The sequence below is a fragment of the Embiotoca jacksoni genome, unplaced genomic scaffold, assembly GCF_022577435.1.
Source record: "Embiotoca jacksoni isolate LCO1_2020_lvr unplaced genomic scaffold, fEmbJac1.0.p SCAF_4, whole genome shotgun sequence".
NCBI lineage: Eukaryota > Metazoa > Chordata > Actinopteri > Embiotocidae > Embiotoca > Embiotoca jacksoni.
This window is the reverse complement of record NW_027185392.1, coordinates 21,191,641-21,329,816: the sequence shown is the minus strand read 5'-3', so window position 1 is coordinate 21,329,816 and position 138,176 is coordinate 21,191,641. Positions and strand designations below refer to the sequence as shown.

The 138,176-nt window shown below is 41.1% G+C and overlaps 21 protein-coding genes across 27 annotated transcripts in view; 12 read left to right on the top strand and 9 right to left on the bottom strand.

Annotated features, from left to right (window-relative positions):
• The first annotated feature begins 6,130 nt into the window (after window positions 1–6,130).
• LOC138209012 (B-cell receptor CD22-like) lies at window positions 6,131–11,897 on the top strand. Its single transcript, XM_069167319.1, has 10 exons — window positions 6,131–6,450; window positions 6,550–6,756; window positions 7,963–8,304; window positions 8,565–8,786; window positions 9,656–9,910; window positions 10,233–10,271; window positions 10,635–10,716; window positions 10,821–10,881; window positions 11,314–11,537; window positions 11,697–11,897. Exons 1-10 carry the CDS (start codon window positions 6,213–6,215, stop codon window positions 11,776–11,778), a joined length of 1,752 nt encoding a protein of 583 aa, XP_069023420.1. The 5' UTR covers window positions 6,131–6,212; the 3' UTR covers window positions 11,779–11,897.
• A 2,364-nt stretch (window positions 11,898–14,261) lies between these two features.
• On the top strand, window positions 14,262–21,970 carry LOC138208751 (B-cell receptor CD22-like). Its single transcript, XM_069166853.1, has 7 exons — window positions 14,262–14,298; window positions 14,366–14,623; window positions 14,928–15,188; window positions 15,721–15,725; window positions 20,718–20,811; window positions 21,108–21,199; window positions 21,881–21,970. The coding sequence occupies exons 1-7, from the start codon at window positions 14,262–14,264 to the stop codon at window positions 21,968–21,970; spliced, it is 837 nt and encodes a 278-aa protein (XP_069022954.1).
• Window positions 21,754–31,365, top strand: LOC138209512 (B-cell receptor CD22-like). 5 transcript variants are annotated; one of them, XM_069168146.1, is made up of 14 exons: window positions 21,754–21,766; window positions 21,881–22,395; window positions 22,839–22,909; window positions 24,363–24,707; window positions 24,807–25,013; window positions 26,221–26,562; window positions 26,732–26,929; window positions 27,019–27,381; window positions 27,478–27,699; window positions 28,571–28,825; window positions 29,550–29,631; window positions 29,736–29,796; window positions 30,229–30,455; window positions 30,615–31,365. In XM_069168146.1, exons 2-14 carry the CDS (start codon window positions 22,184–22,186, stop codon window positions 30,697–30,699), a joined length of 2,670 nt encoding a protein of 889 aa, XP_069024247.1. In that variant the 5' UTR covers window positions 21,754–21,766; window positions 21,881–22,183; the 3' UTR covers window positions 30,700–31,365. The 5 variants fall into 5 exon arrangements, with proteins under 5 accessions (XP_069024247.1, XP_069024248.1, XP_069024249.1 ...); XM_069168145.1 differs by lacking the exon at window positions 21,754–21,766 and having other exon boundaries at window positions 21,778–22,395; XM_069168149.1 differs by lacking the exons at window positions 21,754–21,766; window positions 26,732–26,929; window positions 27,019–27,381 and having other exon boundaries at window positions 21,777–22,395.
• A 1,814-nt stretch (window positions 31,366–33,179) lies between these two features.
• Window positions 33,180–34,631, top strand: LOC138208750 (B-cell receptor CD22-like). Its single transcript, XM_069166852.1, has 4 exons — window positions 33,180–33,216; window positions 33,281–33,538; window positions 33,842–34,102; window positions 34,609–34,631. The coding sequence occupies exons 1-4, from the start codon at window positions 33,180–33,182 to the stop codon at window positions 34,629–34,631; spliced, it is 579 nt and encodes a 192-aa protein (XP_069022953.1).
• Window positions 34,632–42,439: 7,808 nt separating this feature from the next.
• Window positions 42,440–53,132, top strand: LOC138209603 (uncharacterized). Its single transcript, XM_069168291.1, has 14 exons — window positions 42,440–42,617; window positions 44,647–45,003; window positions 45,103–45,315; window positions 46,523–46,864; window positions 47,034–47,231; window positions 47,321–47,683; window positions 47,780–48,001; window positions 48,874–49,128; window positions 49,452–49,712; window positions 50,631–50,891; window positions 51,323–51,404; window positions 51,509–51,569; window positions 52,002–52,225; window positions 52,385–53,132. Exons 1-14 carry the CDS (start codon window positions 42,563–42,565, stop codon window positions 52,464–52,466), a joined length of 2,976 nt encoding a protein of 991 aa, XP_069024392.1. The 5' UTR covers window positions 42,440–42,562; the 3' UTR covers window positions 52,467–53,132.
• A 7,105-nt stretch (window positions 53,133–60,237) lies between these two features.
• On the bottom strand, window positions 60,238–60,616 carry LOC138209037 (histone H2B 1/2-like). Its single transcript, XM_069167374.1, has one exon. It carries the CDS (start codon window positions 60,610–60,612, stop codon window positions 60,238–60,240), a length of 375 nt encoding a protein of 124 aa, XP_069023475.1. The 5' UTR covers window positions 60,613–60,616.
• Window positions 60,617–61,810: 1,194 nt separating this feature from the next.
• On the bottom strand, window positions 61,811–62,214 carry LOC138209165 (histone H4). The gene has a single exon (XM_069167554.1). It carries the CDS (start codon window positions 62,165–62,167, stop codon window positions 61,856–61,858), a length of 312 nt encoding a protein of 103 aa, XP_069023655.1. The 5' UTR covers window positions 62,168–62,214; the 3' UTR covers window positions 61,811–61,855.
• A 236-nt stretch (window positions 62,215–62,450) lies between these two features.
• On the bottom strand, window positions 62,451–63,205 carry LOC138208960 (histone H2B 1/2-like). Its single transcript, XM_069167222.1, has one exon. It carries the CDS (start codon window positions 63,190–63,192, stop codon window positions 62,818–62,820), a length of 375 nt encoding a protein of 124 aa, XP_069023323.1. The 5' UTR covers window positions 63,193–63,205; the 3' UTR covers window positions 62,451–62,817.
• Window positions 63,206–66,290: 3,085 nt separating this feature from the next.
• On the top strand, window positions 66,291–66,687 carry LOC138209114 (histone H4). The gene has a single exon (XM_069167487.1). The coding sequence runs from the start codon at window positions 66,331–66,333 to the stop codon at window positions 66,640–66,642; it is 312 nt and encodes a 103-aa protein (XP_069023588.1). The 5' UTR covers window positions 66,291–66,330; the 3' UTR covers window positions 66,643–66,687.
• Window positions 66,688–68,147: 1,460 nt separating this feature from the next.
• Window positions 68,148–68,901, top strand: LOC138208969 (histone H2B 1/2). The gene has a single exon (XM_069167241.1). The coding sequence runs from the start codon at window positions 68,158–68,160 to the stop codon at window positions 68,530–68,532; it is 375 nt and encodes a 124-aa protein (XP_069023342.1). The 5' UTR covers window positions 68,148–68,157; the 3' UTR covers window positions 68,533–68,901.
• Window positions 68,902–72,120: 3,219 nt separating this feature from the next.
• On the top strand, window positions 72,121–72,519 carry LOC138209138 (histone H4). Its single transcript, XM_069167519.1, has one exon. The coding sequence runs from the start codon at window positions 72,163–72,165 to the stop codon at window positions 72,472–72,474; it is 312 nt and encodes a 103-aa protein (XP_069023620.1). The 5' UTR covers window positions 72,121–72,162; the 3' UTR covers window positions 72,475–72,519.
• Window positions 72,520–74,051: 1,532 nt separating this feature from the next.
• LOC138208959 (histone H2B 1/2) lies at window positions 74,052–74,788 on the top strand. The gene has a single exon (XM_069167221.1). It carries the CDS (start codon window positions 74,064–74,066, stop codon window positions 74,436–74,438), a length of 375 nt encoding a protein of 124 aa, XP_069023322.1. The 5' UTR covers window positions 74,052–74,063; the 3' UTR covers window positions 74,439–74,788.
• A 716-nt stretch (window positions 74,789–75,504) lies between these two features.
• LOC138209175 (histone H3) lies at window positions 75,505–75,915 on the top strand. The gene has a single exon (XM_069167570.1). The coding sequence runs from the start codon at window positions 75,505–75,507 to the stop codon at window positions 75,913–75,915; it is 411 nt and encodes a 136-aa protein (XP_069023671.1).
• A 3,932-nt stretch (window positions 75,916–79,847) lies between these two features.
• Window positions 79,848–80,245, bottom strand: LOC138209005 (histone H2B 1/2-like). Its single transcript, XM_069167307.1, has one exon. The coding sequence runs from the start codon at window positions 80,234–80,236 to the stop codon at window positions 79,862–79,864; it is 375 nt and encodes a 124-aa protein (XP_069023408.1). The 5' UTR covers window positions 80,237–80,245; the 3' UTR covers window positions 79,848–79,861.
• Window positions 80,246–81,332: 1,087 nt separating this feature from the next.
• Window positions 81,333–81,732, bottom strand: LOC138209121 (histone H4). Its single transcript, XM_069167497.1, has one exon. It carries the CDS (start codon window positions 81,687–81,689, stop codon window positions 81,378–81,380), a length of 312 nt encoding a protein of 103 aa, XP_069023598.1. The 5' UTR covers window positions 81,690–81,732; the 3' UTR covers window positions 81,333–81,377.
• A 933-nt stretch (window positions 81,733–82,665) lies between these two features.
• Window positions 82,666–83,337, bottom strand: LOC138208905 (histone H2B 1/2-like). The gene has a single exon (XM_069167126.1). The coding sequence runs from the start codon at window positions 83,319–83,321 to the stop codon at window positions 82,947–82,949; it is 375 nt and encodes a 124-aa protein (XP_069023227.1). The 5' UTR covers window positions 83,322–83,337; the 3' UTR covers window positions 82,666–82,946.
• Window positions 83,338–85,271: 1,934 nt separating this feature from the next.
• On the bottom strand, window positions 85,272–114,243 carry LOC138209305 (complement C3-like). Its single transcript, XM_069167789.1, has 44 exons — window positions 114,127–114,243; window positions 114,018–114,035; window positions 113,887–113,922; window positions 113,433–113,471; window positions 112,594–112,783; window positions 111,740–111,905; window positions 111,368–111,438; window positions 110,985–111,076; window positions 110,351–110,433; window positions 110,129–110,216; window positions 108,348–108,450; window positions 107,954–108,071; window positions 104,766–104,881; window positions 104,508–104,651; window positions 104,078–104,293; window positions 103,719–103,919; window positions 103,107–103,262; window positions 102,540–102,669; window positions 100,185–100,253; window positions 99,691–99,984; window positions 99,167–99,476; window positions 97,103–97,188; window positions 96,508–96,647; window positions 96,203–96,412; window positions 95,848–95,908; window positions 95,431–95,514; window positions 95,150–95,353; window positions 94,574–94,649; window positions 94,024–94,186; window positions 93,199–93,312; window positions 92,912–93,068; window positions 91,989–92,152; window positions 91,621–91,776; window positions 91,351–91,410; window positions 91,000–91,090; window positions 90,653–90,704; window positions 90,055–90,142; window positions 89,709–89,798; window positions 89,268–89,373; window positions 88,852–88,941; window positions 88,668–88,751; window positions 88,015–88,095; window positions 87,332–87,479; window positions 85,272–86,040 (listed from the first exon to the last, which is right to left on the bottom strand). Exons 1-44 carry the CDS (start codon window positions 114,204–114,206, stop codon window positions 85,896–85,898), a joined length of 5,370 nt encoding a protein of 1,789 aa, XP_069023890.1. The 5' UTR covers window positions 114,207–114,243; the 3' UTR covers window positions 85,272–85,895.
• A 2,876-nt stretch (window positions 114,244–117,119) lies between these two features.
• On the bottom strand, window positions 117,120–122,253 carry yju2b (YJU2 splicing factor homolog B). 3 transcript variants are annotated; one of them, XM_069167714.1, is made up of 10 exons: window positions 122,169–122,253; window positions 121,346–121,414; window positions 121,177–121,230; window positions 121,009–121,091; window positions 119,960–120,015; window positions 119,817–119,877; window positions 119,506–119,648; window positions 119,058–119,230; window positions 118,182–118,320; window positions 117,120–117,903 (listed from the first exon to the last, which is right to left on the bottom strand). In XM_069167714.1, the coding sequence occupies exons 2-10, from the start codon at window positions 121,346–121,348 to the stop codon at window positions 117,392–117,394; spliced, it is 1,224 nt and encodes a 407-aa protein (XP_069023815.1). In that variant the 5' UTR covers window positions 121,349–121,414; window positions 122,169–122,253; the 3' UTR covers window positions 117,120–117,391. The 3 variants fall into 3 exon arrangements, with proteins under 3 accessions (XP_069023815.1, XP_069023816.1, XP_069023814.1); XM_069167715.1 differs by having other exon boundaries at window positions 121,346–121,388; window positions 122,169–122,186; XM_069167713.1 differs by lacking the exon at window positions 122,169–122,253 and adding an exon at window positions 122,028–122,158.
• An 11-nt stretch (window positions 122,254–122,264) lies between these two features.
• gtf3aa (general transcription factor IIIAa) lies at window positions 122,265–123,822 on the top strand. The gene has a single exon (XM_069167716.1). It carries the CDS (start codon window positions 122,355–122,357, stop codon window positions 123,435–123,437), a length of 1,083 nt encoding a protein of 360 aa, XP_069023817.1. The 5' UTR covers window positions 122,265–122,354; the 3' UTR covers window positions 123,438–123,822.
• A 7,615-nt stretch (window positions 123,823–131,437) lies between these two features.
• On the top strand, window positions 131,438–132,332 carry LOC138208749 (persephin-like). The gene is made up of 2 exons (XM_069166851.1): window positions 131,438–131,477; window positions 131,866–132,332. Exons 1-2 carry the CDS (start codon window positions 131,438–131,440, stop codon window positions 132,330–132,332), a joined length of 507 nt encoding a protein of 168 aa, XP_069022952.1.
• Window positions 132,333–133,096: 764 nt separating this feature from the next.
• The window catches only part of wdr83 (WD repeat domain containing 83), a 5,280-nt gene continuing 200 nt past the window's right edge, over window positions 133,097–138,176 (bottom strand). The window contains exons 2-10 of the mRNA XM_069168191.1: window positions 137,806–137,916; window positions 137,413–137,533; window positions 136,872–136,977; window positions 136,682–136,730; window positions 136,227–136,353; window positions 135,389–135,456; window positions 135,105–135,213; window positions 134,332–134,446; window positions 133,097–134,016 (exon numbers count right to left, since the gene is read on the bottom strand). Of these exons, the coding sequence (XP_069024292.1) occupies window positions 133,861–134,016; window positions 134,332–134,446; window positions 135,105–135,213; window positions 135,389–135,456; window positions 136,227–136,353; window positions 136,682–136,730; window positions 136,872–136,977; window positions 137,413–137,533; window positions 137,806–137,908 (954 nt within the window). The 5' untranslated portion in view covers window positions 137,909–137,916 and the 3' untranslated portion in view covers window positions 133,097–133,860. The remainder of the gene's footprint in view (window positions 134,017–134,331; window positions 134,447–135,104; window positions 135,214–135,388; window positions 135,457–136,226; window positions 136,354–136,681; window positions 136,731–136,871; window positions 136,978–137,412; window positions 137,534–137,805; window positions 137,917–138,176) is intronic.

The window sequence follows — 138,176 nt, the reverse complement described above, 5'->3', positions numbered from 1 at the left end:
ATCTTATCTAATTGTATTTTATTTGATGTAGAGTTCCTGTACTTTGTCACATGTTACATTTGACACACAAGTTCTCTTTGTGGCATGAAATGTACAAATTACACCTTCAAAATTACACAGTCCTATGTTATCGGTAACTTAGCAACTGGGATGAGTTGCATTTTCACATCTTTCTGCATTGTACACGTTCAGGTTTTTATATAAACTTCAGGTCACAGAGACTCGCTGCAACTCCTCCAGAAGCTGAAAGTACAGGAAGTTGTGACGTGTGAGAAGCCGACCGAACCCCTGCGCCTCTTCTCAACACTCATCACAAACGTTCCTCTTCACTTATCTTGATACTTATTGTACATTCTGTTCAAAACATTAAAGATGCTGTAAAGTAGAAATGAAAATGAGTTTTAAGTTCATCACACCACAGAAGTATGGGTTGTTAACTACCCATCCAAATTTCAATGAAAAAAAACACCAACAAATATGTTAAATTAGGCTTTGAAATCGTGAGATAATCAGGAGTCTTCTCTGCTCTGAGACTGGGGGGCGTGTCCTGAAGGAGCTGAAGCTCCGCCCACACTGAAGGTGTTCAGTGTCCTGTATGACAGTCCTGTGGCTGCAGTTCTTTTCCCCACTAAGCGGTTCGTCTGACATCCGACCTCTCGGTGACTTCATGCATGATGTCCCACTGGTACTCTGTCTGTCTGGTGGACGGAGCAGCCTGCTTTGTGAAAACAGAATAGAATTAGAATTTATTTGTCCAATGAGTGAAACATACAGATGCATATAAATCCAGCTTGTCCCCCTGAGCTGTAACAAAGGAGTCAAACTGGACACCAGAGACAGAAGACAGTGAGTCTCCAACTACGTCTAACGCACCTGCATTACAATAGTGGAGATAATAAGAGAGGTGGAGTTGATTTAGTTCTGTAACGACTACAACATGAACAACGCTGCATTACATCACGTCAATTCATTACATCACATGTCAATTCATTACATCACGTCGATTCAAACTTTGAACCTGCTCAGGTTTTCTCTTTCACTGATGTCCCTCCACCTCCACTCTGCGCTCACCGTGAGAGGAGGAGCCATGCAGAAGGTTATATAAGCCATCTGTGATCTAGCTCGGTGACGTACTTAAGCTAGGTTTTAGCCCCGCCTAAAATTGGCAACTTGGCCTGTTTCAGTGATGAACAGCGGTTCAGGGGAAGAAGTTTGCTGTTTTCCTGAGCTGAAGATAGTGTATGAGGGGTTCGTAGGGGCTCAGATATGAATTTAGTTTAAAGTAAAATATGGGAACTGGGTTGCTGACCTGGTTTGTTTTGCTCCGTTTGAGCGAATAGCCGAAGCAATCTTCGGAGATGGGATAGGAGGTCGGATACGCAAGGGTGGAGACTAGGATTGAACTTGGCTGAAGAAGAAGCGAATTCTGAGCATCGCAAGAAACCGAAGAAAGCAAGTAGAAACATGGATTCAGAGTGCGCGCCAGGTGGGCGGAAAAGTGGTTAGAACGAAGGGTGGCAATGCAGCGAGAAATAAGATCGGTGGTTAGCGGGAGACGGCGAGGAGTCGGTGGAGGTGTTTGGCGCTGAAGGCCTTCAATAAGTAAAGACGACTGGGAGAGCGTTGCAGGGGAGCCAGTGAGTAATTTTGCAAAGAAGTTGATACAGCAAAGGTAAATCTTAATGGTAGGTATCTCGATGTGGAGAATTGAGTGGACATGGGAGATGAAGCTGCATACAGAGGCCACGTCGAAGGAAGGGAACGGAAGGTTAAACGTGGTGTGAAGGAGCGGAAAGAGTTCCAGGTCATCTGGTGATGATGGCTCGTTGAGACAAAGAGATGAGTTCTGCGATGGTTTGTTTCAAATGAGGAATGTCATGTCTGAAAATGGCGGGACGGGTTGGATTCTCCTCCACGTCTGGAGCTAAGGTTCTGAAGATCTGGAAGGAGAAGCGAGACAAAGAGTCAGCGATGGAGTTATGGTGGCCAGGAACATGTTTAGCTCGGAGAATAAATTGATGAGTGACCGAAAGCCACGTGAGACGGCGTATGAAGGGCATGATCGTGGGAGTTTGTTCTGCCTTCACTAATGATGTCGACTACGGCGATATTAGCAGAATGGATGAGTATATAGACCTTTTTGACCACTCGTGCCCCCGGAGGAGAACGGCGATAACGATCGGATATATTTCGTGGACTGCTGAAGATGATCGGAGGGAGCCTTGGAGGAAGTTGTGGAACTCGATGAATTCAGCTGAAAACCATTGTCTGCCGTAGTGGCCCCCAAAACCGTGGAAGGAGCAGCGTCAGTATAGAGCTGAATGTCTTCAGGGTTGGAAAGTTGGTCGTCGTAAAAGAAGGTGATATAATTCCAGTTGGAAAGGAGGTGCAGCCGCATCTGAGCGAAGACTGATTTCATGGTCAAGAGACCGTGGGCTGGAGGTGATAAAAGGAGGAGTTATAACTAGGAAGTCGGGTGAGTGGTGGCTGAAGGTTGGCTTTGGGGACGTGGTTGGATGGGGATGGTGCACGCGGAGGCGGGATGGGAAGAGGCGCTGCATAATTTGCAGGGGAGAGCTGGACGGGCGGCAAAAATGCGGCAGTAGAGTTCCTGGTCGAGGGTACTCCAGTAAGTGGCCTGGTGTAACTGGAGGAGACGGGCTGCGGCTTCTGAAGCGAATTGGATTTGGTATTGATAAAAGCCTGCTCCGCCAAAGTGGAGAGCTAGGTCGAGGATTATGGAAATGTAATTATCTCACTCTGTCCTCCTAGCTGGGAAGGGGGTGCAGGGGACATCTCTATACAGGGAGAAAGCGTACGCGAACTCAGGCCGGGTGAGCTCTTTGGAGCGAGCTGGTGCTGAGGTACGCATGATAATGAGGCTCTCGTGGCTATCGATCACCCTAGGTTCAGCGTGTTGGTGGAGGGGAGGGAGGATGAGTTGTGCCAAGTCAACGTATTTATCTGAGATCATCTGCTGGCGGAAGTTCGTGGAGATGGGAGAAGTTTTTTGGTTTTTTTTGGCTGGGATGTTGGGTGGAGGAATCGCTGAAGTGCAAGGAGAAGTGCTGGTTGTGTGTTCCCGGTGGCGGCGTCTCGTGGGTAACCCTGGGGTTTTTGGAGAGGGCAGCAGATCGAGGGCTTCCTTTGGGTGCATGGGTGGCCTGTGTGAAGGCAAAACAATCGTTGTCGTCAGACGGGCTGAGGAACAGCAGATCCATGTTTGGTCCAAGGTAAGATTGTTTTTGTTTTTTCCTTCTGCGTGGCGTCTGGTTCCGGATGCAGAAAACGTGAACAGGCCGAGGTTTAGAGTGGGTGGATATTTATAGGAGTGTGGCTGGAAGTGGGGGAGTGGTTGAGACGTGGTCCTGCTCCTGAAATTCAGCTAAAACTTTATCTCCAATTAAGAATTACAGTACATGCATGCAAAATAATAATTTCTTCATTTTAACTTGGGGATTTACAGTCATCCGTCTATTCATGCATATTAATCATGAAAAGAGGAAGGAGGACGGCGCTTAGCGGCTCAATCCTTATCTCTGTTCAAATCAACTTTTCCAACCACAGAGGAAACTGTGTGCAAAGGCCACATCGTCCTGTTTTGACCAAAACATGTTTACGACTGACTTACAGCAATTCTCATGTATGTGATCTACCTGCTGATGTGATTTAACGGAGACAAGAGAAGCAGCATGAGTGTAACTGCAGCAGCAAGTGGATTTGTTTTCATCCTTCTCTCTCTACCAGGTACTGTACATTGTTCATTGCTATGTGGTTACAGCACTTAAGAAACTCAGAGGATTTTTTTTTTAGTAAATCGATGCAGCTAATTTGTTGTTGTGCTATGTGGTCTGAATCCTGCAACACCAGACATTCACTTCCTAACTTAAAGATCAAGTCTCAAAACAAACACCATCAGAAAGCTTCTTTACAATTCAGAGATTTTTTAAAAAACTTTATAATCATTTATATTTATCTGCCAGCTATTAGTTACTGTACAAATTAAGAGTCGTGCATACAAAACACACGGTGTGTACGATGACTTCTTAGTAATGAAACTTGCTAACAGTACATAAGTAGATCTTAATAAACAATCAGTCAGTTCTGAGAAAATTAGTAGGCAACTTCCTCCATCACATTTTTTGTACAGAAATGACATTTCATGGTTGCAGCTTTTTAAATTGGAGGATTTAAACTTGATCCACATAACAATGACGGTGCTGCTTAAAAAGGTGAACATCAATAATAATAGCAGATTAATATACCGTAATTTCCGGACTATTGAGCGCACCTGAATATAAGCCGCACCCACTGAATTTTAAAAAAATAATTATTTTGAACATAAATAAGCCGCACATGTCTATAAGCCGAGGTGCCTACCGGTACATTGAAACAAATGAACTTTACACAGACTTTAACGAAACACGGCTTGTAACAAAAATACAAATTTCAGCGTGACGGATGATTCGCCTTTCCTGTTGACAGTCCGAGTGAGAGGCAGGTCAAAGGTCAGAGGAACCTCATCCATATTTATGATGTCGTGCGGGCCAATGGTATGCTCCGCTATCTTTGCATCAGTGAATTTGCGGAAGTTTGAAACTTTTTCCTCGTAGTCGGGAGGGAGCTGCTGACACAGACTCGTCCGTACCCTGATGGACTAGGCCTTTACGTCTCATAAATCTGAGACACCACGACGGTCCACCTCTAAAATCCTCAAACTTCATTGCGGTGGCGATTGTTTTGGCTTTCAGTCGGATCTGCACGGTTGAAACACCTCGGCCGTCTGCTCTCTCTGTGTTGAGTCGGCTCTATTTCCTTTTCCAACAGCCAGATCTAATCGACTTCAACTTGAAAGCTGCATCATGTGCATTTCTTGGTGTCTTTGCCATGATGAGGGTGACAAAATGACGACCGTAATCAGAACGATGGGAAGTTTGAGCGCGCTCGATTTAATCTAAACAGTAAACTAAAAACTTACATTGTTTCACCTTAACCCGTTTGGCAATTTCATTGATCTAATGAAAGCTTCATGCCGCCAAAAAACTGAGCACCGTCACAGAATGTGTTTTTTTGATCAGTTTTTTGGCGGCATGAAGCTTGTGAAAGCGGGAAAAATCCATAAATTAGCCGCGTCGTTGTTTAAGCTGCGAGGTTCAAAGCGTGGGAAAAAAGTAGCGGCTTATAGTCCGGAAATTATGGTAAGAATGGAACTCACAGGGATCATCTGCCTGCATCGAGTACTGAAATTGAAAATACTATCATTAAGTATCGTGTCACAACACATGTTTTAACACAATAAGTCAAATATGTAACATAAATGTTGTTGTAAAAATGAACACAGAGAAGTTTAGTTTTGTGGCCTGAAACTTTGCTGTTCTGGTTCACTCTTAACTCTGTCATAGAGTTGATATGACAGAAAGTGACATGATAAAGGATCAGAGTTTTCTGGTCCTTTCAAAGTTTAATATTTCCATCTCACATGTAAAGTTGACACACATGATGTCAGTAATCATAAAGTGGCTTTGTGTCTTAATTTGTGAATCAGAAACTCTTTGCCAACTTGTTTTCTATAACCCAAACCTGCAGTAACACATTGTTTGACTTTTGGAGGACATTTAAGCAGTGAACATACTTTGCTGACTGATCACCTTTTTCAATTGATGTACAACTCTCCACTTTGTCAGTAGATTTTCCTCAGATACACAGTTTAGACATTTGGCTGACACTTTTTTTAAAGATTATTTTTAGGCATTTTATGCTTTTATTTGATAGAACATTGATGAACAGGAAATAAGGGGGAGCGAACACACTCCTCCCACTCAGCTCTCAGGTCACGACTGGCTGACACTTTTAACAGCACCAGTGGAGGCAACAGTAGAAATCTACTGAATGAGTAATCCAGCAGTTATAATTTTATATCTATATTTAAAAAATATATTATAATACTTTTCCTGATTATCAGTAACTTCAGAAACAGTCGCTGAAATAAATCAGCGATAACCATTCGGAGAAATTTCGAACCTCAGCTGAGATTATCTTTCCCTAAAATACAGATGAAAGACTGTTGTTTGTTGTTGTTGTCTGACTGTTTTCTGATGTGCTCTGTTACAGTGGTACAGGCGTACTGGAGAGTGACTTACACTCCTTCTAAGATTTGTGCAGTAAAAGGATCCTCAGTGACCATAACATGCTCCTACACATACCCAGCCACAATGAATGGTGTTACTATAGTTGTGAATCAAAAAGTTTGGTTCACTGAACAAAGTGATGATCTGACAACAGACTCATTGTACGTGGGTCGTGTCAGTTCTGATTCTTCTTGGAAGTCTTGCAGTCTGACAATCACAGACCTGAGAGAGAGCGACTCAGCTGAGTACAAGTTCAGGTTCATAACAAACCAACCAGATGGGAGATGGACTGGTTCCCCTGGAGTCACTTTGTCTGTTACAGGTAACGTTTTTATTCATAAAATCAACAACCAGCGTGAGAGTACATATTGAGACAGGGCATCTACATTTCTGTTGTGTTTTTATTCTCTTCACATTTCAGCTCTCCACGTAGTACCTTCAGGTTACAACCGGAAAACGTTGAGTTGTCAAAGCAGTTGTAGGCTAAATAATAATCCCTCCTACATCTGGTACAAAAATGGACAGAGACAAGACACGCAACCATATATTGATTCACGCAACCCAAATCCTCCAGACAGCTATTCCTGTGCTGCATATGGACTTAAGCATTCAACGTCTCCTTCAGTGTGTGAGTATATTCTACTGACGTAACACCAATCTGGTAGAGACACTAAGGGCCTGATTTACTAAGATCTCAAATAGAGGATACTAAATTGTGTGTTCCTTCCAAAAGTTTGCACATTTGTTTTGCACCCGTTTTGAGGGTGATTTACTAAAAGTAATTGCGTCATTGAAATCAGGTGCAAATCGCTGTATTTAAATGAGGGTTTACGTGTGTTAAAGTGATTCCAGCAACAGAAAACAGAGCGACCGCAAAAGGAAATCTGATCCCATTGAAATTAAGAAATATAAATGAAACAAGAACAAAACGCTTTATAGGAGATTATTAGCGAGAAAGTCGATACTGTGGGAAAAATAAAAACACGAAAAAAAGGCTTCACAATCAACCGTCGGGACGGTGGATGAGATGCTCTAACAAACACCGATCAGCAGGTCCAGATGTTTCTGTGATGAGCTGGTGAATTAGTTTCATTCAGTGTCTCACGAGTGCTCGTGAACCTTATGAAGCTTCCTGTGAATTCTGCGGGACACATTCAGGACCTGTGACAGCTCACCTTGAATAACAGGACTGGGCAGGATATCCAAGCAGCGATACGCTGGAACGACCCAGAGGCAGGACAATGCTGAGTCGTAAGACGTTTTTTAATTGCTGGTATTTCGTGGCTCCTCCTTGTTGTTGGCTGTCAATCATTCAATAACTCAGAAATGTCATCGCTGGACAGTCGATATGTCTGATTATGTTTTCCCTCTGTCATCTAAAAAATGTTTCCACGGATGTAAAACCTCGTTCTCTACGTATTCTTTGGTTTCTCTGCGTCTTCTTCTCACCACAATAAGATCATCCGTCTCTCCTGATGTACATCTGATTAATACCTTCCTTTCAGTCGTACTAAAATACACAAAATCACTTCTCCTATTTCTACTTCCAGGTTTAGTAAATATCGTTGCGTGTGCTAAACACCAAATATCACATATGCATGAAGGCAAACATGCAAAATGGACGACGTGTGTTAAATTGCACATTTGAAAGACACAACCCTCACTGCACGTCGTCGGTAGATCAGCTTGGACATTTTTTTGAAGGTGGTGTGGAGTTTGCACGTGATTTTACACACGCAGACTTTTAGTAAATCGGGCCCTCTGTGTATTTTAACCAAATCATGTCATCATGATTACTTTCCAACTCTAGCTTAAGAATAATTTTATCTTTCAGGTCTCCATGGTGATTCATGCAACAGAGTGAATTACAGCAACAGAAGGATCTGTGCCTTCAAAGGCTCATCAGTGGACATTTCTTGTACTTACAACAGTTACAACAATCCAATACAATCCAAATTCTGGTTTAATGTTCGTCAGTCACGTTACAGGTCCAAAGACCTCAGTGAAGACTCCCGGTACGCCGGTCGTGTCCAAGTCTTAGAAACAGAGAGAGGCCGCTCCACTCTGAGAATCAGTGACCTGACAGACGCCGATTCAGCTGATTATCGCTTCAAATTCAAAACACAAAGCATTGAATGGGGCAGTGATTTACCTGGAACAACTCTGACCGTCACAGGTACTGATGAACACAAACTGATTTCTTAATGTGAGAGTGTTACACTGTTTGTTTTATTGTGAGGAACCATCTTTGGCTTCCAGTAACTGCGTTACCTAATTTGACTCCCTAAGTTTGTGCAAGTGTGATTTATTCTCATGTTACTTTGTTTCCTTCTGCATTGATCCATTGATTAAATGTTTTAAATACTTTCGTGGATGCATTTGTTCTTTGAGTATTCAGTCACATTCAACATTTCTGTTTTGTTTTCATGTATGCAGCTCTGTGGGTGCAGGTGACCAGGAGACATGTTTATCAGTCTTCCACTAAGGCAGAGCTGAAGTGTCTCAGCAGCTGCAGTCCAGCTGGTCGTCCTTCTATTGTGTGGATCAAGAATGAAGAACGGACACCTGGAAAAGCTTCCTATGAAGGCGTGTTCAATACTGGAGACAACATCTCCTGTGCTTTCATAGGACACGAGGGTTACCGCTCTCCTTCAGTGTGTGAGTTACTTCTCTTCGTGATGTTGTCAGCATGATTGAATATATGACTCAGGGTGTTCTTTTCACTGACTAAAATGTTGTTTCAGTTATTCAGCATGATTCCCAATAATACAAAAGGATGTAAAGATGAAACCAAATGAACAAAGCAAAAGGAACAGAAAGGTTGTGTTGAGTGTTGTGTTTGATCATTGAGGAAAGGAAGAAGCAGTTTGCTTCACTGCTTTCTGGGCTTTCACCAAAGTCATGCAACCGAGTTAGTAAAGACATCTTTTCCTTTTAAGAAGAATGACTTGAGTTTGAGCAAGTTCCCCAAAACAACATATTTATGCTTACGAGACCAAAACACTTCTTATGATGAAATAAGAGTGACTGTGGGAAACAGGTTGCACTGGATAGGTCATCCGAATATTAGACTTTAATCTGGGAGATCACTCATTGTTTCCTTTTCCAATTACCAGATCTTTTTTTTATCTTTAAAACGTGACCATGGTCGTTCTACCACAGTGATTATTCCTGAAGGATAATAATAGAAGGATATTTCTAAAGTATTTTTAGCAACAGGAGAAGCAGGACTGAAAAACCCAGCAAACACACAAAGCAAGTACAGTGTATTCAGGAAAAGAGGTTTAGTAAATGACCAATAATCAAAGGCTTGTTATTCTTATTAGTTCCCATCCAACAGAGGGTTATAACACAAAGTACTGAGGGAAGCTCCAGGACCAGAACTTTGGACAAACATATAAATACATTATTAAAAGAGAATATTAATTTTGATTATTTTTGTGTATGGTTGGAAGTCTGTTCTATTTGTTTTAGGTGTTAGCTGCAAAGCAGTTTACTTATCTTAATGTTAATATTCTTTCCTCTAGATGCTTCAAGGGCTGCTTCAGCAGTCATGAGTCCCTCTGGTGCGATAATGGAGGGAAGTCTCGTGAATCTGACCTGTAGTAGTGATGCTAACCCAGCAGCGAATTACACCTGGTACAAGGAGCAAACGCAGCTCAGCAAAGAACCACAGCTGGTCTTCAGGTCCATCCAGTCCGATCAATCTGGAAAGTATTATTGCACAGCTGAGAACGAGCTGGGGAAGAAAACATCTGAAAACATCCTTTTACAAGTGAAATGTGAGTGAATAGACAGTTTCAGTCTGTTCAGGCATTTTTTCGTCTTGGCAATCCAGTTATTTCTTCAATTCAACACGTGTACAGCAGACCACACACAGTTAGGTGTGTTAACCCCACATAACAACAGAGGCAGAGTAAAGGAACAGCAAAGACATGAGTCCTTGGAACTCTAGTGGCAAAACATCGAGTACAGCGAGTAAATCATGCATCAATATTTAAAGTCATGACACTTTCTTTTTGTTTTAGGTTGACAATGTAATTAGACTCTTAGTGCTCCTGCTAACTTTTTGTACAATAATCTATATTCTTACTTTTTCTCCAGATGATCCAAAGCTTCCGTCGGTGACAGCGAGTCCCTCTGGTGAGACAGTGGAGGGAGGTTTAGTGGTTTAGTGGTTCAAACAAATACATTTAGGATATTTGTAATTCAAAACAAAGTCAGTCATTCATTTGTAGCCTCGGGTGCACACCTATAAAAACACAAAGCTGCTCTCTCAGCATCAGGAGGAACCAACATAATGGCACAGGGGATGTTGAACTGCTGTGCTGCTGCTAACAGAGTTATGTTTTTAGACAAAATCAAAATGAAAAACAGTTCACGAGTTGTAAATTAAAAGGCTTCAGTCTGACACTGTGATTTTTATACCCAAATATCTGTTACTAATGGACTCAAAAATCCTGTAATTCAATAATTAATGTTCAGTATTTCATCACTGTTTCCCAGGTTCAGTGAAAGCAGCAGCTGCTGGATCGATTTCGGTTATTTTTGTGATTATCGTGTTTCTGTCTCTCTTCCTGTTGATTCGGTGAGCAGATTAGTTTTACGGTATTCAGTAATGCATCTTAAATTCAGGCAGTTGTTAAGTGATTTCATCTGATGATTTGTTTGTTCATTTATTGTCCTATTCAGAAGAAAGAGGTCTTCGAAACAAACCTCAGAGTCCAGAGAGAGATCACACAACATCGCACCGGTAAGGAAGAAGAGTTTTGGTATTCGTCCATCAAATCATCAGCAAGTGTAACTGTCCCTGTCAGCCTCTCTTCTTTCATCCTGTTCATTTCTATCTGACAAACCATACGCCGTATATTTGAATTCCTCTACTGTTTTCCATTCAGACAGCCATACTGTCATAAATGATCATGCGCTGAGGGACAATGTTCCCGATCAACACTGTTGTAATGTGCCGTTGTCCCTTCATTCCTGGTGATATATATTCCTTCATCAACACACTCATACGTGTTTGGTATTTAAAGCTTGAGGTTGTGGCTCAGCAGGTAGAGCTGGATGTCCACCCTTCATCCCCCTGATGTTTCACTGTGTGGTTATCTTGTGTTACAGGGCTATAAAAATGATGTTACCCACTTAACTAAGTACTGTTGTCGTTGAAATATTTACCCTTCAGCAACATGTGGGTCCAGAAGAAGACAAACCTTCAGCTGCAGCGCAGAAAAAACTAGCAGTGCAACAGGACGACCTTCACTATGCCAGTGTACGTTTCCGTAAGGACCAGGACGATCCTATCTACTCCAACGTTATGCTACCTCAGCCCAACAGAAACAATAATGAAGTGGAGGAGGAGGAAGATACAGAGTACACTGTTGTCAATTTGACCAGTGTCACCCCAGGGTGAGTCCATTTTCTTTGTGCCAAATTAGAAATAGAAAATGACTGCTGTTTCATCCTTGTGATACTGAAATCTGTTCTTTCTTAATGGTATAAATTATTATTCTGAGTTTCTTCATATTATAAAATGTATTTTCATGTTGAATATTTTCCCCGTTACAGATTAAGACGTCAAGAGTCTGTGGAGGATATGTCTGCACTGTACAGCACAGTCAGCAAAAACCAGAGTATGAACACAACATAAATCTGTTCCCCGCCTCAGCCTGCTTGTTTGACATAAAGACATTGCAGTTTGTCAAGAACCAAACATTAAAGGAGCACATCTATCTGATGACACACGATACTACAAACTGCTATTATACATACAAGATAGTGATCATTGTCTCAGGAATCCATTACAACCCTAGTCAGCAGTTTCTTACAAAATTGATCTTACTTTTAATATCAGTGTCACCAGTTTTACATTCAGGTGTAAATCATTCTTGTAAAATCCTTAAAAATGTCTCTGAATTATTGTAGTTAAGTCAGTTAGCTAACAGATGGTAAACTAAATACATCCCAATACAAAATGTCCTTCACAAAAGGTGAAGAGAGCCATTAAATCATTTCTAATGTCTTGTCATGTACATTTCTCTACAAGTATTGTTATTCTGCCAGTCCTGTGTTCAGTTTCTCAGTTGTTAATTCAAGTATATTACGTTCAGAGTCAGTGGGGGCACTGATGAGACAATACTCATCAAGTAGTCATCTCATAACTTTAATGGATTTTTATTTACTGTGGTTTTGTTTGTCATTTAAGCCTGTTACTTCTTTCACACCGTTTTCACCTTCTAGCAATAATTTGTTACGATGATGATTGCACTGATTGATTCTGTTACATATGTGTTGATATGTTATTATGATAAATATAATAAAATTATTCATTTAATAAATCATTAAATCCAGATGTCATGTTAATGCAAGGATGCATTAAAGGACAACCAGGGGACACCGATATTTTGAAAGAGAGTTAATCTCTGATAAAATTCTCTGAATATGTTGTGTTAAAGTTGTTAGCGGACTAGAATCTCTTGCACTGCTGCTTCTTGACAGTGTGAGCAGCCACACCTCTGGTCTGCTCACAACTCGAGCGATTATTCCACAGTATGACAGATTAGCCGTGAAGAAACAGAATCAAATTCCTGAGCTAAATACATATGTTGGTATTTTCAGCAAATATCCCATGTTGTTATTTTTTCTAGCTTTTTGCAGGAAGAGCAGGAAGACGTTTTAGCAATGTCCATATTCAGAACTTTTATTGTTTCTACTTCATCCTTCCTTTGTGTTGCACCCACGTATTAAACCACTTATTTCTGCAGCAGTCTCTCTCCAAACAACTGATCCTTAGAAAGCAATAACACGTAACTTTTTGTTGGAAGCTACAGAATTTAGCTCCAAATGCTCAACATTTATGAACCACAGCAGTTGATCTCTGTAAATCTATTGCGATTTGTATTTTTCAACAATGTTATCTTTAAATTTGTGCCTTCACAAGCTCATCAGTGGACATTTCTTGCACATACAGCGGCCACGATTATATGAAATCAAACTTCTGGTACCGTTTGGTACATCACTGGCAAAGGTACACGCAGCCTGAGGACCTCAGGAAAGACTCCCAGCTGGGAGCTCGAGCCCGGCTCCTCAAATCAGACAGAGGACGTCCCACTCTGAGAATCACTGACCTGAGAGAGAGCGACTCAGCAGAATACTGCTTCACATTTGAAACTCAGAGAAGTGAGAGGACAAGAAGGTCACCAGGAACAATGCTGACTGTCACAGGTGAACACAAAGTGACAAGCTTCTGTAGTATTAACTGGTGTGGTCATTTTAATACACAAGCGTTAACATATAAATGAAGTTTAGCATGAGGAAAAGTAGATACAATTTTAAACAAATGGAGCATTTGCATATTGAAAAAAAAAGAAAACTGATGAGTTTCCTTTAAGAGTGTGCTGTTGTTCCCTCACATATAGACCGCTTAAGCATTAGGTAAGATAATGTACATTTGAAAGTAACGGATTGTACATGGTGTTGATATGTATATTGTTGGCAGCAGCGTACCCTCTAGTTTGAAGGGAGAAAAGTTATAGTGACAGAGATGTGTGTTGTTGTCTTGTTCCTTCAGTAGCCCAGAAGGAACAAACCAAACACTGGCTCTGGAATCAGCCCGTCACGTTTATTGCGACTTTTGCGGCCACCGTAGATTCTTTTATGTTATTGAACGGCGAGGATGAGGCAAAGCTTGTTCGGGTGGTTGCAACCTGCAACCTCCACGATAAAACAAAATCCTACACAATGCTCCTTTAAACAAATGATTTCAAAATTGCAATGAATTGGCTTTTTTCTGTTAAAGGAAATGTATTTAATGTTTGTTACAACACAAGGACTCACAATGCAATTCAATGAGAAACAGTGACTATAACACTGATTTCCAAGACTGAACATGAATGTGCAGGTTTGGAATCAACTGAATGTTCACTCCCTCTCCAGTTATTTTCACAGTCAAGAAAACTGTAGACTCAGCAGCATTAATTATAGTACAGAACAAGGAAACTACCAGATGGGAAGGAAACAGAATGAAACAGGCCAGTATCACTTGCTCTTTCTTCTTCAATAATTAGACTAAAAATGTCTATGTGTAGAAAATCCCACATTATTATATATACAGAACTGTGACATAAATCTAACATGATCAGCATCAAAGGTCGTGAGTACCTCGATAGTGGTACACTATAAAATATTCTATCATAACACCAAACACACTTATATCAGTGTATGTTGATCTCCTCCAGATCCTCCGAGGGTTCCTGTCACGTTGATGAACCGTCCTGGTGACATTATGAAGGACAGTTCAGTGTCTCTGACCTGTAGTAGTGATGCTAATCCCAAAATTAAATATACCTGGTACACAATGAACCAAACACCGATCAGTAAAGACACACAGCTCATCTTCAGGTCCATCAAGTCTTCTGACTCTGGAGAGTACTACTGTAAAGCTGAGAACGAGCTCGGGGAGAGGACATCTAAATACGTGTTTGTTGATGTGAAATGTGAGTAAAAAATACATATTTTAAAACAAAGCAAAAATATTTTCAATCTGTCCCATTTGTTTCCTCAATCAAACCGAGAAAAGCTTTTCCATATTTTATCTGCTTTCTTCACATTCCCAGTTTGCAGCTGTGGTTCACTGATCAGCTCCTGTAGATTGTTAAGAGGCACTTTATGAACAATGGCATCTACAATAAATGTTGTTCAGGGCACTCACACCGTAAGATCCATCGTGAGAGCTCTTCCCAAAGCTCCAGATGGTGCAACATATCTCAATTTGTAAAAAATCTATGTTCTATCTTCCAGATGGTCCAGAGATCTCCACTGTTTCAGTGAGTCACTCTGGTGAGATAGTGGAGGGCAGTTCAGTGACTCTGACCTGTAGCAGTGATGCTAACCCAGTAGCTAATTACACCTGGTACAAGGAGAATGAATACTCACCAATAGCTTCAGGACAGATCTTCGTTATCAGTGACATCAGACCTGAGCACAGTGGGAGTTATTACTGTGAAGCCCAGAACAGAAGAGGACGCCAGAACTCCACCGTATCTTTGACTGTAGTGGCAGGTCTGTTGTGCTCGTTCTCCTACAAACACATCCATTCACTGTAGCTTCAGCCTTCTTTAAGTATAATACATATTTATTCAGTAAAGTACATTTTAATGATTTGTTCAGGAAGCAAACATGTTTGAGTTTAAAACAACTAAACAATCCATGTGTGAAAGTACCTTATTAACAAATAAGTGACAACAGAGATTTATTCAAACAAGATCTTTAAAGTATTGTTGTCAATCGCAATCAAAAATGAACGGCCAAGGTAAAAGATCTTTGGTGTGGTTGGTTCCAACACATTCACAAAATTATATTAATATCATAAAAATTGTGTTGCACTGAAGAGACACTATTTTTCCAACAAACATAAAACTGTCAGAGACCTGTCCTGAGGATTGTTTTTTGCTTCATTTGTTTGTCTGATAATATAATTCATAACAGTTATGTTTCAGTTTCTTTGTTTTTTTTCGCAGGTACATCAAGATCAGACGTTAGAAAAATACTTTTTGTTTTTGTGTTTTTAGCCATCCTCTGTGTCTTCCTGTAGAAAAGGTGAGCAGTTCCAGATCACATGATTTTACTATAATGACACATAACCCTTAACATAAAGGTTAATACATAACAGATACATGATATGATTTGTTCCTCTTCTCCATTCAGGCTGTGCAAAACTTGCAAATCCAAATCCAAATTTTATTGAAATAAATCCACAGTCCTACTACTGTGTAAAAATTCAATTCAATTCAATTCAACTTTATTTATATAGTGCCAAATCACAACACAGGTTATTTCATGGCACTTTACACATTAAAGTCCTTCCAGCAAGACTTTACAATATTATACAGAGAAACCCAACAATTCAACAATTCCCACGTAAGCTAGGAGGGAAAAAAACTCCTCTTTTAAGGGAGAAAAACCTCCAACAGAGGGAAGGAAAAACTCCCTCTTAACAGGAAGAAACCTCCGACAGAACCAGGATCAGAGGTGGGCGGCCATCTGCCTCGACCGGTTGGGGTGAGAGGAGAGCAGAGAGAGAAAAGGACAGCATAGAGATAGAAGATAATAACTGTTGGTGGAGACATGCAGCTCCATGGTGGGACATCTGCAAAAGAAAGAAGAGAAACTACGCAAGCGAGGGAACTGAATGGAGACAACAGACAATAAGAAAAATATATGGGAGCAAAAAGGATGGTGAAGTATGAGTCAGTTAAAGAGTAGGAGGAAAGAAAAGAAGCTCAGCATGTAACGAGGTCCCCCAGCAGCCTCGGCCTATAACAGCATAACTAAGGGTTGGTTCAGGTCTACCCGAGCCAGCCCTAACTATAGGCTTTATCAAAAAGGAACGTTTTGAGTCTAATCTTAAAGCTAGAGAGGGTTTCTGCCCCTCGAACACAAACTGGGAGCTGGTTGGTTCCACAGGAGAGGAGCCTGAAAACTGAAGGCTCTGTAAACTCTGGGAACCACAAGCAGACCAGCGTACAGAGAGAGAAGTGCTCTGCTAGGATTATATGGTTCTATAAGATCTCTAAGATATGATGGAGCCTGGTCATGTAGGGCTTTGTAAGTCATCAAGAGAATTTTAAATTCTATTCTTGATTTCACAGGAAGCCAGTGAAGAGAAGCTAAAACTGGAGAAATATGATCTCTCTTGCTAAATCCCATCAGTACTCTTGCTGCAGCATTTTAGATCAACGGCAGGGTTTTAAATGAGTAATTTGGACATCCTAACAGCAAGGAATTACAATAATCTAGCCTAGAAGTAACACATGCATGAATGAGTTTGTCTGCGTCACGCTGAGGAAGCATTTTCCTGATTTTATTAATATTACGTAGATGAAAGAAGGCAGTTCTGGAGATTTGCTTTATATGGTGGGTAAAGGACAAATCCTCATCAAATATAACTCCAAGGTTCCTCACAGTTTTGCTGGAGGCCAGGACAACATCATCTAGAGTAACTAAGTGATTACAGAAAGAGTTTCTGAGGTGTTTCGGACCAAGGACAATAACTTCCGTTTTGTCTGAATTTAGAAACAGGAAGTTTTTGGTCATCCATATTGTAGTCCATTATTGTAACTTCAAATGTTAATAAGAAGTGGTCCGACAAAACAGGGTTTTGAGGAAATACTATTACATTTTCAGTTTCCATATAACAGAACCAGATCCAGGGTGTGGTTACCATGGTAACAGGGTTTATTTATATTCTGAGAAACGTCTACAGAATCTAATAATGAGCTAAAAGTATAACTGAGGCTGTCGTTGTCCACGTCAACATGAATGTTAAAGTCTCCCACTATCATGACTTTATCTGAACTCAGCACTAAATCTGATAAAAAGTCAGAGAACATGCAGCCATGTTTCCAGTGATGTGTTCCTAATGACATACTTCCCTTAGTCCACTGACAAATAGTGCTCTTTCATGTCAGGACTCCTACTTGGGTATACTTGAATTTTGACAGGGTAGTTTTGTCTCAAACTGTCCACTGCCGTTCTGCACTCACTGGGAATAACTGTAACATATGAATGCATCACCTGCCAACAAATCTGCAGCTTTTAATTATTTTACCCAGAATTGAACATGTTTTTTGCCTCCGTCTCAACTTAAACACACTGATGACTTCTGCCCAACAGAAGTATGGTGATACTTTTTAAAAATAAACATTTGTTGTTCTGTAACAGCCGCAGCTTCCTCAGACGCCTTAATTAGAACATTCTTTGGTTCCCTTTTTTCTGCTATGTAGACAAGATGGCAACTGTTGAGTGTGAAAAGTCATCATTAAGAGGTTAGCCTTCAATCAGTTGAAAAAAAAAAAAAAAGGTAATAGTTATTGTTTTACCTCATCTTATCTAATTGTATTTTATTTGATGTAGAGTTCCTGTACTTTGTCACATGTTACATTTGACGCACAAGTTCTCTTTGTGGCATGAAATGTACAAATTACACCTTCAAAATTACACAGTCCTATGTTATCGGTAACTTAGCAACTGGGATGAGTTGCATTTTCACATCTTTCTGCATTGTACACGTTCAGGTTTTTATATAAACTTCAGGTCACAGAGACTCGCTGCAACTCCTCCAGAAGCTGAAAGTACAGGAAGTTGTGACGTGTGAGAAGCCGACCGAACCCCTGCGCCTCTTCTCAACACTCATCACAAACGTTCCTCTTCACTGACCTTGATACTTATTGTACATTCTGTTCAAAACATTAAAGATGCTGTAAAGTAGAAATGAAAATGAATTTTAAGTTCATCACACCACAGAAGTATGGGTTGTTAACTACCCATCCAAATTTCAATGAAAAAAAAACACCAACAAATATGTTAAATTAGGCTTTGAAATCGTGAGATAATCAGGAGTCTTCTCTGCTCTGAGACTGGGGGGCGTGTCCTGAAGGAGCTGAAGCTCCGCCCACACTGAAGGTGTTCAGTGTCCTGTATGACAGTCCTGTGGCTGCAGTTCTTTTCCCCACTAAGCGGTTCGTCTGACATCCGACCTCTCGGTGACTTCATGCATGATGTCCCACTGGTACTCTGTCTGTCTGGTGGACGGAGCAGCCTGCTTTGTGAAAACAGAATAGAATTAGAATTTATTTGTCCAATGAGGGAAACATACAGATGCATATAAATCCAGCTTGTCCCCCTGAGCTGTAACAAAGGAGTCAAACTGGACACCAGAGACAGAAGACAGTGAGTCTCCAACTACGTCTAACGCACCTGCATTACAATAGTGGAGATAATAAGAGAGGTGGAGTTGATTTAGTTCTGTAACGACTACAACATGAACAACGCTGCATTGCATCACATGTCAATTCATTACATCACATGTCAATTCATTACATCACGTCGATTCAAACTTTGAACCTGCTCAGGTTTTCTCTTTCACTGATGTCCCTCCACCTCCACTCTGCGCTCACCGTGAGAGGAGGAGCCATGCAGAAGGTTATATAAGCCATCTGTGATCTAGCTCGGTGACGTACTTAAGCTAGGTTTTAGCCCCGCCTAAAATTGGCAACTTGGCCTGTTTCAGTGATGAACAGCGGTTCAGGGGAAGAAGTTTGCTGTTTCCCTGAGCTGAAGATAGTGTATGAGGGGTTCGTAGGGGCTCAGATATGAATTTAGTTTAAAGTAAAATATGGGAACTGGGTTGCTGACCTGGTTTGTTTTGCTCCGTTTGAGCGAATAGCCGAAGCAATCTTCGGAGATGGGATAGGAGGTCGGATACGCAAGAGTGGAGACTAGGGTTGAACTTGGCTGAAGAAGAAGCGAATTCTGAGCATCGCAAGAAACCGAAGAAAGCAAGTAGAAACATGGATTCAGAGTGCGCGCCAGGTGGGCGGAAAAGTGGTTAGAACGAAGGGTGGCAATGCAGCGAGAAATAAGATCGGTGGTTAGCGGGAGACGGCGAGGAGTCGGCGGCGGTGTTTGGCGCTGAAGGCCTTCAATAAGTAAAGACGACTGGGGGAGCGTTGCAGGGGAGCCAGTGAGTAATTTTGCAAAGAAGTTGATACAGCAAAGGTAAATCTTAATGGTAGGTATCTCGATGTGGAGAATTGAGTGGACATGGGAGATGAAGCTGCATACAGAGGCCACGTCGAAGGAAGGGAACGGAAGGTTAAACGTGGTGTGAAGGAGCGGAAAGAGTTCCAGGTCATCTGGTGATGATGGCTCGTTGAGACAAAGAGATGAGTTCTGCGATGGTTTGTTTCAAATGAGGAATGTCATGTCTGAAAATGGCGGGACGGGTTGGATTCTCCTCCACGTCTGGAGCTAAGGTTCTGAAGATCTGGAAGGAGAAGCGAGACAAAGAGTCAGCGATGGAGTTATGGTGGCCAGGAACATGTTTAGCTCGGAGAATAAATTGATGAGTGACCGAAAACCACGTGACACGGCGTATGAAGGGCATGATCGTGGGAGTTTGTTCTGCCTTCACTAATGATGTTGACTCCGGCGATATTAGCAGAATGGATGAGTATAGACCTTTTTGACCACTCGTGCCCCCGGAGGAGAACGGCGATAACGATCGGATATATTTCGTGGACTGCTGAAGATGATCGGAGGGAGCCTTGGAGGAAGTTGTGGAACTTGATGAATTCAGCTGAAAACCATCGTCTGCCGTAGTGGCCCCCAAAACCGTGGAAGGAGCAGCGTCAGTATAGAGCTGAATGTCTTCTGGGTTGGAAAGTTGGTCGTCGTAAAAGAAGGTGATACCGTTCCAGTTGGAAAGGAGGTGCAGCCGCATCTGCATCTCTGTTCTGGAGGGGGAATCCATGGAGACTGGATCGATAAGTGAGGGTGTGGATGATGCGAGGGAAAGCAAGTGCAAAATAAAGGAGCGGCCCTGGGGGATGATTCATAAGGCAAAGTTCAGATGTCCCAAGAGGGAGAGGAGTTGTCGTTTGGTGCAAGAAGGAGTAAGAAGAAAGTTTTGCAGGAGGAGAATGATGCGGTGGAGTTTCTCCACGGGCAAAGAAGCTTGGAACCGGACAGTGTCGAGAGTAATCCCGAAAAACTCCAAGATGTGTGAAGAACCTTCTGTTTTCTCTTCAGAGAGAGGGACGCCAAGCTGAGCGAAGACTGATTTCATGGTCAAGAGACCGTGGGCTGGAGGTGATAAAAGGAGGAGTTATAACTAGGAAGTCGGGTGAGTGGTGGCTGAAGGTTGGCTTTGGGGACGTGGTTGGATGGGGATGGTGCACGCGGAGGCGGGATGGGAATTGGCGCTGCATAAGTTGCAGGGGAGAGCTGGACGGGCGGCAAAAATGCGGCAGTAGAGTTCCTGGTCGAGGGTACTCCAGTAAGTGGCCTGATGTAACTGGAGGAGACGGGCTGCGGCTTCTGAAGCGAATTGGATGTGGTATTGGTAAAAGCCTGCTCCGCCAAAGTGGAGAGCTAGGTCGAGGATTATGGAAATGTAATTATCTCACTCTGTCCTCCTAGCTGGGAATGGGGTGCAGGGGACATCTCTATACAGGGAGAAAGCGTACGCGAACTCAGGCGGGGTGAGCTCTTTGGAGCGAGCTGGCGCGGAGGTACGCATGATAATGAGGCTCTCATGGCAGAGGGCAGAGCCAGAAAAGAGAGCATGTGATGGTTGGAGGGTAGGGGAAGAAGGACCAGGGACTGGCATCCCGGTGGAATCTCCGTGGTAGAAGGGTAAACTGCGGCCCTCGTTGTGCTGGGGAAGGTCGCTGCAGGCGCCAGAGGAAAGGGGGCAGAAGGGTTGTAAGTTGGCAGCCCAGTGGTGATGATGGGCGCTGTGGATGGATGATAGAGGGGGAAAGAGGAAAGAAGACCTGGCAACCCGGTGCCAGAGTAGAGGGCAGAAAAAAGGGGTGTGTGGAAGAACAGCAGTAGTATAGACTGATGGATCCAAGCCAGAAGGTGGGATGGAATGCTGTGGAAATTGGAGAGAGGAAAAGAGGTGGCATCCCGGTGCCGCTGTGCAAAGGTGAGTTTGCCTGAGGTGGTGGAGGGGGATGAGAGGTGGCGCGCTGCAAAACCTGGCAACCCGGAACTTTGTGGGTGGGAGGGCGGGGCTTGGAGGTGCGTGGTGACGTCACTATCGTTGACGTTACGCCGGTGTGTTTTGGATGGAGGTACGTCTGTGTTTTTTGCCTGATGTGGCTTTTGGAAAGTTTGAGGAGTTGGAACAGTTTTGCTTTGTTGTCGGAGCGGTGGTGAGGTATCCCCTTCTCTTTTAACACTTTTAGCAGACGGACTACAGTCCGGTCGGAGATCTTGGCCGGTGCGTCTTTGACGGGGACCTGGCTGGACCGAGGGAGCGGTGGCGGCGGCTTTGAGCGCGGCGCGCTGGGGAGCCGGAGTCGTCGGGGACTCGTTCCCGAGCGCTGGGTCAGGAGCGAGCGGAGGAAGAGAGAGGGGACTTGCGTTGCCGTTGACTACGTCTGGGGGTGGCAGGTCTCCCTCTGTCACCGGTGAGTGAGTTGTAGGAGGACGGCTGTGGATCGGAACCTTCGTACAGAAGGATTGAACGGAGAGACGGATTCTGGTGGATGCAGCTGGTCGGCTTGTTGGAGATCGGCGGTTTGGCTCCGCTGTGCTGTCTGGGTGTTCCCGGTGGCGGCGTCTCGTGGGTAACCCTGGGGTTTTTGGAGAGGGCAGCAGATCGAGGGCTTCCTTTGGGTGCATGGGTGGCCTGTGTGAAGGCAAAACAATCGTTGTCGTCAGACGGGCTGAGGAACAGCAGATCCATGTTTGGTCCAAGGTAAGATTGTTTTTGTTTTTTCCTTCTGCGTGGCGTCTGGTTCCGGATGCAGAAAACGTGAACAGGCCGAGGTTTAGAGTGGGTGGATATTTGTAGGATTGTGGCTGGAAGTGGGGGAGTGGTTGAGACGTGGTCCTGCTCCTGAAATTCAGCTAAAACGTTATCTCCAATTAAGAATTACAGTACATGCATGTAAAATAATCATTTCTTCATTTTAACTTGGGGATTTACAGTCATCCGTCTATTCATGCATATTAATCATGAAAAGAGGAAGGAGGACGGCGCTTGACAGCTCAATCCTTTTCTCTGTTAAAAACAACTTTTCCAACCACAGAGGAAACTGTGTGCAAAGGCCACATCGTCCTGTTTTGATGAATAAATGTTTACGACTGATTTACAGCAATTCTCATGTATGTGATCTACCTGCTGATGTGATTTAACAGAGACAAGAGAAGCAGCATGAGTGTAACTGCAGCAGCAAGTGGATTTGTTTTCATCCTTCTCTCTCTACCAGGTACTGTACATTGTTCATTGCTATGTGGTTACAGCACTTAAGAAACTCAGAGGATTTTTTTTTTTGAATAAATCGATGCAGCTAATTTGTTGTTGTGCTATGTGGTCTGAATCCTGCAACACCAGACATTCACTTCCTAACTTAAAGATCAAGTCTCAAAATAAACACCATCAGAAAGCTTCTTTACAATTCAGAGATTTTTTTTTAAAACTTTATAATCATTTATATTTATCTGACAGCTATTAGTTACTGTACAAATTAAGAGTCGTGCATACAAAACACACGGTGTGTACGATGACTTCTTAGTAATGAAACTTGCTAACAGTACATAAGTAGATCTTAATAAGCAATCAGTCAGTTCTGAGAAAATTAGTAGGCAACTTCCTCCATCACATTTTTTGTACAGAAATGACATTTCATGGTTGCAGCTTTTTAAATTGGAGGATTTGTAGCAGTTCACCATTTTTCTACTGAACAATTGATGACAAGATTGATGGTGCTGCTTAAAAAGGTGAACATAAATAATAATAGCATATTAATATAAGAATGGAACTCACAGGGATCATCTGCCTGCATTGAGTACTGAAATTTAAAATACTATCATTAAGTATCGTGTCACAACATATTTTTTTAACACAATAAGTCAAATACGTAACATAAATGTTGTTGTAAAAATGAACACAGAGAAGTTTAGTTTTGTGGCCTGAAACTTTTCTGTTCTGGTTCACTCTTAACTCTGTCATAGAGTTGATATGACAGAAAGTGACATGATAAAGGATCAGAGTTTTCTGGTCCTTTCAAAGATTAATATTTCCATCTCACGTGTAAAGTTGACACACACGATGTCAGTAATCATAAAGTGGCTTTGTGTCTTAATTTGTGAATCAGAAACTCTTTGCCAACTTGTTTTCTATAACCCAAACCTGCAGTAACACATTGTTTGACTTTTGGAGGACATTTAAGCAGTGAACATACTTTGCTGACTGATCACCTTTTTCAATTGATGTACAACTCTCCACTTTGTCAGTAGATTTTCCTCAGATACACAGTTTAGACATTTGGCTGACACTTTGTTAAAGATTATTTTTAGGCATTTTATGCTTTTGTTTGATAGAACATTGATGAACAGGAAATAAGGAGGAGCGAACGCACTCCTCCCACTCAGCTCTCAGGTCACGACTGGCTGACACTTTTAACAGCACCAGTGGAGGCAACAGTAGAAATCTACTGAATGAGTAATCCAGCAGTTATAATTTTATATCTATATTTAAAAAATATATTATAATACTTTTCCTGATTATCAGTAACTTCAGAGACAGTCGCTGAAATAAATCAGTGATAACCATTCGGAGAAATTTCAAACCTCAGCTGAGATTATCTTTCCCTAAAATACAGATGAAAGACTGTTGTTTGTTGTTGTTGTCTGACTGTTTTCTGATGTGCTCTGTTACAGTGGTACAGGCGTATGATGACTGGAGAGTGACTTACACACCTTCTAACATTTGTGCAGTAAAAGGATCCTCAGTGACCATAAGATGCTCCTACACATACCCAGCCACAATGAATGGTGTTACTATAGTTGTGAATCAAAAATTTTGGTTTACTGAACAAAGTGATGATCTGACAACAGACTCATTGTACGTGGGTCGTGTCAGTTCTGATTCTGATTGGACGTCTTGCAGTCTGACAATCACAGACCTGAGAGAGAGCGACTCAGCTGAGTACAAGTTCAGGTTCATAACAAACCAACCAGATGGGAGATGGACTGGTTCCCCTGGAGTCACTTTGTCTGTTACAGGTAACTTTTTTATTCATAAAATCAACAACCAGTGTGAGAGTACATATTGAGACAGGGCATCTACATTTCTGTTGTGTTTTTATTCTCTTCACGTTTCAGCTCTCCACGTAGTACCTTCAGGTTACAACCAGGAAACGTTGAGTTGTCAAAGCAGTTGTGAGCTAAATAAGAATCCCTCCTACATCTGGTACAAAAATGGACAGAGACAAAACAGGCAACCATATATTGATTCACACAACCCAAATCCTCAAGACAGCTATTCCTGTGCTGTAAATAGACTTGATCATTCAACGTCCCCTTCAGTGTGTGAGTATATTCTACTAACGTAACACCAATCTGGTAGAGACACTAAGGGCCTGATTTACTAAGATCTCAAATAGAGGATACTAAATTGTGTGTTCCTTCCAAAAGTTTGCACATTTGTTTTGCACCCGTTTTGAGGGTGATTTACTAACAGTAATTGCGTCATTGAAATCAAGTGCAAATCGCTGTATTTAAATGAGGGTTTACGTGTGTTAAAGTGATTCCAGCAACAGAAAACAGAGCGACCGCAAAAGGAAATCTGATCCCATTGAAATTAAGAAATGTAAATAAAACAAGAACAAAACGCTTTATAGGAGATTATTAGCGAGAAAGTCGATACTGTGGGAAAAATAAAAATGCGAAAAAAAAGGCTTCACAATAAAACGTTGAGATGGTGGATGAGATGCTCTAACAAACACCGATCAGCAGGTCCAGATCTTTCTGTGATGAGCTGGTGAATTAGTTTCATTCAGTGTCTCACGAGTGCTCGTGAACCTTATGAAGCTTCCTGTGAATTCTGCGGGACACATTCAGGACCTGTGACAGCTCACCTTGAATAACAGGACTGGGCAGGATATCCCAGCAGCGATACGCTGGAACGACCCAGAGGCAGGACAATGCTGAGTCGTAAGACGTTTTTTAATTGCTGGTATTTCGTGGCTCCTCCTTGTTGTTGGCTGTCAATCATTCAATAACTCAGAAATGTCATCGCTGGACAGTCGATATGTCTGATTATGTTTTCCCTCTGTCATCTAAAAAATGTTTCCACGGGTGTAAAACCTCGTTCTCTACGTATTCTTTGGTTTCTCTGCGTCTTCTTCTCACCACAATAAGATCATCCGTCTCTCCTGATGTACATCTGATTAATACCTTCCTTTCAGTCGTACTAAAATACACAAAATCACTTCTCCTATTTCTACTTCCAGGTTTAGTAAATATTGTTGCGTGTGCTACACACCAAATATTACATATGCATGAGGGCAAACATGCAAAATGGACGACGTGTGTTAAATTGCACATTTGAAAGACACAACACTCACTGCACGTCGTCGGTAGATCAGCTTGGACATTTTTTTGAAGGTGGTGAGGAGTTTGCACGTAATTTTACACACGCAGACTTTTAGTAAATCGGGCCCTCTGTGTATTTTAACCAAATCATGTAATCATGATTACTTTCCAACTCTAGCTTAAGAATAATTTTATCTTTCAGGTCTCCGTGGTGATTCATGCAACAGAGTGAATTACAGCAACAGAAGCATCTGTGCCTTCAAAGGCTCATCAGTGGACATTTCTTGTACTTACAACAGTTACAACAATCCAATACAATCCAAATTGTGGTTTAATGTTCGTCAGTCACGTTACAGGTCCATAGACCTCAGTGAAGACTCCCGGTACGCCGGTCGTGTCCAAGTCTTAGAAACAGAGGGAGGCCGCTCCACTCTGAGAATCAGTGACCTGACAGACGCCGATTCAGCTGATTATCGCTTCAAATTCAAAACACAAAGCTTTGAATGGGGCAGTGATTTACCTGGAACAACTCTGACCGTCACAGGTACTGATGAACACAAACTGATTTCTTAATGTGAGAGTGTTACACTGTTTGTTTTATTGTGAGGAACCATCTTTGGCTTCCAGTAACTGCATTACCTAATTTGACTCCCTAAGTTTGTGCAAGTGTGATTTATTCTCATGTTACTTTGTTTCCTTCTGCATTGATCCAGACATTTCCGTCTGGAGTTACGGACAAAAGCTGCACTGTATCACCAGTTGTCAACCTTATGTTTCATCCTACGTCTGGTACAAAAACGGACAAGAAGTGAGCAGAGGAAGTTCTTATCTTGAAGAAATCTCATATGACGATATCAACAGCTATTCATGTGCTTTAAAAGGATATGAGGATTTTCACTCTGCATTAGTTTGTGAGTCTACTCTTATCAGCTTGTAATATGTGCGGTCGTGATTTCCTTGTTCTTCCTGTTAAACTAAACCTTCTTATTTCATCTTCCAGGTGGATACGGTCAAAACTGCAACAAAGTGACTTACACCAACAGAAGGATCTGTGCCATTAAAGGCTCATCGGTGGACATTTCTTGTACATACAACCATTATTCTTCTTCTTCCAACTTTCAATCAAACTTTTGGTTCAGAACTGATCGTAGACATCATTGGCAAAATACCTCGCAGCCTGATGATCTTATCCAAGACTCCCACTATGAACATCGTGTTCAGGTCCATGAAACAGTGAGCAGATCCTCCACTCTGACTATACGTGACCTGAGAGAGAGTGATTCAGCTGAGTATCGCTTCAAATTCAAAACACCAACATTTGAATGGAGGAGTAGTTTACCTGGAACAACTCTGACTGTGACAGGTGGGATGAAAAATGTTTTAAATACTTTCGTGGACGCATTTGTTCTTTGAGTATTCAGTCACATTCAACATTTCTGTTTTGTTTTCATGTATGCAGCTCTGTGGGTGCAGGTGACCAGGAGACATGTTTATCAGTCTTCCACTAAGGCAGAGCTGAAGTGTCTCAGCAGCTGCAGTCCAGCTGGTCGTCCTTCTATTGTGTGGATCAAGAATGAAGAACGGACACCTGGAAAAGCTTCCTATGAAGGCGTGTTCAATACTGGAGACAACATCTCCTGTGCTTTCATAGGACACGAGGGTTACCGCTCTCCTTCAGTGTGTGAGTTACTTCTCTTCGTGATGTTGTCAGCATGATTGAATATATGACTCAGGGTGTTCTTTTCACTGACTAAAATGTTGTTTCAGTTATTCAGCATGATTCCCAATAATACAAAAGGATGTAAAGATGAAACCAAATGAACAAAGCAAAAGGAACAGAAAGTTTGTGTTGAGTGTTGTGTTTGATCATTGAGGAAAGGAAGAAGCAGTTTGCTTCACTGCTTTCTGGGCTTTCACCAAAGTCATGCAACCGAGTTAGTAAAGACATCTTTTCCTTTTAAGAAGAATGACTTGAGTTTGAGCAAGTTCCCCAAAACAACATATTTATGCTTACAAGACCAAAACACTTCTTATGATGAAATAAGAGTGACTGTGGGAAACAGGTTGCACTGGATAGGTCATCCGAATATTAGACTTTAATCTGGGAGATCACTCATTGTTTCCTTTTCCAATTACCAGATCTTTTTTTTTTATCTTTAAAACGTGACCATGATTGTTCTACCACAGTGATTATTCCTGAAGGATAATAATAGAAGGATATTTCTAAAGTATTTTTAGCAACAGGAGAAGCAGGACTGAAAAACCCAGCAAACACACAAAGCAAGTACAGTGTATTCAGGAAAAGAGGTTTAGTAAATGACCAATAATCAAAGGCTTGTTATTCTTATTAGTTCCCATCCAACAGAGGGTTATAACACAAAGTACTGAGGGAAGCTCCAGGACCAGAACTTTGGACAAACATATAAATACATTATTAAAAGAGAATATTAATTTTGATTATTTTTGTGTATGGTTGGAAGTCTGTTGTATTTGTTTTAGGTGTTAGCTGCAAAGCAGTTTACTTATCTTAATGTTAATATTCTTTCCTCTAGATGCTCCAAGGGCTGCTTCAGCAGTCATGAGTCCCTCTGGTGCGATAATGGAGGGAAGTCTAGTGAATCTGACCTGTAGTAGTGATGCTAACCCAGCAGCGAATTACACCTGGTACAAGGAGCAAACGCAGCTCAGCAAAGAACCACAGCTGGTCTTCAGGTCCATCCAGTCCAATCAATCTGGAGAGTATTATTGCACAGCTGAGAACGAGCTGGGGAAGAAAACATCTGAAAACATCCTTTTACAAGTGAAATGTGAGTGAATAGACAGTTTCAGTCTGTTCAGGCACTTTTTCATCTTGGCAATCCAGTTATTTCTTCAATTCAACACGTGTACAGCAGACCACACACAGTTAGGTGTGTTAACCCCACATAACAACAGAGACAGAGTAAAGGAACAGCAAAGACATGAGTCCTTGGAACTCTAGTGGCAAAACATCGAGTACAGCGAGCTAAATCATGCATCAATATTTAAAGTCATGAGACTTTCTTTTTGTTTTAGGTTGACAATGTAATTAGACTCTTAGTGCTCCTGCTAACTTTTTGTACAATAATCTATGTTCTTACTTTTTCTCCAGATGCTCCAAAGCGTCCGTCGGTGACAGTGAGTCCCTCTAGTGAGATAGTGGAGGGAGGTTTAGTAGTTTAGCGGTTCAAACAAATACATTTAGGATATTAGTAATTCAAAACAAAGTCAGTCATTCATTTGTAGCCTCGGGTGCAAACGTATAAAAACACAAAGCTGCTCTCTCAGCATCAGGAGGAACCAACATAATGGCACAGGGGATGTTGAACTGCTGTGCTGCTGCTAACAGAGTTATGTTTTTAGACAAAATCAAAATGAAAAACAGTTCACGAGTTGTAAATTAAAAGGCTTCAGTCTGACACAGTGATTTTTATACCCAAATATCTGTTACTATGGACTCAAAAATCCTGTAATTCAATAATTAATCTTCAGTATTTCATCACTGTTTCCCAGGTTCAGTGAAAGCAGCAGCTGCTGGATCGATTTCGGTTATTTTTGTGATTATCGTGTTTCTGTCTCTCTTCCTGTTCATTCGGTGAGCAGATTAGTTTTACGGTATTCAGTAATGCATCTTAAATTCAGGCAGTTGTTAAGTGATTTCATCTGATGATTTGTTTGTTCATTTATTGTCCTATTCAGAAGAAAGAGGTCTTCGAAACAAACCTCAGAGTCCAGAGAGAGATCACACAACATCGCACAGGTAAGGAAGAAGAGTTTTGGTATTCGTCCATCAAATCATCAGCAAGTGTAACTGTCCCTGTCAGCCTCTCTTCTTTCATCCTGTTCATTTCTATCTGACAAACCATACGCCGTATATTTGAATTCCTCTACTGTTTTCCATTCAGACAGCCATACTGTCATAAATGATCATGCGCTGAGGGACAATGTTCCCGATCAACACTGTTGTAATGTGCCGTTGTCCCTTCATTCCTGGTGATATATATTCCTTCATCAACACACTCATACGTGTTTGGTATTTAAAGCTTGAGGTTGTGGCTCAGCAGGTAGAGCTGGATGTCCACCCTTCATCCCCCTGATGTTTCACTGTGTGGTTATCTTGTGTTACAGGGCTATAAAAATGATGTTACCCACTTAACTAAGTACTGTTGTCGTTGAAATATTTACCCTTCAGCAACATGTGGGTCCAGAAGAAGACAAACCTTCAGCTGCAGCGCAGAAAAAACTAGCAGTGCAACAGGACGACCTTCACTATGCCAGTGTACGTTTCCGTAAGGACCAGGACGATCCTATCTACTCCAACGTTATGCTACCTCAGCCCAACAGAAACAATAATGAAGTGGAGGAGGAGGAGGAAGATACAGAGTACACTGTTGTCAATTTTACCAGTGTCACCCCAGGGTGAGTCCATTTTCTTTGTGCCAAATTAGAAATAGAAAATGACTGCTGTTTCATCCTTGTGATACTGAAATCTGTTCTTTCTTAATGGTATAAATTATTATTCTGAGTTTCTTCACATTATAAAATGTATTTTCACGTTGAATATTTTCCACGTCACAGATTAAGACGTCAAGAGTCTGTGGAGGATATGTCTGCTGTCCAGTACAGCACAGTCAGCAAAAACCAGAGTATGAACACAACATAAATCTGTTCCCCGCCTCAGCCTGCTTGTTTGACATAAAGACATTGCAGTTTGTCAAGAACCAAACATTAAAGGAGCACATCTATCTGATGACACACGATACTACAAACTGCTATTATACATACAAGACAGTGATCATCGTCTCAGGAATCCATTACAACCCTAGTCAGCAGTTTCTTACAAAATTGATCTTACTTTTAATATCAGTGTCACCAGTTTTACATTCAGGTGTAAATCATTCTTGTAAAATCCTTAAAAATGTCTCTGAATTATTGTAGTTCAGTCAGTTAGCTAACAGATGGTAAACTAAATACATCCCAATACAAAATGTCCTTCACAAAAGGCGAAGAGTGCCATTAAATCATTTCTAATGTCTTGTCATGTACATTTCTCTACAAGTATTGTTATTCTGCCAGTCCTGTGTTCAGTTTCTCAGTTGTTAATTCAAGTATATTACGTTCAGAGTCAGTGGGGGCACTGATGAGACAATACTCATCAAGTAGTCATCTCATAACTTTAATGGATTTTTATTTACTGTGGTTTTGTTTGTCATTTAAGCCTGTTACTTCTTTCACACCGTTTTCACCTTCTAGCAATAATTTGTTACGATGATGATTGCACTGATTGATTCTGTTACATATGTGTTGATATGTTATTATGATAAATATAATAAAAGTATTCATTTAATAAATCATTAAATCCAGATGTCATGTTATTGCAAGGATGCATTAAAGGACAACCAGGGGACACCGATATTTTGAAAGAGAATTAATCTCTGATAAAATTCTCTGAATATGTTGTGTTAAAGTTGTTAGCGGACTAGAATCTCTTCCACTGCTGCTTCTTGACAGTGTGAGCAGCCACACCTCTGGTCTGCTCACAACTCGAGCGATTATTCCACAGTATGACAGATTAGCCGTGAAGAAACAGAATCAAATTCCTGAGCTAAATACATATGTTGGTATTTTCAGCAAATATCCCATATTGTCCTTTTTTCTAGCTCTTTGCAGGAAGAGCAGGAAGAAGTTTTAGCCATGTCCATATTCAGAACTTTTATTGTTTCTACTTCATCCTTCCTTTGTGTTGCACCCACGTATTAAACCACTTATTTCTGCAGCAGTCTCTCTCCAAACAACTGATCCTTAGAAAGCAATAACACGTAACATTTTGTTGGAAGCTACAGAATTTAGCTCCAAATGCTCAACATTTATGAACCACAGCAGTTGATCTCTGTAAATCTATTGCGATTTGTATTTTTCAACAATGTTATCTTTAAATTTGTGCCTTCACAAGCTCATCAGTGGACATTTCTTGCACATACAGCGGCCACGATTATATGAAATCAAACTTCTGGTACCGTTTGGTACATCACTGGCAAAGGTACACGCAGCCTGAGGACCTCAGGAAAGACTCCCAGCTGGGAGCTCGAGCCCGGCTCCTCAAATCAGACAGAGGACGTCCCACTCTGAGAATCACTGACCTGAGAGAGAGCGACTCAGCAGAATACTGCTTCACATTTGAAACTCAGAGAAGTGAGAGGACAAGAAGGTCACCAGGAACAATGCTGACTGTCACAGGTGAACACAAAGTGACAAGCTTCTGTAGTATTAACTGGTGTGGTCATTTTAATACACAAGCGTTAACATATAAGTGAAGTTTAGCATGCGGAAAAGTAGATACAATTTTAAACAAATGGAGCATTTGCATATTGAAAAAAAAAGAAAACTGATGAGTTTCCTTTAAGAGTGTGCTGTTGTTCCCTCGCATATAGACCGCTTAAGCATTAGGTAAGATAATGTACATTTGAAAGTAACGGATTGTACATGGTGTTGATATGTATATTGTTGGCAGCAGCGTACCCTCTAGTTTGAAGGGAGAAAAGTTATAGTGACAGAGATGTGTGTTGTTGTCTTGTTCCTTCAGTAGCCCAGAAGGAACAAACCAAACACTGGCTCTGGAATCAGCCCGTCACGTTTATTGCGACTTTTGCGGCCACCGTAGATTCTTTTATGTTATTGAATGGCGAGGATGAGGCTAAGCTTGTTTGGGTGGTTGCAACCTGCAGCCTCCACGATAAAACAAAATCCTACACAATGCTCCTTTAAACAAATGATTTCAAAATTGCAATGAATTGGCTTTTTTCTGTTAAAGGAATTCTATTTAATGTTTGTTACACAGTGACTCACAATGCAATTCAATGAGAAACAGTGACTATAACACTGATTTCCAAGACTGAACATGAATGTGCAGGTTTGGAATCAACTGAATGTTCACTCCCTCTCCAGTTATTTTCACAGTCAAGAAAACTGTAGACTCAGCAGCATTAATTATAGTACAGAACAAGGAAACTACCAGATGGGAAGGAAACAGAATGAAACAGGCCAGTATCACTTGCTCTTTCTTCTTCAATAATTAGACTAAAAATGTCTATGTGTAGAAAATCCCACATTATTATATATACAGAACTGTGACATAAATCTAACATGATCAGCATCAAAGGTCGTGAGTACCTCGATAGTGGTAAACTATAAAATATTCTATCATAACACCAAACATACTTATATCAGTGAATGTTGATCTCCAGATCCTCCGAGGGTTCCTGTCACGTTGATGAGCCGTCCTGGTGACATTATGAAGGACAGTTCAGTGTCTCTGACCTGTAGTAGTGATGCTAATCCCAAAATTAAATATACCTGGTACACAATGAACCAAACACCGATCAGTAAAGACACACAGCTCTTCTTCAGATCCATCAAGTCTTCTGACTCTGGAGAGTACTACTGTAAAGCTGAGAACGAGCTCGGGGAGAGGACATCTAAATACGTGTTTGTTGATGTGAAATGTGAGTAAAAAATACATATTTTAAAACAAAGCAAAAATATTTTCAATCTGTCCCATTTGTTTCCTCAATCAAACCGAGAAAAGCTTTTCCATATTTTATCTGCTTCCTTCACATTCACAGTTTGCAGCTGTGGTTCACTGATCAGCTCCTGTAGATTGTTAAGAGGCACTTTATGAATAATGGCATCTACAATAAATGTTGTTCAGGGCACTCACACCGTAAGATCCATCATGAGAGCTCTTCCCAAAGCTCCAGATGGTGCAACATATCTCAATTTGTAAAAATCTATGTTCTATCTTCCAGATGGTCCAGAGATCTCCACTGTTTCAGTGAGTCACTCTGGTGAGATAGTGGAGGGCAGTTCAGTGACTCTGACCTGTAGCAGTGATGCTAACCCAGTAGCTAATTACACCTGGTACAAGGAGAATGAAGACTCACCAATAGCTTCAGGACAGATCTTCGTTATCAGTGACATCAGACCTGAGCACAGTGGGAGTTATTACTGTGAAGCCCAGAACAGAAGAGGACGCCAGAACTCCACCGTATCTTTGACTGTAGTGGCAGGTCTGTTGTGCTCGTTCTCCTACAAACACATCCATTCACTGTAGCTTCAGCCTTCTTTAAGTATAATAAATATGTATTCAGTAAAGTACATTTTAATGATTTGTTCAGGAAGCAAACATGTCTGAGTTTAAAACAACTAAACAATCCATGTGTGAAAGTACCTTATTAACAAATAAGTGACAACAGAGATTTATTCAAACAAGATCTTTAAAGTATTGTTGTCAATCGCAATCAAAAATGAACGGCCAAGGTAAAAGATCTTTGGTGTGGTTGGTTCCAACACATTCACAAAATTATATTAATATCATAAAAATTGTGTTGCACTGAAGAGACACTATTTTTCCAACAAGCATAAAACTGTCAGTGACCTGTCCTGAGGATTGTTTTTTACTTCATTTTTTTGGCTGATAATATAATTCACAACAGTTATGTTTCAGTTTCTGTTTTTTTCGCAGGTACATCAAGATCAGACATTAGAAAAATACTTTTTGTTTTTGTGTTTTTAGCCATCCTCTGTGTCTTCCTGTAGAAAAGGTGAGCAGTTCCAGATCACATGATTTTACTATAATGACACATAACCCTTAACGTAAAGGTTAATACATAACAGATACATTATATGATTTGTTCCTCTTCTCCATTCAGGCTGTGCAAAACTTGCAAATCCAAATCCAAATTTTATTGAAATAAATCCACAGTCCTACTACTGTGTAAAAATTCAATTCAATTCAATTCAACTTTATTTATATAGCGCCAAATCACAACACAGGTTATTTCATGGCACTTAACACATTAAAGTCCTTCCAGCAAGTCTTTACAATATTAGACAGAGAAATCCAACAATTCAACAATTCAACAATTCCCACGTAAGCTAGGGGAAAAAAAAACCTCCTCTTTAAGGGAGAAAAACCTCCAACAGAGGGAAGGAAAAACTCCCTCTTAACAGGAAGAAACCTCCGACAGAACCAGGATCAGAGGTGGGCGGCCATCTGCCTCGACCGGTTGGGGTGAGAGGAGAGCAGAGAGAGAAAAGGACAGCATAGAGATAGAAGATAATAACTGTTGGTGGAGACATGCAGCTCCATGGCGGGACATCTGCAAAAGAAAGAAGAGAAACTACGCAAGCGAGGGAACTGAATGGAGACAACAGACAATAAGAAAAATATATGGGAGCAAAAAGGATGGTGAAGTATGAGTCAGTTAAAGAGTAGGAGGAAAGAAAAGAAGCTCAGCATGTAACGAGGTCCCCCAGCAGCCTCGGCCTATAACAGCATAACTAAGGGTTGGTTCAGGTCTACCCGAGCCAGCCCTAACTATAGGCTTTATCAAAAAGGAACGTTTTGAGTCTAATCTTCAAGCTAGAGAGGGTTTCTGCCCCTCGAACACAAACTGGGAGCTGGTTCCACAGGAGAGGAGCCTGAAAACTGAAGGCTCTGTAAACTCTAAGAACCACAAGTAGACGAGCGTACTGAGAGAGAAGTGCTCTGCTAGGATTATATGGTTCTATAAGATCTCTAAGATATGATGGAGCCTGGTCATGTAGGGCTTTGTAAGTCATCAAGAGAATTTTAAATTCTATTCTTGATTTCACAGGAAGCCAGTGAAGAGAAGTTAAAACTGGAGAAATATGATCTCTCTTGCTAAATCCAGTCAGTACTCTTGCTGCAGCATTTTAGATCAGCTGCAGGGTTTTAAATGAGTAATTTGGACATCCTAACAGCAAGGAATTACAATAATCTAGCCTAGAAGTAACAAATGCATGAATGAGTTTGTCTGCGTCACGCTGAGGAAGGATTTTCCTGATTTTATTAATATTACGTAGATGAAAGAAGGCAGTTCTGGAGATTTGCTTTATATGGTGGCTAAAGGACAAATCCTCATCAAATATAACTCCAAGGCTCCTCACAGTTTTGCTGGAGGCCAGGACAATGTCATCTAGAGTAACTAAGTGATTACAGAAATAGTTTCTGAGGTGTTTCGGACCATGTACAATAACTTCCGTTTTGTCTGAATTTAGAAACAGGACGTTTTTGGTCATCCAGGCCTTTATGTCTTTTAGACAGGCTTCAAGTTTTACTAACTGATTAGTTTCATCTGGTTTTATAGAAATATATAGCTGAGTGTCATCTGCATAACAATGGAAGTTTACGCAGTGCTTCCTGATGACATGTCCTAATGGAAGCATGTACAAAGTAAAAATTATTGGGCCTAACACTGAGCCTTGTGGAACTCCATAACTAACTCTTGTTTGTCTGAAAGATTAATTTCATTCGGTTACAATAGATAGGTTGATCTGATCTAATATGGAAGTATTAATTAAAGGGAAGACTTCCTTAAAAACTTTAGTTGGGATGAGATCTAACAGACAGCTAGAGGATCCAGATGAAGAAATAATTCTAGTTAACTCAGAGAGCTTAACAGGAGAGAAACGTTCCAAGTTTACATCTGGTCCTACAGTTGCTTCCAGGGCTGCTGTGCTTAACATCACATCAGTGATGGTGTCAGGAAGGGTCTGCCCGATTCTCTCCCTAATAGCAAGAATTTTAGTGGTAAAGAAGTTAATGAAGTCATTACTGCTGAAAGCTGAAGGAATAGAGGGCTCAACAGAACTGTGACTCTTTGTCAGCCTGCTACAGTGCTGAAAAGAAACCTGGGGTTGTTCTTGTCCTCTATTAATGATGAATAATATAAAGTTCTGGCCTTACAAAGAGCTTTCTTATATAATATTAGACTATCCTTCCAGGCCAGGTGAAATTCTTCTAAATTAGTGGAACTCCATTTCCTTTCCAGCTGTCTAGTCGCTGCCTAGCAGAGCGTAGTTCTGAGTTGTACCATGGAGACAACTTCCTCTGATTCATTACTCTCTTCTTCAGAGGGGCGACATCATCTAGAGTTGTAGCAGAGATACTGCAGTGTTTTCTACCAGATGATCCACTTGTGTGGGACTAAGATCAATGTAGATGCCTTCTACTCCTTTAACACACGGCATCGAAGAGGATAAGCATGTAACTGCTTCCTTAAACTTGGCCATGGCATTATCTGACAGACATCTACTGCAGTGGGATTTATTCCCATATTGTAGTCCATTATTGTAACCTCAAATGTTAATAAGAAGTGGTCCGACAAAACAGGGTTTTAAGGAAATACTATGACATTTTCAGTTTCCATATAACAGAACCAGATCCAGGGTGTGGTTACCACGGTGACAGGGTTTATTTATATTCTGAGAAACGTCTATAGAATCTAATAATGAGCTAAAAGTAGAACCGAGGCTGTCGTTGTCCACGTCAACATGAATGTTAAAGTCTCCCACTATCATGACTTTATCTGAACTCAGCACTAAATCTGATAAAAAAAAGTCAGAGAACATGCAGCCATGTTTCCAGTGATGTGTTCCTAATGACATACTTCCCTTAGTCCACTGACAAATAGTGCTCTTTCATGTCAGGACTCTTACTTGGGTATACTTGAATTTTGACAGGGTAGTTTTGTCTCAAACTGTCCACTGCCGCTCTGCACTCACTGGGAATAACTGTAACATATGAATGCATCACCTGCCAACAAATCTGCAGCTTTTAATTATTTTGCCCAGAATTGAACATGTTTTTTGCCTCCGTCTCAACTTAAACACACTGATGACTTCTGCCCAACAGAAGTATGGTGATACTTTTTAAAAATAAACATTTTTTGTTCTGTAAGAGCCGCAGCTTCCTCAGACGCCTTAATTCATGGGTGTCCAAACTTTTTGCAAAGAGGGCCAAATTTGATAAAGTGAAGATGCCCGGGGGCCAATAGTTCCTTCTGACATTTTTTTAACCACAAAAGTTACATGAAAACACACACTGTTATAAAACAATTTTCATTGTCACAATTACCTTTATTTTTCAAATGACAATGTAAGCCACTCAGGCAGACGTGAACAACTCTAAAAACACAATTCTGCCTTTCATTCAGTCAGATAACATTGAACAAACTGTATAGAATACCTTCAATTTCCATGAGTTAAATATCTTTGCCTCATGAACATTTTAAACAGGAGTTATAAGTAATGCGAAGTGGTCTGTTACCATTAAACTTTAAAACAAGTGAATTTTGCCTTTGTCTTTTACAAGATCTTTCAGAAAGCAATAGTTTGTGTCACATCTACAGGTACATAACATCAACAGTTATAACACATATCTTATTCAAGAGTTTAATAACATAAGTGCCATAAGTCCAAGTGCATTAGTGTGCTTTAGGCTTTTCACTGTTAATAGTGACAGATGTTACCGTTCAAAACACTCAATTTCAGATTGATCAAGGAACAGATAACTTGCTGACACAAATGGGAAGGGTGATACTGAGATCTAGATTTAAGTAAAGAGGCCAGGTCTGGCTTGAGAGCAGTGGTTGAGATGCGTAAAATGTCACGCAAGTGGGAGTCACTCATCCTTGACCTCAGTCGGTTCTTGTTAAAGTTCATGACTGAGAATGTTTGCTCACACAAATATGTGGAGCCGAATAAGCTCAGCATTTTCTTAGCAAATGACCGCATTTCTGGAAACCTGCTTTTGTCCAGCTGCCGGTAAAAGTCAACAAGAGAACACTGCTGGTGTTTTCCGCGGCACTCATCGTCACACTGCAGCTCAATGAGCTCCAGCTGCAGCTGTGGAGGAGCATCATTATGGTCCACGGAGAAGGGAGAAGAGAACAGCAACATGTCCTTTTCAATAACTGCAAAGTCCTGAAAGCGTTTGTTAAATTCCACAGAAAGAGATGCGATAGCTGTTGCGTAACTCTTCATTTGCGCACCGATGTTGTCCTGTGGGAAACTGTCAACGACCTCTTTCAAAGCTGGGAAGTGCACGGTGCAGGGCTCGGTTTGGGACAAGTGTCTTTGGAAAAGTTGCAGTTTGGTTCCAAAAGCCTTGATGTGAGCGTATAGCTGGCTCACCACGGCATCTTTTCCTTGAAGATTAACATTCAGCGCATTCAGATGCTTTGTTATGTCAACCAAAAAAGCCAGATTTGCCAGCCATACGGGATCGGACAGTTCTCCCTTCTCACCCAAAAAATGTCCAATTTCCTCTTTGAGAGAGAGAAATCGCTGCAGTGCGGACCCCCGACTGAGCCACCTCACATTGTTGTGATATATTACGTCACCGTATTCAGCCTGGATGTCACGCAAGAACTGCTGAAACTGTCGGTGGGTTAGAGCTTCAGAGCGAATAGAATTGATTGCCTTTGCCACTGGTTTCATAACGTCGTCAAATTTGAGCTGTTTGGCGCAGAGAGCCTGCTGGTGAATGATACAGTGAAGTTTGATAGCGTTACCTGCTTCTTCGCTGACTTTATTGCAGATCAATGTGGACAATCCACTTCACTCACCAGCCGTGGCAGGCGCACCGTCGGTAATGATCCCAGAAACTTTACTCCACGGTAGTTTCACATCATCAACAGCTTCACAAACAGAAACGAATAAATCTGTTCCTCTGGTTTGCCCTTTAAGGCTTTTGAGGTCAAGCAGCTCCTCTGTCACGTTCATGTTGTCATCAACTCCTCTTCAAAAAATAAGTAGTTGTGCAGTGTCAGATGCATCGGTGCTTTCATCGCAGGCTAATGAGAAATAATCAAAAGCCCCTCCCCTGTCCCCCAGTTGTCTCTGAATATCTGACGATATGTCCTCAACTCTCCGTGCCACAGTGTTGCGTGCCAGGCAAACATTCATCAATTCTTGCTTCTTCTCGGGGCAAATGTTCTCCACCATTTTTATGACACAGTCTTTGATGAACGCACCTTCAGTAAAAGGTTTGCCATGTTTAGCTGTTAACATGGCCACTTCGTAGCTGGCTTATGTTATGTTTTCCTTTGACTCAGAGGCCGGTGAAGACTCTCTGTTGTGATGCCGGAGCAGCTTGGAGTTGCTTCACTTTTTCAGCGCGGCCACTCCCTGTTAGCTTGTCGTACGTTGTAGCATGTTTAGTCTCGTAGTGTCTCTTTACGTTGAAATCCTTAAACAAGGCAACCGCCTCTTTACAAATTAGACAAACACAATTGCCTCGATTTTCAGTGAAGAAGTATTGTAATTCCCACCGCTCCTGAAAGCGGCGGCCCTCACTGTCAACTTTTCTCTTTTTTTTTGGTCACCATGGCAGAAATGATTTGAGAAGAGTTCGCTGCACGGATGCAGAGCCAGATAGCATGAGAATGGTGCTGCCACCGTGTGGTGAAAGGAGGAATTACATCTTTACATTTGTATGATTTATTTATTCTGACAGAGCTAGCGAGCCATAACTAACACATTATAAGACCGAAGCTGCGGGCCGTATGAAATCTGACGCGGGCTGGACTTTGGACATGCCTGCCTTAATTAGAACATTCTTTGGTTCCCTTTTTTCTGCTATGTAGACAAGATGGCAACTGTTGAGTGTGAAAAGTCATCATTAAGAGGTTAGCCTTCAATCAGTTGAGAGAAAAAAAAAAAAAAAAAGGTAATAGTTATTGTTTTACCTCATCTTATCTAATTGTATTTTATTTGATGTAGAGTTCCTGTACTTTGTCACATGTTACATTTGACACACAAGTTCTATTTGTGGCATGAAATGTACAAATTACACCTTCAAAATTACACAGTCCTATGTTATCGGTAACTTAGCAACTGGGATGAGTTGCATTTTCACATCTTTCTGCATTGTACACGTTCAGGTTTTTATATAAACTTCAGGTCACAGAGACTCGCTGCAACTCCTCCAGAAGCTGAAAGTACAGGAAGTTGTGACGTGTGAGAAGCCGACCGAACCCCTGCGCCTCTTCTCAACACTCATCACAAACGTTCCTCTTCACTTATCTTGATACTTATTGTACATTCTGTTCAAAACATTAAAGATGCTGTAAAGTAGAAATGAAAATGAGTTTTAAGTTCATCACACCACAGAAGTATGGGTTGTTAACTACCCATCCAAATTTCAATGAAAAAAAAACACCAACAAATATGTTAAATTAGGCTTTGAAATCGTGAGATAATCAGGAGTCTTCTCTGCTCTGAGACTGGGGGGCGTGTCCTGAAGGAGCTGAAGCTCCGCCCACACTGAAGGTGTTCAGTGTCCTGTATGACAGTCCTGTGGCTGCAGTTCTTTTCCCCACTAAGCGGTTCGTCTGACATCCGACCTCTCGGTGACTTCATGCATGATGTCCCACTGGTACTCTGTCTGTCTGGTGGACGGAGCAGCCTGCTTTGTGAAAACAGAATAGTATCAGAATTCATTTGTCCAATGAGTGAAACATACAGATGCATATAAATCCAGCTTGTCCCCCTGAGCTGTAAAACAGGAGTCAAACTGGACACCAGAGACAGAAGACAGTGAGTCTCCAACTACATCTAACGCACCTGCATTACAATAGTGGAGATAATAAGAGCGGAGGAGTTGATTTAGTTCTGTAACGACTGCAACATGAACAACGCTGCATTATATCACACGTCAATTCATTACATCACACGTCAATTCATTACATCACATCAATTCATTACATCACATGTCAATTCATTGCATCACATCAATTCATTACATCACGTCAATTCATTACATCACACGTCAATTCATTACATCACGTCGATTCAAACTTTGAACCTGCTCAGGTTTTTCTCTTTCACTGATGTCCCTCCACCTCCACTCTGCGCTCACCGTGAGAGGAGGAGTCATGCAGAAGGTTATATAAACCATCTGTGATCAAGCTCTGTGATGTACTGAAGCTAGGTTTTAGCCCCGCCTAAAAAAAAAAACCTGAGCTGAAGACGGATGAGAAACTGTTTAATGGTCTAACTCCACATTTCAGTGTGACAAAGTTTTCTGGCTTTGCACATGCTTTTCTGCAACTTATTTCACACATATATAATGTACTGAGAAGCAAATCATGGAATTTGCTTTACAGCATCTTCAAATAAAACTGTTTCTATCTCGAGGAAAACCCTCCACACAGTCCACAGCTGTCAGTTATCAGTTGCTGCAAACAAGGCACATCTTGGCCCTGCCAGTATAAACTTTCACTTTCACTATAATTTACATAATACCCGCAAATTAAAGTGTAGTTCATATGTCAAAAATCTATTTATGGCGAGGTCATCGTATGGCCTGATAATGTAAACATATTGAAACAGACTGCTGACCACTATTTCCATAAGATATATTTTAAGAATTACAGTACATGCATGCAAAACATCAGGAAGAATCATTTCTTCATTTTAACTTGGGGGTTTACAGTCATCCGTCTATTCATGCATATTAATCATGAAAAGAGGAAGGAGGACGGTGCTTGACAGCTCAATCCTTTTCTCTGTTAAAAACAACTTTTCCAACCACAGAGGAAACTGTGTGCAAAGGGCACATCGTCCTGTTTTGATGAAGAAATGTTTACGACTGATTTACAGCAATTCTCATGTATGTGATCTACCTGCTGATGTGATTTAACAGAGACAAGAGAAGCAGCATGAGTGTAACTGCAGCAGCGAGTGGATTTGTTTTCATCCTTCTCTCTCTACCAGGTACTGTACATTGTTCATTGCTATGTGGTTACAGCACTTAAGAAACTCAGAGGATTTTTTTTCTGAGTAAATCGATGCAGCTAATTTGTTGTTGTGCTATGTGGTCTGAATCCTGCAACACCAGACATTCACTTCCTAACTTAAAGATCAAGTCTCAAAACAAACACCATCAGAAAGCTTCTTTACAATTCAGAGATTTTTTTTAAAAACTTTATAATCATTTATATTTATCTGACAGCTATTAGTTACTGTACAAATTAAGAGTCGTACATACAAAACACACGGTGTGTACGATGACTTCTTAGTAATGAAACTTGCTAACAGTACATAAGTAGATCTTAATAAACAATCAGTCAGTTCTGAGAAAATTAGTAGGCAACTTCCTCCATCACATTTTTTGTACAGAAATGACAACATTTCATGGTTGCAGCTTTTTAAATTGGAGGATTTGTAGCAGTTCACCATTTTTTTACTGAACAATTGATGACAAGATTGAACTTGATCCACATAAAAATGACGGTGCTGCTTAAAAAGGTGAACATCAATAATAATAGCAGATTAATATAAGAATGGAACTCACAGGGATCATCTGCCTGCATTGAGTACTGACATTTAAAATACCATCATTAAGTATCGTGTCACAACACATTTTTTAACACAATAAGTCAAATACGTAACATAAATGTTGTTGTAAAAATGAACACAGAGAAGTTTAGTTTTGTGGCCTGAAACTTTGCTGTTCTGGTTCACTCTTAACTCTGTCATAGAGTTGATATGACAGAAAGTGACATGATAAAGGATCAGAGTTTTCTGGTCCTTTCAAAGTTTAATATTTCCATCTCACCTGTAAAGTTGACACACGATGTCAGTAATCATAAAGTGCCTTTGTGTCTTAATTTGTGAATCAGAAACTCTTTGCCAACTTGTTTTCTATAACCCAAACCTGCAGTAACACATTGTTTGACTTTTGGAGGAAATTTAAGCAGCAATTTAAATTTGCTGACTGATCACCTTTTTCAATTGATGCAGAGACATTTTTTGTCAAAGAGTTTCCTATTATTCAGCTTAGTTGGAGCAACATTATCATCATTTTTAGACATTTACCAACTCTTTCACATAAAAGATGAAGATGATGCTGAAAAAGAATATAAAAAATACAATAAGTGATAATTAAAAAGTCACTGCTATTTTCACATAACCCAAAGTTTAAACATCAGGGGCTATTTGTTTTTCTACAATGAGTCTGTTTTCTATGTGATTTCAGTTTTCCTGTGAAGAGTGTTTTTAAATCATCTACCTATCACAACTGTTGCCCACGTCTCAGTGCGTCACATTCATTATCAGTTCCCATTTACACTCCGCAGCAGCCTGACCACAGAAAGGAAAGCAACCAAGCAAAGCAGGCGCTTGTTTTCATGGTCCACACCCTTCCAGAAAATATATCTGTTAATGCTGGCTCGTAACTCCACAGGTTCCTTCGTTTTTGTTCCGTTACGGCACGTTAAGATATAATGTCCTCACTCTGCATGCAGAAATGTTAACTGCTCACAGTATAGTAGTTGGTCACATCTACTGTATGTAAAACTCTCCACTTTGTCAGTAGATTTTCCTCAGATACACAGTTTAGACATTTGGCTGACACTTTGTGAAAGATTATTTTTAGGCATTTTATGCTTTTATTATATATAAAATTATAACTGCTGGATTACTCATTCAGTAGATTTCTACTGTTGCCTCCACTGGTGCTGTTAAAAGTGTCAGTCAGTCGTGACCTGAGAGCTGAGTGGGAGGAGTGTGTTCGCTCCCCCTTATTTCCTGTTCATCCTCAATGTTCTATCAATATTTAAAAAATATATCATAATAATTTTCCTGATTATCAGTAACTTCAGAGACAGTCGCTGAAATAAATCAGCGATAACCATTCAGAGAAATTTCAAACCTCAGCTGAGATTATCTTTCCCTAAAATACAGATGAAAGACTGTTGTTTGTTGTTGTTGTCTGACTGTTTTCTGATGTGCTCTGTTACAGTGGTACAGGCGTATGATGACTGGAGAGTGACTTACACTCCTTCTAAGATTTGTGCAGTAAAAGGATCCTCAGTGACCATAACATGCTCCTACACATACCCAGCCACAATGAATGGTGTTCCTATAGTTGTGAATCAAAAAGTTTGGTTCACTGAACAAAGTGATGATGAACCTGATGATCTGACAACAGACTCATTGTACGTGGGTCGTGTCAGTTCTGATTCTTCTTGGAAGTCTTGCAGTCTGACAATCAGAGACCTGAGAGAGAGCGACTCAGCTGAGTACAAGTTCAGGTTCATAACAAACCAACCAAAAGGGAGATGGACTGGTTCCCCTGGAGTCACTTTGTCTGTTACAGGTAATGTTTTTATTCATAAAATCAACAACCAGTGTGAGAGTACATATTGAGACAGGGCATCTACATTTCTGTTGTGTTTTTATTCTCTTCACATTTCAGCTCTCCAGGTGTATGTAGTACCTTCAAATGACTACTGGAAAACGTTGAGTTGTCAAAGAAGTTGTAGGCTAAATAATAATCCCTCCTACATCTGGTACAAAAATGGACAGAGACAAGACACGCAACCATATATTGATTCACGCAACCCAAATCCTCGAGACAGCTATTCCTGTGCTGTAAATGGACTTGAGCATTCAACGTCTCCTTCAGTGTGTGAGTATATTCTACTAACGTAACACCAATCTGGTAGAGACACTAAGGGCCTGATTTTCTAAGATCTCAAATAGAGGATACTAAATTGTGTGTTCCTTCCAAAAGTTTGCACATTTGTTTTGCACCCGTTTTGAGGGTGATTTACTAAGAGTAATTGCGTCATTGAAATCAGGTGCAAATCGCTGTATTTAAATGAGGGTTTACGTGTGTTAAAGTGATTCCAGCAATGGAAAAACAGAGCGACCGCAAAAGGAAATCTGATCCCATTGAAATTAAGAAATGTAAATAAAACAAGAACAAAACGCTTTGTAGGAGATTATTAGCGATAAAGTCGATACTGTGGGAAAAATAAAAACACGAAAAAAAGGCTTCACAATAAAACGTCGGGACGGTGGATGAGATGCTCTAACAAACACCGATCAGCAGGTCCAGATGTTTCTGTGATGAGCTGGTGAATTAGTTTCATTCAGTGACTCACGAGTGCTCGTGAACCTTATGAAGCTTCCTGTGAATTCTGCGGGACACATTCAGGACCTGTGACAGCTCACCTTGAATAACAGGACTGGGCAGGATATCCAAGCAGCGATACGCTGGAACGACCCAGAGGCAGGACAATGCTGAGTCGTAAGACGTTTTTTAATTGCTGGTATTTCGTGGCTCCTCCTTGTTGTTGGCTGTCAATCATTCAATAACTCAGAAATGTCATCGCTGGACAGACGATATGTCTGATTATTTTTTCCCTCTGTCATCTAAAAAATGTTTCCACGGATGTAAAACCTCGTTCTCTACGTATTCTTTGGTTTCTCTGCGTCTTCTTCTCACCACAATAAGATCATCCGTCTCTCCTGATGTACATCTGATTAATACCTTCCTTTCAGTCGTACTAAAATACACAAAATCACTTCTCCTATTTCTACTTCCAGGTTTAGTAAATATCGTTGCGTGTGCTAAACACCAAATATCACATATGCATGAAGGCAAACATGCAAAATGGACGACGTTTGTTAAATTGCACATTTGAAAGACGCAACCCTCACTGCACGTCGTCGGTAGATCAGCTTGGACATTTTTTTGAAGGTGGTGTGGAGTTTGCACGGGATTTTACACACGCAGACTTTTAGTAAATCGGGCCCTCTGTGTATTTTAACCAAATCATGTCATCATGATTACTTTCCAACTCTAGCTTAAGAATAATTTTATCTTTCAGGTCCCCATGGTGATTCATGCAACAGAGTGAATTACAGCAACAGAAGCATCTGTGCCTTCAAAGGCTCATCAGTGGACATTTCTTGTACTTACAACAGTTACAACAATCCAATACAATCCAAATTCTGGTTTAATGTTCGTCAGTCACGTTACAGGTCCAAAGACCTCAGTGAAGACTCCCGGTACGCCGGTCGTGTCCAAGTCTTAGAAACAGAGGGAGGCCGCTCCACTCTGAGAATCAGTGACCTGACAGACGCCGATTCAGCTGATTATCGCTTCAAATTCAAAACACAAAGCTTTGAATGGGGCAGTAGTTTACCTGGAACAACTCTGACCGTCACAGGTACTGATGAACACAAACTGATTTCTTAATGTGAGAGTGTTACACTGTTTGTTTTATTGTGAGGAACCATCTTTGGCTTCCAGTAACTGCGTTACCTAATTTGACTCCCTAAGTTTGTGCAAGTGTGATTTATTCTCATGTTACTTTGTTTCCTTCTGCATTGATCCAGACATTTCCGTCTGGAGGAACGGACAAAAGCTGCACTGTATCACCAGTTGTCACCCTTATGTTTCATCCTACGTCTGGTACAAAAACGGACAAGAAGTGAGCGGAGGAAGTTCTTATCTTGAAGAAGTCTCATATGACAATATCAACAGCTATTCATGTGCTTTAAAAGGATATGAGGATTTTCACTCTGCATTAGTTTGTGAGTCTACTCTTATCAGCTTGTAATATGTGCGGTCATGATTTCCTTGTTCTTCCTGTTAAACTAAACCTTCTTATTTCATCTTCCAGGTGGATACGGTCAAAACTGCAACAAAGTGACTTACACCAACAGAAGGATCTGTGCCATTAAAGGCTCATCGGTGGACATTTCTTGTACATACAACCATTATTCTTCTTCTTCCAACATTCAATCAAAATTTTGGTTCAGAACTGATCGTAGACATCATTGGCAAAATACCTCGCAGCCTGAGGATCTTATCCAAGACTCCCACTATGAACGTCGTGTTCAGGTCCATGGAACAGTGAGCAGATCCTCCACTCTGACTATACGTGACCTGAGAGAGAGTGATTCAGCTGAGTATCGCTTCAAATTCAAAACACCAACATTTGAATGGAGGAGTAGTTTACCTGGAACAACTCTGACTGTGACAGGTGGGATGAAAAATGTTTTAAATACTTTTGTGGATGCATTTGTTCTTTGAGTATTCAGTCACATTCAACATTTCTGTTTTGTTTTCATGTATGCAGCTCTGTGGGTGCAGGTGACCAGGAGACATGTTTATCAGTCTTCCACTAAGGCAGAGCTGAAGTGTCTCAGCAGCTGCAGTCCAGCTGGTCGTCCTTCTATTGTGTGGATCAAGAATGAACAACGGATACCTGGAAAAGCTTCCTATGAAGGCGTGTTCAATACTGGAGACAACATCTCCTGTGCTTTCATAGGACACGAGGGTTACCGCTCTCCTTCAGTGTGTGAGTTACTTCTCTTCGTGATGTTGTCAGCATGATTGAATATATGACTCAGGATGTTCTTTTCACTGACTAAAATGTTGTTTCAGTTATTCAGCATGATTCCCAATAATACAAAAGGATGTAAAGATGAAACCAAATGAACAAAGCAAAAGGAACAGAAAGGTTGTGTTGAGTGTTGTGTTTGATCATTGAGGAAAGGAAGAAGCAGTTTGCTTCACTGCTTTCTGGGCTTTCACCAAAGTCATGCAACCGAGTTAGTAAAGACATCTTTTCCTTTTAAGAAGAATGACTTGAGTTTGAGCAAGTTCCCCAAAACAACATATTTATGCTTACAAGACCAAAACACTTCTTATGATGAAATAAGAGTGACTGTGGGAAACAGGTTGCACTGGATAGGTCATCCGAATATTAGACTTTAATCTGGGAGATCACTCATTGTTTCCTTTTCCAATTACCAGATCTTTTTTTTTTTATCTTTAAAACGTGACCATGGTCGTTCTACCACAGTGATTATTCCTGAAGTATAATAATAGAAGGATATTTCTAAAGTATTTTTAGCAACAGGAGAAGCAGGACTGAAAAACCCAGCAAACACACAAGGCATGTACAGTGTATTATGGATAAGAGGTTTAGGAAATGACCAATGATCAAAGGCTTGTTATTCTTATTAGTTCCCATCCAACAGAGGGTTATAACACAAAGTACTGAGGGAAGCTCCAGGACCTGAACTATGGACAAACATATAAATACATTATTAAAAGAGAATATTACTTTTGATTATTTTTGTGTATGGTTGGAAGTCTGTTGTATTTGTTTTAGGTGTTAGCTGCAAAGCAGTTTACTTATCTTAATGTTAATATTCTTTCCTCTAGATGCTCCAAGGGCTGCTTCAGCAGTCATGAGTCCCTCTGGTGCGATAATGGAGGGAAGTCTCGTGAATCTGACCTGTAGTAGTGATGCTAACCCAGCAGCGAATTACACCTGGTACAAGGAGCAAACGCAGCTCAGCAAAGAACCACAGCTGGTCTTCAGGTCCATCCTGTCCAATCAATCTGGAGAGTATTATTGCACAGCTGAGAACGAGCTGGGGAAGAAAACATCTGAAAACATCCTTTTACAAGTGAAATGTGAGTGAATAGACAGTTTCAGTCTGTTCAGGCATTTTTTCATCTTGGCAATCCAGTTATTTCTTCAATTCAACACGTGTACAGCAGACCACACACAGTTAGGTGTGTTAACCCCACATAACAACAGAGGCAGAGTAAAGGAACAGCAAAGACATGAGTCCTTGGAACTCTAGTGGCAAAACATCGAGTACAGCGAGCTAAATCATGCATCAATATTTAAAGTCATGACACTTTCTTTTTGTTTTAGGTTGACAATGTAATTAGACTCTTAGCGCTCCTGCTAACTTTTTGTACAATAATCTATGTTCTTACTTTTTCTCCAGATGCTCCAAAGCTTCCGTCGGTGACAGCGAGTCCCTCTGGTGAGATAGTGGAGGGAGGTTTAGTGACTCTGACCTGTCACAGTGATGCTAACCCTGCAGCGAAGTACAGCTGGTACAAAGAGAACCAAACACTGTCTAAAGCACTGGGGGGAGAATGTGCTTTTCTTTCCATCAGCCCTGAGGACACAGGGAAATACTACTGCACATCTGAGAATCTATACGGACAGACCAACTCTTCATCTCTACTCATTGATGTCCAGTGTAAGTGTTCACAAACCACTTTGGCAGACACTTCCCAACGGATTCATCCTTGTTAATTACTTTGTGATCCTTTGACTTTGCTTCCAGTCGACCATCAGGTTGTCTCCACCACCACGACCGCTGCTCGACCTGGTTTACATCTAAACTAACATGACGTGTGCCTACATTCTTTGGCAGCGTTATCTTTGCTCAAAGGCACAAGATCATACCTGCTACACATAACCACCAGTCCCATTTCTTTTCCACCACATCTAAAGACTGCGCTGTTCATCTGCTTCTGCAATATCTCTCACTGCCCGCTGCAGGCTCTGTCCCCTATCTATGCTGTTGTTGACCCCGCAATGACCCCTCAACAACCGGCCTCTTTAGGGTGCACCCTTGCGCTCCACTCACGCCTCTCTACCTCACTCGCTAGTTCAGAATATCGTTCTGTTTTCCTCTTTTACCCCTCATCAATATCATCTTCCCACGATACAATGTCTGGCCTCTGGCTGGTATAAGTTATTTGTCATGGAAATACACCCAGATCTACCGGCATTTAATGTCAAATCATTATCTTAAAAGTAACTGGTAACTAAAAATGTCATATAAATGACATGTAGCGGGGTGGAAGTATATAGTGACATCGAATGGAAATACTCAAGTGAAGTGTAGAAGGCTACCTGAAAATTGTTCTTAAGTAAATGTTACTGAGCTTCTTTCCATCACTGGTAAATGTGATGAATATTACGCTAAACATCATGTTAATGTTGTCATCGTGAGTATGAAGTTAGTATAAGCAGTACATTAAATGTGTGTTTTGTTACAGAGGTGTGTTTTGTTTCTCTGTGTCCTTTGGTGCCTCTTTTGGATTCCTGTACTTTGTTTGCCTTCGACTTCCAAATAAATATTGTTTCAATTGTCTCCATTGTCCTCTAGATGCTCCAAAAAATCCTACTGTGTCGCTGAGTCCCTCTGGTGAGATAGTGGAGGGCGGCGCAGTGACTCTGACCTGTGAAAGTGACGCTAACCCAGCAGCTAAGTACAGCTGGTACAAGGAGAATGACGACACACCAAAAAGTTCAGAACAGATTTTCACCATCAATTACTTTAGACCTGAACACAGCGGCCATTATTACTGTGAAGCCAAGAACACGAGAGGACACAAAAATTCCACCTTACATTTGATCATTTTGGCAAGTAAGTCATCCTGGTTAACCTCAAAGAATATAAGATTCACCTTCACTGATCCCCCTTTGAGGAAATTCAATTTGAGAGAGTAACGCAAAGGAATGTGGCTAACATCAAAGAAATACATTTAGGATATTTGTAATTCAAAACAAAGTCAGTCATTCATTTGTAGCCTCGGGTGCACACATATAAAAACACGAAGCTGCTCTCTCAGCATCAGGAGGAACCAACATAATGGCACAGGGGATGTTGAACTGCTGTGCTGCTGCTAACAGAGTTATGTTTTTAGACAAAATCAAAATGAAAAACAGTTCACAAGTTGTAAATTAAAAGGCTTCAGTCTGACACTGTGATTTTTATACCCAAATATCTGTTACTAATGGACTCAAAAATCCTGTAATTCAATAATTAATCTTCAGTATTTCATCACTGTTTCCCAGGTTCAGTGAAAGCAGCAGCTGCTGGATCGATTTCGGTTATTTTTGTGATTATCGTGTTTCTGTCTCTCTTCCTGTTGATTCGGTGAGCAGATTAGTTTTACGGTATTCAGTAATGCATCTTAAATTCAGGCAGTTGTTAAGTGATTTCATCTGATGATTTGTTTGTTCATTTATTGTCCTATTCAGAAGAAAGAGGTCTTCGAAACAAACCTCAGAGTCCAGAGAGAGATCACACAACATCGCACAGGTAAGGAAGAAGAGTTTTGGTATTCGTCCATCAAATCATCAGCAAGTGTAACTGTCCCTGTCAGCCTCTCTTCTTTCATCCTGTTCATTTCTATCTGACAAACCATACGCCGTATATTTGAATTCCTCTACTGTTTTCCATTCAGACAGCCATACTGTCATAAATGATCATGCGCTGAGGGACAATGTTCCCGATCAACACTGTTGTAATGTGCCGTTGTCCCTTCATTCCTGGTGATATATATTCCTTCATCAACACAGTCATACGTGTTTGGTATTTAAAGCTTGAGGTTGTGGCTCAGCAGGTAGAGCTGGATGTCCACCCTTCATCCCCCTGATGTTTCACTGTGTGGTTATCTTGTGTTACAGGGCTATAAAAATAATATTACCCACTTAACTAAGTACTGTTGTCGTTGAAATATTTACCCTTCAGCAACATGTGGGTCCAGAAGAAGACAAACCTTCAGCTGCAGCGCAGAAAAAACTAGCAGTGCAACAGGACGACCTTCACTATGCCAGTGTACGTTTCCGTAAGGACCAGGACGATCCTATCTACTCCAACGTTATGCTACCTCAGCCCAACAGAAACAATAATGAATTGGAGGAGGAGGAAGATACAGAGTACACTGTTGTCAATTTGACCAGTGTCACCCCAGGGTGAGTCCATTTTCTTTGTGCCAAATTAGAAATAGAAAATGACTGCTGTTTCATCCTTGTGATACTGAAATCTGTTCTTTCTTAATGGTATAAATTATTATTCTGAGTTTCTTCATATTATAAAACGTATTTTCACGTTGAATATTTTCCCCGTTACAGATTAAGACGTCAAGAGTCTGTGGAGGATATGTCTGCACTGTACAGCACAGTCAGCAAAAACCAGAGTATGAACACAACATAGATCTGTTCCCCGCCTCAGCCTGCTTGTTTGACATAAAGACATTGCAGTTTGTCAAGAACCAAACATTAAAGGAGCACATCTATCTGATGACACACGATACTACAAACTGCTATTATACATACAAGACAGTGATCATCGTCTCAGGAATCCATTACAACCCTAGTCAGCAGTTTCTTACAAAATTGATCTTACTTTTAATATCAGTGTCACCAGTTTTACATTCAGGTGTAAATCATTCTTGTAAAATCCTTAAAAACGTCTCTTAATTATTGTAGTTAAGTCAGTTAGCTAACAGATGGTAAACTAAATACATCCCAATACAAAATGTCCTTCACAAAAGGTGAAGAGTGCCATTAAATCATTTCTAATGTCTTGTCATGTACATTTCTCTACAAGTATTGTTATTCTGCCAGTCCTGTGTTCAGTTTCTCAGTTGTTAATTCAAGTATATTACGTTCAGAGTCAGTGGGGGCACTGATGAGACAATACTCATCAAGTAGTCATCTCATAACTTTAATGGATTTTTATTTACTGTGGTTTTGTTTGTCATTTAAGCCTGTTACTTCTTTCACACCGTTTTCACCTTCTAGCAATAATTTGTTACGATGATGATTGCACTGATTGATTCTGTTACATATGTGTTGATATGTTATTATGATAAATATAATAAAAGTATTCATTTAATAAATCATTAAATCCAGATGTCATGTTAATGCAAGGATGCATTAAAGGACAACCAGGGGACACCGATATTTTGAAAGAGAGTTAATCTCTGATAAAAATTCTCTGAATATGTTGTGTTAAAGTTGTTAGCGGACTAGAATCTCTTCCACTGCTGCTTCTTGACAGTGTGAGCAGCCACACCTCTGGTCTGCTCACAACTCGAGCAATTATTCCACAGTATGACAGATTAGCTGTGAAGAAACAGAATCGAATTCCTGAGCTAAATACATATGTTGGTATTTTCAGCAAATATCCCATATTGTTCTTTTTTCTAGCTTTTTGCAGGAAGAGCAGGAAGACGTTTTAGCCATGTCCACATTCAGAACTTTTATTGTTTCTACTTCATCCTTCCTTTGTGTTGCACCCACGTATTAAACCACTTATTTCTGCAGCAGTCTCTCTCCAAACAACTGATCCTTAGAAAGCAATTTTAAGTCTCATTTGTTTCCTCCCTGTCTTTTCATCTTGATCCATAAGTAACTAAATAAGTATGGTAAATATTCCCTCAAATATGCAACCCGGTATCACGTCAAAATGTGAAAGACACGCTGGTCCACTACAACAAAACGAGTAATAGTCACGCTTTGGGCTGTTTATGCATGAAAGTTACACTTTTTCCTGTAGTGGACAGAAATTAAACCTAATGCATGCGTTAGAGCCATGTGATTTACTGGAAAATGAAACTTAAGGCTAAAACACATGGTTGGGGTTAGTAAATAAATACATGGTTGGGGTTAGTAAATAAATACATGGTTGGGGTTACTAAATAAACACATGGTTGGGGTTACTAAATAAACACATGGTTGGGGTTACTAAATAAACACATGGTTGGGGTTACTAAATAAACACATGGTTGGGGTTACTAAATAAACACATGGTTGGGGTTACTAAATAAATACATGGTTGGGGTTACTAAATAAACACATGGTTGGGGTTACTAAATAAACACATGGTTGGGGTTACTAAATAAATACATGGTTGGGGTTACTAAATAAACACATGGTTGGGATTAGGAAACCAAAAACAACTCTACAGAAACATTGTCCCCTCCTGGATTCAAACCTCATCATCCTACATGGTCTGTTGCTGTTGCCAACAAGCCACACCTCCTGCAAATGTCCTTTCTTGCCTCTGTTGCGGGACCTTGGTCACATCATCCCGCATCACATGACATTTACATACGTGTAAATTTCACACGTTCAAAACGTGTAACTTTCACGCCCAAAGTGTGGCTGTTCATGTAGTGAACTGTCTATTCATGCTTTGCTGTGATACTGGGTTGAAATATGCCCATCACACCTCATCATTATAAGCTTCATTAAGGGAGAACGTAGTGCTGGACTCATGTATGCACTGGGGCTGGTTTCTCAATGTACTCAGCTGGAGAAGCAATTACATTAGGTGGTACACTATCATTGAAACTGAAAATGAGAACTTATTATGGGTTGCACTGGTAAAATGCAGGTGCCAGAACACCACAGAGTGAAATGCATTTATATTTACCATCAGTTCGGCCACAAGAGATTTTTCAATGTCTGGGACCAGGAAGGCACATTTCAATGCAATAAATCATTCATCAAGACTCAACACTGTTGCTTTGATTTAGAGGACAGGCGGAAGGACACACAGGAAGCAGTGACATTTTAGAAATAAATCCCACCTGTAATACTGGCTCAAAACTAACTCCTTACTGTACACCACAATGAATCCTAACCTACTGAGAGTAATGTACTGCTTCACTTTTAAAACTAAATCTGTCTCCAAAGTATCAGCTATTCATAAGGATAGAAAAGCAACTGTTTCCAGCTTCACGACGAGGTATTTTTGAGATATTCTAATATATTTTAGAATATGGCTCAAGACGTAGGGGATCTTCTCAGATCAAAAGAGGACATGTAGAACATGTACAGTATAAGAACACTTACTATACTTAATGCAAGTCAGCTGCTATGCACTATATTACAAAGCAAACTGGGTCATGTTTTTCAACTTTTAAGACAAAAGATAAATCTGGATGAGAATCTGCATTTATGAGCTGAAATTGAAAACTGACAACAGGTGCGTCAAAGAATATGTTTTACTATTTAGATGTAAATTGTTTCTTCCACCAGCTACAGTATTTTGAAAAAGTTCACGTGAGGTTTTCATTTCATCTTGGAGATACACAGATAGTCAAAAGTAAAAGCTTGGTGATAATATAAACAGGAAGGAAGCAAAGACACATCTTAACAGCTACGTTACCCAGGTGGAAACCACTGAAGTCACAAGTTCTCTTTTAAGACCACAGGCTTGTGAGCAGAGCTATTTACTGAATAACTCCTTCTTCTGAACAGCATCTACTTTCTGACATGTTCTAATAGAGAGAGGAGCAGCGATGAGTTTAACAGCAGCTGTGTGTGAATATGTTGTCATCATTCTCTCTGCGTCAGGTACTGAACATTTTGTTTATTGTGTTGTGATGAAATGTGATATTTACCTTTTAATCCCCGCAACACTGCTTCCTATAAATATGGTTCTGCAACATTAACAACACTTCATGTTAGCAAGACTTCACACGCTGGCGTTGAAGACATTTTCATCAGTAGTTTTCACACTACAGAGAACACAGACAGGAAATAAACCAAGCAAACTGGCAGTTCCTTCACACCCCGCACCTTTCTAGCGGTTTATAACTTTCTTCTTATTTTCTCCAGTAAAAGTGCAATGAAGATTATAATTCTCCAGTCGTCAGGGATGTTTTAGAATTCAGTCAGATTTCTGAAATTTGTTGTCATAACCTTGATGTCCACATCAAAACAAATAATCCATTATTTGTGTTGATGGGCCAGTCATTGTCAATATATGGATAATAGGGCCATGTATTGTGTAGCATCAGTCGTGCATACCTTGTCGTCCAAGCCTAAATCTGAATTATGTCAAGCTATTAAAGATGTTTCAGTAAAAAAAGGTTTTTGAAACTAGCCCATGTTAACGCTCATGTCTAATATTGTTACTAATCTGTGTTTTCTGATGTTACAGTGATATGTGGTCCGAATGATTGGGGAATGACTTCCACTTCTACTCACATCTGTGCCGTACAAGGATCAACAGTGGATATCCAACGCACCTACAGATACCCGGAGAGAATGAATGGCCGCGATACTAGTTGAGAAAACATTCTGGTTTATGAAATTATGGGATACAGATCTGAGAACAAACTCAAACTATGCAAATTAGAAAAGATGTACCTTTATGGATCCCCGAAGAGTACATTTACTTTGACACAGCAGCACAAACGAATGTAGCTCAAATCAAAGAAAGAAAGTTCCATAAATACCCTTAATGTCTGTCTGACAATCTGTGATTTAATGTGAAATGATCTGTCTCTAATGGACTCTGGAATCCTGTAATTTAGAGGTTAATACCAGTACTTCTATTTGATCACTGTCTCCCAGGTTCAATGAAAACAACTGCCATTGGCTCAATCACTGGTATTTTTCTGGCCATGATATTCCTGTCTGCCTTCCTATTGATTAGGTGAGTATGTCAGTTTACTGTATTTTCTAATATATTTTACATTCAAGCAGCTGATTCATAATTTCATCAGATGAGTTTTTTGTTCATTTATAATTTTATCCAGAACAAAGAGACCCTTGAAACAAATCAGAGAGATCACACAGCACTACACGGGTAAGGAAGAAGAGTTTTGGTATTATTACCTCATCATCTAAAAACTAATTTGAACAGTGCTTGTGTCCTGTTTTTGCTAAATCGTGGCCCACAGTAACTTTGTCACAGTTCATTGTTGTTGAGTTATGTCTTTCGTCGTATCCGTTTTCTTCTTGTCCATTTCAGTCTGTTCTCGTTGTTTAGTTCTGTCAATATGTATTTTCTTCATCTTTTGGTCCTATCTGTCCAAAGTCTTTCATGATCAGCTCCTGTTTTATTTTGATAACTCACCTCCTTGTCTCACTTCTGTTGTCTTAACTTCCTGTCCTCGTGTTTTCCCACCTGTGTCTATTTGCCTTCCCCTGAGAGGTGTACTACGAAGCGAGATTAGTGGGTTAGCGAGGTATGTTGACTCTAAAGCCAGGGTTGTCAGTGTCACGAAGGTGTCGCTCTTTTAAGATGGCTAGATCACCATGGTAACTGATGCTGCAAACTTAACCCGGTCCGGAGGAGGTTATTGTAGGAGACATCGGATCAAAACGTAAGAAAGTACCGACGACTGACCAGTCAGATCTCTCTGAACAAAGGTGTTATTACCAATTGGAGAAGATCCAGTGGATCTCGGTACGCGGTGTGAGACCTCTGCAGAGGTTCAGTGTTCAGAGACTGACAAACCTGTGTGTCATTCCCCCGGTGATTTGTATGCGGTATAGATTCATTTCACTGTTTTTTTACTGATATCATTCAGCAACAGGCCCTGATTGATGCACTAAAAGTGTTGCACTTGCACTTATAAGATCTGACAGCAAACCTACCTCACGCTTTGAATTATGATTTTATATTTATTTCTTATTTGCTCCTCGGTCCGTTTGACACCTCCAGCACTGCAGGTGAAATAATAAGACTAAAACGTTCACACATGTCATGAAAATACATCTATTAATACATTAATTTAAATACATATACACATGTTATTCTTCAGATCTTCCTGTGCACAGTACCACCATTTCAAATTAAAAGCTGTTTAGCATTTAAAAATAATTTTTGACAAAGCTTTTATTGTGAAGCATTTGCAGGAACAGGTTGACAATAGCACTTTGGATGAGATCCTCTCTACTCCAACGTTATGACACCTCAGCCCAACAGAAAGAAGAATGAAGAGGAGGATGAGGAAGATGCAGAGTACACTGTTGTCACTTTTACCAGCGGCACCCCAGGGTGAGTCCATTTTCTTGGTACAAAATAAAAACATTTGTTTCCATTATTGCGAGTTTTTATGTCAAGATATTATTTCCTTTATAATTCTCTGAGCACGCTTGACCCATTACAGATTAGGACGTCAGTCTGTAGATGACCCGTCTGCACAGTACAGCACAGTCGGCAAAACCCACAGAGTACGAACACAACACAAATCTGTTCCCTCGCCTCAGCCTGCATGTTTGACGTTTCCATGAAGAAGTTACAATTTGTCAAACTGTTTTGGTAATCGACAAAACGGAAATTGAGTTTTATTAACTGTGTTTTATTTTGTTATCGGCCTTTTAAGCATGTTAGGTATTTAATACTGCTTTAGCCCTCTGGAAATAATTTGTTAAGATGCTGATTGCACTGATTTATTTGTAATACGATACTGAATAAAGGGATCAATTGAATATATATATTTTTCCTGGGCTATTCTGTTAATGCAACAGATTTAGAGGTTGAAATTTGAGTAAACTTTATGTGAAACCTATTTCTTTTGCACATTTGCGTTCTGAAGAGTCAGATGGAGTTTGGGTCTGGGTGCTCTCTGGCACTCTAATGGGACGTATTGTTTGTGTTGCACCCATGTAGTAATCTACTGTTTCAGCCAGCAGCCAGGATCTCCATCAAACCACTGAGCCTCAGAAAGCATTTTTTTTTTTTTTTTTTTAGGTCTGATTTGTTTCCTTTTTGTCTCTTCAGTTTGATCCATAACTACAGATGCTAAATACACATTTAAAAATAACCACAACACCTCACTTTACATTTGTATGTGGACTTTGTGTCAGTACAGTAACAATAGCTTGAATGAAAAGATGTTCCAGAGAAGAAAACAAAGTGTGGCCGGCTGCGACACGGTGACGCGGTTTCAAACCTCCGGCTCCTGATTGGTGAGCGGCTCCTCCTGGAGCTCAGCACCGCCTTGAGCTGCGGGTCCCGCCTGAATCTGCGCTGCTTATTGGAGCAAAGTCCTTTCAAAATGTCCGCTAAAGCAGAGAGCCAGAGGGCGGGCCGTCCTCTGCCGTCCTCTGCTGGACGCCTGGTTGGTCTGCCCGGAACCGTCCTGCGCTCCGCGGACATGTAACGGAGGATTTCGGCTGTTGGTGCCACATTTTCATTGAATCTCGACTCCAGAAATATCTTATCAATGAGTGTCGGCCTTAATGACAACAGTCACATGGGGATGTGTTTCAGTTTGAAAAGCACAACACACCTTCTTCAGCATCTTTAACATTAGAGGTGAAACGCGGCTGGTCAGTGGAAGGAGACATCCAGGTGGAGGGAGTCTCGTTCATCACTGCTGCTAATAGTTTGTTGAGGCTTACAGTGTCCACAGTCCAATAAACAGCTGTAAAGCTAAAGGCAGCAACCATTATAAAATATTCCTCAGTATTTAATTACCTTCAAAGTCCTGATGCTGAGCAGCTGTTTTATCAATTTTAATATTAATGTATCTCCATTCAATGAGCAACACACATTATCTACTAAATGCACCTGTGAGCAGCCAATGAAGTTCACTGACCAGTCTCATTTGTTCCAACAGATTATTTCAAAATGTCTCGCCTGGTTTATGATATTTTATCATAACATTCATTGATTTCATTTAAGTCATAACAGCAAGTCTCAGTAACTGGTCACAAACGGTTTTAGTTTTTATTTAGGCTTGTATACCTCTTTCATTTGTATTCTTCCACTTAATGACCAATCTTTTTTTATCATTAATACGCTTGACAACAGAAAGAAATTCAAGTCATGTCAGGATGACAGTTTAAAGCATGTAAGGAAGTGAAGTACGTGACAGGCTCCTATTTCACACCATTAGTTTTAAAGAACTAGATGAGATGACTTTTTTTTTTTTTTTTTTATCACAACCAGCTAAATACACAACCTACATGTGTTTATGGATAATAAAGATGTAATTTTAAATTATGGAACTCTTGTATAATATAAAAATTTCAGAAATAATCTACAAAGTGAGCAGTTACTGATCACTCAGGACAAAGTCAGGCTTGAGAGGCTCCTTGGACATGAACTAGATTAATCAGAAGTACAGTGAGTCACCATCATCTCACACAAACAGCTGTGGATAGTTTGTTCTCAGATGAAGTGTGTGGCTCTTAAAAGAGCCTTTGGGTTGATGCTCCAGGTGGAGATCTTTCTACTTGGAGCTGGTGTACTTGGTGACGGCCTTGGTGCCCTCGGACACAGCGTGCTTGGCCAGCTCACCGGGCAGCAGGAGGCGCACGGCGGTCTGGATCTCCCTGGAAGTGATGGTGGAGCGCTTGTTGTAGTGAGTCAGACGAGAGGCCTCACCGGCGATGCGCTCGAAGATGTCGTTCACGAAGGAGTTCATGATGCCCATGGCCTTGGAGGAGATGCCGGTGTCCGGGTGGACCTGCTTCAGCACCTTGTACACGTAGATGGCGTAGCTCTCCTTCCTGGTCTTTCTCCTTTTCTTGCCGGTCTTTCCGGCGGTCTTGGTCACGGCTTTCTTGGAGCCCTTCTTGGGTGCAGACTTGGCGGGTTCAGGCATCTTGTTTTTTCGGTACTAACAGCAACGAAACGGATGAAGGTCACCGAGAGACTCACTGCTCTTAACAAGGCTTCATGCAAATATAACTGTAGAGCCCCCTGCCTGTGATTGGTTGAGCTGCTCATGTGACTCAGTGTGTGTTCATGGTGCTGTGTACTGACTCTGCAGCGACGTTTGCAGTTCATGAAGTCAAATAGAGAAGATCTAAGATTTGCTTGTTTTCAGTGTTTATAAAGAAACTTGCAACAAACATAATTTTATAACATACATCATATTTTCCATTTCATTTAAATCAAAAGAGAAATATTTGGAACTTTGACAGAAAACTTGGAAACTAAAACAGAAAATACTGCAGAACAGCAACGAGTCAGAGCAGATCGTTAGAGGGAGAAATAAAAGACGGTTCTGTAAAACATTGGTTCTCCTGTGAAAAGTAAGTTCACAGTTATGTGATGAAAAAGACTTAATGTGGCAAATAAAATCAGGTTGTAACAGAGAGAGGCAGGACTAGAAGAACACATGGAGATGACGTGTGAGGGTTAATTAATATGAATACTAGTAATCAGGTTGTTTAATAGAATAAAAGCCTGTTTTCTGTCCCAGATATATATATATATATATATATATATATATATATATTTATATATATATATGTTGGTGAATGGAAACCTGGAAAACCTCCTCGGCTGAATGAAGACATCTGAACGACCAGTGTTTGTTTAATCAATGATTTTCAGCTCCTTGTTGTTCCTGACTTTACATCCATATTCTTCACACGTGGCACTAAATGAACATCAATAATCACCAAATTAATTGAACTTTTAATTTCCACTGATAAAACTTTCATGATCATTTATTTTGCGGTTTGTGGAGACTGAGAAGCAGAGTAGACTCGTTATTTCATTTTGATTTGAACGAGAGCAGCTGCAGAGATCAGTGTTATATTTTAATGTTCAGGCAAATCTGTCTGATATATATATATATATATATATATATATATATATAAAAAATATATTTAAACTATAAAATATATACATATATATATATTATAGTTTAAATATAGTTTCACCGACATTTACTAAGAACTAAGACAAGACATTTATTAAACCAGTGTTTAGGAAGTGAGTCATAAACTATGAACTTATTCAGTTTGTCGTTATTATATTTTTGTACGGAAACCAGCTCCTCACGGAGTAGATGAGTGGCCCTGAAAAGGGCCTTTGTTTTGGGTCTTGAAGGCTGTTTAACCCCCGAAGCCGTACAGGGTGCGTCCCTGCCTCTTCAGAGCATAAACCACATCCATGGCGGTCACCGTCTTCCTCTTGGCGTGCTCGGTGTAGGTGACGGCGTCCCGGATCACGTTCTCCAGGAACACCTTCAGCACACCGCGGGTCTCCTCGTAGATCAGACCGGAGATACGCTTCACTCCGCCGCGGCGAGCCAGACGGCGGATGGCGGGCTTGGTGATTCCCTGGATGTTATCACGGAGAACTTTCCGGTGCCGCTTGGCGCCTCCTTTGCCGAGTCCTTTTCCTCCTTTTCCTCTGCCGCTCATCTTCACTGCGTAAGAGTTTACAACAGACGATACCAGAGACAGAAGCGCCGCACATTTAGCTCTTGTCTGAGGACGTGGTAGGAGACAGAGGCGGGCCTCTTCTTCTTCGCTGCTTCTTCATGGAGGTCGATGAAGAACTTCGGTACGTCACCGCCACCAGCTGGTCGAAAGCAGTAATGCAGGCAAAGCAGGACTCAGTGAAGAGCTTTAGTTGAAGCTTCTGTAAAGTGTCTGAGGAATATCTGAAAGTGTGGAGATAATGAAAGCAGCTTCATGTCCGAGATTATATAATCAATTATATTTATTCAGTTCTTTCGATGTAATCTTCACCAGAGAAAGTAGGTAGTGTTACATTGATTATAGTAGATAGTTGGTTTATAATATCACTTGTGGATGGTTTGTTTTCTGTATATACACCACAGAAGTAGACATAATGTTATAATCAGTATGGACCTCTCATGCAAATGATGACTGACATTTGCAAATGTGGCCCAAAGTACATTTATCATGATATACAAACATTCTTATATATAAAATTACAAAGTAGTTAAAAAGGTTACATCACGACAGAGCTGTGGATAGTTTGTTCTCAGATGAAGTGGGTGGCTCTTAAAAGAGCCTTTGGGTTGATACTCCAGGTGGAGATGTGTTTACTTGGAGCTGGTGTACTTGGTGACGGCCTTGGTGCCCTCGGACACGGCGTGCTTGGCCAGCTCACCGGGCAGAAGGAGGCGCACGGCGGTCTGGATCTCCCTGGAAGTGATGGTGGAGCGCTTGTTGTAGTGAGTCAGACGAGAGGCCTCACCGGCGATGCGCTCGAAGATGTCGTTCACGAAGGAGTTCATGATGCCCATGGCCTTGGAGGAGATGCCGGTGTCCGGGTGGACCTGCTTCATCACCTTGTACACGTAGATGGCGTAGCTCTCCTTCCTGGTCTTTCGCCTCTTCTTGCCGGTCTTGGCAGCGGTCTTGGTCACGGCTTTCTTGGAGCCCTTCTTGGGCGCGGCCTTGGCGGGTTCAGGCATCTTGTTTAGCACGTTACTGTGTGAGAAGTAAACTACCGAGAAGTAGCGAGTCACTCCTCTTATATTGACTCTATGCAAATAACAGTGCAGAATCCCTCACCGGTGATTGGTTGAGTTGCTCACATGACTGGAGGGGGCGGAATGCGCAAGTTCACATGGAAACCTGCCTTTGTTAAAGTTGAAGGGCAGTCAGGTCAGAACAGTTTGTTCTGAAGAACAATAAGAAGGAAAAAGAAAAATGAATGTGAGCAGAACCAGCAGGATGAAAACAAACTGGACGTTTCCATCAGATTTAATTTAAATGTCTCTAATCTGGTTCTCAGCAGAATCACAACACGGTTCAACTCAACATCTGGCTGCATTCAGTTCACAGGATGTTTCAGTTTTCTGACCACCTTTTATTAGAAAATGTGTTTTCCTGTTTGTGTTTGCTTAATTCAGCAGAAACACTTTCTATGATGCGACAATATTACATTTGCAACCACCTCGTCTACCTGCTGCAAGTCCCCGACAATCTCCTTTTTTTCCAAAACTGAACCGTCCATGAACACCCTCCGTCTTGCCCCTAAAAGACAAGAAAATAAAAACTAAACATTTAAAGAAGAGGATAGAAATATGTCCTCGTCCTCTTCCACAAACTATAGAAACATCCACGTGTCCGCAGCTCCCAGAGGACAGTTCAGACAAATCTGAGGGAAAACTCTCTCACAGCGTGTCTGTCAGGTTGTGCAATATGTCCTAAAGTGATGTTCCTCTTTAGTGCAACACGATGACAGTCGAGAGTGACATGTAATAAATGAAATCCCAGACAATGCAGAACAAACAGCAGGAAGACCCGGGGCGAAGTCCGCTCAGCCTCCTGCATGGAGAGGCCTTGTTCAAATTCACTTTTTGTTTGTGTCATCCCCCTCCTGTGATGTGATTGTTATCAGGTGCTGTTGAATAACCTGAATAACAATAACCTGAATAACAATAACCTGAATAACAATAACCTGAATAACAATAACCTGAATAACCTGAATAACAATAACCTGAATAACAATAACCTGAATAACAATAACCTGAATAACAATAACCTGATGTAATATGAAAGTACATGCATTGTAGTAGTAGAACTAGAAAGGTTGTGGACTTCAACATACTGTTTTCTCCAAACATGAACCTAAACTTTCCCAGTCAATGTACTAATATCACGGTTAATCGATCAAAGCCGCTGTCCAAATTAATTTTACTTTGAGAAATCACAGCTCTCAAACAAAACAGACACTTCCCACTGGAATATTTTGTTTTCCATTAAAGAATGAGATTTTGCTTCGACTTATGTTATGATGATCTCCTGTCGTAGAGGCAGAATGGGTATAATGGTTGATTTTACACATTTTATACAGTATTTTTTTTTTTTTTAAAGCTTAAAATAAAATCAGACATAATGGATCCAGCTGTATATGTGTGACTGTGTTGTGGTTGGAAATGTTCTCCTTCACGCTAAGAAGCCAAACCTGTTGAGGGAACAGATTGCTGACTGTCCTCTTGTGTCTGATTATACAAGGGAGCAACAGCTGAACAACAGAAACACTATTATTATTATTATTATTCAGACAGGTTTTATTCTGCAGACAGCTCGTCCTGCGGAGGAAAAGGAAGATGACTCCTCTCCTGTGTTTCATTCGGTACTCTGGTGGAATCAGCGACTGCAGGGCGCCTTAACCTCATTAACAGCTGTGGTTGTAGGTCAATCATGAATTAGGAAAATGAGACTGCAAAATCAGATGTCACTCTTAAAATGTCATCGAAAGAGGAGACAATAACACTTTTGTTCCCTTTGTTGGCTGTTTGATATGACATGCGTACAGCCACAACTAGCGAGCTTCATTGATATTAAAACCCTGTAGGATTGTTACACTGCTCTCGCTGACCATCACCTGAAAAGTGCAGCTTATAAAGTTTATATTCATACTTTATAATTCCCTTCTCACACCAACACAAGTGGTCGAGGGCGTCAAACATGCAGCATATCCACACTAAAAGGGACTGGAAGGGATACGTAAGGTAATAGTTGTGTTAGTGACTCATTTTCTGTGGAAAAGTAAATATCAGACTGCATCAGTCAAATTACAAACACCAATTTCCCTCCGACATCTATAAATCTCATCATATTCTACTTTATCGATCTGAGTGAAATAATTCAATACTAATTGAACACCCGACAGTTTCCACTGAAACTGACTTTACTGTAAAGAAGTTCAACACAAAGGACTGAATGAAAAATCAGATGTGAATTCAGCGGATTAATTGGAAACAGTTTTTCTGCACAGGATCAAATACTGTTTTCACTGGAAGAGGATTTGAACCAGTTACGCTGACGACGCTGAAGCTGCTGACACTGAAGTGGCAGCTGACAGTTTATTTCTCCTTCTGTCTGTGGACTGTTGTTATCGTTGTCCTCGACAGTGTGAAAATATACATCTTGTTATAGCAGTCTGCTACGTTAGCTTAGATTCTGCTCCATCTGTCTCTCTGAAAATGAAAATGAAGTCATCAATCTGAGCCAGCAGAGTCTGAACTGAGGATGAAGAAATCTGATCCTCCGATTCAAACCACCTACGAATGTGATTTTGATCCGTCCTCCTCAGAAAAGGTATAAACTGTCTGTTACCTTGTCTGTGCTTCACTGTGTAGCACAGACATGAATTGTCAGCAGACATGAATACATGTGGCAGCACATTATTGATTGTTGTTGTCTGACTTGTAAACAAAGGTCCTCCCAGTCGGCTCCACAGAGCTCAGCAGCATCATCACAGGTTCAGCACCCTGGACAGAGACAGCAGCTCTGTTGGTGTCCGGTCAGACAGAACAAGAGGACATGAAGCTGCTTTCATTATCTCCACACTTTCAGATATTCCTCAGACACTTTACAGAAGCTTCAACTAAAGCTCTTCACTGAGTCCTGCTTTGCCTGCATTACTGCTTTCGACCAGCTGGTGGCGGTGACGTACCGAAGTTCTTCATCGACCTCCATGAAGAAGCAGAGAAGAAGAAGAGGCCCGCCTCTGTCTCCTACCACGTCCTCAGACAAGAGCTAAATGTGCGGCGCTTCTGTCTCTGGTATCGTCTGTTGTAAACTCTTACGCAGTGAAGATGAGCGGCAGAGGAAAAGGAGGAAAAGGACTCGGCAAAGGAGGCGCCAAGCGGCACCGGAAAGTTCTCCGTGATAACATCCAGGGAATCACCAAGCCCGCCATCCGCCGTCTGGCTCGCCGCGGCGGAGTGAAGCGTATCTCCGGTCTGATCTACGAGGAGACCCGCGGTGTGCTGAAGGTGTTCCTGGAGAACGTGATCCGGGACGCCGTCACCTACACCGAGCACGCCAAGAGGAAGACGGTGACCGCCATGGATGTGGTTTATGCTCTGAAGAGGCAGGGACGCACCCTGTACGGCTTCGGGGGTTAAACAGCCTTCAAGACCCAAAACAAAGGCCCTTTTCAGGGCCACTCATCTACTCCGTGAGGAGCTGGTTTCCGTTCAGACTTGAATCCGTGTTTTATCTGTGAATGACCAAATGTGCATTTTTATTTTCCTCTAATCATTTACAGTTCGGTGTAATAAACCTACCAAACAATAAAAAGATGTTTGCCAGAAATAAGTGTTCATCTCTAATTAGGTTACATTTCAACACATTTTACTGGAACAGATTTATCTGGTGTAGTTTAGAGATGATTCTTCTCTTCAGGGTTGAGAGACTTTCCTCTGATCTGGTGCAGGATGGACAATAAAAGAAGGAACTTTGAAGTGCTTCATTAAACAAACCTCTCATTTACAGTATAATTACATTTTTTAACACAAATAATATTCAAAATCTGTTCTCTCTCCTTCATAATTAAAACATTACTCTATAATTAAATTTATTACATTTTGATCATTATTTTTTATACTTTCTCATCTCATCCCTTTCCAAAGTTAGTGACTGAAGACACTAAGTGTATAAGCATTAGGAGATAATAAATAATAATTGTGTGTATCTATAATACATTAAATATAATAGGGACGCTTAACAGCACTTTTCTGTCCAGTTTAGCCACACAACATGTACTTTATAGTCATTATTCAGGATTTTACAGGAACAAAAAGAAGGTTTGACTGCTTTGTTTTCTACATTAGACTTCCAGATGTGACACTACTGGCAGGATCAGTCTTAATTTATGGGGCCTGAAAGAATAAACTTTTGCAGTAATTTGTAGAACAAGGAAAACACCATTGTTTTATGTAACATCTGTACAGTGATGTGCTGAACACTGAAGTCCATTTATTCCAGTCCTGTTTGTCTCCGACTGAATCACATCACTAACAGCAGAGTTGAGTCTCGTTAGTGAACTTTGATAAATGCTCTTTGTAGTATCTGAATGTTTGATGGGGAGCAAAGGAGAGTTTTTATGTTGATTTTAAGGAATCCAGAAGCACAACAACATGTTCTTCTCTAATGTGTATAAAACTGTATTACATCGATCAGACTGATGTTTGACTGAGCAGTTTTTAATTCATATGATCAGTGAGATCTTATTAGTTTCTGTAGAAAGTAGATGGAAACAAACATCCTGTGAACTTAATGCAGCCAGAAGATGAGTTGAAACTGTGTTGTGATTCTGCTGAAAACCAGATTAGAGCCAGTTTAGAGAAATCTGAAGAAATCTTCCAGTTTATTTTCATCCTGTTGGTTCTTCTCACTTTATTTTTTAATAAACTTTTAATCTTTATTTGTCTGCTGAGAACAAACTGGATCACCATCCGCGCCAATTTTAACAGGCAGGTTTCAGCGGCAACAAGCACGAGCCTCCCCCTTCAACACAGTGAGCAGCTCAACCAATCACAGGAGGGGGAGTTCACAGCCTCATTTGCATGGAGCCTCTATTAATACCAGGTTTCGCCAGACAGTAGTTCATTCGTTGCTGTTAGTACCGAGAAAACAAGATGCCTGAACCCGCCAAGTCTGCACCCAAGAAGGGCTCCAAGAAAGCCGTGACCAAGACCGCCGGAAAGACCGGCAAGAAGAGGCGAAAGACCAGGAAGGAGAGCTACGCCATCTACGTGTACAAGGTGATGAAGCAGGTCCACCCGGACACCGGCATCTCCTCCAAGGCCATGGGCATCATGAACTCCTTCGTGAACGACATCTTCGAGCGCATCGCCGGTGAGGCCTCTCGTCTGGCTCACTACAACAAGCGCTCCACCATCACTTCCAGGGAGATCCAGACCGCCGTGCGCCTCCTGCTGCCCGGTGAGCTGGCCAAGCACGCCGTGTCCGAGGGCACCAAGGCCGTCACCAAGTACACCAGCTCCAAGTAAAAAGATCTCTTGACTCCATTAACAACCCAAAGGCTCTTTTAAGAGCCACCCACGTCATCTGAGAGAACAAACTATCCGAAACTGTTTGAAATGTAAATTATATAATCTGTTGAAATCCAGTAGTTTATAAATAGTGGAAAAATTAATTTCTCACTAATTATTTCAGAGGTTGTTATTATTCACAAATAAATAACTACCCACATAAGTGATGCTTAGACCAACTATCACTACAGTTAACTCACCACTAGTCTGCAGGGATGCTGTTGACATGTCATTCAATTATTTCTGGTCAAATATCCCTGTGATTATTTCTTTTGTTAAATAGGAATTCCATCTAAAAATGAATGAATAAATAAACTAATGCTGAAAGATGCTGTACATGTTATTTTAAGGCTGTTTTGAATGTGAGTTGTGTGTCATGATTTACATGTTTTGTAAAAACAGGGCAGATCTGTTCTCCACTGTCATGTGATCAGGTAGGTAGTTACTTTATTAATCCCCAAGGGGGATTGTTTTTTTTTTGCTACAGCAGCATTTATAGATACAGGAAAGCAATAAAATAACAGTAAAACATATTAAATATAAAAATGCACAGTATATAAAATAAAATAAAATAAAATAGAATAATTCAATTCAAACTAACTGAACAATAGTGCAGTTTTTTTTTTTTTTTTTAATATATTTAAACAAACAAGAAAAACAGACAACAGTGTTATTGTTGCGTGATGGATTTGACCAGAGGTGAGTTATTGTATTATTGCAGTGAGCAGGAATGATCTTCTGTATCTGTCCTTGTGACAGCAGCTGAAGGAGTCTTTGGAGAACGTCCTCCTCTGTCCCTGCAGCAGGTGGTGGAGAGGGTGGACAGGATTATCCAATATGGATAATAGTTTGTTCAGCATCCTCCTCTTCAACACCTTTTCCAGGCTGTTCAGTTTGCAGCCGATGATGGAGCCGGCCTTCTTCACCAGTTTGTTAAGTCTGTTGGTGTCTCCGGCTCCAATGCTGCCCCCCCCTCCCTTTTCTCTCCCTCCCAGCAGACTACTAGAAGTACAGTTCACTGGCCACAACAGACTGGTGGGACATCTCCAACATCTCGCTGCACACATTGAAGGATCGAAGTTTCCTCAAGAAAAAGAGTCGACTCATCACCTTCTTGTAGACAGCGTTGATGTTGGTCTTCCAGTTCAGTCTGTTTCATGGAGACACCAGGTACTTGTACTCCTCAACCAAGTCCACCTCCTCTCCCAGAACTCTCAGCGGTTGTGGAGCCGTTGTCTTCCTCCTGAAGTCGACCACCATCTCTCTGGTCTTGGTCACGTTCAGAAGGAGGTGATTTCTTCCCGCCCACTCCACAAAGTCCTCCACTACTGCCGTGTACTCGTCCTCCCGTCCATCTCTTATACACCGTCCACTGCAGAGTCATCAGAGAACTTCTGCAGATGGCAGGACTCTGAGTTGTTCTGGAAGTCAGTTGTGTATAAGGTGAACAGGAAGGGAGACAGAACAGTTCCCTGAGGAGCTCCAGTACCACTGACAGCACACTGCCCAGACGGACAAACTGTGGTCTGCCTGTCAGGTAGTCATTGATCCAGGAGACGGTGGACGTGTCCACCCCCACCACCCGCAGCTTCTCACTCAGCAGCAGTGGTTGGATGGTGTTAAATGCAGTCACCGGTTCCGTCCAGGTGAGACTGAGCTCGTTGCAGCAGGTAGATGATGGCATCGTCCACTTCCACATGAGGCTGGTACGCAAATTGCAGAGGGTCCAGAGAAGATTTCACCAGCGGCCTGAGGTGGGCCAATTTAGGGCGGCATGGTGGTGCAGTGGTTAGCACTGTCACCTCACAGCAAAAAAGGTTCCGGGTTCGAATCCGGTCCTGGGCCTTTCTGTGCGGAGTTTGCATGTTCTCCCTGTGCTTGCGTGGGTTCTCTCCGGGTTCTCCGGCTTCCTCCCATCATCCAAAAACATGCACCTCAGGTCAGGTTACCTGGCGCCGCGCTAGTGGCAGCCTGCTGCAGCAGCTCCCCCCTGAGAGCCCCCCTGCTGTAGCGAATAAATTTCCCCTCAGGGATTAATAAAGTGTATAAAATCAAATAAAATCAAAAAAAAGACCAGCCTCTCCAGCACCTTCATCACATGAGATGTGAGGGCAACCGGTTGGTAGTCGTTGAGGCCGGATGGAGTCGTCTTCTTGGGGACAGGAACCAGGCAGGACGTCTTCCACAGCACCGGGACTTCCTCCTGCTTCAGGCTCAGGTTGAAGAGGTGTTGTAGGACCTCAGCCAGCTGGACGGCGCAGGTCTTCAGGACCCCGGGGCTGATGCCGTCAGGCCCTGCAGCCTTGAGCTGGTGGAGTCTCTCCAGCTGTCTCCTAACCTGGCTAGTTGTCACAGAGAGGGGGGAGGGGGTCATGGCGTCGATGGTGGAAGAGCCCTTTGGAGTTGAGGGCTCTATGCAGTTCACCAGGGGGGGGGAGCAGAGGTGTTTGGGAGGTGTAAGGTGTGGAGGAGACAGATGAGGGCGGTGAACTAAACCTGTTGAAGAAACAGTTTAGCTCATTGGCCCTCTCCAGGTTCCCCCTGGTTGTTCCTCTCCAGGTTCCCCCTGGTTGTCTCTCTCTCCCCTTGAACCCAGTAATCTCCTTCATACTGGTCCACACCTCCCTCACGTTGTTCTGTTGGAGTTTGGCCTCCAGCTTCCTCCTGTAGGAGTCCTTGCACTCCCTGAGCTTCTCCTTCAGGTGGCGCTGCACTCTCCTGAGCTCCTCCCTGTCCCCAGACCTGAAGGCTGCTTTCTTCTTATTAAGAAGCACCTTCAGGTCACTGGTGATCCACAGCTTGTTAGGTTAGGTTAGGTAGTTACTTTATTAATCCCCGAGGGGAATTTTTTTCACTAAAACAGCATACAGGAAGCAATAGATAATAATAGAATAATAGAAAAGCAATACAATAGCAGTAAAACAGCAGTAAAAATATAAAATGCACAGTATATACAGTATATACAGTACAGTATATATCTATATATATTATATACAATATAATATATTGTTGTTGGGGAAGCAGTGTACAGTCCAGGATGGTACGGTGGAGTGTTCACAGAATTTGATGTATTCTGTGATACAGTCCACCATGCTGCGTTTGTTGTCCTCAAATAAATAAATAAATAAAGAGAAGTATACATTGTCAGCAGACATGAATACATGTGGCAGCACATTATTGATTGTTGTTGTCTGACTTGTAAACAAAGGTCCTCCCAGTCGGCTCCACAGAGCTCAGCAGCATCATCACAGGTTCAGCACCCTGGACAGAGACAGCAGCTCTGTTGGTGTCCGGTCAGACAGAACAAGAGGACATGAAGCTGCTTTCATTATCTCCACACTTTCAGATATTCCTCAGACACTTTACAGAAGCTTCAATTAAAGCTCTTCACTGAGTCCTGCTTTGCCTGCATTACTGCTTTCGACCAGCTGGTGGCGGTGACGTACCGAAGTTCTTCATCGACCTCCATGAAGAAGCAGAGAAGAAGAAGAGGCCCGCCTCTGTCTCCTACCACGTCCTCAGACAAGAGCTAAATGTGCGGCGCTTCTGTCTCTGGTATCGTCTGTTGTAAACTCTTACGCAGTGAAGATGAGCGGCAGAGGAAAAGGAGGAAAAGGACTCGGCAAAGGAGGCGCCAAGCGGCACCGGAAAGTTCTCCGTGATAACATCCAGGGAATCACCAAGCCCGCCATCCGCCGTCTGGCTCGCCGCGGCGGAGTGAAGCGTATCTCCGGTCTGATCTACGAGGAGACCCGCGGTGTGCTGAAGGTGTTCCTGGAGAACGTGATCCGGGACGCCGTCACCTACACCGAGCACGCCAAGAGGAAGACGGTGACCGCCATGGATGTGGTTTATGCTCTGAAGAGGCAGGGACGCACCCTGTACGGCTTCGGGGGTTAAACAGCCTTCAAGACCCAAAACAAAGGCCCTTTTCAGGGCCACTCATCTACTCCGTGAGGAGCTGGTTTCTATATGAACGTCAAACAAACCAGATTAGATGTCTTCTGTTTCTTATTAGCTGCATGTGGCCCAGTTTATATAAATATAACATTAGAAACCTGATGTGAAAAAAATAAACTACTAATCTAAATTTCATGAAGTGTTTCATAAACTGCTGCTGCCTTAATCTCTCCTTTTGAAGGACAGTACAGTCAGTGACTAAATACACAATAACTATATACACATTAGGGGATAATAAATAAATACATAATGATGGGGCTTTTGCAGTATTATGTGTCCTAATAATAATAAACAAAGCAGGTTTGGCTACTACCTCTGTACTCATAATCTGGGATTACAGAACTGTAATGGAAGTTCTCATTATATTCTGTGATACACATATTCTCTGTTTGCCAACACATGAAGTTGCTCTGAAGAGCCTGGGTGGCTTCGGGGTTAAACAGACTTCATGCCACAAAACAAAGGCACTTTTCAGGGAAACACATCTTCTGGATGAGGAGCTGATTTACATACGAACATGAAACGACTCAGATCATTTCTAATTATTTTCTATTAATTGCTACAAACTATCAGTTTAATGTGGGTCAGAAATAAACTTGTAAATCTATAATTACATGTCCTTAAAATATAATTGACCTTTGCATGGATGTAACGTTATAAACCTGATGTGAAAAACGATTAAACTAATAATCTCTAATCTAAACTTCATTTCATGAAGAGCTTCATAAACAGTGCTGCTGCCTTAATCTCTCATTTTGAATGTCAGTACAGAGTCAGTGACTGAAGACACAATAACTATATGAGCACTTGGAAATAATAACAACAGGGCTTTTGCAGCATTACGTGTGTTCGGGCCCTAATAATAATAAACCACGAAGGTTTGGCTGCTACGTCTGTACTCATAATCTGGAGTTACAGAACCAATATTCTACATGAACATACATTGAGCCACCATGAGACTGGGTCACTGGACGACATCGTTGTATGTTGGACCTACTTCTGTGTGATGGAAACTAAATTGCACACTTGGTAGATTATTTCAACAATGTGTATCTACAGAAAACAAACCAGTTGTTCATAATTAAGGATTCATGACCGGCAAACAACGACTCAGACATCTGGCAGTCGACTCAGAGATCTTATTAGTTTCTGTAGAAAGTAGATGGAAACAAACATCCTGTGAACTTAATGCAGCCAGAAGATGAGTTGAAACTGTGTTGTGATTCTGCTGAAAACCAGATTAGAGCCAGTTTAGAGAAATCGTCCAGTTTATTTTCATCCTGTTGGTTCTGCTCACTTTAATTTTTAATCTTTATTTGTCTGCTGAGAACAAACTGGATCACCATCCGCGCCAATTTTAACAGGCAGGTTTCAGCGGCAACAAGCACGAGCCTCCCCCTTCAACACAGTGAGCAGCTCAACCAATCACAGGAGGGGGAGTTCACAGCCTCATTTGCATGGAGCCTCTATTAATACCAGGTTTCGCCAGACAGTAGTTCATTCGTTGCTGTTAGTACCGAGAAAACAAGATGCCTGAACCCGCCAAGTCTGCACCCAAGAAGGGCTCCAAGAAAGCCGTGACCAAGACCGCCGGAAAGACCGGCAAGAAGAGGCGAAAGACCAGGAAGGAGAGCTACGCCATCTACGTGTACAAGGTGATGAAGCAGGTCCACCCGGACACCGGCATCTCCTCCAAGGCCATGGGCATCATGAACTCCTTCGTGAACGACATCTTCGAGCGCATCGCCGGTGAGGCCTCTCGTCTGGCTCACTACAACAAGCGCTCCACCATCACTTCCAGGGAGATCCAGACCGCCGTGCGCCTCCTGCTGCCCGGTGAGCTGGCCAAGCACGCCGTGTCCGAGGGCACCAAGGCCGTCACCAAGTACACCAGCTCCAAGTAAACACGTCTGACCGTTAACAACCCAAAGGCTCTTTTAAGAGCCACACACTTCATCTCAAAGAAGCAAATCCTCCATCTTTTTCTACATGTATTTATATTAGATGATCAAATGCTTTCATGTCTCTGTTGTTGCTTATTGTCAAGTTATAATCTACCTGTAGTGATTGTAGCTTTAATGTCAGAAAGCAGGAAGGTTTATGATGATTTGAACAATGTTCAAGGAGGAAACATTTGAACAGCTGCACTTTAATACGATTTTATTGCACCTTTTATTGAACTGTTTCCATCCAGCTCCACTTAGTGACGTTTTGATTTGTTTTCCTCTAGTTTCATTATGAGCATATTTTATTGCTTAGCCCTGTACATGCTGCTGATCTCTCTATCTTCACCTCCACTGAACACAAATAAAGGTTGGATGTTATGATAATGGTGAAAAGTATTTTTCAGAATTATATATAACGATGTTTCAAATCCATTTTGTAGACACGTGATCATCACAATGTGTCTGGAAGTTCAGGAAAAAAAACATCCGAGTTTATGCTTTTAAAAGCTGGGTTTTGATCATATTTTAGGTTTATAATCAATTTTTTTTTTTTTTAAATATTTGGTCAGTATTAATTCATTACTTTTAGAAAGTACATGTTCTGCCTGGGCAAAGAAATGAGGATTATAGTTTATCCAATACCAAAAGAGTATGTACAGTCTGTTATTTTTGTGGTAATTTAAACTAATTGCCACAAAAATAACGATTTATTTTTACTTATTTATATTTTACACTTAATCAGTGCGTCACACAGATGGGGATCATCTGTCACTGCAGGTAAATTGTAACGGCCCGCCCTCTGGCTCTCTGCTTTAGCGGACATTTTGAAAGGACTTTGCTCCAATAAGCAGCGCAGATTCAGGCGGGACCCGCAGCTCAAGGCGGTGCTGAGCTCCAGGAGGAGCCGCTCACCAATCAGGAGCCGGAGGTTTGAATCCGCGTCACCGTGTCGCAGCCGCCACACAGTTTAAGAGCAGCGTGTCTCCTGTTTGGTTCACATACCTCCTGTTCAGAGAGAGAAATCATGGCCAGAACCAAGCAGACCGCTCGTAAATCCACCGGAGGCAAAGCTCCCAGGAAGCAGCTGGCCACCAAGGCCGCCCGTAAGAGCGCCCCGGCCACCGGCGGCGTGAAGAAGCCTCACCGTTACAGGCCCGGTACCGTGGCTCTGAGAGAGATCCGCCGCTACCAGAAGTCCACCGAGCTGCTGATCCGGAAGCTGCCCTTCCAGCGCCTGGTGAGAGAGATCGCTCAGGACTTCAAGACCGATCTGCGCTTCCAGAGCTCCGCCGTCATGGCGCTGCAGGAGGCCAGCGAGGCCTACCTGGTCGGCCTGTTCGAGGACACCAACCTGTGCGCCATCCACGCCAAGAGGGTCACCATCATGCCCAAAGACATCCAGCTGGCCCGCCGCATCCGCGGAGAGAGAGCTTAATCTGCTCCTCAAACTAACGGCTCTTTTCAGAGCCACCTCACCCTACTGAAGAACTAATTCCTCTTTTCTGTCGGGCACGTTTCTATTTGCAGGTAAATGATCGTTCAACCCCAGATTGTTACACTGAACCCCGGAGAATGTTTGTGGTTGCGGGCACACGGACCTCCATTCATTATAAACAGAAATGTCTACATTTTAGAGTCCGCGGGAGCTGCTGCTTTTATTTTAATTGTATTTCCTACACTAGATTCATTAAGCAGTGGCATCAAACAGCAGCATGATCTATATGTGCGTCTTCAAACCGAGAGCTGCTGTGTGCATTTACGCACGTGGAACAACAATAATTACAGATATGTCGCACCGTTGTTTCCCTCCGCTCCCCAGAAATATATATATATATATATATATATATATATATATATATATATATATATATTGTCACAAGCAACCTCCGTTGGTTTCATCCCGAAATCATCAGCATTTCCCAAACATGTTTTTATTTTGTACATCGAGTCACTCGCTGCTGGTTTCTGATGTCCAATTTCTCAAACATGTCATGAACTCAATATTTCCTTTACTGATGTGTGTTGTAGCTCATGTGTTGCAGTTACAGAGTTTATCCACAAGAGAGCGCTGCTGTCTAAACTTTGGATTCTCTTCAGTTCCTGTTACGTTATTTTGTCAAAATGATCCAGTCATAATCTACATCTGCTGTCATGTTACATCTTATTTATTCTTTCTAATTCTTTCTAATATAATTTTTAGATCATTGGAATTTGCAGATCGTTTCAAGGCTTTATTGAACTGATGCTAAACAAATAACCTTTGATTCAAATATACATTATTAAATAAGTATTTTGACAATAAAATTCAGAGCTCTTTTGTGTTAACATGTTTCATGGGCATTTATACAACCCACACCACCTTTTAAGGGATCATTTAAAGTCACAAACATATATATTTCTCAACAGTAAATGTAACATCACAAATGAAACGATGTCACAGAAATATGTGAAATGAGCATCACCTCTATTACAACCTCACACGTCACATAATACATGTCATGTAATGTGGTGAGAGGTTAATTCCAAATATTTCTGTCCGGGTTATTTAAGACAGCCCCTGTTGTTTGCCATGTGTAGTAACTCACTCTGAATACTTGCGGGTATCTGGGAAACAATAAGAGTAACAACCATCTCGTGAGTGTAACATGAACCGACATGGATCAACAGAAACTGGTGCAGTAGCATAAGTTAGTGTTAACATGCTACGTGTGAGTGAAGAGCAGTGGCTCATCAACAGTACTATAAAAAGGTTAATTGGCTGAAAACTACTCAATGAAATGATAAGAACAAACAATATACACAGCAAAGCATCAACACATGAGTATGTTGAATAAAACGACTTCTTCTAAAGTCTGTGATTGTCATCATCTGCACATAATGAACTTATCTTACCCAACGATGAGTCTTTAAAATGCAAAGTGCTTCATTCTACTCGTGTCTTTTCTCTGCACTAGTTTTTTTTCCCACCAAATGTGTGCAGCATGTGCTCCTTTTTTTTTTTGCATCAAATCTGTTAAGAGTTGCAGTCGAGTATTTTTTGAACAGATTCAACAACAGGACCTTCCACAGCACCGGTGATCGATGTTGGTGCTCGGCTTGTAGAAACAGAGAGGAGGACGTGGAGAGGAAAAGAGATGATGTCACCAGATCATCCTGATAAGGATTTGATTTACTCTGTAAATGGATTTGTGATGAATGATACTTCCTTTTGTGATTCCTGCCACATCTGGTAAAAACTGATTGACAACAGGTGATCCTACTCTTCCTTGTTCGGCTTTAAAAGGAGCAGCTAGAGGAAGGGTTGCTCTGTCTTGTTGCTGATCGCATCATTGCTCAGGAGGTTCTGATCAAGTCTAACAGGAGGTCACGTTGCCCTCTGCAGCACTACAAATGAAGGGAACATTGTGTGAGTGTGTGATCACAATTGTTTGGTCACTGGAACTCGTGGCTCAAAGTTTCATTCTGTAAATGTTCTCAACCATAGTTTTCCATTCATGTTAATGAGTGTGTAAGTGTGCCTCTTGTTATAGGAACAACGAACGTGATGTCGGCTGTTTGGTGAAGGTAAATGCAATATGGCCGCCCACTTGGTCATTTCCCACCAACTATTTTGAGTTGTTAATATTATGTTTCTTTGCCCTATTTGGAGGAGCTCTGTTGACCCAGGACTTTGGACTATCACCCCAACAACTAAAAGGAAACGAATGTATCGCAACACAAATGAAAACTGGAAAACATCTGGTGAGCAGCTCCAGCAGGAGGAAGTAGATGATTGAGTCCAGGTGTGTAGCAGGTGGATGGTAGGAGTCATCTAGAGAGGGAGGAGCTCTGCACCAACCAGACAGACAGACGGCATGAACAGACAGACTGACGGGATACACAAGGAAAAAAAAGGGAACGGGAAATAAAAGTGATCAGGGAATCCAGAAACGAGCAGATCCTGACAGTTTTACCTGCGTCTGCGTACACTATACATCCGTAATCAATGGTACATCTGATTAATGCCCGGTTCATGTTTAATAATGACAGTTTATCAGCTCCCCGGCCATAAACACAAACACTCCTCGAGATTTAAAGCTTTCTTTTGTGTTCTTTTCATCAAACCATAAACCTAAATATTAGAATTCTGACAGTCTCTAGATTTTGTCCATAAAAGAGTAAATATGTGAATAACATATAACATGATTTTACAACTGAAAGCCCAAGAGAGATAGCTCTTAAAGGGCTAATACGTTTCATGAGAGTGGATCAGAAAATAACCCTTTTCCTCCTTAAAGGGGAGCAACTTGGTGAATTAATGATTTACTATTTACACATTTACTGTTTTCAGTTTAAATCAAAAGGAAAAATAACTATCACATGCAGTTTAAATAATAAACCTAGTTGTTATTTTTTTCATGGCTCTTATTTTGTTTCTAATACTGACTAAATATGAAATACTTATAGATTTATAAGTACTTATAAACCTAAAATCAGATCAAAACCCAGCTTATTAATGCATTAACTCAGATGCTGTCAGGTTTTTTCTGAACTTCCACACATTGTGTTTGAAACATTGTGATATTGATGAAAAAAAACATCTGAAATTGAAAACTAACATGAAAAATCAGGAGTGTGAATAATTACTAATTTCATGAGGAAAGTGTGTCTTCCACAACACTTATTCTTAATTTATTAATATGGAGAACTCCATGAGGGCTTCATTTAAATCCTATCAGGCTTTGTACTGATTTAGATCTGATCATGTACCACTGGGTGTAGAAGCATGTTTTAAAGACCATTCATTAATCAAAGCGGTGTTCACACTTTAGTAGAAGACAATGATCCACGTGTAATATGTTCTTCCATTAAGAAAGGTTTAATTACATATCTAGAAATAAGTTCAATGCCTTAAATTTGCTCCTTCCTCTTTGAAAAGTCAACAATGTATAAAAGTTTAAAGTCTTGCAGACATGACTTTCATATCAAAACGCATTCTTCCTCCCCATAAATGCCTATAATGAAAGTTGTAGAGGATAACATTTATAATATCTTTTTTTCCCAAAAGGTTCAATACAATCTAATGAAAGAGGGTGCAGCTGTGCAAATAGCAACACATGTTTTTTTCTTGAACATTGGTGGATCAGAACACTTTTGATTGCGGACATTACATCAGTGCAGGTACTGATTGTAACTTTTCAGAATAAGCTGCAATAAGTTTTCCTCATCTTAGAAAAATCACTTGAAAATGATTCATAAGTAATACTACATCCAAGAGTCTTAAAGTCAAACTAAAATCCAGGATTTATAACCAAAAATGAGTTTCGGATAGTTTGTTCTCTCAGATGAAGTGTGTGGCTCTTAAAAGAGCCTTTGGATTGATGCTCGAGTTCCAGATGTGTTTACTTGGAGCTGGTGTACTTGGTGACGGCCTTGGTGCCCTCGGACACGGCGTGCTTGGCCAGCTCACCGGGCAGCAGGAGGCGCACGGCGGTCTGGATCTCCCTGGAAGTGATGGTGGAGCGCTTGTTGTAGTGAGTCAGACGAGAGGCCTCACCGGCGATGCGCTCGAAGATGTCGTTCACGAAGGAGTTCATGATGCCCATGGCCTTGGAGGAGATGCCGGTGTCCGGGTGGACCTGCTTCAGCACCTTGTACACGTAGATGGCGTAGCTCTCCTTCCTGGTCTTTCGCCTCTTCTTGCCGGTCTTTCCGGCGGTCTTGGTCACGGCTTTCTTGGAGCCCTTCTTGGGTGCAGACTTGGCGGGTTCAGGCATCTTGTTTTCTCGGTACTAACAGCAACGATTGAACTACTGTCTGGAGAAACCTGGTCTTAATAGAGGCTCCATGCAAATTAGACTGTGAGCTCCCCCTCCTGTGATTGGTTGAACTGCTCACTGTGTTGAAGGAGGGGTTTGGGGGGTTCATGCATGAATCAACATAAAAACTCTCCTTTGCTCCCCATCAAACATTCAGATACTAAGAGCATTTATCAAAGTTCACTAACGAGACTCAACTCTGCTGTTAGTGATGTGATTCAGTCGGAGACAAACAGGACTGGAATAAATGGACTTCAGTGTTCAGCACATCACTGTACAGATGTTACATAAAACAATGGTGTTTTCCTTGTTCTACAAATTACTGCAAAAGTTTATTCTTTCAGGCCCCATAAATTAAGACTGATCCTGCCAGTAGTGTCACATCTGGAAGTCTAATGTAGAAAACAAAGCAGTCAAACCTTCTTTTTGTTCCTGTAAAATCCTGAATAATGACTATAAAGTACATGTTGTGTGGCTAAACTGGACAGAAAAGTGCTGTTAAGCGTCCCTATTATATTTAATGTATTATAGATACACACAATTATTATTTATTATCTCCTAATACTTATACACTTAGTGTCTTCAGTCACTAACTTTGGAAAGGGATGAGATGAGAAAGTATAAAAAATAATGATCAAAATGTAATAAATTTAATTATAGAGTAATGTTTTAATTATGAAGGAGAGAGAACAGATTTTGAATATTATTTGTGTTAAAAATGTAATTATACTGTAAATGAGAGGTTTGTTTAATGAAGCACTTCAAAGTTTCTTCTTTTATTGTTCATCCTGCACCAGATCAGAGGAAAGTCTCTCAACCCTGAAGAGAAGAATCATCTCTAAACTACACCAGATAAATCTGTTCCAGTAAAATGTGTTGAAATGTAACCTAATTAGAGATGAACACTTATTTCTGGCAAACATCTTTTTATTGTTTGGTAGGTTTATTACACCGAACTGTAAATGATTAGAGGAAAATAAAAATGCACATTTGGTCATTCACAGATAAAACACGGATTCAAGTCTGAACGGAAACCAGCTCCTCACGGAGTAGATGAGTGGCCCTGAAAAGGGCCTTTGTTTTGGGTCTTGAAGGCTGTTTAACCCCCGAAGCCGTACAGGGTGCGTCCCTGCCTCTTCAGAGCATAAACCACATCCATGGCGGTCACCGTCTTCCTCTTGGCGTGCTCGGTGTAGGTGACGGCGTCCCGGATCACGTTCTCCAGGAACACCTTCAGCACACCGCGGGTCTCCTCGTAGATCAGACCGGAGATACGCTTCACTCCGCCGCGGCGAGCCAGACGGCGGATGGCGGGCTTGGTGATTCCCTGGATGTTATCACGGAGGACTTTCCGGTGCCGCTTGGCGCCTCCTTTGCCGAGTCCTTTTCCTCCTTTTCCTCTGCCGCTCATCTTCACTGCGTAAGAGTTTACAACAGACGATACCAGAGACAGAAGCGCCGCACATTTAGCTCTTGTCTGAGGACGTGGTAGGAGACAGAGGCGGGCCTCTTCTTCTTCTCTGCTTCTTCATGGAGGTCGATGAAGAACTTCGGTACGTCACCGCCACCAGCTGGTCGAAAGCAGTAATGCAGGCAAAGCAGGACTCAGTGAAGAGCTTTAATTGAAGCTTCTGTAAAGTGTCTGAGGAATATCTGAAAGTGTGGAGATAATGAAAGCAGCTTCATGTCCTCTTGTTCTGTCTGACCGGACACCAACAGAGCTGCTGTCTCTGTCCAGGGTGCTGAACCTGTGATGATGCTGCTGAGCTCTGTGGAGCCGACTGGGAGGACCTTTGTTTACAAGTCAGACAACAACAATCAATAATGTGCTGCCACATGTATTCATGTCTGCTGACAATGTATACTTCTCTTTATTTATTTATTTATTTGAGGGCAACAAAAGCAGCATCAGTGTTTAATCACATGACACAGACGAGGTACCAGTCAGTTTATACCTTCCCTGAGGAGGACAGAGGGAGAAACTCCATTACTGGCCATTGATTGTTTTGTCCTCTGCTTCTTGTACATCTATTAATGGACTCGTGTTCCTCTGAACACTCTGATCTTATGCGGATGTATTTCCTGGGATACTTTGGTATGGGATGGGATGATGTCAGTGAGCTGGGGAAGTTGCATTTAAGGATTGATTTGTTTAATTTGGCCACAATTTTCAACCCAGTGGGATCATCTGGTTGATGCATCATGGTCAGTTCAGTAACAAGAACAGTAAACAGGTTGGAGCTGCACAAAAGCCCAGTTGAGTTTCTGACTGGATAACGCCTTAATCCCAAACATTGTCTGATGTGTGCAGCATCATCGAGTCATCTATTTTGGAAGAATTGAAATTAAAAAAAAAAAAAAAATAGAATTCACAACAGGGATTGAAGTATTTTTTTTTTATTTAGGGTTTTCATTACAAGTCATATTTCACAAAATCTCTGCAGATTATAGTAGTTTGCCTCATACCAGTTATCGAGGCAGTTTATGGTGCAAATAATTACCACCGCAGAAATAATTATAGTGTGCAATTCCTTTTCCACTATTTATAAACTACTGGATTTCAACAGATTATATAATTGACATCTCAAACAGTTCCGGATAGTTTGGTCACTCAGATTTAGTGGGTGGCTCTTAAAAGAGCCTTTGGGTTGTTAACGGTCAGACGTGTTTACTTGGAGCTAGTGTACTTGGTGACGGCCTTGGTGCCCTCGGACACGGCGTGCTTGGCCAGCTCACCGGGCAGCAGGAGGCGCACGGCGGTCTGGATCTCCCTGGAAGTGATGGTGGAGCGCTTGTTGTAGTGAGCCAGACGAGAGGCCTCACCGGCGATGCGCTCGAAGATGTCGTTCACGAAGGAGTTCATGATGCCCATGGCCTTGGAGGAGATGCCGGTGTCCGGGTGGACCTGCTTCATCACCTTGTACACGTAGATGGCGTAGCTCTCCTTCCTGGTCTTTCGCCTCTTCTTGCCGGTCTTTCCGGCGGTCTTGGCGACGGCTTTCTTGGAGCCCTTCTTGGGTGCTGACTTGGCGGGTTCAGGCATCTTGTTTTCTCGGTACTAACAGCAACGAATGAACTACTGTCTGGCGAAACCTGGTATTAATAGAGGCTCCATGCAAATTAGACTGTGAGCTCCCCCTCCTGTGATTGGTTGAGCTGCTCACTGTGTTGAAGGGGGAGGATCGTGCTTGTTTCCGCAGAAACCTGCCTGTTAAAATTGGCGCGGATGGTGATCCAGTTTGTTCTCAGCAGACAGGGTGCTGACCTGCTGCTGAGTTCTGTAGAGTGGGAGGATATTTGTTTACAACAACAATTAACAATGTTTTGCCTCATTTATACCACTTTGGAAGAAATAAGGTTCATATTAAACCTTTCTTTTACTGTCCATGTATGTGGCACATCTCTTACAGATGTAGAGTTTGCATATTCACTTAACATTTTCTTATTTGTTCCCATCTTTTTGATTATAACAAGTACATTTTTTTCCCATTTAAAGTAATGTATCAGCACAGTTGTGTGACAAAAGCAGACACATATCCGTATTCCTCTCTTCCCCTTAATGTTGCATATCGGTTTTATTGGTTGAAACCTGACAATGACTATTCTATAAATTATTTAATAGGTTGCTTTGCTTATATTAATAGAGGTTCTTAGGAAATTATCTCAGTCTCAGTGAATATAAAACTTTGGGTTTTTTTGGTGCTCTGTCTCTCTCCCTTACCGGAAGTGTCTCTTTATAGTATTTCATTATCTATGAAAGCGTCCTGTACATCTCAGTTAAAATACCTGTCTTATATTCAACTCTTCTTTTAAATTAGACCTGCTGCTTAAATCTGTTGTTCATGCCATTTTTCATCTCAGCTTAGAGTTTTAACTAAGGTCAAACATTTATGGGGTTTATGCTTTAAGTACTTCTAGACTTCTTCGTAATGAGTCAAACACTCATATCCTGTTTGCGGTTGGTTCAGAAGGATTCACTTGGATGACCGTCCCTTCTTAGACCCCCAGCAAGCTGGGTTTGATATTCTGGAAAGGAAGCTGGGGTCCCTGAAATGTTTTATCCACCTGCTGTTGGTCTCGGTTGACACCAGCCTCAGGAGGCGGGCAGGTGTCCTGCAACAGCATTTCAAATGTTTGTTCTGTCCAGCAAGTAAAACACAACACCAAAGTAAAGACAGGTGAGAGTCTTGGCTGGATCCAGATCTCAGTGGGGATAAAAAAAAAAAGAAAAAAAAAGTATTTTCCACACAGCCTTGAAACAAAGTCTAAGACTTATTCTCCAGCAACGTGCATTAACTGACTCGGAGCAGCCCATCTATAGTGACTGGCTGGTTGCAGAGTGACTGCAGGTGGGGCAGATTGAGGAACTGGTAACAGGTGAGGTGGGCGTGGCAGGCCGGAGACACGGGAACCTCAGGGTGGTCAAGGGAGTGATATGAGGAACAAACCGAAGGGCAGAAGCCAAGCGGTAACCAACAGGGACGTCACCAATTGTTTTTTTTTGTAAACTGCCATTCTGAATCCTCGAGTTCAGATTTCTCTATTTTGGAGCCAGTAGTGACGACATTTGGATGAGCTGGAGAGGAGCGAGCGGTGGATCTCACTCGATCTGATAGCAAACCTGACGACACTTCACTCACCCACATATAGAGGAAACCTGATTGCACTACAGGCCTGTCAATCAAATAGACATGCAGCTAAATGTACCACTTTTTGAGGCCTAATAATTAAATAATGATGGGATTACTTCCTGAGAAGGGACTTTATGACACGATTCTCAGTTGTGGAAAAAATTAATTGACTTTGCATTTTTATTTTCAGGGTAACTTCACTGCCTTCACACGTAAGATCATTTCTTGGTCATTATTGGTTCCAGCCATTTATGACATATCTTTTTTTTTTTTTTTTCAGAATAATGTAGGCTATACAAATCTTCCATCATTTGTTTTGAAAGATCTTACATACAAACATAAATTCATGAGCACACAACAGGTCAGCTTGAAAATGTTTTATTATTTAGTGCCTTTAACTGTAAACAATTTATATCATTTTTTTTTTTTTAGAATCAATAGTAAAGATTGTTCTTCACGTAGAAAACTAAACACCCAGAAGTTAGATAACCTTCAGCAATAGAACGTGTTGTAGACACATATGTAGTAGCAGAAGGTCATTTGAAGTGTTTTAACTTTTCAAGGTCACAAAGTTATGTTATGGATAGCCATCAGTATCATCTGCATATGAATCAGTCAAATTCATCGATATATAGACTTATATACTGTAAACACTTGTCAACTTGTTTTTCTCCAGTATATTATGAGCAAACAACGGTCTTGCTTTGTATTGTTGATGCTTCTATAAAAGCGATAGGTAAAACCCATGAAGGAGCTGTTATGTGTGCTGCATTCAGTTTGGTTTTACTTCTTCCTCCTCCTTATTATATCTTCACGGTAGACAGTAACCTTTAACGTTTGTTTTTATAACCGACTCCACTTTTAGTGGAAAGTGGGGAGTTGTTATTGCACAGACTGGGATGAAAAGAATCATTGAATACTGTTATTTGCCATCTTAGCAACACGGTGGCCCAGGAGCACGGTGGGTGATTGCTGCTCAGACGCCTCTACAGCCTGCAGCCGTTGACAGACAGTTCATTCACCGCAGCATTAAGACTGTCGCACTTCGCTTGCAGACTGTGATTACTGGAGCACTCTGCAGTCGCCGGCCAGAGTTCCACCCAGGTGTCTTTCCCCAACATGTAAATGAATCTGACACAAAGTGAAAAAGGGAGGAAAGAGAGAAGCTATGTTTAGGATATGCTTTTAAGATATCAGAACCCTGTTAGTGATCATTGCCTCAAGTTGGATGCGATCTCTTGATTTGGCCTTTTGGGGGCAGCAGAAGCAATTTGTGAACACAAAGCAGTCATATCAGGCTCTAATCTAAGTACACGGTCTACAGCGCATGATGGAAGTGCATGTATGACGTGTCCAAATCCAAAGTTGCTGACAATACAATAGCAAAGTTAAGTGCATGGTTCAAATGGGTTGAATTTATTCTCTTAATCAAACATAGGTGTGTTTTTTGGGCTGTAACATGAAATAAACCTCGTCTCCAGAAGGAACACTTTTTCCTCATTCACAGATTAAACAGAATGATGCGCACAATAAAAATGTTTCCCTTTGTAATCGTATTGTTTTTAATCTCTTGCATGTTTCTGCATTGCTGCATGTCCCTGTAACAAGAGAGTCAATGTGCACTTACCTACGTACAGTATAGGCACATCATTTTAAGGGTGCATCTTAATAATGTGCCCTTAAAATGAGTGAAATGCTGTAGCATTGACATAAAATCAGGTTTTTGTTAGTCGATTACACAATCGATCGCCGCCTCGAGGTAGCAACACGCCGTCATACCATCACTGCTACAATAACCTCTAAACTGAAAGACTCTTGAGGTGCTGTGAGCAGCCAGACAGCCTCCTGCAGAGGTCTGCATTACGGAGCAGGATTTGGGGTGAGCAGGGTAACTTCAGGTTTAACTCTAGGCTTAAGAGTTACAGAGGCAGTTTGCTTCCTACATCGCCATGGTTACTGACGCTGCAGGCCTACCCTGCTTAACATAATGGATCGAAACATAAAATTACTGCTAAAAACCGAACCATCCTCTTGGAAAATGGCATCATCAATTGTAGAAGATGGAGCTCGGTGTGCTGATAGTAAGAGTCTGCAAACACCGCTCTTTTTATGAACATGCACATGGCTAGATTGAGACACTCTGGGTTGACTTAGCGCGTTGATAACCACCTCTATTTTTCTGCTTAGTGCGATACATTTTTTTAGGCTTGATTAAGCCACATAACGTTAAGGTAACCAGGCTATTTGGAACCTGCTTTGTTTTACATGCCCCAGGTGTCCCATTATTTTTCCACCCATGCACAAAGTCAGAATATCCAACTGTCTCTTACACTGCAGGTAAAGAGCAGGTCGTCTCACACTTCCCTCTCACTGCTAGCAAAACATTGTTTTTTGAAAGTAAATATTTTTTTTCTGTCCTCACTTGTTGGTTTCAGTGTCGATGTTCCACTGGTCCTCTTTGGGGCCGATGATGAGGTACCGGGAGTCCTGCTGCAGGCTGAGTCCATCTCTGCAGCCTCCATGAGACATGAAAAACCTCTTCTGACCCACTTCAACATCTGCCTCCACACCTGGGTGGTAGATAAAAAGGAGATATGAAACAATGTATATCTTAATTATTTTTGCATAACTCAACAATAAACCCTGACAAGAATCAAGTGAGAATTTGGGTCAAGCTGATCTGATCTTATTTTTCTTCACCATTTGAAAAAAAAATGTCATTGGTGATGATGTTCCTTCAAGAGTGTATCCCCATTAAAGAAGGAAATTAGGGAGCAAAGATACAGAGAGTACTTTTGTTAATCAGATTATATACTAAAACCAATTATAAGTGCTGTCCGGGTAAAAATACTGTGGTAATTCCTGCTTCTAAAGATCCCAGTTACAACGTATAAATTGTTGTTTACTGTAAATTTGGACATTGTGATAACAAGTAACAACCAAAAACAGGGTCTGAATGAGAATAAACAGGAGCATGTACAGCAGTTCTCGCATGGCTTCCACTGAAAAGCATGTTGGCCAGCTAACGTTACACATACAGTGCGACATCCGGTGTAAAAGCATGAACCTGCGAGACAGAAAGTGAGGATTGTTGCTGAGACTCACCCAGTTTGATAACTTGTGTAATCTCCATCTCATACTTGTCGTAGTAACTCTGACTGACATTCAGCACCTTCACCTGGAAAACTGAAGCACAGCTGAACGTTCGCATCATGCCGTAAAGTGGACCAATCATGTAATGTGTATGGGTGTTTCCCTAGCCCGACAATAATGACAATAAATAATGTCATTGTTACTATAAAAAAAATACAAGTTCAGTAAAAGAGGAGCTCAACGTGTTTCCACCCTCTCAGAGCTGAAGACTACGGTTGATTCATTTATCTGTATATTGTACCAAGACTTGTAAATCATTCATCTCGTCTTATCTTCTCAATAATGCTGGAGTTATCAATAAAGAAAAGATATTAATGATGAAACCCCCTGGCGATCTTTAACATCACATGCAGTGATTAAAAAAACAAAAAAAAACAAAAAACAAAACAGTGTTCCAAAAAGCCATTGATTCTCTGTGGAGCTCATTTCATGCCAAATGAAGTTTAACCTTCATAGCTGCATTGTTGCTTGTAATAGGATGTTTAATGCACTAGTTTTCTTTTCATCAGAAATATTTAAAAATAAATATATAGAGGTGGTTTTGACACCTCTGCCATTTGCATGCACGCGTGTTAAAGCTGTGTGTGTGATAGAGTGTATCGTACCGTGGTGTAAACTCTTGCAGGCAAATGTCTCTCTTTCTGCGTTGGGGAAATTGTTGCTGTCGGCTTTGGAGACACAGCAGTCACCTGCAGATTGTGAGCGCACAGACAGTAAACAGACAATAACAGTCAACCTAAACACAAACACATGCACCGACGTGCCGCTGCAGACGGATGCACGCTTTACCCTGCGTGCAGCGGCAGACGTCGTCTCTGCAGATCTGAGTGAGCGCCTCCTTGTCCTCGCTGGGAGTGTAAGTACGACTGCAGCGGTGGTCTGTGGTCAGAGACAGGGGAGCGATATACGATTAGTTTCCAACCTTACAAGTCAAACAGTACATATTCCACATTATAGGTGTGTATGGTAAGGGCCAAATCTGATTATATTGTCTCATTTCAGGCTTTTTACGGATGTTTTCGAGATTCTGGGATTGAACTACATTTTAAAAAGCCTCACAATGATTTCGTCCAAAATTGATCTTGAAAGACTGGAAGGGACGAAGGTGGGACTCAAGGTTGATGCACAAATTCACTGCTCCACGAAGTATTTCTTCTATTATCATGTGGATATCTATTTTTATGTCTAAGGTTGTTTTAGCCTACCTGGGTTGTAATACTCATAGACTGTAACTGAGGATGGCTGCAGGAGGCCAACTCTGAAGCTCTGCTGAAGCCTGAAGATCAGGATCTCTGACTCTTTGTGAGAAACCTGAGAGGAAGAGAGGGAGGGATGATTTAGTGCAACAAAGCAAATAAGCAGTAACATTATATTTTTTTAGTTTAACAAGCCAGAGCTCTCAAAGCTACCAAATAGCCAGCACTGTGTAAAAGACGTGTTGACTGAGTTACACCCAGAAGACTTGGTAAAAGTTACCCAGATAATGCTGTAAATCTACTTCCTCGAAGATGCACATAAATAGAGACATATATAAATGCAAAAACAGAATTAAACTGATCAATTTTTAAACGGAGGAATAATTTTGTAAGTAAAGCTCTGTCTGGCTGCACTGAAATGAATCAGACTCTGGTTAGGAGTGTTGTTACCTTAAACAGGTGGATGATCAGGGAGCCTCTGTCACTCAGGTTATCCACAATCTGGAAGTTATTGATGTAACGGTCCACTGAATTGGACAACTGGAAACACATATATCACAATTAGTAAAGCATTTGCAACCTGATAAATAGGTTTAATATTGATAAAAGAAAGGACTTTTTTTTTTTTTTGCTTCAATTATAACAACTTAATTGTTTTTCTTACAAAATAAAAGCAGGAACTAAATGTAAAATAAGTGGAGATCTCCAGGACACAAGAAAGCTAAAACTTAACCTGGATAATTTGTATCCACGTAAACCTTCAGATTATTCAAGTACTAGTACTAAAACTGATTACCATCTCCAGGTCTGAGTTTTCTGGGGTGAAACCTGTGGGCAGACTGATATCAAGAACCACCATCCTGACATCTCTGGGTCCTAAAGCCCTGCACAAGAGGGAGAGAACAGCACTGTGAAGGACAGTAAATCTGAGAGAACATCAATACACAACACGTCAGCCACTGATCTGATGTGACTCCTCATGTATGTGAGTAACAGCGTTATCAAATGGAGTCAGAAAAACAGAAACATCTATCATGAACAATGGAGGTACTAGTTATCATGGTGATACTTCACCCTTCAAATAAAGAGCTATTTTGAGTGACAAGAATATTGCCCACAGAGTCCTGACCTCAACATCATGGAGTCAGTCTGGGATTACACGAAGAGACAGAAGACACTCAGATGGACTAAATCCACAGAAGAACTGTAGCAAGTTTTCTCAAAAGAGGCTTTGACCAATCTTGAAAAACTGTGCATGTGTACTTTGGAAAAGATAAAGGCTGACCACACCAAAATGATTTATTCTGTTCTTGGTTATTGATAAATAGAGACTATTCACATTTATTGGTCCCTGAAAGTTCCCACAGAGCTGAACATCTATAACAACAACTTACCTCACTTTGATGGTCATCTGGTAGGACTTCTCTACATCTGCTGGAGGCTTTTCTGTTATGAGGCAGAAACAAAGCTTTAGTTAATGCATAGTTTTAAATCCTATCTGCTTTACTTGAACGCATGTAATACAGCGTATCAGTTTAAAAGTCTCTCTGCATCAAGCTATTCTGTCAAGTTGTAATCGCGGACTGTTTTATGCTCTTTGTTTCTAACATAAATGAAAAGGAGAATTCTATTTCACGACTTTTTGACGATAAAAGTGACTTTACGTCATCTGAGATGGAAAGAAAAACAACACTGAGGACCTTAGACATCCTGCATAAGTGAGTGTGATAACTTGAGCTACCGCTGGATTCTTCGATAGTGACGCTGAGTTCAAAGTCCCTGCAGGGCATTTTCTCGTCCACCTCATGGAGCTGGTTGTAATAGGTCACCACCTTGGAGGAAATTCAAATAACAAAAGAGCAAAAGACACAGAACAGAAATAGATGAATCTAAAATGCATCATGGGCAAATGTAAGCATTAACATAAGGAAATCAATCAGTTCAAAACTACATCTTTCTGCATTTCTGTTTCCCCATGCCATGAAACTAAGTGAATAAGCCCAATATGGAATCACATAATTCAGGTGATTGTCCATTTATTTGCATGTCTGTAAAAAAACTAAATCATTTAACCTCTACAATGTTACTGTACCTCCAGTATTCCCTCTCCGTTTCCTCGAGCCTCCACTTCCAAATCAAGATCAGTAGGCAACTACAGAACAAAAGCAAAAGAGAAGAAGAGGAAAGTGTCAGTGAAACACATCTAATAAAGATACATCAAAAGTACACAACCTGGTCTCATTTCACCCAGTAGTACTCCATATGTCCTCTAAGCTCACAGTTTGAGGTTACAAAACTCATCCCTGAGCTGCACTGAGTCTCTTGAACTTGTCAGGGTTGACAGTCTTGTATTGTCTCTCACCCTGGAGGAGCGAGCAGCGTAGGCTGTCTTGGGGTTGAAATGGTAGGGGATTTGCCTGCGTCCTTTTATCCTGATGTCCACATCCAGACTGATGTCCTCAGGAGGAGGCTTGTTGATCAGGTACTCTGACAGCGCCTGCAGAACCACCATGGTGGACTGGGAGAGGCCAGAGAAGGAAAACAGAGGAACACATAACACATTTTGATAACATTGTCATCTTTTTACCTAAAGGAATATATTGTCATTTGATCAGTGCTATTTGATTAACAAAATGATAGCTCTTTATTTATTTTTACCATTTGGTATGATTTTAAAAAGTAAAGTTAATCTGCAGAATATCTTTCCGCTGAGCCTTCCCCTGCTCGTACCTGAGTCGAGCCAAAGCCTCCTCCTATTCTTCGCTGGCTGTTCAGCCATTTGAAAGGTGCTGCTGCTTCCTTCATGTGTCCCAACTTCACCAGAGCCAGCAGGGCATAGCCGGTCGCCTCCAGCGTGAACAAGGTGTTTTCTCTGTCGGGCCAGTAGCTGCCACCTGGAGGAGACAGAGAGGACCAGAGAGACTCTCTGTGTAAGTTAATGGAAGGGGCGATACATTATCATCATCTGTTCTAATAGAGGCCGCACATATTACAATGATAGATCATTGCACCAACATGGAGCCTTAGACCTTCTCTCTCCTTCAGACACTTTCACTCACCGTGCTAACCAATTAAAATCCAGGAACTTTCTGATGTGAAACAACCTTGTTAACCTTGAACAAATGAACAAAAATACCTCTGCAGCTAATTTAATACAACCAGAAATGATCCCTGACATGTGCAACATGGCCTTTTCGGTAACTGCCACGAGTTCAATATCTGTCTAACTCCTCTATTAATACGTGTGCATCATCTACAAGCCTAAGCTGTACAGAAACCTGGAGACAACGACGACAGAGAAAGGTGGGATACAGTAAAAGAGGAGCAGGGAATAACTTAAAATAACTAATGACTCAGCGTTTTATTTACTTTAAACAAAATTCATAAGAAAAAAAGCATGTGAGGAAAATAAGTAACTTAAAAGGATAGTTTGACATTTTGGTAAAACAGAAGTTTGCTTTCATGCTCAGACTCAGATATGAAGATGAATTCTGCTGTCATGATATTAGGCCAGAGCCAGTAGGCGATTTCACTAGTTTAGCATAAAGGCTAAAAAAAAAAACAATACCAGAAATTCTGAAGGAATAGAAAAAAACTATATAAGCTGGACTTTAAAAAGTTATTGTATAAATGAAACAAAGTATACAGGATACCTGGAGCTGCAGCTCTGAATAAAGCCGGTGTTAGGGTCGAGGGATAAGGCGGCCCCAGCAGAGCCAGCGCATAGGAGGCGATGGCCACCGTGTACGGCCTCCTCCCAGTCATCACCAGAGCTCTTTTCAGGTACTCTGCTGTCCTATGCATCGCCAGCTACAGCAGACAGGCAGGGTAGAGCACCAATCATAAACAAGGACTTTTCAAGCAACAAATCAACAGAAAACTGAAAATAGAAAGTAACTTCTCAACAAACAATACCGTTTCTTTTTCTTGTGTAAATTACCTCCATATCCACATCTGGATCGCTGCAGCGGATCGCAGCCTGCTTGGCCTCAGCGAGTGCTATGAGGACGAAGGAGGTCAGCGTTGTCTCTGGGTCGTCACCACGGAGACCGCCCTAGGAGAAAGGGGTTGTATAAAAATCTTGAAACTGTAAAACCACATACCACAACGTGAAGTGTAATCTCTGAATAGCTGCTGTAATTTACTGTATTGTATATTTATTGATCACCCTGTTTTTGTTTTGTTTGAATTTTTTTGTTTTTGTTTCCCATAATGCCTTTAAAATGAATATATACTTAGTCTGGTGCAAGCTCCAGAATAATTATGGAATTTGTTGATGTTTAATCATAATCAGTAAACAAAAGAGCTAGTTTAGAAAGTCTGTTTTAAATTAGTAAAATCAAGTAGTTTGTACAATTAAGTAAAAGAAAAATGTAAAATATCCATAAATTTACAAATTCTTGAGTGATGATTGGATTTCCTCATTCAGGCTTTCATTAGTTATGTTCAACCTGTTTTGATGTGACATGTAGGAGCATAATGAAGCCAGCTGTCTATTGGTTACCCACATATAACAGCTGTTTCATCAAGTCATCATTTAACAAAATATTTAGGACTCCAAGATACAAAACGATTGAATCATAAATTCAGTTTATACTCTGCCTCGAGGCAGTTATTATGGTAATAGTTAATTTGAATGAATTAACAGGGAAACACAAATGTGTGTGTGTGTGTGTGTGTGTGTGTGTGTGTGTGTGTGTGTGTGTGTGTGTGTGTGTGTGTGTGTGTGTGTGTGTGTGTGTGTGTGTGCCTTTCAGTGTCTCACAGTCATGGTTGTAGTGTAAACTGGGTTGTCCTCTCTGAATCTTCCGGTACCGATCTGGTGTTTATTCTTCACCAGGTAGAGCAGAGGGTCGCACACTTGCTGCTCGTTGATGCCGACGATGGAGTGAGCCATGGAGAACACTTTCACCACGTACGCTGTGATCCTGACATTCAGTGAGACTCCGATTAGCCTCCAACTGGGTCACTCATGTTGTGTGACTTGCTCTTTGTATCTGATATATGAAGTAATGATTCAATACATTTCATTTGCTTTTCTATGGTATTTCATTTCAAATCTAGCACGGTCAAAGATGATTGCATGGATGTATTCAAACTTTTTTTTGTATTAGTTCTATTTATCTAGTCACCTAATATCTTATGGTTGTTGTGTAATAATCCACATTAGAAAGCCCAAGCCCCCTTCCTCATTGGTTTTCCACATCACCACTGAAAGTGAAATAATTGTTGCCTGTCTGGTAGATTTTCTTGTAATCAGCTCAATGGTTTTAGAGGTGTAATTAGAAATGTAAAATGGGATGTTAAAACAGTACCAGGTACTTGGTCCTTCGCGACTGTAGGGTGGGTAGGAGCCATCAGTCTTTCTGTATGCTAGCTGGTTCTCATAACCTGACAACATGAAGACATTAAAGATGGGAAGGAAGGAGCGAGATGTTTGAACTTACTCCCGATGAAAACACAACTTGTTCCAAAAACACACCCATCTATTATCCAGTTAGCTTATTAGCCATCAACCTATGAATCTGACTCGCCATTAACCACTCTGCATATTGACTCATGATGAGTGGCATCAGTCCATCCACTGATCTAGGTCATTCATGTAAATAGCATTTAGTTACCTGCTTACATCATCCATCCATCCATCCTTCAATTGAACTACCCATTTGTTCATCCATCCATCCATCCATCCATCCATCCATCCATCCATCCATCCATCCATCCATCCATCCATCCATCCATCCATCCATCCATCCATCCATCCATCCATCCATCCATCCATCCCTCCATCCCTCCCTCCCTATCTATTTGGTTATTTTCATTTTGTTATAGATATCCTGGTTTACAATAATAAACACTAGATATCCATGTTTCCTTTCCTCCTGTCTCACCTCTCCTGATGTATCGGATGGCCTCATCCTTGCGCTGCACCCCTACACTCTCCCAGCTGTTGCTTCGTTCCAGGTAGAGGGTGGCAATGAGCGGCAGCGTAATAGAGGCCAAGTTCTGCTCCACACAGCCGCCAGGCATCCGGATCAGAGACGCTAGAGAGTCCTCACTGATGGAGTTATCAATGCTGTCTGCCAACACATTTCCTGAAAGGACAAGAGAGGAGGAATCAGGAACTGGCTCATTCTCTGAGGTTTATTTTTAATCTTTATTACCGACTGACCTCTGACATTGATTAACGTCTCTGGCACAGAGTTTGGCACGACTGATTCTAGTTCGATTTTGCCAAAACGAACCGTCTGCGTTCCTGTAGTGAAACATAATGACAGCAAATACAAGTTTTTGTAGTTTGTAATTGTGTTTACATGATTTAAAAAAAACAACAACATTGGGTGCCTTTGTTAAAAGACTCAGACTGGACCAGTTGAACCAATAACACTTTAACCCAAAACTTGGAGTTTAAGTCAGAAACCAAATTGAGGTGGACTAGAAAGTTCTAGTTCAGGTCAGAATAGATCCTTAAGTTTGTGGAGCTTCAGGACAGAAATCTTAACTTCACATTGTTAATAGAGGTTTGTAACCCATTCGTGGCTGATTCAGAGTAGGAAACAGGAGATTTCTGCAATCTACCACTACTTACCTCCCTCAGCAGACGGGCTCAACACTACACTCCACACTTCAGTCTTCTGCACTCCATCCATCTGTTTGGGTCAAGAAAAGAGTTCTTAAAAAAGCAGAAGTTTGGAAAGTCTCTTAATCATTAAATCACTTTCTTAATACCTACATAGAAATACATATACAGGAAATCATGGCTTCATTGAAGGAGGGTATCATACCTTTTTATATTACATTATATCAACTTTTCTATTCTAGCAGCTGATTCTATTTATGTACAAACAAAGAATGTTTAATTGATTGATAGAGGGGACAAACTCTCATTAACGTTTTACCCAGATTACATTGCAATAATATTTTCTTCATAAAGACTGACTCACCACCACCCGAAGAGATTTCTGGATGCGGTCTCCTCCCGTCAAGCCTCTGCCAACCACCATTACCTCCAGAGGAAGTTTCCCGACCACCAACGGCACGATGGTATACGGCACCACTACAGAAGAGCCGGCCAGCACCGTCACTTCCTGTGTGTTTCTCTCCTTAAAAGCGATGCTGCACATGTCTTCTGTCTTCATCAGCACAACTCTTACCTGAACAGAAACCGGTCAGAGAACTGTCAGAAAGTTCTGAAGAAACCTATTATTTACTGAAGAAAAAGGAAATGCAAAGAAGGCACATATCTTACATGCATGTCATTTTTGCCGTAGTTATGGACCACAGCTTTGATTTCGACCTGTTCATTCCTCGCCACTGAATATGGCAGCTTCAGGTCCACAAAGAAAGGTTTCCATGCTCTGACATTGTAAGGCTCCGCAGCACAGAAACCTGTAGACATTGCGAAGCAGTGCAATTATTAGGCCTCACTGAAGTTTACTGTTCACCATTTTTCATTTACAGATCTACAGAAATATCCGTTAATAATCAACAATTCAATTTGTTTCAAGTCCTTTTTGGTTTGAATCAACTATTGTTGCTACAAGTACATTATAACGTATTAAATTGATGTTCAATTTAAAACAATACCAAAAAGAAAGAGAGTCCCAAAATGATCTTCGAACATGGCAACTTTGCCACGTACATGTCGGGGCTCTGTATGTAGGGGCTGTCAAAAATGAATGTGGGACACCCCATATTTTTTTCTGCAAATAATGTTGCATGCTATTTTAATAGCTTAAAAGGCAGATTTGGCATCATGAGCCAGACTTTGGAAAGTGTTGTAAGATTTGTAAGAGCCTCTCTATGATTGGGCATCTTGACTACCACCCTCCTCGTCCTCCTACCTGTTTGAGGTGATGAACTGACAGCCAGGACTCCCCACTCGGTGATGCTGTCAGGTAAGGCGTTATGCATGTTCTTAGTGGCCAACCTGTTGGTCAAATCATGTTTCTGTCACCAGCAATTTGGTCCAAAACCACTGCTTCATTTCAATAAATGAAACATGACTACTTCTATTGAAGAGCTGGCTAAATATTAATTTACAATAAGACACAGAACAAATAAAAATTGAATTTGGAAATAAAAATAAACGAATCAAATGACTCAATAAACTGCAGTTTGGGTTACAAAGTTTCAGCAAACAACTTGTAAAACATTAACTTGGTTATAAACAATAACTGTCCACTGATTTCACAACGCAAACAAAGACATGACACAGATAGTACAGAAATCACACAAACACACACACACACACACACACAGAATAACTCGGATCAATGTTGTGTTGATTTGTTCTGCACTTGAAGCTGTTTGTTCAGCTGTTATCACTGAGCAGACATGATGCAACTCAATGAATCATCAGTCAGTCATAGTGCAGCAAATATCAATGGCTGGATTTAGATAAACCCAAATGATGCACCCAATTAGTCCGTTCCAGCATTTTAGAAGGTATACTGTGCAACTTGGATAAATGTCCAGACACTGGATACACAAAGAAATTTGAGGTGCACACACAGCTTAAAATCTGATGATGCCCCGTTATTTAAAAAAAAATTGCAAATGACTGTTTTCTCCTCGTCAGTGTCCGTATAAGAGGGAAAAAAAAAATATATTTATCAAAGCAACATACTTTGGCTATGAATTTTTTAAAACGAGCATGAAAACAAAAAAACTTGTCAAGTCTGAGTTTTGTAGACACTCCCCCGTGCTGTTTTACAGAATCTGTCAAATTGCAGAGTTCAGTTTTAGTGACGTTGGAAACTACATTGTGTGCTCCTGTTGCCCCACCAAATCTCTACATCATCTGTAAGGAAAAACTTGTTCACCAAATGAATTACAAACCCAAACAAACTGAGTCACACTGCCAGCAGAGAGTAAACTGCAGTCAATTGAACACACTGAACTTCAGTTGAGACCTTTACACTGACACCCATATCGCACTGAAGCTTCTCAGCAAAGACTATTTTCAGGTTCACCTGTTAAGTAGCCAAAACACACTTAAAGCATGCATTTATGTCTTTATGGATGTTTTGAGGTTAATATCAGGTATTTTATAAGTTTGAAGGTAAGATGATGTTTTGTACTAGTCAGATTTGTTGCTGTTTTTTTAAGTACCCAATAGACATGTTTAATACAAAAAACAACATCTTTAAAACAGAATATTTTGCTGCTTTTTTCTGTCTGTGTCGAGGTGATTTCATAATGAGGTCATAAGACAACATTTCTCTGTTACATAAACGTTTAGGCTTATGCACCATTTAATCTGTATTATATTTGGATGTTGCATTTTATTTTACACACACAGGCTATTGTTTCATCTACATATTTCTGGTCCCCTGAATTCAAACTCCCCAACAAGCATCATGGACTCCTGAGTTTTAAAAAACAGCAGAAAGAACAGAAGTTAAACTCTAATGTCTGTTTATTGTGAAGCACTTTCATCAGGATTCAGAATCCAGCTATTCTGCGGCTTCACACTGTGATAATTTAGGTCAGATGTTATTTATATGCAGGTGGAAACACCTTCTCAAAACCTGCCCTCTCGACAAATACCTTACACATAGATTACTTGGATTTTTGTGGTGCGCTGCCTTAAGATTTACTTTGACTCCGTACTGTTGTTTGATGATCTGACAAGCATTTCGTATCAAGAATGCAGACTTTTCCCAGAATCCCACCATTTTTCTAAATTCTATTTACATTTGTAAATTGCTATGTCTTTATCTTCAGACTGATTCCCACCAGTTTTTGCTCCTATAAGAACCTATTCACTGTACAAGTATGAACGCAACATATCAATATAGACCAAACATGAAGAGTGAAGCTGCTCCAAGAGGAAGATGCAGTTTCAGTAAACTAGTGAGAATTTTGTGCCTCAGATGTAACCCGCGCTGTGGTGTCTTACTCACCCGTCTGTGTCTGCCTGGCTGGGCAGGTTAAAGTCTATCCACAGCCAAGACTCGTAGAACTTGTTACGCAGATACACTTCAGTCTCGTGCAGGTACTCCCCCTCTTCCTCCTCTTCCTCCACCCATGCCTGCGTCATTGCTCCTTCCACCATTGTGTCTACATGCATTTTACTATAGCTCACTCCAGGATCAGGAGGTCCACGCTCTCGCATAACTGATCCAATTCGTCCAGGTAGTCCATGTAGTCTAGGTAGTCCAGCTCCTCCAGGTTGTCCATATTGTATAAATTCTCGAGATAGTGATTCCCAATCTATTTGAATACATTCATATGATTAGCAGGTGTTTACCTCTTATTACTTATCTCTAATTAATACTTTGAATTCCCAGTTTGTCATCAGAATAAATGTTTCATTTATAATACTTTGATTTATGACCAAACACCTGTTGAAGTAATGACATCACCATCTGCCTCAGCTGCGTTTTGTGTTTAGCACTGCAAAGCAAAGCTGAGGTGCAATAATTACCAAAGTCAAAGCCGGAGGAAAGTAATATCTCTCTTGCTTCAGGATCGAAAGGAATATTGGGCCTGGATGGACGGGGGGTGGTGTAGGGCGCTGTGGTGATGGGTGGAGGGGTGGTGGGAATCTCGGTATTAAACACCTGGTCCTTGTAAGTGGCGCAGCAGTAGCGGAAAGCCAGGATGCACTCCCGGCCTTCAGTGATGTAGAGGGAGCGGCGCATGCAGGAGTACGGCATCGGGATCCCCCTGAGGCCATCTTTACAGCAGCGACTCTGCAGCTTCTCCTTGTAGTGACCCTCTGGAAGCAGAGAGGTGGGAGAGAGGAGGCCAGCAGAGTCATCAGGACGAGTAATCCAGTACTCAGTATTGAAAGTGAAGTTAAACTAAAGTAACCAGAAGGACTCTCAGTCAGAACACATCCCCAGGCAGTCTGAGAAGTGCTCCAGCATAGCTGTTTGATAAAAAAAAAAAAATCTTCTGTAAAGAGAGGACACTCACCCAACTGTGCTTTCCGCTGCAACAGTTCAGCAGAGCGCCTCCTTCTGACACTGCCTGGACACTGCAGGGCTGAGGACAGGAGAGGAGAAAATACCTTTAACCTTGATGTACAAATCCATAATCATTTTACCTATATCACAAACTATCCTTTTAAAAATGAACATTGCATAAGTAGAGCAATTTTGATTTGGTAAATCAGAATTACCACTAATAGATATAGAGTTCAATGGATAAGTTAATGGATACAGTTTAAACTGATTCAAAACAAGCTGAAATATCTACTTATGATTATTTTAATTTTTAGCAGAACATATTCAGGGTTTTCAGTTGAGAGTTATGGTATCAATGGAAGTTTAAATGATGTTAGTGTCTCTTCCCTTTTGTAAATAATCAACATGGATAGTACAGGCACAATAACTGCTATTAAAGGCAAGCTCACAGTTTAGAACTAATGGCATTATATCAACCTTCAGTATGTGTTACTGTTTTCCACAGTAGCTTTGGGTTCTGCACTTTTAATTATTGGTTACTTTGAATGTGAATCTCGTGTAAATCCAAGCTGTGAGTCACTGACACAGATCCCTGAGGGGTTATAGCGAGAATTTTTTTGAGGACTTCTTTTGTTCCCTCTTAATAGATTTTGTGTTCTCTTGCATACCTTCACAATATTTTGCCATCCTTTGCAATAGATTTTGCGTTCTCTTGCAGTATGTTTCGTTCCCTAGCAATGTTTTGCTGTACCTTGTAATATTTAGCTTATAAAATAAGTTTAGCATTCTCTTGCAATATTGCATTCCCTTGCAATATGTTTTGCTTTTTTTTTTTTTTTTTTGTCGTAGTATTTGATGTCTCTTCTCAATAACTGTTTCATCCTATTACTATGAATTTGGCACTTTGTGTGTTGTGTTAAACCTTGTACCTTTAAATGGCCTGGTCACAGTGTATTTTCCTCTACTCCAGTCCGGTTACGTAAAGTTGTATCAACAGTAGGGGGAGATGTTTGGCCTGTGGTGACCCTTTGATGCGTGCACATGTAAGCATGTGTTTGATTAAAACCTTTCACATCTCTTTTTGGAAGACTTTTGATGCAACTTTAAATTACAAACTGTTTATTACTTAGATTTTTTTTTTTGTCGCTTTCCCTTTGAAATCTATCTTCACCCAATCTTGAGTGTTTAAAGTTGCAGTGTAGGTCCCTGATCATAAAAAATGAGAAATGAAACAAAGAAAATGTGAATGAATTGGATTTTATCAGCTTGTCGGTTTCTGCAGAACGCTGCAGGAAGGCTTCTGACCGGTACACATAAGTGTGAACACATTTCACTGATCTTCAAATGTCTAAATTGGCTACCTGTCCAGTATAGGATTGATTCAGAAATGTGTATTATTTGTTTACAAGTGTTTAAATGAAAAATCTGTATGACTGCCCAAGCTGACCGTGCAGCTCCTAAGCTTTGGAACAACCTTCCCCTTCATATCAGGTTGTCAATCTCTTGTCCGCTTTGAACCAGCGTTCAAAAGCCGTTGAAAACCTATTTAAGTTTTTATGTACTGATCCTACATTTTTGCAAGTCTATTTGACTGTTTGATAAATGTGCTATATGAATAAATTTGACTTGATTTGACTAGTTTCTCTGACTGTATTTTTCCATCTCAGTGTAGGAATGTGATTGTCGGGGCATTACAATGGCGTCCTGAACTTTGGCTCGTAACGTCTGTTATGCAAGCTTTGTTACAAGTATAGATGCAGACAGTCCAGGATTCCCAGAATACCTGAGTTTGAAGGCCAGGATAGGCATATCCTTCTTGTGAAGAGAGACAACAGCCACACACAAGAGCATTTGATATTCTGTTTGTCCTCGGACGAGTCTGTCAATATACATCGCTATTTGACATAATCAAGTTGGTCTCCCCGGACTTCATTTTGTAGAGTAGGCCAGATCCTCGATTTCTATGACATAAACTAGTCAGTGTTTTGCTTAACAGCCTGACTGGAGAAGGTAGAATAAGTGAACATCTGCCTTCACCCGCAATATGTGAACAATATGCAAAGTGATATCAACTTATGTTTATTTATATTTTACCTTGAATCGTAGAACTTTAGTAGCGCTTAAAATGGCACTTACTTTTAGCACTTTGTAGTTTGGCTTTCTTGAAGAAGTTGTATTTTCTTGATTCTTGTTGTTCTGGGTTTTGTACCCTCATGGTTGAAATACACTTATTGTAAGTTGCTTTGGATAAAAGCGTCAGCTCAATGAAATGTAATGTAATGTTTAAAAAAATGTGTTTTCCTGTTTGTTTGTTTTACAGTATGAAGTTGAGATTCTCCTATCACAGGAACAGACTCGTACATACCTTGTCTGGTTTGTGTTTTGAACCCAGCACTGGAGGCGTAAAGTAGTCCTGCATCTGTAAACACCCCTTTGGCATCTCGGCCTCCCCCTCGTGTGCACCCAATGTCTCCATGCTCAACCACGTCCCACATCTGAGCAAAAGGTTATTTTTGTAGTTTTTATTTTGTTTTGTTTTGCATTTCAGAGGAGTGGTAACACTTTAAAATTATGTTTTGTTGGTACACATCCAAACATAACCTCGTGATTGGTGACACCATATCATGTCACACAAATTGTATTAACTAATGTTCAAAATTATTTGAAAAGAAAGGGTTGCTTCTTATTGTTGTCACTTTTGTGGCTACAATATTGCAATGTGCAAAATGAAGAACTTGCTTTTATGTTCTCATAGTTATTTTAACTAGCTTGTCATATTAAGCATAAATCTCTCTCTGTATAATATTCATAAGAAGAACATAAACATATTATGTAATATTTATTTACTAAACGCCTTTGCCATTTTTTTCAGTCTTACGTTAATGGATATTATAAAACACTTCCACCCATAAACAGGTATACATATACAAACCTTCGTCTGTGTTAGTCTGTCCCTTTTGAGAAGATACACAGCGTTGTCCACAGCCACCAGGCTGACCTTTGCCCCCGGGTCACCTCTGACCTGAAAACTAAATGTTTCCCCGGGCGTGTGGTCTCTGTCTCTGCCGTCCACCGGACCAACTTTAAGCTGTAAGAGAGAATACACGGAAAAAAAAAGAAATCAACACAGCAATAAACAAAAGACTGAAATCAGAGGATAATTTTGAATGTGCATCTTCATACGGCCTTTCTTGCTTCAGCTTAGGATCAGCCGCATTAAAAAGGATGCAACTCAGAATGTAAGAAAAAGGCTGACATTATAATTTTATATACTTAATAATTATATAACATTGAATAATTATACAATATTTAATATAGATGTTTTATGCGCTCTGATTGGTCGGTTTTGGTCTTTCCATAAGATAAATTAACATAACGTACAGCATATTAACATTATTACAACTCAAGCCTCACAGAGCCAAACTTGACCTATCTTCACACATACCTGCTGTACCTGGCTGTGATCAATACTGTGACTTTTCCAAATATGGAACCACCACTGTAAGCTCTGTCTGTCACGTCTGAGATAAAACTGCAGACTCACCCCTCGGGCACAAGAATCGGCCACATCTATCCAGATGGAGTCCGACACCACCTCCTCAAGTCCAAACCAGTTAATGCCGTAGAACGCCACGAAACGAAACGATGGCATCATCTCTGGTGTTACTGTCAGCCCAACGGTGTTGACCACCTGACCAGTTACATCCACGCGCTCAGCAGTTATGATTTTGCCTTTATTGAGGACCTGACAGAGATTTAGGGAGAACGACAGGAAATCATATTTTTTTATTTCTTTGATTTTTTTGTGGTTTTTTTCTTTGATTTTGTCTGACAGCTGATTGTTACACTTCTCCATTTTATTTGATATACTGTACTGGAAATATGATGTGCGGTTCGTCTCACCAGGTAGGTGATCTGTTTGATGACTTCTCTGAGTTCCTGCTGTGCAGTAACGATAGTGAGCTTCAGGGACACTGTGTCACCTACAGACACTGTGTTGGCTCCTGTGGAGATGTAAAGGAAGTTCTTATCGCGCCGGTCAAAGGAGACGTAGGGCTGAACAGTGATCTGATGTCTGGCCTGCTGCTCTGGTCTCAGGCCAGCTTGTGTGGTTTCAGCCTGGGAAACCAAAAAAAAAAGAACTTTACTGTCAAAAGATTTGTGATAGTTTTGACTTTATAACCCAAAAATGGATGTTCTGTTGTCCAACAGCCGTTTGCAGTCCACAGTGCTGCACTGGTCAAGATTGTAAGACCTCATGTCCAATATGGATATGAAAAATCCACATTGGTAGAAAGGTGATTGTTTAAAAGTAGCTTGCAGTCATACTAACAGTGATGGTTTGTATGCGTTGCGTGCTGGGCATGTTAATGGCAGCTACGGCGGTGCCGTAGGTGACAACCAATGGTGTGTCCAGCATATTCAGCTTGACTGGAACGTTATGGGCTGGGGAACCATCATGGTGGAGCACCTGGATCTGGACAGATTGGAGATAATTTCTCTCTGTGATTTCATGCATTATATTTTACTGACATTTTTACTCAAAATTAAACCATTGCAATTGACTTAAAACACATTGGATAGTCCTTACTCTGATATCCAAAGGCAGGCCCGGTTTGAAGTATTTCAGTGTGTCTTTGAAGAATACAACATAGGGAGACTCCACAATTTTAATGCCGGACTTTTCAGCCTCAACCAGATCACTTCCTGCACAAGTGGGATTTGAACTTGTATTACCATTTGTTGCAGCATTACAAAGGAATACAATTTTTTTTTTGCAATCCCAGTCCAAAAAAGTTGAGACGCTGTGTAAAATGTAAATAAAACAAAGCGCATAAATGCATTGATATGCAAATCATGTAAACCCATATTTAAAAAGAGCATTTCAGAGAGGCAGATTATTTCCTAACATCATCCATGGAGAACAACGGAGAGGAACCAAGGTATAACTAATGTTGTACCCCCGCCTCCCTCCTCAACTGGATAAACAAGGCATAACTATCTTTAATCTCCACAGAATCACCAGCAGAACCACACAACAACCCATCACCTCCATCAAGATCCTCCTCACCAACCCAGACCAAGCTGCCACTTCTCCACGAAGGCTTCTACGTGGACTTCTTCCAGTACAGAGTAAAGAAGGCTTCGGCCCCCACTGACTGTCAAACAATGTTAGCAATGGCAACAGTTCAATCACATATCCACCAACTGCACCAACCCGGTCACATGCCTCAGATGCGGACAAAACCACCGCCGTGCGCCAAAGACGAAAGAGAAGCAAAATGTGCCGACTGTGCAGGCGAACACTCTGCTGCTGCCAAATCATGTCCAGTATACATTTCACACATGACCCCATCAACCAGGAAACCATCATCTGCCAGAAAGCCCCCCCCAGATCACACCCCAATCACCTCCGTGATGACCGCAAGAAACTCGCCATGGATGACAATTAAATAGAGGACATACTCAAAAGTTTGATTTTGATTTGATTTTATACACTTTATTAATCCCCGAGGGGAAATTTCTTCACTACAGCAGGGGGGGGCTCTCAGGGGGGAGATGCTGCAGCAGGCTGCCACTAGCGCGGCGCCAGGTAACCTGACCTGAGGTGCATGTTTTTGGATGATGGGAGGAAGCCGGAGAAGTATCAGGAAACACACACAACTCAGCCTGTAACCCCCCCCCCCCCCTCTCTCTCTCTCATCTCCAGGACCAACACATCACCTCATCTGTACTCACTCCCAAAACGGCTCTCACAACCTTTCTACACATAAACATCAGAGAAAGCAAAGAATAACATGTCCACCTGCTCAACAATAAAAACATCTGTCACCTCAATAAAGAAAAGACTTCTGACACAACAGGCAAAAATCCCGATACCCGGTTTCAACATCGTCTGAAAAGAACGACAAACAGGACCCGGAGGAGGAGTAGCAATTCTCATTAAAACATCCATAGACTTCATCGAACTGGATTTTGGCCTATCATCCCAACAACTAAAAGGAAACGAATGTATCGCAATACAAATGGAACACATACTGATCAAACATAGAAAACAAACTCAAGAACATCACTCTGGACACAACAGTTACTAACACAGCCAACCCTGCTCCAGAAAACCATCCACTCACAAAACATGTCACTACTCACGAAATACAACTACACCTCAAAAAGATGAAAAACAAAGCACCCGGAGAAGACGGCGCTGACATCATCCTCATCAAACAGGCACCAGTCACCTACCTTCAGCACCTTGGACAGCTCTTCTCCACCTGCCTCATAACCGGCCATTTCCCCAACCCTGGAAAACTGCAATTATCACCATGATTAATGAACCAGGTAAAGACCCACACATCGACACAAGCCTCCTCAGCCACATTGGTAAACTCACAGCACGCCTCACCACCCACATTGAACATATGGGACTCTTAGGAATTCACCAAGCTGATTTTAGGAAAGGAAGAGCCACCACAGACAACACCCTCTGCCTATCAGAAGACATCCACCGAAACTTAAACAAAAAATAAATAACCCTTGCAATATTCTTCGACATTGAAAAAGTATTCGACAAAGTATAGCACAACGAACTCAAATACAGATTACTGGACACCAACCTGAAACTCCCAAAACCCACCCAATCCATCGTCTCCAGCGTCCTCAACAACCGCCAAATCAAAGTCAAAGTTGGTTCCGCCATCTGAACACCTTTCACCCCCCAAAGCGCAGTCCTCAGTCCATTCCCCTTCCTTCTGTATATCTCTGACATCTATTACCCCCCCCCCCCCCCGGAAATACATGAAATCAGCCACAAACAACCCTGCCCTCCAGAAAACCAGAAAAGGATGAAAGGAAACACTCAACACTCCTCTGTCATCCATCCTGCACCTGAAGAACAGCACTAAACCATAGAAACCCTGAACCTGTCACCTCCCTAATCACTTTCTCACAGCTGAACCATAACTGCATCCCCGATAATCTTCATAACCTGAGCACAACCTTTGTTTGGTTTTGTGCCTTGGTCCACATGTGTTGCTACCTCACCTCCCGAGTTCTCCCTCCACCAACAAAGCGAACCTAACATGATTAGAAAAGGGCTGAAGCCCTGAACTATCCAATCAGGTCCCTGTTATTCTAGTCTAGTCTAAACCACTCTATGAAAGATTGTGTGTGCAAATAGTGCAACAATCTAAGAATAATGTTCCTCAGCATAAAATGACAAAGCATTTGGGGATTTCATCATTTACAGTACATCATTTCAATAAACGATTCAGAGAATCTGGAGAAATCTCTGTATGCAAGGGACAAGACCGAAAATCAATATTTGATGGCCATGATCTTCTTTTCCCCCCAACACCAACATGCTCCAGTTTCTGATGACTTTGGCTTGTCCGCAGGACTAAAGGGCATGTTGGTACACATCTGACCCTGGTTTACATTGTGGCGTCACACGAATGACAGTATAAATCCTGACAAACTCTGGTCTGATTACAACACATTGGAGAGTTTGGACCAAAGAACACATAACAAGCTAAGCATTAACAACTAAGATCACAGGCAGCAATACAAAAACATTACATAGCCAATTTCACAATCTGTTCAAAATTGTCAAATATTTCTTGAGTAAAGATAAAGAAAGAAAGATAAAAGAAAATGTTTTTGTTTTAAAACACAATTTTACCCCACATTTATTTAAATGATTAATTATCAATTTTATTAATTACATATTACGGTCGACACTCTTTTGTTTGTCCTGAATTATGATGGATGGGAGGTGCTTACCTGTCTTGGTGAGGACAGAGGCCTTGACATACACAGAGTTGCCCACCAACGATCTAATGTTGGGGTAAGCTCTCTTGAGCTCCTCCATACTCAGTGTGACAACTCCTCCTCCTTCCAGCTGCAGTAGCAGACAAATACAGAGAATATTTTATTACAAATCATTTAAGACTATTTTGTTTAACCAATTATTCTAATTTTGACTGAAAACTCTTAGCTGACGGTCCAAATATAAAAAAAAAAGCTTAAAAGCAAAGAATGATGACTGAAGGTAATGATAAAGAGGAGCAAAATATTTGAGAGGCAGCAAACTATTATGACAGCTGAAAAATGTAGAAGCGAAAATCAACAACTATAAATCAGAGAATGAAAGTGATGAATTTCAGGGTGAACTTACAATTGACACTTGCTTCACTGAAGGCAATCTTTTCATCTCTTTGTTGACCTTCACTCCAAACACAAAGTAGGCCTTCCCCTGGACTGGCTGCCCGTACAGGTACCTGATACACCAAAAGGCTGAGTCACCACAGCACTCAGCGGTTTTCATTTATTCTTAGTACTCCTTTCTTGCAGGTACAGTGCATCCAGAAAGTATTCACAGCGCTTCACTTATTCCACATTTTGTTATGTTACAGCTTTATTCCAAAATTGATTAAATTCATTTGTGTCCTCAAAATTCTACACACAACACCCCATAATGACAAAGTGAAAAAAGTTTGTTTAAAATTTTTGCAAATCTATTAAAAATAAGGAAGGAAAATATAACGCGTACATAAGTATTCACAGCCTTTGCTCAATACTTTGTTGAAGCACCTTTGGCAGCAATTACAGCCTCAAGTCTTTTTGAGTATGATGCTGTAAGCTTGGCACCTATTCTTGGGCAGTTTCTCTGATTCTTCTTTGCAGGACCTCTCAAGCTCCATCAGGTTGGATGAGGAGCGTCGGTGCACAGACATTTTCAGATCTCTCCAGAGATGTTCAATCAGGTTGAAGTCTGGGCTCTGCCTGGGCCACTCAAGGACATTCACAGTTGTCCCGAAGCCACCCCTTTGTTATCTTGGCTGTGTGCTTCGGGTCATTGTCCTGTTGGAAGATGAACCTTCGCCCCAGTCTGAGGTCCAGAGCGCTCTGGAGCAGGTTTTCATCAAGGATATCTCTGTACATTGCTGCATTCATCTTTCCCTCCATCCTGACTAGTCTCCAGTTCCTGCCGCTGAAAAACATCCCCACAGCATGATGCTGCCACCACCATGCTTCACCGTAGAGATGGTATTGGCCAGGTGATGAGCGGTGCCTGGTTTCCTCCAGACATGATGCTTGGCATTCTGGCCAAAGAGTTCAATCTTTGTTTCATCAGACCAGAGAATCTAGTTTCTCATGGTCTGAGAGTCCTTCAGGTGCCTTTTAGTAAACTCCAGGTGGGCTGTCATGAGCCTTTTACTGAAGAGTGTCTTCCGTCTGGCCACTCTACCATACAGACCTGCTTGGTGGAGTGCTGCAGAGATGGCTGTCCTTCTGGAAGGTTCTCCTCTCTTCACAGAGCAACGTTGGAGCTCTGTCAGAGTGACCATCGGGTTCTTGGTCACCTCCCCGACTAAGGCCCTTTGTGCTCTGACATGCACTGTCAACTGTGGGACCTTATATAGACGGTGTGTGTCTTTCCAAATCATGTCCAATCAACTGAATTTACCACAGGTGGACTCCAATCAAGTTGTAGAAACATCTCAAGGATGACCAGTGGAAACAGGATGCACCTGAGCTCAATTTTGAATGTGATGGAAAAGGCTGTGAATACTTATGTACTTGTGATTTTTTTTAATTTTTTAATTTTTAATACATTTGCAAAAATTTAAAAAAAAATATTTTTTCACATCATCATTATGGGGTGTTATTTGTAGAATTTTGAGGGAAAAAAATGTATTTAATCCATTTTGGAATAAGGTTTTAACAACAAAATGTGGACAAAGTGAAGAGCTGTGAATACTTTCCGGATGCACTGTATGTGTAGTTGTTTTTATGTTGTTACAACATGTTGCCAATCTGTCTATTTTAAGAGACTGTTTCTGGGTTAGGATGTTGTTTTCAGGATAATAATTAGTTTTAGGTGAAACTTAGGACAAGTATAACAGGACTTTAAAGTTAACTGTCAACAGCTGCAAGTGTGTTTGTGTGTACAACCTGGCTGAGATCTCTACTGTTAGTTCAGTGTCATCCAGGCTGAGGAAGGACTTCTTTGGGGTCAAGGTCACATTGAAGGCAGGAAGCACTGAAACAGCATACCATGATAATGAAGCATGGCTGTATTACATGACAGGAAAGCTGCTCCAAAATATAACATTTCGGAAACATAGAGAAAACTGCTCCTCATGTTATTAAAAAAGGCAATTTAACTTCACCTACCATATTTCTTCACCTCAAACTGGGAGGTGAATGTGTTTTGCTGCCAGTGGTCAAACTTTGCAGTCACCAACCATGTTCCCTCACTGCAAGACATTCACTCATATTACAGAGAGTTCATAAAACAAAGGAAACAGATTTCTTGTCTCTTAAGTGTCTTGTGTGGCAAATTAACATGAATCCCTTCATGGTAGCCTCTGGTAGTTTCTCACATCATGCACCTTGAAATTTAAACCACATTCCCTATAAATTATGTTGCTTACCATTCAACACATCATCCGTTTCATTCCTGACTTTCCAAAATGAAAACTATGAATACTTTTAATTCATTAGAATTTTAGTTAAAAACTTCCTGGTATTTTAGTGATGTGTTTTTAGCCACTTAAACTTAAACTGGGGCAGGTGACGGCCTAAAATAAACACGCTTTGTGACCGGCGACATTTCATTTTCAAGGTCATTTCTCTGTAAATTCAGACAGAAATATTGACTGCATGAACCTGCACCTGTTGCGCTTCCTCAACATATTAGGCTGAGATAACCAACAGTCAGGAGTCTATCTCTCGAGGATTGTGGTTGAATTTTTACACTGTCTGGAACGTGATAAGAGATGAGCCAAAAAAAAAAAGCTGATCTTACTTGGCAATTTCATAGAGAGGAAACGTGTCCACATAGACGCCATCAGCAGCTCTCGTCCTGGAGATCTGTTTAACCACCACCCCATCTGGATTCTAAAACATACAGAGACGCCAGTCATTTAAATTAATACAACCTATGAATCACTATGATATTGACAGAACTCATATTTTCCAATTTTCTATGAAGACATTTCACTGATCCTCGTCCAGCTGATCTAACTGATATCTTCAAATAAAATATTGTTTTTCAGATGCGACTTTTTACAACATGAGCCTCTTTTTTTTCATTATGTGCATTCGTTTTGCCTCAACAACATCCTTTGGTTCACTCAGCATACATCAAATGATTTCACATGTACAACTGATGATTTGTCCTTTGTTTACCTGGATGTCTATTGTGATGGAGCTGTCAAAGGCCTGAAAGGATGGCGAGGACACAAAGGCTCTAAATCGAACTGGTAGAAAAGGAGTGAGTGAGGAAAACAGTTTGAAAATGATCATTTCAATCAAACATTATTCAGGCTTATATCTAAGATGCATCATTATTAGTAGTAATAGTGCTATTATTAGTTCAGTTTCTTAGACCACCACACTGGAAGGACAAAATGGTCACACATTTTTTTTTTACATTGAAGTGTTTTTTTCAAATTGTTTCAACCACAATTGTTGGCTGTCATACTCGTGGTTATTTTGATTTCATTAAAGTCATTCATGCACTATGATCTTTTATGTTCCATCAGTATCTTCAGTTCTCACCAGTATCACCGGGGTTGTAGATGGGTTTGTCTGTCTGGATGAAGATGTACCCGGACTGAAAGGACACCATCAGTATTCTCTCCTCAATGTGTTGACCCACAAAGTTCACTGTTAAATACACAAACTTGTTCTTTTTCTCTTCACGATTCAAACGATCTGAGGAAAGCTGGAATGAAATGAGATTGAGACACAGGAATGACATCACAATTAATCATGATGAAGACAGTTTATCTTAAACCTACATTTGGTCATTTGTATATTCAGTTTTTCATTTGTTAAACTCATGTGACATCAATCAGTGAATTAGTGGGTCTGCGTGCACACACATGATCAGAGAAATGAATAACAAAATAATATCTTATTTTCCATGAATATGCTTTTTGTATGTGCTCAATCTGTGTGTTCTTTCCCTATAAAACCTGTTATTTTCACTAGTTTCATATTTAGGTATGCTAGCCGCTACAGAGAGCTCAAATCTATAAACCCAATGTGGGAGAACTATTTGGGGATACATTCAAACAGGTGGCTCATCTTTTCTCTCTGTTCTGCTTTCTGCTTCACTTGCTGTTTATATGCACCGGCAAACATTTGGCATTATATTTTAGCAATGACAGGCAAAAAAAAACAACATAGAGCATGAACAGTTTCATGAACACAATCAGAATTATGTTTTACTTTCAAGAAGTCATACCAAAAAAACTACAACGAGGATATGATATTAAAACCATCTTAAAAGAAAAAAAAAAAAATCCACCCTCACCTCTAATATTTTGCAATGTTCCTTTTACAAATATTTGAGGCTATTAAGTCCATATTTTAGAAGCAGGTCACCCTCTATTACCCTGCTGAGTCACCTGTATAGTCTTGATAGCGTTGAATTTGTTTTCCACGTTGAGTGTGACAGAGTCCTCGAGGAGCGTTATGGACTTGCTGAAGTCCTGGATGGTGATGGAGACGGTGACGGGGTTGGACTGTCCGTCGGCCTGTAAGTAGATGTTCTCCTGGCTGTCTGTCCTCAGCAGGTCTGGAGCCAGCAGGGTGAACCTGCAGAACGCATGCGGGAGGGAAGAAGTCAAAATGTTTTATATTCTATTTTTGTTATTGACATTTCCATTTAGTAACATTATCACAGCCTATATTACCACCTTTACTGCAATGTGTGTTGCTACTGCTACCACTGCTATTATTGTAATCACATGTTCTATTGCAACCAAATACAAGTGACTGTCATTTCAGGAAAGAAACCATGTCCTGCAGGGTTGCTGCATAAATGGAGATGCGGTTTGTATATAAAAGTGAATTAATTATATTTATTAACAATTTATCTTTTGCTTTTAGAGTACAAAACATATGCTGTACATGTAAAAAGCTGACTACTAGAACTATATATATTGTTGCATATTCTAGTACTTCCCCTGGCAGAGTGAGGAATACTTTAAAACCTGTGTTTAGATATTTTTATTGGGACATCAGAAAATGCAATTATATTAATGATGTGTAATTGATTCAAACTGAAGGGAGGAGAGGCTGAAAGGTAGGAGAGATTATTTGCAAGAAGAGAAATATAAAAACGGATTCAAAAAATCAGAGGTTTGACAATATCATCATTAAACTTGACCAATCCATCAAATACAATTTAGTTTGACTGTTGCTTTGATGGCAGTACAACTTTGAATTTGATTAGTGACTGTACCTCGGCGAAGGACTAATTGCTTCCATTGATTTTGGTGAGCTGAAAAAACAAAACAAGACAAGTATTCATTTCAATTTGAAAACAGAGATGAAATAAACAACATGTGGTATCAGGACATGGATTAATATAGTATGTCACTTGGTGTTTATATTACACATTAAAATCAAAACGAGGAGGGGGAGTTGGAGCAGTAATGTGGGGTTACATACGTGGCATATATCAACTAAAAAAGGGAAGCATTAATTTATATGTTTAATGTCAAACACAGTGTATCCAACTATTTATCCCACAAATGAAAAGCTTAAACTACAAAAAACTAGATGATTTTACTGGTTTTTACTGTCTGTCCCAACACAAGAAGAGAGTTTTATCTGCAAATGTTTTTTGACTGATGTGGTGACAAAACCGTATTATTTTTCATAACGTAATGTGTAGTGCAGCTTTGGTTACTTACCGATGTCTGTCCAAGTATGTGTCTGATGATACAAATCTAGGGATCAGATTCAGAAATCACAACTGAAGCTGTCAGAGGTTAAATGTTGTTAACTGTCTGTATTGTATGAAGACGGTGAACCACACACATACCTGTCAGTCCAGTGGCGTCTGTAATGAACACAGCTTGATTAGTAAACAAACCTTCAAATATATATAAAGTCCCACAGTCAGCAGAAAGTGAAGAAGTAGAACAGTTTACCTTCTCCCAGGGTTAAACTGTCCATTTGAGTGGCAGAGGAGCATGAGAAATAAAATGTTGTGGAGCTTCCACCGAGCCATGTTGACTGGCTGGATTCTCAGTGAACTGTGGCCACCAGTGAGAGATCAGCTACTATAACAGAGCCCGAAGCTTCATCACGCACACGGTACACTAAACGGGAAGGGGAGGGCTGTAGTTTCTGATCAATAACTGACGCAAAAACAAACTCCAGGTTTTTTGGCCAACGAGCATGACAAAGTGTCCGTTTAAAAATGGGGGAAACTGACATCGATCCACACGCTGTCCTTCCCACTTTTAAAAGGAAAAATACTTATGAAAAAGTTCTTTTAATTTTGTCGAACCTAAACTAATTTAAATGTTGTTATGACGACCGTCTAGTTAGCCAAAGCTAAGACATGAACTATTACCACCATCTTCATTGGAAAAGAGAGAAAAAGTATTTTACATACAGGACCTCTTGTTTTCACAGTTACATTTGTATGGTGCTGACAACAGTGTGTATTAGAGGTCGGTACAGTTACATTTGCTGATGATTCTGTCAGTACAAAATCCCACAAAGACCATTTCAGCAGTTATCTGGAGCTTTTAAGGTGTCGTCACTTAGGAAACTACATCTGTTTAAGCCCCTGCAGACCCTGAGCACACCCACACAGCAGCTCTTCATTTAGTTTGTCTGATGAGGATTAGGACATGTGCTCAACCATGTATATGAATGTCAAGTTAGCTTTGTTTAATATGCTACCGAGATAACGTATACAGTGCATCCAGAAAGTATTCACAGCGCTTCACTTATTCCACATTTTATGTTACAGCTTTATTCCAAAATGGATTAAATTAACTTGTGTCCTCAAAATTCTACACACAACACTCCATAATGACAAAGTGAAAAAAGTTTGTTTAAAATTTTTGCAAATCTATTAAAAATAAGGAAGGGAAATATAACGCGTACATAAGTATTCACAGCCTTTGCTCAATACTTTGTTGAAGCACCTTTGGCAGCAATTACAGCTTCAAGTCTTTTTGAGTATGATGCTACAAGCTTGGCACCTATTTTTGGGCAGTTTCTCCCATTCTTCTTTGCAGGACCTCTCAGGCTCCATCAGGTTGGATGGGGAGCGTCGGTGCACAGACATTTTCAGATCTCTCCAGAGATGTTCAATCAGGTTCAAGTCTGGGCTCTGCCTGGGCCACTCAAGGACATTCACAGAGTTGTCCCGAAGCCACCCCTTTGTTATCTTGGCTGTGTGCTTCGGGTCGTTGTCCTGTTGGAAGATGAACCTTCGCCCCAGTCTGAGGTCCAGAGCGCTCTGGAGCAGGTTTTCATCAAGGATGTCTCTGTACATTGCTGCATTCATCTTTCCCTCCATCCTGACTAGTCTCCAGTTCCTGCTGCTGAAAAACATCCCCACAGCATGATGCTGCCACCACCATGCTTCACCGTAGAGATGGTATTGGCCAGGTGATGAGCGGTGCCTGGTTTCCTCCAGACATGATGCTTGGCATTCAGGCCAAAGAGTTCAATCTTTGTTTCATCAGACCAGAGAATTTAGTTTCTCATGGTCTGAGAGTCCTTCAGGTGCCTTTTGGTAAACTCCAGGTGGGCTGTCATGAGCCTTTTACTGAGGAGTGTCTTCCGTCTGGCCACTCTACCATACAGGCCTGCTTGGTGGAGTGCTGCAGAGATGGTTGTCCTTCTGGACGGTTCTCCTCTCTTCACAGAGCAACGCTGGAGCTCTGTCAGAGTGACCATCGGGTTCTTGGTCACCTCCCCGACTAAGGCCCTTTGTGCTCTGACATGCACTGTCAACTGTGGGACCTTATATAGACGGTGTGTGTCTTTCCAAATCATGTCCAATCAACTGAATTTACCACAGGTGGACTCCAATCAAGTTGTAGAAACATCTCAAGGATGACCAGTGGAAACAGGATGCACCTGAGCTCAATTTTGAATGTGATGGAAAAGGCAGTGAATACTTATGTACTTGTGATTTTTTTTCCCCCTTTTTTTATTTTTAATAGATTTGTACAAATTTAAAAAAAAACTTTTTTCACATTATCATTATGGGGTATTATGTGTAGAATTTTGAGTTGAAGTTAATCCATTTTGGAATAAGGCTGTAATAACAAAATATGGAAAAAGTGAAGCGTTGTGAATACTTTCCGGATGCACTGTAAGTTCATCATTCATATTAGTGCGCAGACTGGTGAGATCATGAGCTGTACTTGAACAATCTAAGCACACAGTCTAAAGTGCACGGCCTGTTGCAGGTTTAACGGTGGATCATCTGAGCGAAGTCAGGTGCATGAATACGAATGGGCTGTACTCAGTCTCTCAATAATCATCGGTGTGTTTTGGGCCTAATATGAAATAACCCAATGGCGGTGTCATTTCCTGTTCCCTTAAAAGCAAGGTGTGCTTGCAGCTCGGCACATTGCTATTTTAAAAGTGGATTTGTTAAGTTGTCGGAAAGAACTTTTCTCTGCAGAAGAAAAGGACAATTAAGACTTCCACATTGTCATCTTATTTTTTTTTTTTTTTCCAGCATGTTCTTGCGTGGCTGTATGTGTACGTTCGTTGTGTACCTGCATATTTAACATGCCCTTAGAATAACAGTGTTGTACTGTTGGCTTCAGACCAGGTTTTCGGTGATCAGTCGTGCAATCGATTCCCGCTGCCCCAAGATAAATTTGCATCAACAATGCACTTGACCACACCTCATTTCTGAGAGCAGAAAATGACAACTGTGTTGGTCTGAAACTAGTGAAGACGCTTCCTGCACCTGGTACTGCTATGCCGTGGTAGTACAATAGAGAGCCATGTTTATTTAATCCTTGTTATTTTTAGCAGGAAAAAAATACAGTGTGAACTGCACACTGTAAAATCAACGTGTTCCTTATCGTGTCGATTCACCGTGGAGCGACAGTTGCAACAATCTGTTTTGGTACTGAACTAAAACCCAACAAAAAACATGTAGTTTACACAGTATTTTATATTTAATCTGACATTTTGGGCATCAGAAAATCAAAATGACCAAATAATTTAAGCTGGGCCAAATAAACACGGGCATCATATAACACACGCATGCCACCAAGATCAAAATTAAAATCGTACACAGCTGTTTTGTCGACAAGTGACAAGCAGAACACATAAACAGTAGATGTCTGCAGCTGTGAGGAGCTTCTCCAGTTAGATCTCCATCTTCATGACCATCCACTGAAAACAGAAACTGTCCCATTAAGCTTTTCATTGTCCAGGGTCTGAATCCGAGTCGCTGTAGTCTGCCACCAGAGATGCGAGTCCTCCTGAACGTTTGCCGTGTTCTCTCTCGTTCCCAGAATCCTTTGCATGTATCAGTTCTCTGTCCGCTCCCTCTTTGGTTTTATCGTGTATCTCCTTGACGCCGCTGCCATTTGTCTCTGCTACTTTCCGATTTCCTTGCATCGGTGCTATACACGGACCCTCCTCTCTCAGCGTGACCTTCAAAATCTCCCCACCACATGTGTCAACTTCAGGGTGGGACTTTCTGCGCGTGATGTTGCCGCCGTGTTCACTTTTAATTCCAGGTGCTCCTGTGCGTTTGCGGATCAGGGGGCTGCGTGAGGAGGCCAGCGCTTTGGCCACCGCCGCTTCTTTACCCTGCAGACCGAGCTTGTGGAGCAGACTGCCTGCAGCACCTCCTGCTGGCGCTGAGGGGGAGTTGAACCATGAACGTGAGGAGATCTCTTTCCGCTTGCTGTGCTGCTTGTCCTCAAAGGCTGAACAGGAAGGGGAGGGGGATAATGAGGAAGTTAATTTTTTGAGGCAATTCAAAGATTGCTCTTTTTCATATACAGTGCATGAAGACTAAAGAGGGTTTAATGTTGATGAATTGTTCGCAAGGACCCACAGAAAGCTGGCCCGCCAATTATAGCACCAAAAGAGTTGCTACTGTCTGCCAGCCACAATTCAAATGCATACAGTAAATATATTTTTTTAAACTTTCTTCAAAAATCATGAGACACTGAACCAGTTTAACCGGTGTACTTGTGCTCACAGTCAGGTGTCTGGTAGGTGAGTAGTGCTGCCAGCTTCTTGTCCTCCTCCTTCTCTGGCAGCAGTGGGATGGACAGGTTGGTCCTCATCCTGACTGCATCGTCCTTCTCCTCCTGCTCAGCCTGGACTTTCTTCTCTGTCTGCAACGTGGATTTAAGCAGAGCTGTCGGCTCAGTAACGTTCTGTAAAAGCTTCTCAAGACATGTCAAGACTTTAAAAAGAATTGTTGACATGGTCAGATGCTTCATTTGCTGCTAGGATTCAATTTGATCTTCTGCAGATCCGTTTTGCACGTCACTGGTGAAAAATAAAATTACACCATTTATCAGAAACTGTAAAAACCTTTTTCCTTGAACTGATCGTGTGACGCTGTGGTCAGGAAACATGACCAAATCTAAGCTGTTGTATCAAAATCACCTTATTCTACAAGTCTCATTTGAAATTTGCACGACACATTGTGTAAAAAAAACAGCTTGGCACAGCCGGGAAGCTGAATGACTCAACGGTAGTTTGTAGTGGTTGTAGAAATGGAAATAGTTCAATAAGTAGAATATGTGGGGCTCTTTTTTTATTCCAATATTGGTAACACTTGTGGGTACTTGGAAAAACATTCTAATATTAATATTAACATATTAATATATTAACATATATATGCATACATATATTTACATATTAATTCCATCTTTTTTTCAAATTTCTTTAAATAAATTATCAAAGAAATGTAACTTGTATTTTTTTGGGTCATTCATGATTTATGATATTACCATGCCATGCCGTGCCATGATTGCGTTGCTTCCAGTGACGTGCAGGACTTCTTAGTTTAGTGAAAAATGAGTTCAGATGCACCAGTTAGCAATACGGGAGATCAAGCTCTTACTCTGAACTTCCTGCGGAGGGTGCTGTTGAGCTGGAAGTCGTCCTTCCAGCCAGACTGGTGGTCCTGGATCTCCACCAAAGAGGGCAGAGCCTTTTTTAGCTTCTCCTTGTCTTTCCCACCGTGGTCCAGTTTGAACATGGCATCCGTCTCCAGCTTCTCCTTCTCTGCCCGCTCTGTCCCAAGTGGCAGAAGAAAGGTTAAGCAAAAAAAATAAATAATGGGTGGCAAAAAAGTAGCTCTGTTTTGGGAAAGAAAAATGTCAAGCAGCTTCTTAAAACCTCAAGTAATTGAAGACAGATATCTTCGGGTCTGATGTGTGCTGTGTAACGGCCACTGTATGATCTCGGTGTGACAATTTTCTGCCTACTGTCCACTAGCGAGCGTCACAGTACGAAGATAGAAACTGAGAAAACATCCGATTTTTGATCAATAAACTTGAATCTTTTACCTGTGGTGAGGATCTGCTCGTTTTCAGCCATGTCCCAGCGTTCCTCCTTCCTGTTCGCACCGCTTACAATGACGTAGTCGCACGTTGCTGGGTCTGTCTGCATCTCAATGTGGTTAACACACAGGTGACACTTCATCCTAAACCTGGTGGAGGAGACAACAGGATTTTAAAATTCTTCACTTGTGAAGAGGTTCATGATCCATTTCTATTGTTTGGAGACAGAATGTCAACTTCACCAAACAGTGTATAGTTCGGATTTCTCGTTGACACGACAGCAAGACCGTGTTGTTCAGCAGTCCGTCTTTGTTTACCTGTAGATTGGCGTGGTGTAGTAGTTGCCCACTTTCTTCTTCTCAGCATTGTAACGAACCCCTGTACAAACACAACATCAGTGTTATGCAAATGTCAAAATATTCTGTAAGAGATAAATAAACATGTTGTTCTTCAAACTTACCCATTCCAATGTGATTTTTGCAGCCATCACACCAGATGTTGTACGGCATTTCAAACCTTAATGAACAAAAACAGTCAGTTAAAAACGCCGGTTCTGATAAAGACTGCAAGTACTGTTTCTTCCCCTCAAATGTTTTACACTGCAGCATTATGTGTTGTATAATACGCAATTAAATTTATGGTCCTTAATTGTACCCACATTGATCAAAGAAAAGCACAGTTGCAGAGTAACATCTGGACTTTTCATTTGATTGTGTGAATATGTTGTTTGAAAATTATAACAGACAAAAACATAGAAATGTAACATATGTGATAACATATCAGTACCTGACGCCTCACTTACAGGCGTTGCATAGACGCACAAAACTGTCTGATGGTCTTTACCCGATATTAAGCCTGAATATTCTGAGAATATTTAAACCTTGTTAATGTGGCCAAATGATCACGACAGTTCTTTGTAGAATACCAAGATATTATTAAATAGTGTACGTAGTTTAAGTTTCAAGTGTGAAAGCGCTTCGCTTTCGTGCACAAAGCGTAGCATAATGGAGACCCTGCAGTTGCAACGCCGTCACTACTGCAGCAGCATCACCACCTCACCAAGCACCTCAACGTCTGTCAGAAAAACTCAATGTCCAGGTTTTCATCTCCGTCGTTGAGACAATTCACCAAAGAACCACGTGGCTAATTATTTATGCATCAACCTTTACAATTGGCTTTGCACTGAACATGTATGGTTGAATGCCAGGCGTGTTGAAGGCGGGGTTGGAGGTGGATCTGTGCACGCACATTTCCACAAGGATTGTGATTTATTAAAGGGGCATCGTGTGCAGGTGTGCACGCACATGGTTTTGTTCATCTTAAAATATTTTCTTTGCACACGCCATTTTTTTGTCTTTTTTTTTCCACAAGTACCGTTTTAGTATAGGTCCGAAGCAATGTTTTTAAATGAGGTCCCTGAATGAAAACTCGATAATCATTTATCATCTAATTGCATCTAATATCCAGCCAACATCAGTTCACCATTTCTGCATACGAGAGTGAACGAACCTGATGATGAGGATACCCTGGGACAGTTTCCTGGCCCTCTCCCGCAGGGCGTGAGTTCCATGGTAGCCATTGAGGGATCCGTGCTAAAGACGGGGAATTCAAAGATGGAAGTCAGCACCTGCTGGACTGGAATAAATGACACGCAAATGTCTGCACGATCATACACACCTTTGCTGGATCAAAATCGGGAGGGTAGTACTTGTTTGTTCCTTTTCTTTCACCCTGTCAAGAAAACAGTGCAGGACGCTCGGTTAATAAACAATACCACCCGTGTATTTCAGCGCGCAGTCCCACCAGAGACAGATGAATTGTCCAATGAATACCAATCAGGGGTTACCATAGCGACGACTGGACCTCCTCTCCTGTTGTGGATTCACCTCCTTCACAGATATAAATGAAGTCAGGTCTGTTAACACACAACAACAGTGAGTTGGACTAAAAGTAACTGGATGCATTCAGACTTTAACCTGCTGAAGGAAGCTCTGGCAGTTTATCCTCATTGAATGATGAACTCGGATTAAACATGTCCGGCCACAGAAAACAACAAGAACATGTTCTACTTGTTGTTTTCGGGTTTAGAAGACAATTAAAACGATTTGCAGATTTATTGAACCAATTTATTACGAAGACGCGCATCGTAACTTTTAAAGGATGGTTAAGTAAGTTTGTCTTTTGCATCAAACAAGAAACAAGCGTAGTTGAGTTCTAATAATATCAACCCAAACCAGTCTGATAGTCTAATTAATCTGATATCATCATAAATCTGATAAACAGCTCAGTTAACGTCGTTAAAAAGGTTTGATTCTGGTCAACACGTGAAAACAGCTGTTCAAGGTCCCTGACGGAGTCAACAGTGTGCAGCAGCAGCAGCCTCGTGACTGACGGGTCCACGGAGGACACGTGTCATAGTTATTGAAACGTCCCTCGGACACATGAAGCTGCTGGTTGTTGTCACATCTCGATGTTTGATCACAACACAGCAGCCAGAGAAACGCTAACATTAGCAACAATTAGCTTACCAAGTAACGTCAGCGTCCCGTTTGCGCAAATATGAGCAGCATGCGACTAAATGTCAGACGGACACACAAATCAGCTGCGCTGTACTTTGTCCTCCTCTGCTGCCATGTTAATCGGTGGCGACAAATATAAACTCTACTTACAAACAAACGTTACCGTCGCTGCACAGCTCACAACCAGAGGGCCGATGGGTAACGATGACGTAAAGCGGAAGTGACGTCGGGCTGAAGAGGATTGTGGGAAGTGCCGGTGTCGGGACGGACAACGTGCTCGGAGCGGACGGAAACCGTCTCAACCCACGTCAGCTGTCACTTCTCAATGCCGCAGAGATGGACGTGAAAACGGAGCCGCACAAACGGTACATTTGCTCGTTTCCCGGCTGCTCGGCTGCTTACAACAAACAGTGGAAGCTGGACGCGCACTTGTGTAAACACACGGGAGTGAAACCGCACTCGTGCGAGCACGAGGGCTGCGCGAGGTCCTTCTGCAGCCCGTATCACCTGTCGAGGCACGAGCTCAGTCACAGCGGAGAGAGGCCTTTTCGCTGCACCGTCGACGGTTGCACGGAGGCCTTCACCACCAACTCCAACCGGACCAGACACGTCAGCCGCGCTCACAGCCAGGAGCAGAAGAAATACGTCTGCAAATTTGAGGGCTGCGGGCTCGACTTCAAGAAGAACAAGCAGCTGAAGTCCCACATGTGCGAGCAGCACACGGAGCTGCCTCCTTACCGGTGCACCTACGAAGGCTGTCGGATGCGATTCACCTTCCCCAGTAAACTAAAGCGACACGAGAAGGTGCACAGAGGGTATCCCTGCGAGGAGGACGGCTGCACCTTCACAGGAAAGACCTGGACAGACTACCAGAGTCACAGGCGGGAGCAGCACAGGCTCGTCCTCCCGTGTGAACACTGTAATAAGGTGTTCAGGGACTCCTGGTTCCTGCAGCAGCATCAGCACGTCCACTCCGAGACAAGAGTGGTCCTCAAGTGCCCCAGGGATGGCTGCGACCGGTCGTTCACCACCACCTTCAACCTGCAGAGCCACGTCAACTCCTTCCACGAGGAGCTGAGGCCGTTCGCCTGCACCCACCCGGGCTGCGGGAAGACCTTTGCCATGAAGCAGAGCGTCCAGCGTCACAGGGTTGTCCACGACCCGGCGAGGAAGAAGCTGAAGAAGCCTAAAGCCAAACGATCTCTTGCTTCCAGGTTAAGCGGTTACAGTGAAACGAAGAGAGTCGTGTACAAAAAGCACCGGGAGCCTGAATCGCACAGGGAGTCTGCACCGGAGGACGCCGACCGACCTGGTCCTGTTGAGTTGGTGTCCCTCCTGCAGGACACGGCCTTGCTGTGCAGCCCTGCTGTGGACCCACACGGAATTACTAACGCCCTGACTACACCGTTAATTGTGTAATGCTGATGGGAGCGTTTATGATTTGTTGTCATTTCTGACATTGTCAGTGGAAGTCTCGGCGTTACAAAAAGCTGCGGAGTCATCCAAAGTCACAACGTTTTGTGGCTTTTTGGTTTTGTTTGGTTGGTAAACTGGAACTAAACAACAAACCGAGATCATTTATTCTTTCAAAATGAAGTCCACATACCCGGGAATGAAAGCAGCTCCTGGTGGTTCTTCTACCTGGATCATGTAAACCAGTGTTTCTTAGTTTTTAAATAATGCTGTTGAGTCATGACAATCATGATATTTGTATTGAAGAGAAATCTATTTTGTAAAATTGTGTATGAGAATGTGAGTTTTCTTTTGTTTGTATTAAAAAAGTCTTACTTGGGTATTTCTATAATTCAGCGCTCTTACATGGTCTTTTAAATCTCCTGGGCTTCTATGGACCCTACTTTTTAACCATTTTCATCACTTCTTATTCATTAGGTCGTTTTGTATAGGGCTCAAACAATGACATTCAATTTTGACATTGAAAACAACATGACACTGACATTGAAACTCCTGTAAAAAGCTGTATTGGCATTACAACTTCCCATAGAAAATAAAACAGGCGTTAAGAAATTAGACTTTTATGATCAGAGTTTTTTTTTCATGTCTGCCTTTTTTCAATGGCAGTTTTTTTTTTTATATGCTCTCAAACTCACTTGCAGTTTGAGTGCTCAGCAGCGATGTATGAATCCTCAGGCCTTCCCAGGCGACATCGGAAGTCGACTCGGTTTATGTCCTCTGAACAAACAATGAAAATAAATGCAGCCCCACGTTCCAGTGTTCATATCTGACACGATGCTTTCACGTCACCGTTACGTTTCAGCAGGTCTGTAAGTCTTGGGTGATTTTTTTTTCCTCCACTCAGCAGCTCACCTGAAGCTCCACTCAAACACAGGCTGTACATGACGCTGGTTTTACCAAATCCTGGTCTGGTTTTATCTTTTTTATTGTGTTTTTCCCGACACATCAGATCCACAGCAGTGAACATACTGTTGAACAATTTATCTGACAAAGCCGATCAGGTTCTCACATTTCAGGCTGTGAACATGGCTCACAAATGTGAGTGTTCAGATATTTACATACATCATATATGTGTGTATGACGGCCCATTAAAATGAGGCTCAGTGAGCAAAGATGTCCCGTTTGGTTCAATACCTGTTATTTAAACTCCTCTTATCATGTCTGTTTGTATTCTTGTGCTTATTTACTTGTATACTTTGGTGGTGTAGAACGAGTTCATTTGCATATAGAGCAGGGAAGTGAGATCTAGTCACTCAAGACTTATTTGGAGACGCATGAAGTGTCAAGTGGGAACAGACGGCTTAAAGCTGCTGACTTGTCAGCTGATCACGCCAGGACACATGCATGTGGATGCAAGGTGGAAACGGTATTTTTTTTCTAAGGTTGTGTAGCTACTGTGTAAAAAGTGGCACGTTCACACGCAGTAATGTGCTCTACCATTGCTACCATTCAACGGTGTAAATAGAAGTGGATCAAGAGAATTGTTAACATTTTATGTCCTCACTTGGAAAAGAAAAGTGGCAAAACTTGAAAATGACTAGTTTTGGTGGTTTAGAGATTAAATCCTAATACAAGATGTGGGTTTTTGAAAGCAGTGATGATCATATGCCTGCGGCTGGATATATTGATAATTGAACTCAGACAAAAGTAATTGTTCAACACTTGGAAATTAGGTTCTACTGCAAATACATTTTGAAACGTAAGAGAAAAATCTGAAATTCGGTAAACCCTCTTAAAATGATGTTGAATATTTGCTCGCACTGCATTGATAATGATATGGGTATTTCAGGTGACATTGAGCATTCTGCAGCTGATGTCACTGACTTGCATATATCTTCAACTAGAGGAGAGGTGTGTGTTTGTGAAATCACCTGCTGCACAGATAAACTGGAATGAAAACCTGCACATTCTTGTGCCTTGATGACATACGGTCGAGCATCTCAGCTCTGACCAACAGATTTACGGCGTAAACAGAAGGAGCTCTGTGCAAGTTTGAGATTCCCAGGCTAAATCCTCTCTGAATACTTCCAGTTCGTGGAAGGCTGCTCCCCACATTCCTGCCCCGCTCGGCTCAGACGAGCCCTATATGGACTGACTGTCTGACCAGCTCATTCAGGAATGCGCAGTCGACCTCATCCAATTAACAGTAATATAATCCGAAGTAACATGTCCTCGAGTCACTTCCTGTTTTACGAGCTTCCTACATGACTGTTAGAGTGATAAAACCTGAACTCGTGGAACTAATTTGTCTTGATGATACTGTGGCAGAAACACTGATCGATAACAGTAACTGTTCTTATATGTCACTTTAATCGTCATTTCAGTTTAACAGTTTCTAGTGTCATTTATTAGGTTTTATTAGGTTTTGTCTGGCCACTAAGAAGAAAATGCCATCATATTTTGAACCTTTATGTTTCCCAGTCATGGTTAACTTGAAAAATGTAACTTTATAAATTTATCCATTTTCAGTTTTGTACTAATAATACTGTACCCATCCGTCTTTCCACAGATCACATTTAGCCCAGTGTGCAGTCATACCATAGCAGTCTCGTTTGTCTAAACATAAACACAAACTGCCTGCAGTGGGTTTAAAAGTAGCTACTGTAAAATCTACATCCTGTCTTATTCTTGAATACTTGAGATTCTGCCAAAGATTGTAGAGTGAAAACGTCCTTACAGGCTACAGAATTATGCCAAATGTACAAATCTGTTTTCAAAAAAGTTGGGACGCTGTGAAAAATGTAAATTAAAACAGAATTCGATGATTAGCAAATCATGTAAACAAATATTTATTTAGAAATAGACCAAACACAACAGGTGAAATGTTGAAACGTACAAATGTTATTGGTTTATGAAAAATATAGGTTCAACTTGAATTTGATGGCAGCAAAAAAAGTTTGGACTGGGTCAACCAAAGACAAGAAAAGTTGTGTAATGCTAAAAGAAACACCTGGTGGAACATTTCGCAACTAATCAGGTTAATTAACAACAGGTCACATGATTGAACACAAATAGAGCATCCAAGAAAGACAGAGTCTCTCAGCCATAAAGATGGGGAGGGGTTCACCACTTTGTGAAAGCCTGAGTGGGCAAATAGTGCAACAATTTAAGAATAATGTTCCACAACGTAAAATGTCAAAGAATCTGGGGATTCAACTATCTACAGTACATAAAATCATTAAAACATTCAGAGAATCTGGAAAAATCTCTGTACGCAAGGGACAAGACTGAAAACCAATATTGGATGGTGATGATCTTTACGCCCTCAGTGGCACTGCATTAACAAGAGCCACAATTCTCACGTGGAAATCATTGCATGGGGGGCTCAGAAACACTTCTAAAAACCATTGTCTGTGAAGACATTTCATTGCTCCATCCACAAAAGCTGGTTAAGACTCTACAATGCAGGGAAGAAACCATAAATAAACATGATCCAGAAACGCCTCCACTTTCTCTGGGCCCAAGCTCATTTAAGATGGACTGAGGCGAAGTGGAAAACTGTCCAGTGGTCTGACAGATCAAAATGTGAAATAGTTTTGGAAAATCATGGACGCTGCGTCCCCTGGGCTAAAGAGAGGGAACACCCTTGAGCAGCTGAAATCCTATATCGGTTAAGAATGGGGCAACGTTTCACATTCAAAAGTCAAGTAACTCGTCTCCTCAATTCCAAAACATTTACAGAGTATTGTTTAAAGAAGAGGTGATGTAACACAGTGGTAAACATGCTCCTGTTCCAACTTCTTTTAAACGTGTTGCTCCCATTAAATTCAAAATGAGCATATTTTTTTCGTAGATCAATGGCATTTCTGTTTCAACATTTGATATTGTCTTTGCACTATTTTCAATTACATATGGGTTTACATGAGTTTAATATCATCACATTCTGTTTTTAATTACATTTTACACAAGGTCCCAACTTTTTGGGAATGGGGTTGTAGGTGAATATGTATTGTATTTTGCACATGACCTCGCTTGCCGATCAAAATTCTTGTCATTTTAGCGTCAAATGCCACTAAACATTATATATTGTAATGACAAAATGAGTAATTAGATCCACAAAATATTACTAAAGCATAATTCTTGAGAATTTAGAGGGAATATCCATCTTCTGGAATGGTGCTTTACTTATTTTTTTTGTATTACCAATATTTAATGTTTATGTAAGTTAAACTTTTTCAAATGATGGTTATCCGGAACAGGATAGGCAGCATGTCTAGATGTGACTGATGCATTAAAAATGCTGTCAACATTTTGTTTCTCTTTGTTTTCTTCTTTTACAGAAACTCATGTCACGTTCTTTCCATTCCTGTCTTCTGGCAATGTCGAATTCCAGACTGGTTCTTCAGGCCGTAATCCAAAAGAATTGCTCTATCTCCACTGTATTTCTCCCACCACCTCCTCTGCTTTCCCTCTGTCTTTTTATCTCTCACTTGGCCTTCATCCTCCTGTCTCTTTGAGAAGTGAAAGGAATGTGTCAGGTCCTTTGCCCTTTTGTGTGCTTGTTTTCCCTGCAAATTACCAGAAAATGCTTTCTGTGACAAGGGTTTTGATTGTCTGAAGACAGCTGGCTTAAGCAGAGCACAGTGCTACCTGAATTTACTATTTATATAATATAATATAATATAATATAATATAATATAATATAATATAATATAATAATATGTTTAGACAAGAGAAATGTGACAGGTATGGTTGAGTAAAATTGGGTTGCGTTAAGTGTTTTCAGCTGTTCTGTGTTTACTTTTCTGCATTTTGAAAGTTCTAAGGACCAGCCGTCATGTAAAGGAGAGATCAAGCAGTCCATATAGACTTATCCAGTTATAATTACACATATCAGCCGGCTCATTGAACAAAGAAAGATTTCACAATTTCATATCTCATTTTGTGAAACAAAATAAGTAAAAGTACAGCTTTTACCACATCTAATAATTTTAATCAGCGAATGGAAGTGGCTCGAGTGTCATCGTGTGAATTAAGTGTGAAACGTCACGTGTGTGATATTATGTGGTCATAATTACCGAGGGGATGGTATCCCCAGTCTGTTCGAGCAGTGTGGGCGCCCTTTTTGGGTTTTTTTCTGCCATCCACTGAATTCTGGACAATTATTTTGTCACACACACTGCTCCAAATGTCAAGAATTGATTTTCATACTCAAATCCAATTTCTGTGTTTTGGAAATAATTTAGTCCTGGTGCAGTTTTTACTTTAGCTTTGTCGAATTCACATGAAAAGAACACTAAAGAGAGGAGTCTGCATGATATCCTTTTGTTTACCATGGTCGAGGTCAGGACCTTGAATATTATGAATATCCCAGTTTGTCTGTACAGCATTGTGTTTAGGGGAGCATTTACATGTTTGAAATTGAATTAAAACTGTTTTAATTAGCGCCCAGTTACAGACTTCTTTTAAAGAATTGAGATAAAAGGGAATGAATGGAGGGGAAGACATAAAAGGGTTATTGATTAACATTCAGCAGACAGTCCACGAGGACAAGTTACAGTATATAATTATTGTTTGTAAGCATAAAATAATAATCAGAACCAGACTAATCATGTATTATTGTCCAGTATCGGTTATTACTGTTTAAAAGCTTGTTTAAGAATAGAGTATGTAGTCATTTCTCATTCAAATTAGCCATCAAGTGCAGGCTGCAAAACATTATCTTTCCAAGAATTCCTGGCAGTACATTTTTGGGGCCATTATTAGTTCAAGATTTAGAGATGATTCCTTGTAATTCACATCAACAGAGCTGTAATACATGAGAAATGGGTCTGTTTAACAGTAATACATAAAGTTAAAATCTCACTTGACACACTCCTCTTGTCTAAATATAACTAAGTGAAGCCAGGCCTCAAGTATTAGGAAAACTCAGTAGAAGGAATGCTCCTTGTTATGATTACAGTATTCATTGCCTGCATTGTAATGCATATTTTGTTCTTTTTGTATTGTATGACTCACTCTTCTTCACCATGCTTTCTTTACCCATGTTTCTGTTTGACCTCTCTTTTCCTGTTTTTATCTTACTAGTTGTCTTTTTTGATATTTTAATGGTGAATACATCATCAGTCTGAAGGAAAACACTTGAAACACTTGTCTTCTAAATGTACACTTATCCTGACCATTGTGTGTTGCCCTTTACACAGTGTATGTATTTAAATGTCCTCAGAATCAAAGTCCTTGAAGGTCTAGGAGTTGACCATGTAGTACACTGTCCTGGTCTGCGTCGACCTCCTTTACCCGGTCATCTCTCTGCTATTATCTGTCTAACAAGAACAGTCTGAGTGAATTAGTGTGCCTGAATAACCAATACGTCTTTGCTGTTTGTGAGCTTTTTCTTTTAAACAATCCCATTACAATACAATTTGCAAAATTGCATTAAAAAGCCAGGACAGCATTTGAGAATCAAGAAAATGTCCCTCAGTGACTAAAAACGGAATCTATTTGTCTTATCTTAATGTACTTGCACTCTCCCTCAGGAGGCAGGCAGGTTGGTTTAGAGCTGGCTGTGTAATGGCTTTGCCATGCTATCAAAATGTCTTGCATCCCTTTCTTTGGAATATAAGAGAATGCACATTCAAAACAAGGTGCCCTCTCAAGCTCCAGTCAGTACTTTGGACAATTTTCAATGAATTTACAGTGAAAGACAGACAGTGCTGATTTTCTCCAAGAGTTGATCAACTTAGAAGCAGATGGCCTCTGAATGAACAAAATGAGCTGTGACCCCAGAAAGATAACTGTGATTGTACTGGTTAACAAATATTTTGTCCCATGCAAAAAAAAAAAAGAAAAAAGAATAACCCTGTATCACCCATATATTGTTTTGTTCCAGAATACTCACAGGGACATTAAAAGCGACACAAAGGAAAATGGAGCCCTTCTTTGTTTGCAGAGGCCAAATGCAGGCACACTGTCACTTAAAAACAATTCTTAATGAAAACAATTCTGAAAACAGATTAGAATTGGAGGGTCGCCTATTTTAGTTCGTGGGACAGACAAAAATAGGTGTCAACAATAATCAGTGTTTACAATCATATGTAGTGTTTGGACATAGTAAACATTTAGGATAATGAAATGTAATTGTTAAATATTGCAAGTTTCCATTTGAAATGAATAACATTTTTGCAGGTCCGGTAAGCCATGACAAAATGTCAAACTGACCTCCAGAATAGCATCCAAATGTTTGGCAAGGTACAAATTCATTTGTACTAATTTCATATGTTCAGTCTGAATAATATCAGTTGCTAAATAAAGTGCACAGAGGTGTTTGCGCTGCACCTGGATGGCAGATACAGGGTCCAAATATGCACTTACAACTTACAAATTACAAATTCCACTGACTGCCCTACAACCATTGCATAATACACATTCTACATATTCTCCATGTCAGCCACACATTGCTAATGAAATCCCTCAATTTATGGAGCGGCTCAGGACGAGTGGCCCTTTGTGGAATGTCTGCTGAAGCTTGTTGTGTTCTAATTATAACCTTCTTTTCCTCTTTGGTGTTTAACCTTCTGAAGTCTTTGACCCGACGATGTAACATTTAGATCATGAAAAGTGACAAAAAGAAGAACACAGCAGAGGCCTAAAGTACATCTTTTCCACAATGTCTCAAACTGCCTTTTGGAGGTTTTCACCTCAGTTCTTTCTTTTCTTTCCTACGAGGATATTTTCTGTTTATGTGTTGAAATTATGTCTATGAATGTTCTTCTTGGCGTCTGCTTGTCGGCCTTTTCACCATGTCTGTCTAGCTGCATATCTGCTGATTCCTTTATCACACATACTTCTCAGCATCATCAAAGTGACATCACTGTCCACTCATCTGCAGCTATGGGAATCCATATTGCTAGTGTCCAGCATCCTCTGGCTAAACATTTTGGGGAAACTCACCAATAAACCAGTGATTTACATCAATGAGATAATCCCAACAGGACAAATTCTGGGTCATGCGCCCGTCTGCCCGCCTCCGCTCCCTGTCAGGCTCAGGTGAGTGGGATAGTCTGTTGGCAAGTAACGGGTTAGTGTCTGTCTCCCCCCCTACCCCTCCCTGTCTCATCCCTGCATCTCCAAGGGCTATATATTGGAGGTCGTGACTCGTCTGCATCTTAAGCATCCCTTGCAGAAATAGAAACACAGACGTGTCTGGTTCATTTTGAGCAAAGACGAAGAGCAGACTCCGGCGATGATGTCCCTGTTGAAGCTTGTTGTGATTCTTTTCTGCATCCAGAGTGGAGAGGGCCACTGGCTGAGATCACTGATTGGTAAGTGGAGGCTGAATGGAAGGTTTTGACCTATGACCTTTTGCTTTGAGAACAGCATAAATATAAATGAATATGCCAGTAATTTTGCACATGTATGAATGACTCTTTTCCAGATCAGAAACGAGAAACAGCATCTCCACACATGTCTCCAGATGAGGACAGCAGCAACGGACATCCAGCTGCAGAAGAGAGCCAAACAGAAGCTTCTGGAGTCGGGACATCTCCCGATCCCATCGTCCCGATCCCAGTGCGGTCTCGTCGCTCCGCTCTCGACTCCCAGTGTGGCCTGCGCTCCATCCTGCTGCAGGTTCGAGACCTGGGACTTGGGTACGACTCAGATGAGACGGTCCTATTCAAGTACTGCAGCGGGACGTGTCCCCATGTTCGCTCCAACCACGACCTCACCCTCACCAACCTGCTGCTCAGTGGAGTGCTCCCCCACCCGGCGCCTGGGGAGCTGTGGCACAACGCACCCTGCTGCAGGCCCACCCACCACGAGGACATGGCCTTCCTCGATAACTCGCATCGCTGGCACAAGGTGGAGAAGCTGTCAGCTGCGGGCTGCAGCTGCGTGGGATAGACGGCTCAGTGTGCACGGGTAAAGAGGGGAGGTGAGCGGGTCGGGGTGTAAGACGGTCTGAAAAGACAAAGCTACTCAGACGGGACAATTTTGCTGACAGGTTATCTTGTAACGTCTGGAGAAGAAGATTTTAATTCCAATCTGACATACTGTTGAGGAAGCTGAAACCAGTTCTTATGAAGTTACTCATGTCAAAATCCATAAGCACAAAATGAAGCAGTTTTTCAGGTTTTTTGGGGTGAAAACCTTCAAAAACCAATAGTTGACTGAAATGTTTGACTGCAACTTCATTTCATGAGCTCTATAAAAGTGAGCTCTTCAAATGTAAATACCCTTTATTTTATTTTATAATGTAACTAATTAAAATTAAATCTGATTCTACAGCAACCACTTGATCATTTTTGTAAATAATCAGACATGTCATTATTAAAGGCTTCAGTGTAATTGTGGGGTTAACGAGAACAAATGTGTACGGAGCTGCGTAGAAACACCTTATGGTTCCACAAACGCTGCTGATTGAAATTATTTACAATTAAGACTTTAAACAGTCTAGCCACAGTTAAAAATGTATTTATGCAAGATAAGTTATTTATTTATTTGATGCGTTTTTTGTCATGCTGATTAACTTATTTCATAATGTGCTATTTCCATGTTCATTGTGTGTCCCTGATAAAAAAAAAAATAAACATGTATAGAACACAACAGCATTTATGGCTGTTTCATTGGTGTAAAAAGACAAAATACATGATGTGGTTTCATTTGCACAGTTTAATCAAAGTGTTCATATAAAAATGTCTAAATCTTTGATACACGTACAAAAATCCAAGTCCTTGATCATTTTGTAAACTTTTCTGGTTAACTAATGAATTAAAATTAGATGCACTTGGGGATTATATACTTTGTACGTCTGTCAACCAAAGTTCAACATCTTTTTTTAAATTTTGTTTTAGTATTTGTGTCAGCTGGTTTGTTCAAGACTTGCTTTCCTTTCTGGAGAACTAAATCTTTGTACCACTAACAGCCATAAAAACAGATGTAACTCATTTTTGACCAAATAAATCATAAACTTGTTTCCATCTTTTTTTGCCTTAGCTGTTTGTACGGTTTAAATAAACTCCAGTTATGATTTTATTCAAGTTGAGCTGTTGATATTTTCTGATTCAGTTTCATGTTTTGTGAATATGAAATTTTCAACCAAACCAACACACAAAAAGAAACAATGATCAGTGTAGGAACTTTTATTATTTTCCTTTTGCCTGCGGTAAATCATGGCTGTGGCACACGCACTTTGTTCTGACCCACAACTAAACACATTTGTCAAGTATGTCAGCGCACAGGTTCTGCTGGACACGCTTAATATTTACTGCTGAGTCCAGTAGCAAAAACCTCAAATGGCTCCATGTTCATGTTGCTGTAAGATGTGTTCATACCACCGTTAGGATTATCAGGCAGACCTGACGTTATCGGAGTAATAGGAAGTAAAGTCCAACTAGAACGCAAATGGAGCTCATGACTACTTCCAGCATCTCTATGTAACCATCGCATCCTCTTGTGTCTCCTCTGGCTCCGCCCCCCACACCTGGACCCGGCCCTCCATGGCAGTGAGGAGGCAGGTCTCTGAGGGGTGGAAGGACAATGACTGGACAACTGCTTTCCCCACAGGCAGCTTCAAGGACAAAGACCCCTGGGAAGTGAGAGGCGCAAAAACATTTCACTGCACTTTATTTTTCAATGACATCATTTGGGTAAAAGATGGTGTAAAAACAGCTTTTTGTAAGTATACATTTATTTAAGCCATGGATTGGGACTCGCGTGTTTGACAACTAACTCCACTATTTAACTCCACGTGTTATTCTGTCATAAAATCAAGCAAGTTCTGCATGATGAAGAGCTGTTTAGCACTGGGGGAGGTTTGCTCTGAGTGCACTCTAGTTTATTTCTGTCCACTGTTTAACCTGCGTGTTATTATGCTTGGAAACAAATGTAAATGCCTACGAACCTCCACCAGGTCCCAGCAGTAAACGTGTCCGTCCTCGGAGCAACTCAGGACGTGGGTGTCTTTATTAGACAGGCAGCAGTCCAGCTTGTAGCCTTTCATCGTGTGTCCTGTAAACCTATACAATCAAACTTCAACATTAACGTCGTAACAATAAACTTTACAGACATAAAACACCGCAGGGGGTGGACAGAATAATGGAAACCTGTTCACAATCAGCAGATTCCACCCTTTTGAATCCCATGATGTTCAGTTGTGTTCAACTGGATGGTAATTTCTGAGATTTCCCTTAGTAGTATTTAAATCATTTGTTCAAAAGGTTTTACTCATTGGATGATTAAACTGTCTTACACAGATTAATATGATTCAACCATTCTATCTCGAATATGTTTTCACTGTGATATGTTACTTTTTAAGATGTTGACCATTGATTTTGTTGTTTGCGGAATTTGACAAAAGAGCATGTTTAGAGTGAGAAGTGATTCACACAAAAATGGGATGTCCTATTGAATCTAAAATGTGCTGTGTTGCTGTGGCAACAGGACACCGTTCACCACAAGAGAAATACTGAAAGAAAATGCAAATGAGCTGCTAAGTGCCTCAATGCAATTAAAACTATGAACCTTTTACAATGCAAACAGTATTTTTACTTTATGCACGACCCTTCTTTATATACAATTCAAAGGTGTTTTATAATATCAGAAACACAACCTTCCAAAATGATATTGTATTAGTGTATAATGTGATGGCAGTAAACTCAGGTGAACAGCACTCACTCTCCCAGCATTTCCCCGGTGCTTTTATCCAGAAGTCGGACTGCTGAATCTAAACTGGAGCTCAGGGTGCACTGACCGTCTTGACTGAAACACACACATGTAATGGGACCTGCAACATACGGAAACACACAAGACACAGGGCTCTGCATTTTCACTTCCTCTCATCACTACAACAATGAGTCTAACTAATGCTGCTTCTGCAACTGTTATTCATAATAACAGTAACAATTATTGTCATTATGCTTCATGAATGTTGAAAAGATAGCATAAAAAAGATTACTGACTGCTGATGAAGTCAACATGCAGCTGTCCCATTCTCAGGTCGTAGCGCCTCACTCTGCCGTCCACCGACCTGAACCCAAGATCGATATTTTTAAAAACTGCCAGAGCAAAAACAAAAAAATCTCCCTTCTGCGTAAGTGGTAGGAAGCCAAGTTTAGAGATAGTAAAACTGTGGATACATTGTTTTGAAGTGCACGGTGTAAAGCACACAGCACGAGTGCATTTAGGGCATGTCAAAATCCACTTTTGAAAGTTTAACAGCAGGTAATCAGAGCACAAAGTAAGTCTCATGTTTTAAAGGGGTCTCTAAATTAATCATGGGTGTGTTTTGGGTGTAACATGAAAATAAAACTGTCATTTCCCATTCACTTAAAAAAAACAAAAAAAACCTGTCAGGGCATCTTGGGGATTTGTCAAGTAGAAAGTAAAAACACCTCTCTGAAGAGTTGCTTGTGCACAGATTGATGTTTACAATAATAATCTGCAGCGTGCATGTACCTTGAGCAGCCGCCTACGTAAGCACATTTTAGTCTTTTTGGTGCTCCCTTAAAATAACAGTAAAACACTGCGTCACTAACTTAAGATCAGGTTTTTGTTTGTTAAGAACAGAATCACTTTCCACAGCCACAAGATAACAATGTGCCGGACCACACCTCATTTTAAAACCAACACACCTATGGGCACTCAGACGGGTGCGAGTACATTTCCTTTTTAAACAACATGCGCATTGGATGGGAATATGACAACTAAATTAGTCTAAAACTAGGAAAGACCCTCGGGTTGCTCTCTGTGCTGCTTTGCGGTGGGTGTAAGAAAGAGTTCTACGTCTACTGCGCTGACCCGGTAAGCAGCTCATGCTGTGCCACCTTGATGCTGCTAACGCTGTCGCGAGCTTCGTCTAGAACCTGAATGGGTTCAAATCGTCTGGATCTGGTGTCCCAGCAGCGCACCGTCCCATCTATGGACCCTGAAGGGTGAGAAAACACACACCATGTAGAACACACAGCAAATACATGCATACCCAGACCACTAATAACTTAGTATACACATGTACTGAGTAAATACTAGAACACCATTAGGTTAGTTATTGGATAAAGTTAGATAATTATAGCGTGGAAATGTAAACATTTGACTTCAGGAGCATTATAGCACAATAAATGTCCCATAAATGACACTGAATCTCTGATAATATAGAAGCGATACCAGACACAAGCTACAACATCCACAAAGTAAATATATGTACAACAGGTGCAGTACATAAATTTACTGAGCATTTTATGCAACAGAAAACTCACCTGACAAGATGACAGTTGCCTCCTCATTGAACTGCACACAGTTAACTTTCTGTCAAAGGAAATCAAGACAATGAGACATTGAACAAATGAACCAAGTTAAACTATGCATGAGCAGCAAAAAAAAACAAACATTAAAGACTTTTCAAATGAAATGACATGACAAAGAAAAACAAACAGAGCTCAAACTGACCCCAGCGTGACCTCTGAGTTTGCGTGTGACCTGGCCTGTGGCGACGTCCCACAGAATCACGGTCTTGTCAGAGCTACAGGTACAGATCTGGCTGTTGTCATAGGAACTGAAGAGGCAGCCAATGAGAAAAATGCTCTGTTATTTCATGCAGGGGGAGAGAGTTGTAGAGTGGTGGACCAAATAAATAATGGAAATAATATGCAGCAGAGTTAGAAAACAAAACTTGATGGTGACTTTGTGGGTGCAGTAAAGCATAGCCTTAACATATCATATCATATTAGATAGCAGTCAAGCAAATTCCTCTTTGATGGTACAGGTTGTCTGGGTGTTTCAGACTTTTCTATGCAGGAAATATATATATATATATATATATATATATATATATATATGTGTGTGTGTGTGTGTGTGTCTCTTCCGCAGCATTCGTCAGCAGTTCTTCGTTCTCTGTGTGTTCACACTAATTCGTTTTGCAATGTTTAACTCTATATTGCAGAATGAGCATTTCACTGATGCAGTGTAGTATCTGTGACGATTGTCTCACCCATCAGCATCCAGAACCTCGTAACCGTGGCCACTGTACGTCTTCAGCGGAGTCCCTCGGCTCACGCTCCACAGCTTTAAAGATTTGTCACTGCCACAAGACAGCACGTAGTTCCCATCAGCTGGCCAAGCAGGGAGACACGAGACAGAGGAAGGTATGAGCTAATGGTATGTAATGGGCGATAGAGGGTTCACACTCAGGCTGCCTGCTCTGACTAAATAAAATGCCTGACAACGACAACAAGAGAGATAATGTATTTCCCTTGTAGTTAACTGAACAGGTCAATTGTTAGAATAGACATGTTTTTATATGGGGGCCAGCTATTATAGCAAGCGATTTAAATGGTAATAGCTCAACAGTCTCAACTTTAGGATAAAACACATTTCGCCTCACCGTTGAAGCGGACAGCCCTGACAGCTCCTTGCTTACAGTCGATGGTCCTGAGGAGATGTTGAGGAAGCTGAGGAGCCTGAGGTCTGGGCTGAGGAAACGTCATCACATAACCTGTGTGGAAAAATAAATACATCATAATAATAATAATAACATAAAACCACACGCACCTGTCAGCTACAGGACAACGTCCTGCTCCAGCCATGTGTGCTTCAGCGGTAAACCCAAGTTAGGTGAAGAAGTTCTAGTCACGTAGAAATCAATGCATTCAACCGGCTTTCATAAAACCTCATGTACGTTAATAAACAACAACATAAAATGACGGAAGTTTATCGGCAACACCGGTCACGTCTCCTTCACACCTCCACAGCTCA

Coding starts and splice junctions, on each gene's coding strand:
- LOC138209603 (XM_069168291.1), top strand. CDS start 42,563: ATGAGTGTAACTGCAGCAGCGAGTGGATTTGTTTTCATCCTTCTCTCT. Junction 45,316..46,522: donor TTCAACGTCTCCTTCAGTGT/GTGAGTATATTC, acceptor TTTATCTTTCAG/GTCCCCATGGTGATTCATGC. Junction 47,684..47,779: donor AACAACTCTGACTGTGACAG/GTGGGATGAAAA, acceptor TCATGTATGCAG/CTCTGTGGGTGCAGGTGACC.
- LOC138208969 (XM_069167241.1), top strand. CDS start 68,158: ATGCCTGAACCCGCCAAGTCTGCACCCAAGAAGGGCTCCAAGAAAGCC.
- LOC138209012 (XM_069167319.1), top strand. CDS start 6,213: ATGAATGGTGTTACTATAGTTGTGAATCAAAAAGTTTGGTTCACTGAA. Junction 8,305..8,564: donor AACAACTCTGACCGTCACAG/GTACTGATGAAC, acceptor TCATGTATGCAG/CTCTGTGGGTGCAGGTGACC. Junction 11,538..11,696: donor TTGACCAGTGTCACCCCAGG/GTGAGTCCATTT, acceptor TCCCCGTTACAG/ATTAAGACGTCAAGAGTCTG.
- LOC138209512 (XM_069168146.1), top strand. CDS start 22,184: ATGCAGCTGGTCGGCTTGTTGGAGATCGGCGGTTTGGCTCCGCTGTGC. Junction 24,708..24,806: donor AGTCACTTTGTCTGTTACAG/GTAACTTTTTTA, acceptor TTCACGTTTCAG/CTCTCCACGTAGTACCTTCA. Junction 28,826..29,549: donor CATCCTTTTACAAGTGAAAT/GTGAGTGAATAG, acceptor ACTGTTTCCCAG/GTTCAGTGAAAGCAGCAGCT.
- LOC138209138 (XM_069167519.1), top strand. CDS start 72,163: ATGAGCGGCAGAGGAAAAGGAGGAAAAGGACTCGGCAAAGGAGGCGCC.
- LOC138208751 (XM_069166853.1), top strand. CDS start 14,262: ATGATCAGCATCAAAGGTCGTGAGTACCTCGATAGTG. Junction 14,624..14,927: donor CGTGTTTGTTGATGTGAAAT/GTGAGTAAAAAA, acceptor TCTATCTTCCAG/ATGGTCCAGAGATCTCCACT. Junction 20,812..21,107: donor AGTTATAACTAGGAAGTCGG/GTGAGTGGTGGC, acceptor CTGTCCTCCTAG/CTGGGAATGGGGTGCAGGGG.
- LOC138209037 (XM_069167374.1), bottom strand. CDS start 60,612: ATGCCTGAACCCGCCAAGTCTGCACCCAAGAAGGGCTCCAAGAAAGCC.
- LOC138208905 (XM_069167126.1), bottom strand. CDS start 83,321: ATGCCTGAACCCGCCAAGTCAGCACCCAAGAAGGGCTCCAAGAAAGCC.
- yju2b (XM_069167714.1), bottom strand. Junction 121,092..121,176: donor CCGATTTTGATCCAGCAAAG/GTGTGTATGATC, acceptor CCCCGTCTTTAG/CACGGATCCCTCAATGGCTA. Junction 119,231..119,505: donor CGAGCAGATCCTCACCACAG/GTAAAAGATTCA, acceptor CACTTGGGACAG/AGCGGGCAGAGAAGGAGAAG.
- LOC138209305 (XM_069167789.1), bottom strand. CDS start 114,206: ATGGCTCGGTGGAAGCTCCACAACATTTTATTTCTCATGCTCCTCTGC. Junction 112,784..113,432: donor GCAATTAGTCCTTCGCCGAG/GTACAGTCACTA, acceptor TGCGTTCTGCAG/GTTCACCCTGCTGGCTCCAG. Junction 89,374..89,708: donor TGATCATCCACCTGTTTAAG/GTAACAACACTC, acceptor TCTTCCTCTCAG/GTTTCTCACAAAGAGTCAGA.
- LOC138209121 (XM_069167497.1), bottom strand. CDS start 81,689: ATGAGCGGCAGAGGAAAAGGAGGAAAAGGACTCGGCAAAGGAGGCGCC.
- LOC138208959 (XM_069167221.1), top strand. CDS start 74,064: ATGCCTGAACCCGCCAAGTCTGCACCCAAGAAGGGCTCCAAGAAAGCC.
- LOC138209114 (XM_069167487.1), top strand. CDS start 66,331: ATGAGCGGCAGAGGAAAAGGAGGAAAAGGACTCGGCAAAGGAGGCGCC.
- LOC138208750 (XM_069166852.1), top strand. CDS start 33,180: ATGATCAGCATCAAAGGTCGTGAGTACCTCGATAGTG. Junction 33,217..33,280: donor TCGTGAGTACCTCGATAGTG/GTAAACTATAAA, acceptor GTTGATCTCCAG/ATCCTCCGAGGGTTCCTGTC. Junction 34,103..34,608: donor ATCTTTGACTGTAGTGGCAG/GTCTGTTGTGCT, acceptor TTGTGTTTTTAG/CCATCCTCTGTGTCTTCCTG.
- gtf3aa (XM_069167716.1), top strand. CDS start 122,355: ATGGACGTGAAAACGGAGCCGCACAAACGGTACATTTGCTCGTTTCCC.
- LOC138209175 (XM_069167570.1), top strand. CDS start 75,505: ATGGCCAGAACCAAGCAGACCGCTCGTAAATCCACCGGAGGCAAAGCT.
- LOC138208960 (XM_069167222.1), bottom strand. CDS start 63,192: ATGCCTGAACCCGCCAAGGCCGCGCCCAAGAAGGGCTCCAAGAAAGCC.
- LOC138209005 (XM_069167307.1), bottom strand. CDS start 80,236: ATGCCTGAACCCGCCAAGTCTGCACCCAAGAAGGGCTCCAAGAAAGCC.
- LOC138208749 (XM_069166851.1), top strand. CDS start 131,438: ATGCGCCCGTCTGCCCGCCTCCGCTCCCTGTCAGGCTCAG. Junction 131,478..131,865: donor CCGCTCCCTGTCAGGCTCAG/GTGAGTGGGATA, acceptor ACTCTTTTCCAG/ATCAGAAACGAGAAACAGCA.
- LOC138209165 (XM_069167554.1), bottom strand. CDS start 62,167: ATGAGCGGCAGAGGAAAAGGAGGAAAAGGACTCGGCAAAGGAGGCGCC.